The 129235-nt window shown below is 44.1% G+C and overlaps 8 protein-coding genes across 11 annotated transcripts in view; 6 read left to right on the top strand and 2 right to left on the bottom strand.

Annotated features, from left to right (window-relative positions):
- Positions 1 to 7924: 7924 nt before the first annotated feature.
- ETHE1 (ETHE1 persulfide dioxygenase) lies at positions 7925 to 25522 on the bottom strand. Of its 2 annotated transcripts, none has more exons than XM_070949763.1 (7): positions 25481 to 25522; positions 15442 to 15586; positions 14590 to 14738; positions 12382 to 12511; positions 10805 to 10894; positions 10471 to 10587; positions 7925 to 8377 (listed from the first exon to the last, which is right to left on the bottom strand). In XM_070949763.1, the coding sequence occupies exons 2-7, from the start codon at positions 15539 to 15541 to the stop codon at positions 8325 to 8327; spliced, it is 639 nt and encodes a 212-aa protein (XP_070805864.1). In that variant the 5' UTR covers positions 15542 to 15586; positions 25481 to 25522; the 3' UTR covers positions 7925 to 8324. The 2 variants fall into 2 exon arrangements, with proteins under 2 accessions (XP_070805864.1, XP_070805863.1); XM_070949762.1 differs by lacking the exon at positions 25481 to 25522 and adding an exon at positions 18030 to 18230.
- Positions 25523 to 25586: 64 nt separating this feature from the next.
- ZNF575 (zinc finger protein 575) lies at positions 25587 to 35426 on the top strand. The gene is made up of 3 exons (XM_070949764.1): positions 25587 to 25627; positions 30896 to 31009; positions 32735 to 35426. Exons 2-3 carry the CDS (start codon positions 30928 to 30930, stop codon positions 33430 to 33432), a joined length of 780 nt encoding a protein of 259 aa, XP_070805865.1. The 5' UTR covers positions 25587 to 25627; positions 30896 to 30927; the 3' UTR covers positions 33433 to 35426.
- A 1836-nt stretch (positions 35427 to 37262) lies between these two features.
- Positions 37263 to 58359, bottom strand: XRCC1 (X-ray repair cross complementing 1). Of its 3 annotated transcripts, none has more exons than XM_070949783.1 (17): positions 58282 to 58359; positions 54229 to 54321; positions 53178 to 53285; positions 52063 to 52221; positions 50428 to 50508; positions 49639 to 49756; positions 48616 to 48737; positions 47319 to 47442; positions 46367 to 46595; positions 45278 to 45394; positions 45094 to 45193; positions 43870 to 44044; positions 42462 to 42516; positions 42145 to 42290; positions 41464 to 41554; positions 40692 to 40767; positions 37263 to 39347 (listed from the first exon to the last, which is right to left on the bottom strand). In XM_070949783.1, the coding sequence occupies exons 1-17, from the start codon at positions 58330 to 58332 to the stop codon at positions 39234 to 39236; spliced, it is 1959 nt and encodes a 652-aa protein (XP_070805884.1). In that variant the 5' UTR covers positions 58333 to 58359; the 3' UTR covers positions 37263 to 39233. The 3 variants fall into 3 exon arrangements, with proteins under 3 accessions (XP_070805884.1, XP_070805885.1, XP_070805886.1); XM_070949784.1 differs by having other exon boundaries at positions 49639 to 49753; XM_070949785.1 differs by lacking the exon at positions 52063 to 52221.
- Positions 58360 to 61254: 2895 nt separating this feature from the next.
- LOC139321360 (phospholipase A2 inhibitor and Ly6/PLAUR domain-containing protein-like) lies at positions 61255 to 69225 on the top strand. The gene is made up of 5 exons (XM_070950032.1): positions 61255 to 61321; positions 62317 to 62433; positions 63509 to 63661; positions 67227 to 67370; positions 69009 to 69225. The coding sequence occupies exons 1-5, from the start codon at positions 61255 to 61257 to the stop codon at positions 69155 to 69157; spliced, it is 630 nt and encodes a 209-aa protein (XP_070806133.1). The 3' UTR covers positions 69158 to 69225.
- Positions 69226 to 82696: 13471 nt separating this feature from the next.
- LOC139321267 (phospholipase A2 inhibitor and Ly6/PLAUR domain-containing protein-like) lies at positions 82697 to 92011 on the top strand. Its single transcript, XM_070949934.1, has 6 exons — positions 82697 to 82729; positions 86018 to 86123; positions 86783 to 86881; positions 88076 to 88243; positions 89406 to 89549; positions 91512 to 92011. The coding sequence occupies exons 2-6, from the start codon at positions 86084 to 86086 to the stop codon at positions 91727 to 91729; spliced, it is 669 nt and encodes a 222-aa protein (XP_070806035.1). The 5' UTR covers positions 82697 to 82729; positions 86018 to 86083; the 3' UTR covers positions 91730 to 92011.
- An 11846-nt stretch (positions 92012 to 103857) lies between these two features.
- Positions 103858 to 109587, top strand: LOC139321287 (phospholipase A2 inhibitor and Ly6/PLAUR domain-containing protein-like). Its single transcript, XM_070949958.1, has 5 exons — positions 103858 to 103915; positions 106212 to 106337; positions 106881 to 107033; positions 108567 to 108713; positions 109421 to 109587. Exons 1-5 carry the CDS (start codon positions 103858 to 103860, stop codon positions 109585 to 109587), a joined length of 651 nt encoding a protein of 216 aa, XP_070806059.1.
- Positions 109588 to 117475: 7888 nt separating this feature from the next.
- Positions 117476 to 123545, top strand: LOC139321298 (phospholipase A2 inhibitor and Ly6/PLAUR domain-containing protein-like). Its single transcript, XM_070949969.1, has 5 exons — positions 117476 to 117533; positions 119769 to 119894; positions 120438 to 120590; positions 122861 to 123007; positions 123379 to 123545. The coding sequence occupies exons 1-5, from the start codon at positions 117476 to 117478 to the stop codon at positions 123543 to 123545; spliced, it is 651 nt and encodes a 216-aa protein (XP_070806070.1).
- A 4689-nt stretch (positions 123546 to 128234) lies between these two features.
- Positions 128235 to 129235, top strand: part of LOC139321336 (phospholipase A2 inhibitor and Ly6/PLAUR domain-containing protein-like) — a 3759-nt gene continuing 2758 nt past the window's right edge. Inside the window, exons 1-2 of the mRNA XM_070950006.1 lie at positions 128235 to 128268; positions 128622 to 128747. Of these exons, the coding sequence (XP_070806107.1) occupies positions 128235 to 128268; positions 128622 to 128747 (160 nt within the window). The remainder of the gene's footprint in view (positions 128269 to 128621; positions 128748 to 129235) is intronic.

Raw genomic sequence — 129235 nt, 5'->3', positions numbered from 1 at the left:
TCTAAATCTTGGCTATCTATCTATCTATCTATCTATCTATCTATCTATCTATCTATCTATACCTGTATCTGTCGTTTATAATCTATCTATATCTGTCATTTATTATCTATATCATCTATCTATTTATTTATCTATCATCTATCTATCTCTATCTATCTCTATCTCTATCTCTATCTCTATCTATCTATCTATTTATCTATCTATCTATCTATCATTTATCATCTATCTATATCTATCTATCTATCTATCTATCTATCTATCTATCTATCTATCTATCTATCTATAACATCTATACCTGTATCTGTCATTTATAATCTATCTATATCTGTCATTTATTATCTATATCTATCATCTATCTATTTATTTATCTATCATCTATCTATTTCTATCTATCTATCTCTATCTCTATCTATCTATCTATCTATCTATCTCTATCTATCTATCTATCTATCTATCTATCTATCTATCTATCTATCTATCATTTATCATCTATCTATATCTATCATCTATCTATCCTCTATCTATCTAACTTATTTATTTATCAAATTTATTGTCTGCCCATCTTACCACCAGGTAACTCTGGGTGATTAAAAAAGATAAAACTGTATATATAAAAATATAAAAACAAGAAGTGGGATAGCTAAAAGATAGGGCAGGAGGGAGCAGGACGAGTAGTGGGGGGCAGGTGGGATCTGATATTAATCTATCAACTGTCCCCCCCATATGAAACATTTCTTTTGGAGCCCCAAGCTAACTGGTGGAGCCAAGTGCTTTGGCTCTTGTGAAGGGTTGGAGAAGACTTCCAGGGGTATGAATTTCAACTGCCAGAATTTTATCAGTGCCCATGCTGGCAGTGGAATTCTGGGAGTTGAAGTCCTTATACCTAGAAATCGCCAAGGTAAGGAAACACTACACATATTTGAATATTTATGAAGCTCTTGCTAATATGAAACCCCCAAAGAGCTGGAATATGCTATCACCTCACCCTATGAAGTTCATTGAGGGCCAAAGTATCTTCTGCTGCATTCTCCAAGGAGCAGATATTGGCCATGGAGGTTCTCCTGATTATTTTCTCAACTAATGGCCATGGGCATAGAAGGCTAGAGGAGCAGAAGCGGTGCTGAAGGATCAGGCCTGGATGTAGGACAGCATTAACCGACGTTGGCCAATCTAGAAACATTTGATGGGACTTAGATGGGAAATCACCAAGAATCCCAGCAAAAACACCCTATTCTTCCTTATTTCTAGGGAAGCTCCCTAAATAAATATGTAAAGTCCCTAGGAGTTGAACTCAGCTCAAAGGACTTCTCCTTTTACACTTTCCTTCCCCCGTAGTCACTTTCTGAGATGAATCACTTTCAGTTTCATGTCTCTGGAGATTTTCAATCATCCAGGGTCATGGTGGTCCCAAAAGTGCTTTTTTTCAAAAAGCAACTGGACTTTCTTGGGGGTTTTTTTTTGCCCCTTGAAAATATTTTGCTTTGCATCCAAGAAGCTTCTTTAGTTTTGACTGAATGGTAGAGAATAGAACCATGTGCCCTTTCACCAATCCCAAGAAGGTTCCACACCCATTTGCACACCGATTCAGAGGACCATGAAGGTACAGATAAATCCCCAAATGGCCTCAGAGAACTAAGATCAACCTACAGAGTGAGAATAGGGTAGGGTAGAGTAGAGTAGAGTAGAGTAGAGTAGAGTAGAGTAGAGTAGAGTAGAGTAGAGTAGAGTAGAGTAGAGTAGAGCAGAGCAGAGCAGAACAGAACAGAACAGAACAGAACAGAACAGAATAATAGAATAGAATAATAAAATAGAATAATAGAATAGAATAGTAGAATAGTAGAATAATAGAATAATAGAGCAGAACAGAACAGAACAGAATTCTTTACTGGCCAAGTGTGATTGGACACATAAAGAATTTGTCTTCGGTGCATTATTTCTCATTGAACATAAAGCTATAATAACTAGATGACTGCAAAGACTATAAATCTTTCCATTCCCCACACTTCAGTCAGAACTGAAGAAGCTTCTTAGGTGAGAATGAAACATTTTCATTCAACCCTGAGCTGCAAATATTCTCTTCTATTGACATTCCTTCTTGGTCGCAGCTAACGTCCAAGTTTGAAGTTGTTGTGGGCATGTTTATAGCCCATAATTTTTGGATGTCTAACCTGTTTAGAAGGTTGTGAGGATAATAGAGGTAGAAATTAGGAGCGGGGAAAACTATTATTATATAAGCAAAATGATCCAGACAATACACTGTTCACTAAGCACCTATGTATGTAAAATGAAAATGTATAAATACACAGTTTTGTTTTGTTTTTTTAAAAAAAGAAGGTTGTTAGAATCAATCAACTTCAAAGCAAGGATGGAAATAATGCAAGTGGGCTATAATGAAAAGCTTTTCCCCCCATTTCAAATGGGGGGACCTCCATGGATGGCATGGGATCAGCGGTCACCAACTGGTGGTCCGTGGACCACTGATGGTCCGTGAGAAAATTTTGGTGGTCCGCAGAAAAATTATTTGCATTTTTTATATTGCACTAAATCAGGGGTCCTCAAACTACGGCCCCTGGGCCGGATACGTGCAATGAACGCTTGTGTTGCTGCAGAGAGTCTCCCCCTTCGGGGTCTTTTTGTGCGGGTCGGAGGGGGACAGAAATTCCGACTTGGGGTCTGCACAGCCTCCTGGTGCAGGACTTTGAGTGAAGGCTGGAGGGAAGCGCCACTGGTAGCAAAGAGTCGGAGGGCCTTGTTCCAGTGGGACTGCCTCATGGCCTGGAACTGGCTGACCATCTCAACCCGCTGAGCCTCCAGGTGCCGGTACCTAGCCTTGCACTTCCACAGGTCTTCCCTCTACTTGGAAAGCCCATGCTCGTAGTCCTGAGTGAGGTGCTTCTGCTGAGCCTCCTTCTCGGTCAGATCCAATTTGAACTGAGCTGTTTTGCCAACTCTTTCTCATGGTGGCTGCTTAGCTCCAACAACTGCTTCCTGTTGGGACCCTAAGGAGCCCGGGCAGGGAGGCGAGGAGTGGCTGGGAGGGGAGAGGCGAGTAGAGGCCAACAAGGCGCCCCTCGACGTGAGCGACATCGAGTTGGCCACGCCCACCCCACCTAGCCACGTCCACCCAGCCGGTCGTTAGGCAGATCGTATTAGTGGTTCGCAGGATTTAAAATTATGAATTTAGTGGTCCCTGAGGTCCGAAAGGTTGGGGACCCCTGGTGTGGATCACATCTTTTGCCCTCGGCTTAGCTTCTGCAGAACGATCACCTGTGAGACTTGTGATAAAAATAAAGTGGTGGGAAAACATCTTCCCAACTTTGACATGGAGAGACCACCCTTGGCAAATTGCACAAGTTGCACAAACACAGCACAATCTCACTGTCTGCCCTGTGGGAAAAAGCAGCTTCTCACACGTGAGCCTGGCTGGGCTGCCAATCAAAACATGTCTGATCCTGTCTTGATTCCCCTGTGTTTACCTGACTTTTATCACTTTCCTTGGGAAACTTCAGTCTTCACTGGGAAGAAGGGACGGGACAGGCTGGGGTACAGGATGTTTCTCCCCCTTTGACATCTAAAAAAGAGTTTTAAGCACAGGTAGTCCTGGACTTACAACCGTTCGTTTAGTGACAATTTGAAGTTACAACGGCACCGAAAAATGCGACTCATTTTTCACACTTACGACCCTTGCAGCATCCCCATTTTGACGTGATCAAAATTCACCGGCTTGGCAATTGATTTGTATTTATGACGGCTGCAGAGTCCTGGGTTCGTGTGATCTGCTTTTGCGACCTTCTGACGAAACATCACAGAAGGGAACAAGGTGGAAGTTGGAAGCTGAAAGATGACTAATAATGTATAAGCAAATAATATTGTACCATTATCATCATCATCATCATCATCATCATCATCATTATTATTATTATTATTTACTTTATTCCTTAAACATGAAACTCAGTCAACTGAACATTCAAAAATGCATCACAAATACCATGGACTGGTGCTAATGGTTGATACGGGTTGCTGCCAGCGTCCTAGGTATCAACCAAGTACCTTCTTAAGATGTACGATGTTCCAAGTAGCGCAGTTTTTTGCAGTTCCGCTGGTGTTATTGCAGGAAGCTGCAATTTGTTGATGTATCTTATAAAATTCTTGGACATGGTACCAAGTGCCCCGATGACAATGGGTATCACAGTTACAGGTTTCATCCATAGCCGTGTAGTTTCGATGGCCAGGTCGCAATATTTCGTGATTTTTTCCCAGTTCTTTTTCTTCGACTCTGGCATCTCCTGGTACCGCGATGTCAATAAATTGTACATGTCAATAAATTGTACATTTCGGTTTTCGACAACTGTGATATCCAAGTGACGATCAGTCTGTATTCGAAAGTCCCACAAGATCTTCACCTTCTCATTTTCTATAACTTTTTCCACTTTATGTTCCGGTGACTTTCTGGATACAGGAAAGTCATATTTTTTACCTAATGACCAGTGAACTAATTTAGCAAATTAATAATGTATAAACAAATAATATTTTACCATTAGATGATGATGATGATGATGATGATGATGTAAATTGACCCAGATATTACACTGTTTACTAAGCACTAATGTATGCTGTAGAAAAATATATAAATAAAATATATAAATAAAAAGAAAAGGGAACAAGGATGTGTTTCCCATAAACAGGGCCCAGAACAGCTATCACGTCAGGGATACTATCAAGGGACAAAGTGTAAAACTGGTGATAACAGAAACTTTAGTCCCAGCAATGCTCTAAAAAAAATTGGGAGGAAAGTCCAAGCATTTGAGGAAAACAAAGATTATACCTAGTCCAGAGTCAGCACAAGTTTTATAAAGGTTCATGTCATCTATGAAAAATATAGAGCAACCCAGTGCCCTCCAGATATTTGAGACTACATCCCCCATTATTCCCAGCCATCATAGCACTAGCATACGAGCACTCCTCAGACTTACGACCACAATTGAGCCCAAAATTTCCCTTGCTAAGCAAGACAATTGAGTTTTGCCCCATTTTATTACCTTTCTTGCTTTGTTGTTAATTGAATCACTGCAGCTGTTAAGTTAGTAAGAAGGTTGTTAAGTGAATCTGGCTTCCCCATTGACTTTGATTATCAAAAGGTCACAAAAGGGGATCACATGACACGTCATAACTACAGGCCAGTTGCCCAAGTGTCTGAATTTTGATCATGTGATGATGGAGGGGGCGGGGCTACAACAGGCACAAGTTTGAAAAACGGTCCAAAGTCACGTTTGCCAGTGCTCTTGAAACTTCAAATGGTCACTAAACGAACTGTTGTAAGTCGAGGACTATCAGTAAAACTGCTTTTTACAACCTACGGATTGATGCCTGGAAGGAAAACTTTGAATTTGGGAAAAAAAACATTGAAAAAAGTGGACTTTTTTTTCCCCCGTTTTCCACTTTTGGGGGGCAGAGGGAAAGATGGGAGTTATGCAAGATACTTGATTCCAGAGAGATTGTTCTGAAACAGAAAATAATTTTTTTAAAAAAAATTAAAGATGGATTGGGTTGCTTCCAATTCCAGCGAGAATATGTTCTGTTCACTTGCGCAGAATGCATATAGATGTGGCTGAATTAAAACACGAGAAGTTGTTGAGGTTCCTGGAACTTCTTCATATCTGGATCATCTTGGCATTTCTCCTGCAACTTGGAGCTTGGTCTTTTTTCGGCTTTCTTTACTGCTCTCCACTTGATGTTCCATCATCCTCAGCCATCGATGAGAATGAAACTTTTTTGAAATGCACACAACAGCTTTGTTGCCAGTTGACTGTAGTGTGCAAATCCTGCCCTCTGGAGGTTAACGCTTGAAACTGCAGCTCTTCTAGCAGGCACTTACGATGGCCATTCTTAGCGCTTCACACACTTACACTAACAAAGGAAGATATCTTACCCTAGTACAGTGTTTCTCAACCTTGGTAGCTTGAAGATGGGTGGACTTCAACTCCCAGAATCCTCCAGCCAGCAGCGCTGGCTGGGGGATTCTGGGAGTTGAAGTCCACCCATCTTCAAGCTTCCATGGTTGAGAAACACTGCCCTAAAGGACTCATATTGTGTCCACAATTTCCATGAAACAGTAACTGGGTTAGTAAACCCAGCTACAGATAGTCCTCAACTTAACAACTGTTTGCTTAGTGACCCGTTCAGTTATGACAGACATCCCCCGGAACTACTTATGGCCCTGCTTTGAAGTTGAATTGGATGGGAGCGTACATTGCTTAAGTATCTTTGCAATGGAAATAATAAATAAATAAATAAATAAATAAACAAATAAATAAATAAATAAATAAATACATACATACATACATACATACATACATACATACATACATACATACAGGATTGGAAAGTTAAATAAAAAATAGGAAATGTGCCGGTGACCCTTTCCTCTACCTCTGGATTGTGACTTTACTAAAATCATTTAAATCCTGTTCCATTCACTTCCCTCCTTCGCAAACGCTTGATTTGGACTTGACTGCAAGTGCGTGTAGGTGTTGACGCAGGCCTACGTTGCAAAGAGGTTGGTGGATGGGTGAAAAAGTGTAGGTTGCAGGTGGTAGCAGACCTCCCAAATCTCAACTACGCTTTGTGGGGAGATGTGCGACCTGCATGCGGATCGGTTGATTTGACTTCCTGTTGGGAAATTTCTGGTGCTTTGCCTTTTGAGCAGCCCCTAGCCCAGGGGTGGGCTTGAAAAATTTTAGCAAGGGGTTCTCTACCTGGTTGCTGGGTGGGCGTGGCTGTGGTGGGCGTGGCCTAGTTGGCCTCCTGCACCATGGCGGTGGGGACGTTTTTACCCTCCCCTGGCTCTTGAGGCTTTCTTCGAGCCTCCGGGAGGGCGAAAATGGCCTCCCCAGGCTCCGGAGGCCCTCTGGAGGCTGAACTTCTGGTAGGCCCGTTTTTCACCCTCCCCGAGCATCCCCACGTGCCCTACACTTACCTGCATCCAAAACGAGCCGCATGGGGACTCCTGGGAGGGGAGGGGCAGGCGAGGCCAGCCAAGAGTGGGATTTGGGGGTTCTCCGAACTGCACAGAATCTTAGCTAGAGGTTCTCCCGAACCCCTGCGAACCCCCAGAAGCTCATCCATGCATGTCAAACTCAAGGCCCACAGGCCGGATCTATCCTGCGGGGCCGTCCTGGTCTACCCAGTGCAAAGAGGAAAGATCAGGCCAGAGTAGCTTCGGCCTGGCCTACCCAGTGGCAAGAGGAAACATGCCTCTTGCCACTGGGCCTGGTGGCTCAGCAGACTGATAGCATTGTGATTAACACCAGCTGTCTGCAATTACTGTAAGTTCGAATCTCTCCAAGGCTCAAGGTTGACTCAGCCTTCCATCCTTTCTAAGGTAGGTGAAATGAGGACGCAGTTTGTGGGGGCAATAAGCTGACTTTGTATAAATATACAAAGTATGAAAGGCTATTGCTTAACGCATTGTAAGCCGCCCTGAGTCTCCGGAGAAGGGCGGCATATAAATCAAATTTAAAAAAAATGCCAGCAGTTTGGGGAGTGGCGTCAAGTTAGCCACGCCCATGCAGTTGGCCACCCCCCACCCCTCAGGTCAACCACAGACCTGATGCAGCCCTCAATGAAATTGAGTTTGACACCCTTGCCCTAGCCAAAACATTAACATTTGCAGAAGTACCCTCCAGACAAGAGACAACTGCGTATCAATAAAGGAGAATATTTGTAGCTCAAGATTGAAATGAGGAGTCCTTGGTGCTCTCTGAGTTTGGTTGTTTTCTTGCAGATGTTTCATTCCCAAGCTAGGTAACGTCATCCGTGCTAGTGACACATATGTTCCCCGACATGCGTGCTCAAGTCTAACCCAGGCTTAACCATTATGGTCCTTCCTCCCAGCCTCCCTGCCCCGATGTTGAATTCCAGAAGGTTAAGAAACAAAAGTGTTTTATTTTGTTGGACACCGGCGGCCAGCTCTGTTGAATTTCAGTCATTCACGGCCCAAGAACGTCCGTCAGATGTTGGAGGAAAGAGAGCCTCAAGTCTCAAAGCAGAACAGCCTTGAGAGCCACGCACTGCAGATCTGAGGTGAAGGCCAGGAGTGCCAGCCACTCTATTTGCTAATGAAGACATAACTAAATTAAAGCAAGGAAACTGGAGTTATAAGGCGGTTCCATCTTCGTTTTGGAATCAGTTCAAGAACTCGAAGTGATCAGTTGCATTTTTACTGTTATCGGCTTCACTTGTGTCTTGCACAAGAGTGCAGAAGTGACACGGGGGACTTTTTAGTTGCTCTGAATTATTGTTGATCTTGAGAAAAGAGGCATGCCTTAAATAGGTACATCCTGAATTCCGCATTTGAGGTTGGCAGGAACTGCAACGTCTGTGAAAAAAGAAGAGAATGGAAGCATTAGCACGAGCCGTGGTGGCGCAGTGGTTAGAGTGCGGTACTGCAGGCTATTTCTGCTGACTGCCGGCTACCTGAGCAAGCCTAAAATGCCAGAATAACTGACTGGGGAATTCTGGGAGTCGAAGTCCATACAACCTGTCATGTTACAGATTGAGTAACACTAGTATATTGTGTCATCTCTTAGCTAGCAAGCCACAACTGAACTGGCCATGGGTTAAAGCAGGGGACACCTCCAATGAATTAAAAGTAAAGTAAAAAAAGAGCTGCGGTGACGCAGTGGTTAGAGTGCAGTACTGCAGGCTACTTCTGCTGACTGCCTGCAATTTGGCAGTTTGAATCTCACCAGGCTCAAGGTTGACTCAGCCTTCCATCCTTCCGAGGTGGGTCAAATGAGGAGCTGAATTGTTGGGGGAAATAGGCTGACTCTGTAAACCGCTTAGAGAGGGCTGTAAAGTGGTATATAAGTCTAAGTGCTATTGCTATTAGATGGTCACAGAGGTTTGCAAACCAGCAACATCTGGGACGAGACGTTTTTATCCCCCTGGCTATGAGGAAGACCCAGATAATGTGTGTTTATTCTGAAGGAAGCCCCACTGTGTTTTGGGGGTCTGGCAAGCTAGGAGCAACATTTGTGTAAACTCCTCAAGTGGATCAGTTACAAGCAAACAGCTGCATTTGTGTGGTAGGTAAAGTGGGTTAATATTTATCTGAGATGTGGGTACGGAATATACACAAACATATATACTTTGTGCATGTGTATATGCAATGTAGATATACAGTCTGTGTGTGTATACAGTGTATATATATATATATATATATGTGTGTGTGTGTGTGTGTAGGTCTTTGGTTATTCGGGTCTTCTCCCATGTAAAATTGGAAGTGTCTTGGCGACGTTTCGACGAAGTCTCATTTGGCAAATTGCTCCTGGAAGCACGAAGCCGAGAACACCAGCCTGAAGATGACAAATGAGACTTCAGGAGCAAATTGCTCCTGGAAGCACGAAGCCGAGAACACCAGCCTGAAGATGACGAATGAGACTTCATCGAAATGTCGCCAAGACACTTCCAATTTTACGTGGGAGAAGACCCGAATAACCAAAGACCTACATACAAACACCCGCGAAAACCTGATATATATATATATATACATACATACATACATACATACATACATACATACATACATATATATATATTGTGTGTTTAGATAAATGTGAGAGAAAGAAAGAGAGAGAGAGCATACACACACACAATATACATAGACAGTGTGTATGTGTGTCCATCTGTCTAGCCAGACATTTGGTTTATGGTTCAACACACTCAGAAATCAACATAATCAGAAAATGACAAATCAGAAAATAACTTAATTTACTCTCCAGATTCAGCATATTGTACGAACCTTAACCAGATACTATCTCGGTCTGCAGCCTTTAGTAATTTAGAAATCATCTGCAGGAGAGCAATTCCTTTCGTCGCGAAAGATTTCGGTTCTACAATTTCTTCTACAAAGACTTTCGCGACATTTCCACCACTCTTTTTTTTTTTTTTTTTGAACTCTAGTCTAGAGGTGACACGGTGAACTCTAGTCTAAGGGACGCGGTGGCTCAGTGGCTAAGACGCTGAGCTTGTCGATTGGAAAGGTTGGCAGTTCAGCAGTTCGAATCCCCAGTACCGCATAATGGGGCGACCTCCCATTACTTGTCGCAGCTTCTAACAACTAGCAGTTCGAAAGCATGTAAAAAAAAAAATGCAAGCAGAAAAATAGGGACCACCTTTGGTGGAAAGGTAATAGCGTTCCGTGCGCCTTTGGCGTTTAGTCATGCTGGCCCCATGACCATGGAGACGTCTTCGGACAGTGCTCGCTCTTCAGCTTTGAAACGGAGATGAGCACCGCCCCCTAGAGTCGGGAACAACTAGCACATATGTGCAAGGGGAACCTTTACCTTTACCTTTAGTCTAGAGGTTCTTCCAGAAGAGCCATTAACATGGAGCAGATAGTGGTTCAGAAGGGACACCCCCCCCCTTCTGCTCCTTTCTTTCTCTCTGAGAAACAGAAGCCAGTCTCACCAATCTTTTTGGGTTTGGGTAGGTTCAGATTGTTCATAAGTTCAACGAAACCCTCCTTAGACAAGATCAGACGAGGATTCAGAGTTCGTTCTTCCTCCACCGTTGACACCGTCTGGCCTGGAACAGCAGAAGAGAAAAGAGAATGGATGTTATTTCGCATAGAATACGCACTAATTTTACGGTTTTTAGTTCACGAGGCCTCACGCCATAATAAATCTGGTGTATCTGTGTCCAATTCAGAATGTTGATCGTAAAGAGCAAAATCTAATGCAAACTAAACTTACAAGATTAAAAAAAAAAGAATAAAGAGTAAAAAAAGCGCTCACCAACTCACCTGTGTAGTCGTGGGCAGGATAGATCAGGCAGTCACCTGGAAGGGTGAAGATTTTCTTGTGGACGGAGTTGTAAAGGGTTTCCGCAGAACCTGGAGACGAGAATGGAGGCTGTAACCATCAGGCAAGATTCTTTTTTTTCTAACATAGAAGTTGGAACAGGGGGTATATCCCCCAACTCCTATCCTGACAAATATTAGGCTGAAAACCTCTTGTAACCTATGCATAAGTCTCCTTCACGCAATCAGAATCTCTAGACTAGCGGTGTCAAACTCGATTTCACTGAGGGCCGCATCAGGGTTATGTTTGACCTCAGGGAGGGAGGGGTGGCCAGGGGACGTGGCCAGCATGACGTCATTTGTGTTGGGGGGTGCCTGTGGCGGCCCAAGCTCTCTGCCAGCAAAAATGGGCTCCCAAGCTCCTTTTTCAGCTGAGACGGCCTCCTTTACGCGGCTCTCCCGACCTCCGTTATGACTGGCAGAGGCATCGCGGGTTAGTCCTTCGCTATTTCCAGGGCGGCCCCGTGTGCCGGATCTAAACACCCCGCAGGCCGGCTCCGGTTCCCAGGCCTTGAGGTTGACACCCCTGGTCTAGAGCAACTAGAGTTTTGGGTCACCTGGAGGAAATAGGTATCCATAAATCCAGTTTCAAAGGCATAAGATTCCTCTTCAAGTGGAAAACAACTTTTTCTAAAAAAAAAAGATTGGACTTTGCTCATCCTTCGGGAGGCCTACGATGTTTACACGTTGTGCAGAACAAGGAAGTTAAAGTCAAGGGGGCAGAATTCTGAACTCTTCTTAAAAGATTCCGGAAAAGAAAAAAAAATGCTTTGTCCTATTACAGGTAATCCTCAGTTTATGACTGCAGTTGAGCAGGGGTGAAATCCAGCAGGTTCTGACAGGTTCTGGAGAACCGGTAGCAGAAATTTTGACTAGTTTGGAGAACCAGCAAATACCACCTCTGGCTGGCTCCAGAGTGGGGTGGGAATGAAGATTTTGCAATATCCTTCCCTCAGGAGTGGGGAGGGAAAGGGGATTTTGCAGTATCCTTCCCCTGCCACACCCACTAAGCCACACCCACAGAACCGGTAGTAAAAGAATTTGGATTTCACCACTGCAGTTGAGCCCCAAAATTTATGTTGCTAAGGGAGAAATTTGTTTTGCCTCATTTTACGACTTTCCTTGCCACCTTTGTTAAGGGGATCGCCGCAGTTGTTCAATTAGTAACACGGTTGTTGAGTGAAGCTGCTTTCCACGTGGACTTTTGCTCGTCGGGAGATCGCCAAAGGGGATCACACGTGACCCCGGGATGCTGCAAAACCGTGATATCTGCGAGTCGGTTGTCAAGCATCTGAATGTAAATCACTCAAACATAGGGTGGGGGACGCTGCAACGGTCCTGAGTGTGGAAAAATGGTCCTAAATCCGTGGCATTGTAATTTTGTTTTCGTGGTGTTGTAACTTTGAAGGTCACTAAGCGAACTGTTGTAACTCGAGGACTACCTGTATAAAAACCTCCACTCTCTCACGAGCTGCAAAGCTGACATAGGGTTCGTAACCAGACCCCTAAGTTTTCCATACCTTGTTGGAAGTCTGTCCTGCCGCATCCCCTGATCAGCAAAGCATCGCCTGTAAAAGCCATGGTGTTGTCATTCAGCACGTAGGTCAGGCAGCCGTCCGTATGGCCAGGGGTGGCAAGAGCTTGTAATGCCTGAAAACACAATAGAATGTCACTAACATTCTTAGAGCCTGTCTCACGTTTTATATTAGCACTCTGTTCTTGTTCCCTTCCCTAAAGTAGAGGAACTACACTGTTTCCCTGAAAATAAGACCCTAAAAGGGGGTGAAAATTTAGGTGCATCTTATACACCGAATGTAGCCCCGCCCACCCACTGGCCCCCACCCTTTGGCCTCTGCCTCCCAGCAATTCACCTCCTTGCAGCAGGAAGAAACAGCTCCTTTCAGCTTCAGCACAGCCTAATTAGCACAAGTTGATTGGATTGGCCTCCCGACTCTCAGCTGTTTTGCATGGGCCTCTGCTGCTGCTTGCTGCAAGGAGGTAAAATGCTGGGAGCAGATTTTGTTTTTTTTCTTGTGCTAATCAAGTTATGCTGAAAACGAAAATGAAAGTAAAGCAGGCTATTTTTTTTTTTTTTTAATTTGATTTATATGCCGCCCTTCTCCGGAGACTCAGGGCAGCTTACAATGTGCTCAGCAATAGCCTTCATCCTTTTGTATATTTATACAAAGTCAGCTTATTTGCTGTTTGCGGCAACGAGGCAAAATTGCTGGGAGGCAGAGGCAGATTTCTTTTTCTTGTCTTCCTCACCAAAAAAGGTAGGTGCGTCTTATAGTCCGGAGCGTCTTATACGCCGAAAAATACGGCACTTTTTTCATCATAAGTACGTTTTTCGGGGCCCGTCGTAACTTCAGTCACTAAATGACATCATGCAAATCATATTTTAAAAGTCGTTGCCATTTAATTCTCATTAAAGGGAAGGCAAAAGGAGTGGTGCGGTGGCCTAGAAGTGGAGCTCTCGCATCACAATCAGGAGGCTGTGAGTTCGAGCCTAGGTAGAGAATACACACTGAGAATATATCTGCTGAACAAAACTCCGCATTGGCGACAGGAAGGGCATCCGGCTATTAAAACACTCTGCTAGCTCCATTCAGTTGCCCAGACTCCACCCTGCAAGGAATTATGGAGGTCATTAAAAGATGATGATAAAAGGGAAGGCAAAGCTACATTTCCTCTTTTTGCACAGGGGAGGATTTCAGTTTTGCCCAAACTGAGCACATGGTCAAACAAGGGCTCTGAAACTAAACCAACGACTTTGCACTCAAATCTTAAGATCATCCAGCTGTCTAAAATGAATTCGAAAGATAAAACTTCCACAGGACTGGAACCTAAAGGTAGCTCCTAGGAAGTAAATCCATTCAAGGGGAGGTTTGCAGAAGTACGGGAGAATTAAGCAAGCCTGTTGGTGAATTGTTGGAAAATAAACGAGGAGGCAGGGTGGAGTGCAGGAAGTGATAAATGCGTTATTTCTAAATGAGAGGAACTAGCAGCTTCATTCCGTTGTGTGCTGGGCAGGCTCCCTCTCACATATTATGTCTACAATTTATGAAGGACTTAGAAAAACTGAACCAAATTCAGAGAAAGGGAACAAGCATGAAGAAAGAACAGGTCCGCTTAACAATTGTGGCATTCACTTAACCACCACAACAATAAAGGTTGTAAAATCAGGTCGGTCATGTGACCAAACTGTTTTACGATCGTCACAACTTAAGGACAGTGTCAATTCGCAAAGCATCCCTGGCCTACTCTCGGGTTGCCATAGGCCGGGGGGTGGGGTGGGACTGGCGAAACTGCACAGCAGCAAAAAACAGATGCACATTCCACGCTTATCTCCCTCAAGGCTGTATCCCAGGGATACCTGCAGCAGTCGAAGGGGAGTGACCTCTACAACCCGGGAAATTGCTCCGTTGGTGAATGTGATTGATGACAAATCCTGGGGGGAGGGGGGAAACAGGATCATAATTGGAGTGTAAATTACGTAGGGTCAGAGCTGGCTTCACTTGGGAAAGTGCCGACATGAAGCTCCTAATAAATATCTTGATTTCTTTTGAAGCTCAAGACTCATGATTTAATTAGGGTATCCGTTCAGAACCCTGACAGACAGTCCATTACAATCGTAAGTCAAGAGCTACCAGTAGCCAAGGTGAAGGAATCTTAGTCCAGTTCTTGTATATGCTACTTATTCTCCAGGAATCTGTTCACAGACTTACAAAAGCTCCAAATTTGAGGTGATGGCCTTCCTGGATCAGGAGATCAGCAATTGCCCCGCTGTCCTTGGAGATGACACTGCGACAGCCCGGAAGGAGCTGCTTCAGGAGCCCCGTGCCGGAGATATGATCAGCGTGGCAATGGGTGTTGACTAACAACAAGGAGGAGAAATACATGGTTGTTTTCTTAAAAGACACAAGATCAAGGATCTAACCCAGCTTTTTACAATATGGCCACCTTTCAGATGAGTGTATTTCAATACAGGTAGCCCTTAATTTACAACCATTCGTTCACATTACAATGGCACTGGGGAAAACTGATTTTTGGCCAGTACTCTTATACTGTACAGTAGTGGCCAAAATTGTGGAAACCTTTTTTTTTGGGGGGGGGAGTGTATTTTTGAGGTTTGATGGCTAATAACACCACTTTATTTTTTGGAGTTTCAAGATAATCCTATTTCACTGCTGGAATGGCCTGGGAATAGCCCAGACCTTCAACCCGGTGGTGGTTCCTCCCGGTTCAGTCCGGTTCTCCCGAGCCGGTAGCGGTGACGATATGCGTGCCATAGGTTCGCCAGCACGGCCCTAGAATTTATTTTCAGTCTCAAATCTGTTTTCTTAAAAAGGAAAGACATTCCTTTAAAAGGAGCTCAATCTTCCTTCGGCTGATAACATCCAGAGAGGTTGAACACCAGTTCTTAGGTTACCAAGCACTGCTGACACCTCCGTTCAATTATCCATCTCCAATTATATCATGGCTACTTTCTGAAGATCCTGACAGACCATGATTCCTGGTTATGGTTTTCCTTTCCTTTGTTGTTGTTGTTTTTTTTTTCCCAAGAAGAAACAACTCACCTGTATATAGCAAATTAAGTCCAAGTTGCTTCACCAAGGTTGAATCGCGTTTGGCCGTTTCCAAAACGGGGTCTATTAGAACGGCTTCTTTTGTCTTCATATCTGCCAGCAGGTAAGTGTAAGTGTAACTTTCTGACTCAAAGAGCTGGTAGGTGAAGGGGGGAAAAAAACCAACAAGAACTTAGTCCATGGAAGGGCAAGCAAAACAGTCCAACTGTATCCAGCCATGGTGGCTGGGGAATTCTGGGAATCGGAGCCCAAAAGTTGCCAAGTGTGGAGACCCCTGCTCTAGCCCTGGAAACATTTAATTTATTATTATTATTTATTTTATTCATTAAACATGAAACTCAGTCAACTGAACATTCAAAACTGCATCACAAATACCATTGACCGGTGCTAATGGTTGATACGGGTTGCTGTCAGCATCAGCAGCAGCATCATCATCATTATTATTATTATTATTATTATTATTATTATTATTATTATTAGTTGTTGTTGTTTTGTTGTTGGTTATTACTATTATCTATTTTATTCATTAAACTGAACATTTAAAAATTATTATATATATGATTATGATTATGATTATGATTATGATTATTAAATGAAAGCAAACTACTAAATTTCCATTGCATCCAACGCCTTACATGAATTGCTAACCATATTAAATCTGCATCCTGAATTTTAATTAATTATAGTTAGTTGGTTTTTATTGCCTGCATCTCTCAGAGAAGCTGTTACATTAACAGATTAACAGAGTTGGAAGGGACCTTGTAGGTCATCTAGTCCAACCCCCTGCCCAAGCAGGAGACCCTACACAATTTCTGACAAATGGCAGTCCAGTCTCTTCTTGAAAGCTTCCAAGGATGAAGCTCCCACAACTTCTGAAGGTAAGCTATTCCATTGATTGATTGCTCTCACTGTCAGAAAACTTCTCCTTATTTCCAGGTTGAATCTCTCCTTGTTCAGTTTCCATCCATTACTCCTTGTCTGGCCTTCAGGTGCTTTGGAAAACAGTTTGACCCCCTCCTCTCTGTGGCAGCCCCTGAGATAGTGGAAGACTGCTATCATGTCTCCTCTGGTCCTTCTCTTCCCTAGGCTAGCCATGCCCAATTCCTGCAACCGTTCATCGTATGTTTTAGCCTCCAGTCCCCTAATCATCTTAGTTGCTCTTCTCTGCACTTTTTCTAGAGTGTCAACACCTTTTTTATAGTGTGGTGACAAAAACATTGCAAACTCCCCAGTCTGTAAAGAGGTTATTTCAGAGTTTATTCCTCAAGAAAGAACAAATTCATGGATCCTAGATTTAGCATATTGTTGAGGGCAATAGGCTAACTCTCTAAACCGCTTAGTATAAAGCACTGTAAAGCGGTATATAAGTCTAAGTGCTTTTACTATTGCTAACTAATAAGACTTGTAGCACCCCTACTCCATACTGGAAAGAGGAAGCAATTTTAAAAGCCTTCCATAAGAAGCCTCGGCAGGGAAGAAATATTCATTTTAATACTTTGAATACCCATCTTTAAAACAAGAGAACCAGCATGCGAAGCTCCATTTCCCCACATACCTATATATATATATACATATACATATGTAGGATAGGATAGGATAGGATAGGATAGGATAGGATAGGATAGGATAGGATAGAAGTGTGATTTATTTATTTATTATTTATTTATTTATTAGTTTGATTTATATGCCGCCCTTCTCCGGAGACTCAGTGCAGCTTACATTGCTTTTAAGCAATAGCCTTCATACTTTTGTATATACCTGCATAGTAGGGCTTTTTGGGGCCCCTAAGCGGTGTTCTATTTTATACAAAATCAGCTTATTGCCCCCACACACCGGGTCCTCATTGGACATGTATAATATGTATAATAATATACATATTATTATGTATATACTCATACCTGTTTATACTTATATGTTTCTTTCTTTATCTTCTTTATCTTTATAAAGATACCTGTTTATACTTATATGTTTATATGCTATGTTCATACTTATACTTGTTTTCTCACACATGCTTGACAAACTAACTAAATAAAATGAAATAAATAAATAAAATACCCCCCAAAATCCCCAAATCTTTGAATTTCCTGTTATGCCACGGTTAAGAATCCCGGGGGGAACTTTTCAGAAAGGAAACGTTGACCCCCCCCCTACACCCCACCACCTCCAAAACCAGGCAAACATTTCCAATCCTACCTCTTTCCCCACGCCCATGCCTTTCTCCACCTGCCTTGGATTACAATACCCATCCTCCCCTCCCTCCTCCGGCCGGGCGGCCTGGCGGGCAAGATCCAAAGCCCAAAATGAAAGCAAGAGCAGAAGCCTCATCCTCGAAAAGAGTCCCTGAAATCCGCCCAAGGGGCAGCGCCGGGCCCCTTAAGATGCTGCGAAGCACTTGGTGGGTGCCTGGCTAGGTGGCTCAATGGCTAAGACGTTGAGCTTGTCCATCAGAAAGGTCGGCAGTTCGGCGGTTCGAATCCCTATAGTACAGGTCTCCTGCCTGAGTGAGCAGGGGGTTGGGCTAGATGACCTCCAAGGTCCCTTCCAACTCTTGTTACTGTTAAAGACCTGTCGGAGCTCACCTGTCGGAAGAGCAGCCCCCGTCGCTGGGCAGAGCCGGCGCAGTAGCATCGCTGCGGGGGAAGCGGCTGGTTCAGGAGCCGCAGGGCAGCCGCAGGGCACCTCCGGAGCAGCAGCCGCTTCATGGTCGGGTGGTGCCTCTCTTGATGCCGTGCCAGCCTTCGAGGAACCGGAGCGAAGGGCGAAGCGACGCCCTTTAACATTGACTCGGCTGGGCTGGGCTGGGCTGGAGGGGAAGAGACGCGCCTCCTTAAAGGGCCAGCAGCGCCGCAAACCTTCCAGATCGCGACAGGACTACAACTCCCAGCAGCCTCTGCCGGCAAGGGCCATAAAGGAGGAACGCTGGGACTTGTAGGAACGAATTCTTCCAGCGACAGCAATAATCCAGACACAGTTATGAAGTTTCCAAACTTTTAACAGCAACAGAGCTTGGAGGGACCTTGGAGGTCATCTAGTCCAACCCCCTGCTCAGGCGCAACAAAGTGGATTTGCTATGGGTGGAAGGCAGTTGGCTAGGTCAACAGAAAACTTTTGCACATTAACTTTTATTTGTACCCAGCTTTAACCAATAGCACTTTCCAGCTGAAGGAAGAGTGAGATATTGTAGGAAAAAAATGCCTGAGTGTAAACTGGTTCGTCCTGGTAATTTTCACCGCCATGAAGTTGCTTCTTTTTTTTTTAATTTGATTTATATGCCGCCCTTCTCCAAAGACTCAGGGCGGCTTACAATGTGCTCAGCAATAGCCTTCATCCTTTTGTATATTTATACAAAGTCAGCTTATTGCCCCACAAACTGGGTCCTCATTTCACCTACCTTAGAAAGGATGGAAGGCTGAGGCAACCTTGAGCCTTGGCGAGATTCGAACCCTGCAGTAATTGCAGGCAGCTGGTCTTAATAACCAGCTTAATAACAGGGTGCCTTAAACCCCTGTACTACCAAGGCTCTTCGGATGTGCCAACCGAAGGCAAACAAAACAAGGCCCTTTCCTGAAAATCAAGAGCAATTAAGTGGTAATTATTGTCCCATCTTTCCTTAGCAATTGGAAAATCTTTTTTTCCCCCCCATGGTTGTAAGAGCAAGAGTTAACATGTGACTTTCTTAAGGCAGTGATGCCATCATAAATTATTCTGACAGCCTTGATTTAAGCCGACTGCCATAGAACTCTTGCCTAGAGTCACGTAACTGCCTTCTTTGGAATAAAGATATACATTTTCTACTTTTTAAAACTGCCTTCTTTGAATAAACATATCAGTTCACACAGACTCATAAAGTATTGCATAAAGTATTCAGACTTTTTTTTTTCTTTCTCCTTTGAATTCTCCTTAGTCTACTGGTTGACTCATATGACATTCTGAATAAGAAACTAGCCAACTGAATTGAATTGAATTGAGTGGACTGTATGAACCCAAGATAGCATATGTGATAAGAAGGGTTGTTCTGTTTATTTTATTTATTTATTTATTTATTAAATGTTTATACCGCCCCCTCTCCCGAAGGACTCTGGGCGGTGAACAGCCAGAATTAAAAACACACAATACAAATATTAAAATACATTAAAACGAAATTAAATTATCTTTGGCTTCTCCAATTTAAAACCCCTTACCCATAAAATTGCCCAATTAAAATTTTTTTAACCCAGCCCGGCTTGCTGAAATAAAAAAGTCTTCAGGGCCTCGAAGTCACACGAAGCCTGAAAATTCACATTGCTGGAGTAAAACGGTGAATAATAAACATGGGTGTGACTTTTACGAGTTCATGAATTAAATTATTTATTCACCCATACGCTCCATCTCTCTTCAAACTGTTTTATCAATGGTCTTTGCTCCAAAGTATGTTTGAAAAGCAGGGCAAAGCACAAAAAAAAAAAAAAATAGAAATCTACTCTCAGGGCTGGATTTAGATGAAAAGAGGCCCTAGGCTATTCCACTTATGAGGCCCTTTCACCTATAGTGAAAGTGTAATTTTAATTTTGCTAACAATTTGAATGTAGGCCCCTCTTGATCTTGAGGCCCTAGGCTGAAGCCTAATTAGTCTATAGGAAAATCCGGCCCTGTCTACTCTGTATGGTCTAATTTTTTAGCTATACTTCTTCAAGTCATGGGTTATTCTGTAAGACTATGGAATTTTCTGCCCTCTCTAGAGATTTTTGATGACAGGGATCTTTCAGTAAGAAAGATATATAAACTGGTACAAAGAATATGCAGAAGGGAGCATAACTGTCAATCAATCATAGTAGAGCTTGAAGGGACCTTGGAGGTCTTCTAGTCCAATCCCAATATAATTTCAGACAAGTGACTGTCCAGTCTTTTCTTAAAAACTTAAAAACCTTCAGTGATAGGCTTGCCAGGTGTCCACTATTTGAGCGGACAGTCCGCTTTTTTCACATTATGTTCACTATTTTTTTTTCACAAAATAGTGGACATTTTTTTTATTCAAAAGCTTTATGATGAAATGGTACTTAATCTAAAGCTGTACAGTCTAAGAGAATAAGGATAGGAGAATCGGGTTTTGTCTTTTTTTTTTCATAAGTTAGAATGAGACAAAGATCGAATATCCATTGAACTCGAGTCTCCGAAAAAATTTATGATGAGATTAAAATAAAAATACATTATAAAATTATGTACAGTTCACATTTTTAAAATGTATTGTAGCTTGTGTCGACTGACCTAAAATGGCGCCGAGTGATGAGAGTGACAGCGGCGAGATTTCGAATTCTTTAAAACGAAAGAGAGGAGTGTGCAAATACACCAAAGTTTATGTTCATCTGCAGGGCGATTCATCCCTTGATAAGTGGATGTACTTTTTCAAGAAAGAGCCAGCTCCGAGTTTACTGAAACTGTTCCAGTATTGTGCATCAATTCCGGTATCAAATGCAAACATTGAACGAATTTTCAGCGTCATGGGAAATTTGTGGACTGACGAACGTAACCAACTGCTTGTACCATCAGTTCGAAGTGAACTTTGTATATTTTTTAATATTTCTCAACGTTGTACTGAAATTAAAGAATTATTCCTTAAACACAAAGAATTGATCAAAGCTGCGCAGTCAAATAAAAAATACACACGACAGCAAAGTAAAATGTAATTTAATATTTTACATATTATTATAATATATTTGATGTTTTGAATTTTAAGTAAAGTTTTGAAGTGATTATTTTAATACATGTTAAAATGTTTGTAAGAAAATATATAATTTAATTGTAATTTTTTTTTTAAATTTTTTACTACTTAACACCCCCTGCCCCCCCGCTTGTCCGCTATTTTTTGGAAGCAGACCTGGCAACCCTATTCAGTGATGAAGCATCCATAATTTCTGAAGGCAAAGCTGTTCCACTGGTTAATTGTTCATTGTTAGGAAGTTTCTCCTAAATTCCAGGTTGATTAATTTCCATCCATTGCTTCTTCTCCTGCCTTCTTGTGTTTTGGAGAGTAGGTTGACCCCCTCTTCTTGTGACAGCCCCTCAAACACTGGAATACTGCTATCATGTGTCCCCTAGTCCTTCTTTTCTCTAGACTAGCCATACCCAGTTCCTGCAACTGTTCTTCGTATGTTTTAGTCTCCAGGCTTTTAATCTCTTGCATTTCTCTGAATATCAAAACATAGCAGCTACCATTGTGCTTTCCCGCTCATTCCCACTGCTCCCCCACGTTTCAATATCAATGTTAGCTAAGTCAGGATCACCTATAATCATGTCTTGGCATCCGGCCAATGCAACGTCATTGAAAAAGTCAATATGCTAGTTGCAACTGCACAGTTGAAGTCCTCCTTTGTCATGCTGACACATTTATTTATTTCAAGAGTTACAAGGTCATTCAACTCAGGCCGTGTGACTCTGGGGCAGTGGTGAAATGTAAAATTTTTTACTACCGGTTCTGTGGGCATGGCTTGGTGGGGGGGGGGGGTAATGTGATTGGGTGAGCATGGCCAACTTTTTTTTTTTTTTTTACTTTTAAAAGCATTTTTTCTACAACCTGGTAAGAGCCTGGTGGCGCAGCAGACGAATAGCCTGTTATTAACATTCAGCTGCCTGCAATTACTGCAAGTTCGAATCTCTCCAAGGCTCAAGGTTGACTCAGCCTTCCATCCTTTCTAAGGTAGGTAAAATGAGGACCCAGTTTGTGGGGACAATAATATGACTTTGTATAAATATACAAAAGTATGAAGGCTATTGCTTAATGCATTGTAAGCTGCCCTGAGTCTCCGGAGAAGGGTGGCATATAAATCAAATTAAAAAAAAAAACCTCTGGGTCGAAGAGGTTGTTTAAAAAATGCTTTTAAAAGGCTCTGATCATCCCAGCTGAGTTGCCTGATCGTCAGAGGCTTTTGTTTTCTTTTAAAAGCATTTTTTCGGCCTCTGATGGTCGCACAGCTCAGCTGGGCATGGAGGTGGGGGGGCAGGGATTTTTGCTACCGGTTCTTCGAACCACCCGCTGCCATTGCTACCGGATCGGGCGATTCGGTCCGAACCGGGAGCATTTCACCCCTGAACTCAGGCCGTGTGACTCTGGGGACTGTACAACATAAATGCATAACATTAATAAAAAGTGCATAATATTAATAAAAAAAAGTTTTAAAAATTAGCAACTAAAAATACAAAAGCTACAATGTACAATGGCAACAATGCACAGAACAAGACCAAAACCTGCTTAGGGGACTGCCTCACCTGTCCTCTAGTGCTTGGAGGATTAAAAGGGGTTGGGGCAGGAGTGAAATGCTCCCGGTTCGGACGATCTGGTAGCGATTGTGGCAGGTGGTTCGGAGAACTGGTAGCGATGGTGGCACGAGACTCCGCCCACCTCCTGGGTGTTGTTACTTCCTGGTTTTAACCAGGAAGTAAGGTGTTTTTTACCCTCAGATTTGCACAGATTTTGTCTTTGAGTGGGTGAGGACAGTGCTGAAATGGCAGCGATTAGCACTTAATTATGACTAGCCTCCAATAACCTTAAGAACAATTTGATTTGATTTTTATTTCACCTTTATTTCTTTATAAGCAACTCAAGGTAGCAAAGACACACAATACTCCTTCCTCCTCCTGTTTTTCCCAACAACAACCCTGTGAGATGGGCTTGCCTGTGAGTGATTGGCACCTAGGTGATTCTTCAAGCTAAGGTGGGACTAGAACTCACCATCTCCTGGTTTTCTAGCATGGTTCCTTTGCCACTAGACCAAACTGGCTTTTACGAGTTGTTAAGTTACTACATGCAGCTTCTTTGTATAAACCTCATTCTTTTGTAGGACAAAGAGCTGCCAACTTCAATTGTGTGGTATGACAACTTTGTCTTTTTCTCAGAGATGCTTTTGGGAATTCCAGCAAGCAAGCAGCCCATTAAGGTGGGCAGAGTGCTGTAGCAAGTACAACATGCAATTCCTATTTTGCACTGTCATGAGACGGGTGATGTAAGAGTCCCTAATTCCGGCAATTGCACCATTTTAATGTGGGGTCAGCCAAATGTCAAAAAAAAAAAAAATCTAGACTAAATGTTCAGAAAAGCACCGGAGCATAATTTGCATCATTTCTGTGATTCATACTGAGGGAAATTGGGGAAAGATTGTACATGCACCAAGGCAGTACATGATGCAATCCCATAATCAGATTTTGTTGGTTTTGATAATACTGTAAATACAGTTACTTTTTCTTTAAAAAAAAAACCTCTGTTTGTGTAGTTTCGATGGCCAGGTTGCGATATTTCATGATTTTTTCCAGTTCTTTTTCTTCGACTCTGGTGTCTCCTGGTACCCCAATGTCAATAAATTGTATGTTTCGGTTTTCGACAACTGTGATAACTGGCGTATTGTGTTCCAAGTGACGATCAGTCTGTATTCGAAAGTCCCACAAGATCTTCACCTTCTCATTTTCTATAACTTTTTCCACTTTATGTTCTCATGACTTTTTGGATACAGGAAAGTCGTATTTTCTACATAATGACCAGTGGACTAATTTAGTAACTCAGTCGTGTCTAGCTTTGTAATCAGTTTGTGCGATTTTGCTGCATTCGCATATTAAATGTGAAACAGTTTTGACTTTGTTGTTGCAAAGTCGACAGTTTGGATTGTCAGTGGATTTTTGTATCTTTGCGTTCATGGCATTAGTTTGTAGTGCTTGTTCTTGAGCAGCGAGTATTAAACCATCCATTTCTTTCTTGATGGTTCCCATCTTAAACCATGCCCATGTAAAGTTGTCATCACATTTTCCTTCAATGTTTTTCAAGTGCTGTCCATGCAAAGCTTTGATTTCCCATCTATTTAATCTGTCATCCAGCTGTTTTTCCTTATATTCTGCCTTTGTTTCTGTTGTTTTTATAATGTTCTCCGTTTTCACAGCCTGCAGCAATTTTCCGGTACTTTGGTTCATGTAATCATTCAAACTTCGTTTTTCTTCTTCTACCCCCTATTTTTCTTGCCAGGTACATCCTGTCGATGTCACTTCGTGGATGTAAAGCTGGTACATATTCAAAAGTTTGCGTGTTTTCCGGTCAAACTTTTGAATTATTATTCTCTTTTATTCATTGAGGCTGGTTAATAGCTCAGCAGCTCGAGTCCTAACCAAGGACCTAGGAACTGTTAAGGTATCGTTGGAGGATGTAAGCTGTTCCGAGTAAGGTGGTTTTTTGTAGAGTCAAAATATTCAAGTCCGGCAAATTTAGAATTTCTAAATAGTGGGGTAGCCCTTTGGGTATTGCTCCGAGGGCTCCAATTACAATCGGGACAACACACTATTTCTTTTTCCACAGTCGCTCAACTTCAATTTGCAAATCCCGGTACTTTGTGATTTTTTTCTTGCTGCTTATCTTCAATCTGTGCATCACCAGGTATTGCAATGTCAATGAACCATACTTTTTTCTTTTCAACTATTGTTATGTCAGGTGTGTTGTGGACCAAGTGCCTGTCAGTCTGAATCCTAAAGTCCCACAAGATCTTGAGTTTCTCATTCTCTAAAACTTTCTCAACCTGATGTTCCCAGTGGTTTTTGCTGTACTCAAATCCAAACTTCTGGCACAATTTCCAGTGAATGATCTTAGCAAGACGGTCATGGCGTTGTAGGTAGTCAGTTTGTGAAATTTTGCTGCATCCACTGATCAGGTGGTCGACTGTCTCATCTTTCTCATTGCAGAGGCGGCATTTGCTGTTGGTGGTAACATGTTGTTGTTGTTGTTGTTGTTGTTATTACTATTACTATTACTATTACTATTACTATTATGATGTAATCTTATATATGCTTGACAAAATAAATAAATAAAATAAATAAATAAAAATTGCTGAAAGGGTTTTGAGCCAGGTGAAACTTCACTTTTTCCAAATGCCCGATTACAACTAAAACTCAGGGTCTGTGGGAAAAAAAACAACCACCACCCTGCGGTATCGGGACACTCATTTAACTCGCCACGCCAAGTTTCCGAAAAAATTCCGGAGGCGCTTCTTAAAAACAAACGAAATTAAATTTTGTCCCTTACCGGCCGCCGTTCGACGTCGTTCCTTTGCCCTCTTTCCTTGGGTGAAACCATAAAGCCAAGGGACGGAGGGGGGGATCATCCCGGAACGTGGTTGCGTCCAGGCGAACATTTTCTCAACGCGGTTTGGCTCAGTTGATTCCCCTGCAGGTAGAATCGATGCGTTCCTTTCGCTCGCGTGGCTTTTGCGCGGCCGGGGTTGCGTGTTTGCTGAACGTTTCGTTCTGTCCTCGGTTTTTAAAAAGGGGCATGCATATTTTTATTTTAAAAAAAACACATAACTTGAAATGAGTTTTTTTTTCCCCTCCCTTTCTTCCGCTTGCTTGCTTGCTTGCTATCCTGAGTAAAGCTCACGTGGACAAATTGCAGGCGCGTTTGTTAGGATAGGGCGCAAACCCTCCCCTCCCAACCCCGGGAGGGCTGCATTCACACAACCTGGATAAGCAAACCCCGGGGGTTGCATTGGCAACCAGCTGCAAACCTTGGTTAGTTCGAGGGCAGATTTAGCCTGCTGGGTATGCATGCAATCCATCTGTAAATGCAAATTTGGTTAGGTTTTTTTTTTTTATGCTTCTGGATTCTTGCTCAAATCCCCAGAAACAAGGGCGTCTTGTGTGAACTGGGCCCGAGTTGCGGGATCATGATTGCTAAAAGCGGGGATCGGGAGAAGATCCGCAGCTGTGTGATTACAAAGATCAAATTCCAAGAAATCCTCAGGACATTATGCTGCTCTTATTCTGCAACTTAACCCCAGGATCCTATAGTCGCCTCGTTCTGGTTTCCTAGCATGTGGCACTACAACTCCCAGTATTCCCAACCAGCGAGTTGAAAGCCATGACCCCAAAAACATACATGATTGGTAAAAAAAAGTCATGTTTGATTAATTTTGCAAATCATCCAAAGGATTTTGGTTGCATAGAAAATGGAAGAAAACTAGAAATATCCAGCTTTGGCTTTCTTGGAAGAGAAAACTAAAATAGGAATTAAGAGTCATCTGGAGTGGGAACTGGGAAGAGAGGCTGTGATTACAAGCTGTAATGTGGCTTGTTGATCCAGCCACCAGGGTTTGACATGATTTAGGCGATTTAGCTGGCTGTAATTGAACAAACCTAGGTTTAGCAGGATGTATAAGTTTTGACCTGTCTGTCATTGAACAAACCAAGGTTTAGCATAAGTTTTACCTGTCTGTAATTGAACAAACCAAGGTTTAGCAGGATGTGTAAGTTTTGACCTGTCTGTAATTGAACAAACCAAGGTTTAGCAGGATGCGTAAGTTTTACCTGTCTGTAATTGAACAAACTAAGGTTTAGCAGGATGTATAAGCTCTGCCACAGACTGTGCACACAACTGGCGGGGGAGGCCAAGAGGAAGACTTGTTCAGGGATGGGTTACCTTGCTGCCTCTGGCTGCATTCCCACAAGAGCTTCATTTAGTTTCTGGACCAGGCTAAAAACCAAGAAACAATCAGTTTCACCTTAGGCATGAAAACCAGCTGGGGGAACCTTCTTCTTTCTGTGCCCGACCCACCTCACAGGGTTGTTGTAGGGAAAAGAGTAGGAAGGAGCATTAGGTATACAGGTAATCCTCGACGTTTGGCCACAATTGAGCCCAAAATATAAGTTGCTAGGTGAGACATTTGCTAAGTGAATTTTGCCCCATTTTACGACCTTTCTTGCCACAGTTGTTAAGCGAATCACAGAAGTTCTTACGTTAGTCACACGGTCATTAAGTAAATCTGCCTTCCCCCCCCCTTTGACTTTGCTGGTGAGAAGGTCGCAAAAGGGGACCTCGGGACACTGCAACCCGTCATAAGTACGAACTAGTTGTCCAGCATCCAAATATATCCCATGACCACGGGGCTCATGCTGCAACGGTCGTAAGTTTGAAAAAGGGTCACGAGTCGCTTTTTCCAGTGCCGTGGCAACTTCCGACGGTCGGTCCCTAAACAAACTGTTGTAAGTCGAGGACCAGCTGTATTCAATGCCTTTTGAGTTATTTATAATTTTTTTAAAAAAAAAAAGGCAAGAAAGAGGTTAGCCAAAAAAAAAAAAAAAAATCCCAACCAGAAACCAAACCAAAAAAAGCACCTTCCCCCCAACCTCCAGATGCGCAGAAGCGGCTGACCCGGGTTCAGGCAGGTTGTGTGAAGGCAGCCAAGGGAAAGCTGCTTCCGTCACGGCTACCTCATCGCCTGCCTGCCTCTCTCTGCTGAGAGAGAAAATAACGGGAAGGTGCCCATTGGCCGAGCGCGGTGAAGCCTCCCTGTGGCTTGCCGGGCTTTAAGCCTCGCTTTCTCCTGGCTCCGGCTCTGGAAGGGATGCGGTGGGGCGCTGCGCCCGGCTCCCCGCGGGGACAGCATGACCCGGCGCGATCGGCTCATGAAGGGAAGACCCCAGAGGCAGCCTGAAGCCGGCACTGATTCCCGGCCGGGTGAGTGACGGCAGGAAGGATGCTCTGATGGAGGGAAGGATGCAGGGAGGACCATGCCCGTTGCAGGCGATGCTGGGGAGGGAAGGGATGATGGTGGGAAGCTCCCCTCCCTCCCCATCTAGCTGGGCTTCACACGGGGCTCTCGGCTGGCGAAAAACAGAGGAGGAAGAGGAGGAGATCCGTCCCTCTCCCACCCCGCTTGCAAACAAGCAAAGCCGTCTTTTTTTTTTTTTTTAAACTCGGGTGCATTGCAGCAAAATCTGCTTTTGGTTGGGGGGCAAATCTGTGATCGCACCGGCACTCAATTTCAGGCCATATTGATGCGGGGATTGGGTGGGTGGGTTTGGTTTGGGGGTGGGTGAGTGGGTGAGAATAGCGGCCTGTTGGGGGGAAGGGTTAGCCTGACAGATCCAGAGGGGATCTCTCTTCCCTCCCCTCCCCAAGCTTCGTTCATTACAATACACACAACCCTGGGAAGTGAATTCATCTATTTTACTAGGTTCTGGCAAAGGGAGGTTGGAAAGGAAGAGGCAGTCAGCGGCCAAACCCAGGGTTTAAAACTAAACCGCGGCTTCCTCCTCCTTGGTGAATGTCTAGCCGGGTTAGCGGGTTGAGCTGAAGCGTGTCTGTAGGGTCTCCTGCTCGTGCAAGGGAGGTGGACTAGATGACCTCCAAGGTCCCTTCCAACTTCGTTATTCTAGGTTGTGTGAAACCTGGTTGGGGCGGGCATGCATGCTCTTGTTTTATAGGGTTTGGGCTTTGATTTTGTGGGATGGCGGCCTTTCTAGGAGCAAAACGATGCTGGGTTGGAGAACCAGAATTGGGCAGACGATGACATCCCGGTGATGTCATCACACCCAAAAGCACCACTTGCTTTTATTTTATTAGACGTATAGGCCTCTCGTATCCAAAGCCACTTGACAAACAGTAACTTCTATCATTGTATTGGCGCCATCGGGGTTTGCGACAGCCACCGCTGATCAGAATGCACCAGAATTTGAATACAGAACCCTTCTGGGCAGGCTAAAAGGCGGGGGTGGTGGTTAATTCTTGCATGAACTGGGGTGCAGTATCTCTGATCACCCCTATTTACAGACACCCTTTTTCTGAATTCAGCCCCACCAACCTTCAGCATGGTATCCCAATTCCTTGCAGGTTTGCTGAGAAATAAATTCTAATAGTGCACGCTGGGTTCCCACAAACAGCATTTGAAGGGGGTAGACTGACTCCCCAGATGAGAGCCAACAATTCCGATCGCTTCTCATTGGCTATGATGAGCTGCCTTGAGTGTTATATAGCAGGGGTCTCCAACCTTGGCAACTTTAAGCCTGGCGGACTTCAACTCCCAGAATTCTGGGAGTTGAAGTCCGACAGGAGAGCTTTGCTGGCTGGGGAATTCTGGGAGTTGAAGTCCGACAGGAGAGCTTTGCTGGCTGGGGAATTCTGGGAGTTGAAGTCCGACAGGAGAGCTTTGCTGGCTGGGGAATTCTGGGAGTTGAAGTCCGACAGGCTTAAAGTTGCCAAGGTTGGAGACCCCTGTTATACAGGACAGGTGGTCCTCAACTTATGATCACAATTGGGAACAGACTTTCCAGTGCTAAGCAAGGAATTTGTCAATTTCTGTGGAATCGAAGATATGCCATGAACTACTCTCAAATTGATATTTGGCATCTTTAAAAGCCTCCCTCGCAGTTCTAGACAGGTTGCGGCCTAGAATTGCCTAGAAACTGCAATTCTGGTATCTGCAGTTTTCTCCGGACGCCTCAAGCCATATAGTTCCAAGAACGAGCTTCCAGATGTTTTGCGTTTCAGCATCCTCTGGCCTCCACCAGCTTGGCCGCTGGCAAGGCAATTTGGGTGTGTGTGTGTGGGGGGGGTTATAGTCCACATTCCGTGGCTTTCTGTATGTGGATGCCAGGTTAGAAATGCACCCGCATCTCCCACGTTTTGCATTTTCTAATGCACAGTTTTGATTCAGTAAAATGGGGGGGGGGTACCCTCCAGTTCCAGAGAATCCTTCATCTCTGGTTGTTCAAGCCCCCATTTTTCTTGTTGCCCACCCCTCCCTTCCCTCCTCCCCCTTTGCTCAGAGCAGCTGAACTCTGGTAGCACATCTCATTTCTCCCATCAATATACTAGTTTCTCTTCTCCGGCCTGTATTCTGAACATGTTGCCATAGCAACTCCACACTTATGCCAAGTTGAGCAATAGAAGAATCATGCCGTAATTGGATCCCAGGGCCTTGTGAGATACAGGGAGAGCCCCTAAGGCAGTGTTTCTCAACCTTGGAAGCTTGAAGATGGGTGGACTTCAACTCCCAGAATCCCCCAGCCAGAACAGTCATAAAGTGAATAACCACAGGACTACGCCTGATTTTTCAAGCATTTTTTGCAGCGATCATTAAGCAAATCTGGCAGTCATTAAGCGAACCCATTGTTTGGGTTACACATTTTGGCCGGAAATCAGAAGTAAACACCAGTTTCTAACAAAAACTTCGTAAGACCGAGTCACGTGACATGAATGCCACAAACAGCCATAAATGCAGGCCATTTTGCTGTGTGCACAAAATGTGGTCACATGACCTCAGGCGATGAGCGGGCAGATGTCAGATCTTCGGATCCGTGTCACAAATCCCATTTTCAGGCTCCATCGTAATTTTGAATGTTCGCTAAGCAACCCATTATAAGTCGAGGACTACCTTGTACAGACCTGAGTGGGTGGTAAATAGGAAGACTGATCCCAAAGTTACTTTTTCACCCCTGCTGAAACTGTAAACGGACACTAAAAGAGGCAGTTCTAGTAGATTTCTAGTAGTTAGTGAGATAATTTTCAGGCATGCATCGTTTGGTAAAACAAGCCCTGTTTTGTTTAGGGTAGATTTCTTTTCTGAAAGGATGTATAAAGCTTGTTTAAAACTGAACCTGAATTCTCTCCAACTCCCCCTCCCCACTTTATTCTCTACCCACCCCCCAACTCCCATCCCTGCAGGTTATATTCTCACCCGACCAACCCTTGTCCTCATGCTGGAAAGGGGGGAAAAGCCCTGCGTGAGCAATAGCAAGAACGGAGTGGGGAGCAACCCGCTGAGTAGCAGTGTCACAGGTAAGGAAAAGCTTGGCGAGGAATGTGGTTGTTTTACAGTGTTTCCCCGAAAATACGACCTCCGAAACTAAGACCTAGTTTGATATTTTTTTACATGTTCACCCAATATAAATCCTAATTAAGACCCCACCCTCTCCAGGGTGCATGGGTAAAAATTACCATATTTTTCGGAGTATAAGATGCACTGGAGTATAAGATGCACCTTAGTTTTTGGGAGAAAAATAAGAAAAAAACTGATTGGCAGATGGATCGGCCTCCCGGAATACCCCCAATCAACTGTTCCCCAAGTTGAATTTTAGAAACAGGTTGGTTGGTTGTGAGTTCTGTGCCTTGCTTTTTTTTCAGCCTCTGAAACTTCTGAAACTCTGTTTCAGAAAAAACTGCCTCTGAAAGCCTCCGAAACAGAGCTTCAGAAAAAAAGCCTCTGAAGTTTCAGAGGCTTTTTTTCTGAAGCTCTGTTTTGGAGGCTTTTTTTCTGAAGCTTCTTTCAGAGGCTTTTTTCAGCCTCTGAAACTTCCATTTGAGAGGCTGGGCGGGGCTACATTTGAAGAATAAGATTTTCACCCTCTTTTTGGGGGGGAAAAGGTGTGTCTTATACTCCGAAAAGTACAGTAAACTAGGGTGGGGATGCGGGGGTGGAGCTGTCCTACTACTTACCTTCGGACAGTTGCAGCCAGGCCTCGCACACCCCGAAACATGCCTTGCTGGCCCATTTCTTCTGCAGCTGGCAAGGCTTTCCTGAAGGCCTCTGCAGCCAATAACAGAGCTCCGGATCGATCCTTCAGGAAAGCCTTGCCGGCCAAAAAAGTTCCTGAAGGCCTCTGACAGCGAAAAGGATGCCGGTGGTGACACGTGCAAGTGAGGTGAGTCAGTGGATGACATCCCCACCTCCCCCCACCGGAAATAAGATGGTGCCTTTTTTGGTGGCAATATATATATAAGACAGGGTCTTATTTTCGGGGAAACATGGTATTGTTTGCACAAACAATGGAAAAAGTTGTGCTTCTCCAAATTGTGCAAATCCAAAAGATCACGATGCATTCTTTGGATAAAACAGCAAATACTTAAAAAAAAACCCATGATTCCCTCCATTTAACCTTTGCCTAATGTCAAATATAGGTAGTCCTCATTTACTGACTAATTGGGACTGAGAACTCTGTCACTTAGCGACAGTCATAAAGCACAACTTCATATGACTGCCTCAACTTAATGATGGCAGTTCCTGCTGTCCCCCATTGCTGTCGTTAGGCGAATCCTACACAGTTGGAGCATCCTGTGGGCGCAGAATCACCGTCTATGATCTTCTGCCAGCTTCCCTACTGACTTTGCTCGTCGGAGGCTGGCAGCGAAGGTCACAAAGGGCAATCATGGGATGTCACAACAGTTGTAAGCGCTGCCAGTTGTGTAGCATCCAAATTTGGTTGTTGTAACTGCGACATCCCAGCAACCAGAAGTTGCTGGGATGTTTCAATGGCAAGGCGATGGCCTAGCGGCTTACCGAATCGTCATCACCAACAGCCACAATGATGAGAATCCGTCATAAAAACCCTCTCATTCAGGGCCATCATAACTTTGACTAGCTGCTGGACAAGTGGTCGTTAAGCAAGGACTGCCTGTATTCTTCCTGCAGAATAATTGGCAAACAGCACAAATTTGAGGCAGGAAAATGGAGTGTTTGGTAAGGAATCCTATTTAATTTTTTAATTTTTTCTCCCTTCCTTCCAGATTCTCAGGCCTTGAAAGAGAACACCAAATCACCTTCGCCCTCGACTCTGTCTTCCCCACCCGCCACGGAGTCTCCCAAGCCACCCCGTCCCCGCCGGCGGCGGCCTCCCGCTGTCTTGCCTTCCGATCGTCCCTATCAATGCAAAGACTGTGGCAAGCGCTTTGTCTACCGCTCCAAACTGGCCACCCACCAATGGACTCATTGCGCCGAGCGCCCCTATAAATGCCCCGACTGCCCCAAGAGTTTTAGCTATCCATCCAAGTTGGCCGCCCACCGACGTACGCACACTGGGGAGCGCCCCTTCCCCTGCTCTCTGTGCCCCAAGCGCTTCGGACATCGCTCCAAGCTGGCCGCCCACCAGTGGATTCACACGCCGGAGCGCCCGTATAAATGTGCCGATTGCCCCAAGAGCTTCTGCTATCCTTCCAAGCTGGCTGCCCACCGCCGCACGCACACGGGGCAGCGGCCGTACCCCTGCAGCCGCTGCGGGAAGAGTTTTTGCTACCCTTCCAAACTGGCTGCTCATCAACAGATCCACGCGGCCACCGCAGCGGGGCGGCCTTACCCGTGCATGCGCTGCAGCAAGAGCTTCCGGCAGCTGCGCAACCTCACCCTTCACCAACGGGTGCACGAGGATGGAGAAGCAGGCGATGACTTAGCCCAGGACAAAAGCCACAGCAGTGGAGACAGGCCCTAAGTTGCAACCGTTGGGCTCTGCGAGGGTGCAGGGAGAAACTCAGATAATTTGAAAACTTGGTAGCTGTGGGATCGTTGTAAATAATGGAAAGTTATGGTGGAGCTCAGGGTTGCACCGTAACCTCCAGCAACCCATAACTTCTCTGTTCTCGGCTTTGATGGCAAAACTGCCGCAGGACAGGCTCCCCCTCAAGAGGCCAAGTTGTGCGCGCCAGCTGAATGCTGTTCTGGTAACCTTGTTTCTGCAGTGACCGATGGCCTATTCTACCACCTTAAGTTATGCAGACTTCTGCACCTTCGTGATTTGTTTTGCTTCAGTTTTAACCTTCCGGTTCTCACCAGACACAATCCTGGTCCCTCCATTGTCCACGTCAGTTCCGTGCCAACAAAACAAAACACAAAAAAAAAACCCACCGTTGAGATTCCCACACTAATTGCATTTAGAGAATGCCTGCACCAGAGCAGAACCTGTCGTGTGCTTTGCACAAAAGGAGAAACCTCTGTCTGTGGCCGTGTATAGTTTTGTTTTATGCTCAACTGGTGCATGCTTGTGTCGGAATGTGGAACTCAGCATACCTGTCATTCAAGGGTCTATAACTTGTATCTTCACTGTGCATTATACAGGGGGCTACGTTGCAGCTGCCTTGACCAGTCAACCTTTTGGCCGTGGAAATCGGGAGGTTTAATATGCATGAACTGAGCACATCATATTGGACAGGAGTTGTGTCTACTTTAAAGAAGAAATCTCTTGATTTTTTTTTGTTTTACAAAACAAAAGCGGAGTCTGACAACGTGGCAATTGGTGAAATCCACCAGTGGGATCACTTAAGGCACAAATCCCAGGAAAGAGTAGGCAACATTTATGTTTTAAAAGGATTGTAGAAGCAAGAAAAATCGGCAAATTCACGCCACCGTCTAGGTTTGTCGTTTACACGTTGCATCAAAAGATGCCTCAGGCCACTTCAGGATTAGTGTGGGTAGTGTATTAAGGGTGAAGCAAATGCATCGGTAGCACGGATAGAAAGCAGATTTTACACATGAATTTCTCGGGCTAAAAGGGACTGTATAATTTTATTTTCACCATGTACTACACACAATTTTATAGCCTGCTTCCTTGTTAACTCCTATGTGTTTGGTTTACTTGTACCACATGCCTAAAGACACCGAAAGTTTCCATTTTGCCCTCATTATTGAATATTAAGTTCCCTCTCGGATTTTTCTCTCCACCCGTTTCTCTCCCGTGCTCTTCTAGACTCAAGTCTGCTTTTCACTGCTATCCACAATTTATACACACACTTTTTTTCCCCAATAACTGGTAAAACCTAGTATAGGTAGTCCTCGACTTACGAACACAATTGAGCCCAGAGGTTCAGTTGCTAAGCGAGACATTTGTTAAGTGAGTTTTGTTCCATTTTACAACCTTTCTTGCCAATGCTGTTAAGCGAATCACTGCAGTTAAGTTAGTTGACACGGTTATTAAACGAAATCTGGCTTCCCCATTGACTGCTGGTCAGAAGATAATCACATGAGCCCAGGGACTCTACCACTGTCATAAATATGAGTCAGTTGCCCAGCCTTTGAATTCTGATCATGTGACTGGGGGGGGATGCTGCAACGGTCGTTAAGTGGGAAAACGATCCGTGTGTCACTTTTTCCAGTGCTCTTGTAACTTTCAACGGTCAGAAAACAAACTGAAAGTAAGTCGAGGGCTACCTGCAGTACATCTTTCCACTTCCCCACAAACTAGCACACGCCGACTTCCCTATAATTCAGATTTGGGTGAAAGGCAGGTGGAAGTATGTGTGATTGGTTCCTAGTCTGTTTGTAGCCGTAGTACAAAACAAAACAAAAAGGAAAGCTCCATTAGATGCTGGAGTTTTTGTCTTATTTTTCTTGAAATAAAATAAAATATGAAAGCAAAACACCGTTTTGAAGTTAAGGTATGCTTGGTGCGTGTGAGAAAAAGGTTGGGGGTTTTAAGGTAAGTCGGTCATAGTAGGGAAGGTCCAGCATGTGAGCTAGAACAGGGATCTCCAGCCTTGGCAACTTTAAGCCTGGCGGACTTCAACTCCCGGAAATCAGCTTTGCTGGCTGGAGAATTCTGGGAGTTGAAGTCTTAACAGGCTTAAAGTTGCCAAGGTTGGAGATCCCTGAGCTCGAAAGAATCTGTGTACTGGTAGTCCTCAACTTAATAACCAGAAGGGACCCTGCCTATTGTTCATAAATTGTGATGATCATAAAACCAACGTCATCACATAACCAGACCCGTTATTTTTTTTGTAACCGTTGTAAAACGAATCCATTGTTCGCTATGAGCTGTTTTTGACACACACAAAAAAAGGGGAGGGGGAAAGTAAGACATGGTCATGTGATCAAGAGATGCTGCCAATGGTCATAAATGAAGGTCAGTTGTCGAACATCCAACTAGGAGGGCTTGTGACCCTGGGGGGAGGGGAAGGTGGCCATCTGAACTTCAGAACCAGGTCTTAAGTTCCTTTGGGTGGGTATGTCGTAACTGAATGGTCACTAAGCAACCGGTAGTAAATCAAGGACTGCCTGTATTACCAAAAGCCCCATTTCTGCATCTTGGATGGCAAAGACAGGTTAGAATTAGAATAACAGTTGGAAGGGGCCTTGGAGGTCTTCTAGTCCAACCCCCTGCTCAGGCAGGGAACCCTATGCTATTTCACTCAAATGGCTGTCCAATCTCTTCTTAAAAACTTCCAGCGTTGGAGCATTTACAACTTCTGGAGGCAAATTGTTCCACTGATTCATTGTCAGGAATTTTCTCCTTAGTTCTAAGTTGCTTCTCTCCTTGATTAGTTTCCATCTGTTGCTTCTTGTCCTGCCCTCAAGTGCTTTGGAGAATAGCTTGACTCCCTCTTCTTTGTGGCAAGCCCTGAGATATTGGAACACTGCTATCATGTCTCCCCTAGTCCTTCTCTTCACTTATGTTTTAGCCTCCAGTCCCCTAATCATCTTTGTTGCTCTTCTCTGCACTCTTTCTAGAATCTCCACATCTTTTTTACATCGTGGCGACCAAAACTGAATGCCATATTCCAACTGTGGCCTTACCAAGGCATCTAAAAGCTTATCTTCTCACTGAGGGAACAGGAGTCCTACTTGAGCTCACAGAGGAATATTATCTCTCCCTGGCAGTGTTGATAAGTTCTTAAAAGATACCGCTTGGAGACTTGCATCTTGTTTTATTAAAACATAACATGATATAGGAAAAGAGAACAAGAATACACCCCGTGAAGTTTTGTCGCTGGAACCTCGGAACAACTGCTAAACCAAGGTGTAAATTTATAGAAAACAAAGCAAGCCCTTCGGTCTTTGTGAAACATGGACTGTACAATAGTAAAACATTTCAGCTAGTTTAGCTGCCAAGGCTAACTCCTTTTCTCCTTACAGTTTAGCATCCTTAAAAGAGACACATGCAAATTCCTTTTGTGCTCTTTTTAATGTGCTCTGAAAAGCTAATTTCTTGACACAAGCCTCCCTTGCAAATATTCCATCCTCCGAGACCAGGAATATGAGTCTAAAATAACCTTCTCCAATCCTGGCTCCTTCGAGACATGTACATTTTTATTCCCAGAATTCTCTGTTAACTATTAGAATGGTTAAGGAATTCTGGGAACTGAAGTCCATAAACTGCAGTGTCCTTTGTTGGGGGAAGACATCATCTGTTACCAAGGAAAATCCACTCAAGTTGAAAAGAACTGGGCAAATGCCATCCGGAATGGAACATATTTTTAGACGCTCCTTATCTGGTCAAATTCTGAATTGCCACGATAAAGGATGAGAAGGGATGTGAGAGTACAGCCAAAATTATTCTGTGTCTTGATTTTTTATTTTTGAAAAAAAAAAAGAAGTGGTAGGAAGGAGAACTCCCTCAAGTATCTCGCTCCTAATTATATGGTTGAGAGTTCCAGCACATAAAACAAAATTTAGGCCCCAGGGAAAAATCTCTGGTTTCCATCTTGGAATCTTTATACAAAAAGAAAAAATCTGCTTGAGAAGAATGATTAGACTGCAATTGACGGATGTCTCAATGAGAGATGGACCTCCAATTCTGCAGTGCCCATCACAAGTAAAACACTCCCCACAATCGATTTAACATTTTTTTCCCCTGTGAAAGCAAGGAAGTAAGAACGAAGAGTAGAATGGCTGGTTTGATCGCAAACTGGGAAATAAGAAATCAGCTGTAAAAATGAGGTAGATTATTCAAGACCTCCCAGCCCAGTTTATAGCAACTGAAAAGTGGGAAGGAACATGAATTTTGGGGAATGGGATGTCATTCTGAAATCGTCTTAACTTCGAGAGCTTTAAAATGCATGGACTTCAACTCCCAGAGTTCCCCAAACCAGAATTCTGGCTGGGGAATTCTGCTGGCTAAGGTATTCTGGGAGCTGAAGTTCACTCGTTTTAAAGTTGCCAAGGTTAAGAAACGCTACTCTGAAAAGAACACGTAAAAATGGTCCAATATTTTTTGTTCCGAAGAAGCAGGGGGGGGGGGGCAAAACAATTCATAGTGAAACTGACGATGCTCTGCAGAAATGAACAATTCCATTCTGAAATTAACTAAAGCAGTTTCTTATTTTCCTACGGAGGAACCTGGAAAAATTCATTGAAAATGAAGATTTCAGCCACATGAGCCTACCCCAGAAATTGTGATTCGGTTTAAGCAATCAGGGTTTCTTCTAATACTTCCGTTCTCAACTTTGCTACCATCGTATATCTAGGCTGGGGGTCTCCAACCTTGGCAACTTTAAACCTGGCGGACTTCAACTCCCAGAATTCAGCTTTGCTGGCTGAGGAATTCTAGGAGTTGAAGTCCGCCAGGCTTAAAATTCCCAAGGTTGAAGACCCCTGATTTAGGCCAAACACCCTCCTCTTAGAATAATTGGTCAGGAAAAGTGTTCACTTAATTAACGGAGCCCAAACATAAAACTTCTAATCAGTGTTGCAATTGTCAAAACAAGCCAGGATTGGGTGGGGATTATGGGATGCCATTTTTTCCTGGGTGTTTTTTTCTTTCCTTCTGAAAACACGGCATGGAAGGCATGAATGTAATTTGTCGATCGCGGCATTTAAAAACGAGCTCGGCTTTGTCTGCAGATGGGACAACCCACCGAGGTTTACCTACACTAATGATGGCGACGAGCCCCATCACTACTATCGTGAAACTGGAACCACCCTGGGTGAGAAATGGGACAGGTTTTTTTCTTCTGCGAAACCCCCAAACTCCCTGCTAAGAAAATCAAGGTTTGCTGCTGTCGGGGTTCGGTGTACGTAGAAAGATCTTTCCATAGGGAGAGGCAAAAAGATGCTCAGCCAGAACACATCCCCACAATGCCCTGGGAAGACGAAGAAGAGAAAGAGGAGTACCAATATAAGTGGGTTGTGAGAATGGCAAGAAATACCGAGGCGCGCAAAGAGGTCTGTGAATTTGGTTCTGTACATTAACTTTCGCCTTTGTTGAACCCTGGGCTCTTAATTTTAAGGGAGCGCCTTCTCCAACCTGGAAGATGACCCTAGCGCTGTTCCAGAGCAGCCCGCAGCAAGCATTGCTTCCCAAAAGCAGACTGATTTCTGACATGATCTGGTGGAACTGGATGGGGAAAGAAAAAAAAAAAAACGCAACCAAAGACCATCCAAACCACCCCAAGGTTGGAGGGCTTCAGAGGGAGGCAATTTCTCCCAACGGGAGTGTCCTGTTTCAACTAGCCAGCAGGCTAAGGATCTTCCCCCAAAAGAGACGAATATACATTATATACAAACTCCGGCAGGTAAATCCTCCTACACTCGCGGCACCACGACGTACGGCTGGTGGGGAATCAGCTTCTGCCGGTCGTTGCAGTTGTAGATCCAACGGGGACGCACGAAGGAAAGGTTGGGATTGTCATTCAGAGCCTGAAGCCAAAATTAAGGAAAGAGACCATCCAACAGTCTCGGAGCTGCTCATAGTGGCAGAACCTAGCCTATTTGCAGACAGAGACTGTTGAAGCTGGCTAATCATCATCATCATCATCATCTTTTAATGACCCTATAATCCCTTGCGGGGGTGGAGTCTGGGCAACTGAATGGAGCTGAGTGATTACTGGCCGGATGCCTTTCCTGTCACCAATGCGGAGTTATATTCAGCAGATATATTCTCATGTGTCCAGAGAGAGTAATAGCTGCCTCTACCCTAGGATCAAACTCACAGCCTCCTGATTGTGAGACGAGAGCTTCACCTCTAGGCCATCGCATCACGCACCGTTGAAGCTGGCTAATACCGGCATTCAAATTAATATTTTTCTCCTCCTCCTCTTTCTGGGAACTTCATCTGGTGCGTCAACTCAGAGCCAGTACGGCAGTGGTTCTCATCCTTGGGACTTCAACTCCCAGAATTCCCCTGCCGGTGTTGGAAGTCCAACCCATCTTAAAAGTTCCCAAGGTTGAGAAACGCTACAACACCGTGCAATGGCATGACGTTTTATGTCTCCTCCAATTTGTTCAATGAAAGAGAGGAGTCCTCCAAAATTTCCCCTATCACCATCTTTTCTCCTTTCAACAATTTCATTAACCCTTATCTGGTGCCAATTTAGCACTGACTAGGTTCTTGTGTAAAAGCTTCCTAGGGGTTTTACAGATTAACAGAGTTGGAAGGGACCTTGTAACAGTGGTGAAATCCCAATTTTTTTACTACCGGTTCTGTGGGCGTGGTGTGGCTTGGTGGGCGTGGCAGGGGAAGGATACTGCAAAATCCCCATTCCCTCCCCATTCCAGGGGGGAGGATACTGCAAAATCCCCATTCCCTCCCCACTCCAGGGGGAAGGATATTACAAAATCTCCATTCCCACCCCACTCTGGGGCCAGCCAGAGGTGATATTTGCCGGTTCTCCGAACTGCTCAAAATTTCTGCTACCGGTTCTCCAGAACCTGTCAGAACCTGCTGAATTTCACCCCTGCCTTGTAGGTCATCCAGTCCAAGCCCCCCTCCTCCCCCCGCACCCACCCACCCACCCAAGCAGGAGACTGTACACCATTTCTGACAGATTCTGAAATGGAATTTAACATATCGTCTTGATTCTTTGGCTCCTGACGTTAGCGCAGTTCCTAGCCGTCACAAGACTGGGTGTATACCCTGCTCAATGTAAATTTGACCATTCCTCAGAGGTCTTCAGAATTGTAGCACGGGTGGTCCTATCGGTTTTGTGAAATGGTTTAAAGGTCTGGGCTAATTTCCCCGAAGCCCTAAAGATCCCAGCTCACCTCATCAAACGTGTCGTCCCATTCTTGAGCCGTGATCACATAATTTACACGCTCGTTCATGTAGTCCTCCACTTCCCTGCAAGAAGTCAAAATGTGCGGCCTTTAAGAGAGTTTTCTGCTTCTCTAGAGATAAGAAAACATCTAGGAGAAGGGTCCCCAACTCCTGGTCCACGGACTGGTACCAGTCTCTCTCCCTCTCTCTCTCTCTCTCTCTCTCTCTCTCTCTCTCTCTCTCTCTCTCTCTCTCTCTGAAAAACCTCTTTTGTTGCAACAGCTGTGAATTCTGTTCCTTTGCTCCTCCTTTAAGTCTTATGGGAGGGGCCAATCATCTCCAAGCCCTACTCCCAAGTCGTCCCTTTTCTTTTAACTGCTCTTGCCTTCTGGCAGCTCTGTGCATGCGCGCACTGGGAACAGGCTCCCCCTGTTCCTCTGCCTTGCTGAGGTCCGACTCGGGAGGCTCCAGAGACGGCACATACCTCCCAAATGGCCCTTTTTCTGCCTCCGACACAGAGCCCTCATCCGAACCTTCCCCAGACTCCAGGACTGGCCCATGTTCCTCCCCAGCCTCCTCACTGTCCGACTCCGCTGCCAGTTCTGCAGCGCAGGCCGCCGGCAGATCAAAACACTCTCTCTCTCTCCCTCTCTCTCTCTCTCTCTAAATCAACTCTTCACCCAAGCTGTCAAAGCAGATGAAAATATATATATACGGCACCTTCTACGTCATATTTAGGAACTGGGAGAGCCCTACAGTAATATTCTGGTAAAAACTCACCCATTAAAAGCTATGATGTAGCGATTCAAGAGGCGTCGTTCCTGAGAAGGGAATTCACCATAAAGGAAGAAGCATTTGCCCACAAACAGATCTGGAAAGGAAAAGCAAAGATCCTTTAAAAGCAGAATGAAGAACAGGACAACCCAAACATACCCATTCGTTCTCTAATCATTCAGCCAGTTTCATCTAGTGGTTTAAGGCAGCAGGCTAGAGACCAGGAAATGGCGAGTTCTAATCCTGCCTCAAGCATGAAAACCAACCAGCACCTCACTTAAAAACTGCACCCCTTAGCACACACATTGCTAAGGCATCGTTTTGAGGGTAGGAATTGAAACAGCTTATGTCCAGGATGCGAGGAGTCTGTAAATATTTTCGTAGCCCTCTTTTGACTCATGCAGTATACAGGTCCTCAATGGAAGGCAGGTTGGTAGTAATTGTCTTTTTATGTACACAGAGAGCATATGCACCAGACAATTTCCTTGTGTGTCTAATCACACTTGGCCAATAAAGAATTCAATTCAATTCTATGGATCTTACAATTCCAACTATGGTCGTAAGTCGGGGACTGCCTGTATTAGATACTGATTATTTAGCTAAAGAGTAATGGACTAATAATCCCACAGATACTTCGATTAAGAAAAAAGGAAAGAAATACCAAACTTTAGATCGGTTTGGACAAACCTGGAAGTTCTGGGATAGGCTGATCTGGCTCCACCTGTTCCTCAACGTCTGTGTTCTCGTCAGTGGAACCAGCGTAGGGGTCGTTGTCCGGTTCTGGGATGATCCTCCGTCCGCCTTGCTGCTTTTTGCGGTGTTCCTCTTCGACTCTAAGCCAGAGGAGACACGGAATTAGCTTTGGGAAAGGATCCACCACAAACCCCCCCAAAGGCCTCCAGGCTTCAACCCACAGACTCTATTGTGGTAAGCTCTGTTTCAGTTATTAAGTGATGCAGCCCGCACAGGAAGGGTCAACTATGACAGGGATCACTCGGACCAACCTCCTTAACTCGTCATCGGTGTCACCAGACCCTTCGTCTCCGTTGTCTTGAAGACCTAAGGGGCAGCAGAAAAGTCAGAAAGGAAACATCAGCAATCTCTTTTATGTCCCCACTGTCAAAACTGCTGGGTAAACTGTTGTGATCACTGGTGGAGAGGATGGCTGATGAGCTGTCCCAGAGAAGCAAGAATCCTTCATTAACACACTTCATGAAGTGTGGTAAGGCCACACTTAGAATATTGCATTCAGTTTTGGTCGCCATGATGTAAAAAAAAAAGATGTGGAGACTCTAGAAAGAGTACAGAGAAGAGCAACCAAGATGATTAGGGGACTGGAAGCTAAAACATATGAAGAACGGTTGCACGAACTGGGTAGGTCTAGTTTAATGAAAAGAAGGACTAGGGGAGACATGATAGCAGTCTGCCAATATCCCAGGGGCTGCCCCAAAGAAGAGGGAGTCAAGCTATTCTCCAAAGCACCTGAGGGCAGGACAAGAAGCAATGGGTGGAAACTAATCAGGGAGAGAAGCAACTTAGAACTAAGGAGAAATTTCCTGACAGTTAAAACAATTAATCAGTCGAACAACTTGCCTCCAGAAGTTGTGAATGCTCCAAAACTGGAAGTTTTTAAGATGTTGGATAACCATTTGTCTGAAGTGGTGTAGGGTTTCCTGCCTAAGCAGGGGGTTGGACTAGAAGACCTCCAAGGTCCCTTCCAACTCTGTTATTCTATTCTATTCTATTCTATTCTATTCTATTCTATTCTATTCTATTCTATTCTATTCTATTCTATTCTATTCCCTATCCTATCCCATCCTATCCTATCCTATCATCTATTCTTATTCTATTCTATTCTGTTCTGTTCTGTTCTGTTCTGTTCTGTTCTGTTCTGTTCTAACCCCTTCAATAATCTCCACAAGGTTACTCAGTTAAAGCAGAGCTATGAGACTGGAAGGTGGTTAGATGTTAAATAAATTAACCTCAAGGACATATCTGACAGAGTTGGACAAAGGGCAACTGAATATAATTCTAAAAACATTTTTACAAAAGCCTATATATCTGGAAGAGTGCATTCAATGATTTTTTTTGTTTGTTTGTTTTGCATATGCCCTAACATGGAGGAAGAGACACTTGGTATTCAACATAAATTGAAATTGCAGAAGTGGACATTGTTATTATTCTTGTTTTAGTCTTTCTATCTATAATACATTCCTTTACTGATATAAGTAAATATTGGCTATTTTATTTTATTTTGTTTTAAAAAAAAACAATCTCTACAAGATGGATAGAGAGAAACACCTGAATCTTGGTTTCAAACACCCATGCTCCACTCACCACCAGCCCCACTCCTGCCAACGAAGGATTCTGTGGGAGCAATGTTCCTCTGCATCCCCAAATATATGACTCTACCTGCAAATTTCTCATCCCCGCTGGATGCCCTTGAATTGTTGTGGATGTTGCTGTTCTGAGAGGTGGTGGGCTCTTCCTCTTCCTCTCCGGAAGACACTTTCGGTGGCACTGCCTGCAATATTTTGGGGCTGGTGGCAGGCTTAACTTTGTGGTTGGGGCTGGGCACACTGGTTTTCTGGCACAGAAAAGACAGGGTTCAATTGCAGAGGAAGGCAAACTGACCTGCAGCAAGTTTTTGAACATTTCTTGGTCATTAAATTCCGATATTGATTAATTTTTAAAATTGATTTATATTCCGCTTTAATTATTTCTGTAGTTAACTCAAGACAGTGAACGTATCATCCAGCACATCTTCCTCCTCCTATTTTCCCCAGAATAACAACTCTATTGGTCAGTTGGGCTGAGAGGAAGTGACTGGCCCAAAGTTACCCAGCTGGCTTTCATGCCTAAGGCGAGACTAGAACTCACAATCTCCTGGTGACTGGTCCAAAGTCACCCAGCTGTCTTTCATGGCTAAAGCGAGACTAGAACTCACAGTCTCCTGGTAACTGGTCCAAAGTCACCCAGCTGTCTTTCATGGCTAAAGGGAGACTAGAACTCACAGTCTCCTGGTGACTGGTCCAAAGTCACCCAGCTGTCTTTCATGGCTAAAGCAAGACTAGAAACCACAATCTCCTGGTGACTGGTCCAAAGTCACCCAGCTGTCTTTCATGGCTAAAGCGAGACTAGAACTCACAATCTGCTAGTGACTGGCCCAAAGTTACCCAGCTGTCTTTCATGCCTAAGGCGAGACTAGAACTCACAATCTCCTGGTGACTGGTCCAAAGTCACCCAGCTGTCTTTCATGCCTAAGGCGAGACTACAACTCACAATCTCCTGGTGACTGGCCCAAAGTTACCTTTCATGCCTAAGGCGACACTAGAACTCACAATCTCTTGGTGACTGGCCCAAAGTCACCCAGCTGGATAAGGTGGGACTAGAACTCACGGTTCCTTGCTTTCTAGCCTGGTGCCTTAACCACTAGACTAAACTGGCTCTCCTCACAAAGATTCCTGATATATTCCCGACAAAGGCAAAACACTCTTAAAGGATTAGAATCTCATGGCTTACACTAATGTTCACGTTGCAAAATAACAAGTCAAATCAGGTAAGAAAAACCTACAATGAAACTCACTATATACCACAGTAACGGAAACGTCCCCCAAACAAACACATCTAATCTACCTGTTGAGGAGTCAAAGGTCTGCGAGGCGGAGCTGAGGTCTCCTCCTCACTCTCCTCTTCCTGTTCGCTGCTGGATGACTCGGGGCCACCCATCACGTACCTAGGAAAGGGAGCCTGCCAGTTATAGTCTGAAATGAAAATGGAGCAGAAATCCACCTAGCTCCTGTTCCCCTTGGCAACTCACCTTTTGCAGGGTAAGCACCGACGGGTACGGTGGCAGTCCAGGATCCACTCTTTCCGTACAATGGTGCCCCCGAGCCCTTTCACCTGGCTGTATTTGGGGGTGTTGGCAAAGGCACAGCTAGAAGGAGAAACAGAGTCATTCAGCACTGAAGGATCCATTGCAATCTATCAGGCACCAGTATGAAACCTACCAGCTTACTCTAGTGGTAAAGGCACCAAAAAACCAGGAGACCGGGATTTCTAGTCCTACTTTAGGCATGAAAGCACGCTGGGTGACTTTGGGCCAATCCCCAGGTGACTATGAGTTCTAGTCCCACTTTAGGCATGGAAGCACACTGGGTGACTTTGGGCCAATCCCCAGGTGACTATGAATTCTAGTCCCGCTTTAGGCATGAAAGCCAGCTAGGTGACTTTGGACCAATCACCAGGAGACGGTGAGTTCTCTAGCCTTAGACATGAAAGCTGGCTGGGTGACTTTGGGCCAATCCCAATCTCTATTCATTCACATTTCATTTTGACCTTTCTTTGGCATTTTTAAAAAATCCTTTTTAAAACTTATTCTATCCCGCTATTTCCTCGATATTAGTGTAACTTGATATTAGAGTTGGCCGTAGTGAGTTGGCCATGGTGAATTGTCCGAGGCAAGTTATTATAGACCCTCGCAAAATTGGGAGTCTCTTTGAGTTCTTCTTTTACAAAGCTGAGATCTTGGGCTCCCTAAATAGAGCATTTTTTTTTTTAATTTGATTTATATGCCGCCCTTCTCCGGAGACTCAGGGCGGCTTACAATGCGCTAAGCAATAGCCTTCATTCTTTTGTATATTTATACAAAGTCAGTTTATTGCCCCCACAACTGGGTCCTCAATTTACCTCCCTTAGAAAGGATGGAAGGCTGAGTCAACCTTGAGCCTGGCGAGATTCGAACCTGCAGTAATTGCAGGCAGCTGGTCTTAATAACAGGGTGTTTTAGACCACTGTACTATCAAGGCTCTTATTTGAGGTTGCAATGGCTTAACTTTTAGGGAATGGGGAAAAAATGAAAACCACGCATGTTTTAGGAAGGTAGATCCACTGGGTACCAGACACGTACATGAGGTGAGTGCTGTCAGGGGACCAGTCTGGACGGTACTTGGCCCCCATCTCCAAGGCCTTGTCCCTTAATTCAGAGCGAAAGGGGTTCTGGAAGCCGCTCAGCACGAAGACAGTACCCTGTAGGAGTTGCTGGAAAGGCCCGTTTGCTGCCGTCTCCTCTGAAGACTGTGTGGGAAGAGCTTTTTTCAAAGGCAGCGTCTTCTGGGGAGGAGACGTGGAGAGAGAAACTGCAAATCAACAAAGACAAAACGCAAAGGTTAGGTTAAGAGGCAAGTCCGAATCGTTGCTCATTCTTTCATGTAAATTACCCAGCCTACTGTACTAAGCCGGCGCTTAGAAATCCAACTTCAAAAAAGTGATGTGCTCAAAAATATTTACATCAAACGAATTTGCTTGATGTATTTTTGGGTCATTTGTTTTGCTGCTTCCTTTTATGTTAGTTTGCATTTTAATATTTGACTCTGGAACTTAATAAAGATATGATAGTAATAATAGCAATAGCACTCAAGACTTATATACCGCTTCACAGTGCTTTACAGCCCTCTCTAAACAGTTTACAGAGTCAGCCTCTTGCCCCCAACAATCTGGATCCTCATTTTACCCACCTCCGAAGGACGGAAGGCTGAGTCAACCTTGAGCCTGGTGAGATTCAAAAAGCCAAATTGCAGGCAGCCGGCAGTCAGCAGAAGTAGCCTGCAGTACTGCACTCTAACCACTGTGCCACCATGGCTCATAATAATAAAGTAACGTGCTGAAAACATTTGGGTTCAGGGCTATCGCTTGTACAACTGCTTATCATTTTATCTTAATATTGTTTGCCACTCAGGGACACTTGTTGAGATTGTTGGCCACGCAAACGGACTATTGATTAAATAAATAGATGAATTTAAAAAAATGTTCTGTATTGCATGGATTTTTCAACTTGCAAGTTTTCCCCTTTCTTCACACACCTTTGTGTTTTTTGGAAGGTGGGTGTGTAACGCGGGACTTATCAGGGATAGCTTTCTTGGTTGCTGATGAGAGGCCAGCATTTTCTTTGCTGAACTCAAACTTCCTTTTGACTGGGGTGGGTTCCTGCAAAGACAAGAAAACTTAAGACTGCAACTAATCCTAAAATACTTGGGACAGAAGCTTCTCCCAACTTCATTGGATTTACTTCTAAGACAAATATAGGCTTACGGATCCTTTAAGATTGGCTGTAAATAATTCTAGGACCCATGCTGCTGCTCTGGCCCACGAATAAACCATGCTCATGTGCCTAGAGAGGCAACATAGTAAGATTGCGGAATGGAAGTACAAGTAGTCCTTTCTTAACAAAAATAACTGGGAACAGAATTTCGGTCGCTAAGTGACACGGTCATAAAAACACATAATCATAAGACACCATAGCAACTTATGATGGCAGTTCCAGGACTTCTAGTTGCCATGATTAAACAAGTCATACAACATCACATGGGGGCCATTTGCGACCTCCTGCCAGTTCCCTCATGGACTCCACTTGTGAAAAGCCGACGGTGAAGGTTGCAAATAGAGATCACGTGAGCATAGGATGCTGCAAGGACTTGCTTCCTCCAAGACAAGTCGTTGAGTAGTCAGATCACATTCACATGAATGCAGGGGTGGACTGCTGGGGGTTCGCAGGGGTTCAGGAGAACCTCTAGCTAAGATTCTGTGCAGTTTGGAGAACCTCCAAATCCCACTCCTGGCTGGCCCCACCCACCCCACCCTGCCCCTCCCAGGAGTCCCCACCTGGCCTGTTTTGGATGCAGGTAAGTGCAGGGCACACACGAAGGCTCGAGGAGGGTGAAAAAGTCCTACCAGAAGTTCGGGAAGGCCAGAAATGGGCCTGTTTCTGGCCTCCAGACAGCCTCCGGAGCCTGGGGAGGCCATTTTCACCCTCCCGGAGGCTTGACAAAAGCCTCCAGAGCCCGGAGAGAGCAAAACTGCCCACCGCACCGTGGAGCAGGAGGCCGACTAGGCCATGCCCACCATGGCCACACCCACCCAGCAACTGGGCAGAGAACCCCTTGCTAAAATTTTTGAAGCCCACCCCTGCATGAATCTGGCAATGCTGTTAACAGTTGCAGCTAGGAGGACCAGTCATAAGTACCACTCATTCGGTTAAAGAAGGAATTTATTTTTGTTTCTCTGCTTGGACAGCAAATTAGAGACAGGAAAAAGGTTGGAGGTCGACCGCTTCCCACCACCGCCCCCATTCCCCCATGGCTTCTATTTCCTCTTCTTTACCTTGGGTGAGGTTTTGGTGGTGGGCTTGTCCACCACAGATGGTGAAGAGTCAGGAGAAAGAGATTTGTTGGTCTGCAGTGAGGCGGCAGCATAACTGGGTGAAGGCTGGTCATTCTGAGATGCTGCAAGAATAGTAATTATTATCATCATTATGTTTCCAGTCTCGATGTGGATATCTATACATGTAGAAAACACTGCAAATGCTAAAGAGTAGATAAAGCGTTAGAACGGACACTTTCAGCTGGAAAAAAAGTTTCATTTCAAGAATGGCCAAACGAAGAAGGAAACCGATCACACTTTTAGTCTTCTCATCGTTCTCACCACCCATCTCCTCCCACTTCTGACTGCATGACTGTAACTTTGTTGCTGGTATCCTTACGATTTATATTGATATTGTTTCCTAGTATGAGTTGATTGCTTATTTGTACCCAATGACTATCATTAAGTGTTGTACCTTATGATTCTTGACGAATGTATCTTTCCTTTTTATGTACACTGAGAGCGTATGCACCAAAGACAAATTCCTTGTGTGTCCAATTACACTTGGCCAATAAAAGGAGCCTGGTGGCACAGCAGACTAATAGCCTGTTATTAACATTCAGCTGCCTGCAATTACTGCAAGTTCGAATCTCCCCAGGCTCAAGGTTGACTCAGCCTTCCATCCTTTCTAAGGTAGGTAAATTGAGGACCCAGTTTGTGGGGGCAATAAGCTGACTTTGTATAAATATACAAAAAGTATGAAGGCTATTGCTTAACGCATTGTAAGCCGCCCTGAGTCTCCGGAGAAAGGCGGCATATAAATCAAATTAAAAAAAAAAAAGAATTCTAATCTATTCTATTTATCAGATTCTATTAGCAATTAGTGTTATTAATAGAGCCTGCATTGCAAGGGCAAAATCTCACATATTATCAGCTTCTAAGTTACAGCAGAGAAAGGCTACTGCCTCCTATTGGCTGGATGATAAATAAAACTGTGACCTTCTGACGGCTTTTAGGTAGGATAAAAAAACTTGTGAGAATTACCTTTAGGAGGGGAGACCAGGGGTTTACTGGCACGGCTGAAAAAGAGAGCACCAGGTTTCAGAGAGCTGGAGTTGCTGTCATCCTCCTTCACCTTAAACTGCCCCAATTTGGTGACCTTCTGATGCAGGTGGAAGAAAAAGAGAACGAGATACCCAGATTTTAAAGAAAGGTCATAGTGTTGTGGCCCACCAGCGGCCAGTGGAGCTGGCAGCAGATTCGGACAGTGAAGAGGTTGGGGAGGAACATGGGCCAATCCTGGAGTCAGGGGAAGGCTCTGATGAGGGCTCTGCGTCGGAGGCAGAGAGGGGGCCAGGGCCATCCAACAGTTATCAGCTACCTTCGGAGTCGGAGGTAAGTGGGGCAGAAAAACAGCCTGTTCCCAGTGTGCGCATGCACAGAGTTGCCAGACAAAGGGAACAGCTGAAGAACAAGGGTCGACTCAGGAGTAAAGCCACAGGTGGATGATGAATGGCCCCTCCCAGAGGGAATAAAAAAGGAGCAAAACGGGAGGGGAGTTTGCAGGAGACAATTAGTTCGCTTAATTGGTTCGTGACTCTCAGAGACTCCTTGCCAAGTTTTGAAGATATCGGCCTGGCAACTCCCCAAGCCAGATAAGGTCTGTGACTGTAAATTCTCCCTTGAAAGACTTTGTTGGATGTGAATGAGAGGAATTCACAGTAACTTAACAACAAGGGGTTTTTGTCAGGACAAGGACTTCATGCTCTTCGGAAGCCTAGGTCAGAACACATAGATGTTGGAAGGGATCACGTAACTCAAGGTGATGCTCACCGGTGAAGCCGCTTTGGAATGTGTCTCACTGCTGTCTGGAGGAGAATGGAACCTCACGAAGGAAAGGCCATACGCCAGAGACTGAAGAGAGAAGGAAGAGGATTCAGATTTAGGCAAATCAGGCAGCCATAAAGCAATTGTCGTTCTGTGAGCGCAACTGCCTTCTCTAATGACAGACCACATTCCCTCCAGAGGTGGGACACAAACCAGCTTTATAACAGAAGGCAGATAAAATCTATGAGTGACTAAAAAACGTTAGAAACAAGACTAGCATTACTATAGCCTTCTTGGGGGACATACGCACGGATGGAGGATTCAGCTTCCACAAGTCCCAACTCCAAAGAAATCTGAAAACTGAAATCTGGACCGTTCCCTGGGGAGCTTAATAAGTCAACAAGAAAGGTTTGACCCTATTGAGAGCTTGCAAATTTTCTCTTCCTATCATCCCTTAAGGCAGGGGTGTCAAACTTGATCCTCATTGGTGCCATATCAGGATTTTGTTTGCCCCGAGCAGGGGGGGGGGGGGGGGGGCGTGGCCTAGCCATCATGGCTGTGCAGGCATGGCCAGGGTGGCATGGGCTGGTCCCTCGCCATGGCCCCGCGGGATGACTCTGGGTCTATCGCAGGCCAGATCCCGCCTGTGGGCTGCATGTTTGACACGTCTGCCTTAGGGATAATCTTGCTTAATATAAATGGCTAATAAGGTAAAGGTTCCCCTCGCACATATGTGCTATCCGTTCCCGACTCTAGGGGGCGGTGCTCATCTCCGTTTCTAAGCCGAAGAGCCAGCGCTGTCCGAAGACGTCTCTGTGGTCATGTGGCCGGCACGACTAAACGCCAAAGGCGCACGGAACGCTGTTACCTTCTCACCAAAGGTGGTCCCTATTTCTCTACTTGCATTTTTTACCTGCTTTCAAACTGCTAGGTTGGCAGAAGCTGGGACAAGGAATGGGAGCTCACCCTGTTACATGGCACTAGGGATTCAAACTGCTGAACTGCCGACCTTTCGATCCACAAGCTCAGCGTCTTAGCCACTGAGCCACCGCATCCTAAGTAAATGGCTAATAACTGTTACCTTTTTTAATCCTAGAGTTTAAGTGCTCTTTTGAGAGAAGTTACCCCATTAGTAAAATTGCGATTCAATGTTAATGTACTTGGGAATCACTGAAGCCAGCGAGCTTTATTTCTGAGTAAACATTCACAAGATAAGGCTATAAAAAGGGACCGGCTAGATTTTAACTCATTCAGCTATCTGTAGACTTTCATCTAGAAAAGGCATAATTGTGAACTTCTGGAGGTGAGACTTCACCTCACCTCCAGAAAGGTGAATACCCAGAAATTTAGGGTCACATTTAGAAGAAATTAATATTCACAACTTCTTGTTCGCCAGATAATCATCCAAACTGCCTGAGATCGACTTCTTTTCTCATATACAAAATGATGACTCTCTCACCTTTGAAATGCAGTTATGAGGAGGCATGGAACCCATTTTGATAGATACTAAACACAACAATTGCTAAAGCGTATGCTAAAAAAGTATCAGCTCCTTAGCAAGTCTCTGAGGAAGAAATAAATGCAGGAGTCCATGGCAGACTCCGGCCAGCATTCCATATATTTTGTTTCCAAAATATAAACCTTGGTATATGGCTGGGTACAAACAATCTTAACTCGGTCCCACTTCTTCTCAGCAGTCGCCTTCACCAGTTTATCTGGCCCAAACATACGGACTCTGTTCAAGTTGGTGCTACTCTTGCTCTCTGAGGGAGACATGAAGGAGGATGTAACCAACAGCACCTGAGGTGGAATGGAAAGCACTACAGTGGAGATCAAGAGACACAGGTTTTTGGAAAATACATCTCTCACTAAATTCCAGTCTTAATCCAGAAGTAAAGGTAAAGGTTTCCCTCACACATATGTGCTAGTCGTTCCCGACTCTAGGGGGCGGTGCTCATCTCCGTTTCAAAGCCAAAGAGCCAGCGCTGTCCAAAGATGTCTCCGTGGTCACGTGGCCGGCATGACTCAACGCCAAAGGCGCACGGAACGCTGTTCCCTTCCCACCAAAGGTGGTCCCTGTTTTTCTACTTGCATTTTTTACGTGCTTTCGAACTGCTAGGTTGGCAGAAGCTGGGACAAGTAACGGGAGCTCACCCCGTTACGCGGCACTAGGGATTTGAACCGCTGAACTGCCGACTTTTCGATCGACAAGCTCAGCGTCTTAGCCACTGAGCCATCGCGTCCCTTTTAATCCTTATAATCCAGAAGAGTCCTCCCCAAACTGCCTGAGAGCAAAGCTACAGCACACCAAATCAGCATTGGGGCTCTTGAGGGAAAAGTGTCACACACAGGAAAAATCCCAACATGGATAATAAACACAGGGGGAAAGCAGGGTCCCTCTTGTGCCTCTTAATGCAGGGGTGCCAAACTTGTGACATGTTGTCACGTAACGTATCACAATTCCCCCCCCTTTGCTAAAACAGGGGTGGGCGTGGCCAGTGCGTGACCATCTGGCCCGTGGGCCGCAGGTTTGACACCCCTGCTCTAGTGTTTTTGCCTAAACTGCTAAGCAGTCAGCCTGTGTTACACACACACACACCTGTATTCAAATGATGTTTGGTTTACATTGCTGGAATTTGTGACTGTACATATTCAAATGGAACAAAGGAAATAACACCAAACCCCCTTCACTGAAAACAGAAGAAGTACCATTGTTGCTGTGATAGCAACTTTCGGACGACACCAAATTCACTCACCTCATAAGTCTGCTCACTGGAAGAGGCAGAGCTGCCAGCCAGCACTTCCACAAAGGCAGAGCCTTCATTGCCAATATCAATGCTGTGAATCTGCTCCTCTTTTTCAAACTGTGAGGGGAGGAGAGTACCGTAAGAGAATTGTGGAAAATGCAGGAAAGGAATCCCTATAGGCCCAGGTCTTAACAATTAGTTATTGATTTAACCAAATATGCCCCAACCATATATATGAGCCATGCTAAGAGCAAATAAAACTACCCTATACTAAATCACTAAATCACTAAATTTGACTGACAGCGATTATTTAAGACAGAAAAGTTTTCCTTTTCCAGCTGCTGCTTTTTCTAAGATCTTAACAGTAGATAATTTTGAGGAGACTGGTGGACGGCTGAGCATACAGTAACGCACTGCAGAACCATGATTAACTAAATAGGAGAATTATGAAGAAATTCCAAATAGTACCTGAAAAGCATTTATTTCTGTTATATACAGTACATATACATGTATGTATGGGTAAAGGTAAAGGTTCCCCTCGCACGTATGTGCTAGTCATTCCTGATTCTAGGGGGCGGTGCTCATCTCCGTTTCAAAGCCGAAGAGCCAGCGCTGTCCGAAGACGTCTCCGTGGTCATGTGGCCAGCAGGACTAAACGCCAAAGGCGCACAGAGTGCTGTTACCTTTCCACCAAAGGTGGTCCCTATTTATCTACTTGCATTTTTACGTGCTTTCGAACTGCTAGGTTGGCAGAAACTGGGACAAGGAACGGGAGCTCACCCCGTTACGCGGCACTAGGGATTCGAACTGCTGAACTGCCAACCTTTCGATCGACAAGCTCAGCGTTTTAGCCACTGAGCCACCGCGTCCCTACACATGTATGTACACATATACACATACACACACAGAGAGAGAAATTGGGCTTGAAGAACTATAATTTATATGGACACGACTCTAACAGTATAAATATGCTTACAGCAAGTTATCATACTGCAGGTGTTACAAGAAAGTGCAGAAAGTGTTGGGGACTGATCTCACCAAGGGATTAGCGGAAACTCACTTGTAATATGACCGAAACTTGCTTTTCCCCAGCCTGGGCAGCCTTCCACTTGCGATAGGTGTCAGCCTTGAGCAGGTTCTCAGCACAATGCGTCTGGGGACAGGAGAAGACGCTAAATCAATGGCAAGAAAACAATCCTACTATCCATACATTCCTTCCTTTCTCCTCCTTAGCAACTTTTCCTTTCCTCCTCCTCAATGGTCTTAGACTGGGTTTACCCAGCATGCTTCAACTTTAAATCCATCAGAATGCACCATTGCTTTGTTCTGATTTGCCTTTCTCTTTCTTTCCCTCTTTTCTTTTTTTTTTTTTTTTTTTTTAGATAGGTGACATGATTAGAAGCTAGCTAAGAAAGGAAGATAAAGTCGTTTAATAAAGGGTGACATGATTAAAAGCTAGAATAAGTGATAGAAATAAGAGAAAGGGGAACTTTACTGTATATATTTTTATAAGACGAAATGAAAGCAACAAGAGAAAATGTGGAATGATTGAACAATGATAGACTGCAACATAATGTAAATGTGTATTGTCATTAGAAATGCATAAGCTGATAGAATGAAATAATTATGATTAACTTTATTAGTTTTTATTTGCATTAGAATGTATGACACCCCCAGGAGCCACACTGTTCACGCACTGATTTGAGATATTTATTAAAAAAAATAAAAAAATAAAATAAAAAAACGTGTAGAATTTTTTTTTAAAAAAAAGAAGAAAGCACCGTTTACTCTCTTTCTGGCATTTTTCAACCTCAGCAGCATTAAGATGTGTGGATTTCAATTCCCAGAATTCCTTACCTAGCTTCTGAATTGAAACCCACACATCTTAAAAGTTGCTGAGGTTGAGCAACCCAACTGAGCTCTATTCTGGCTTCCAGTAATGCAATGGCCTAACTTCACGAAACAGGCAAAACGGACCATCCCAAACCCAGTTCAGTCAAGTGTGTTATGCTAGCCCAGTATAATTGGGTTCAAGTGTGATCATAAGTCAAGGACTACCTGTACTATGACAGTCCTAAGCCATCTATTCCCCAAGAGTGGCCTGAGTGGCATAGGAGGCTAATGCCTCCTAAGGCAGCATTTAACATCCAGCTGCCTGCAATTACTGCGAGTTCAATTCTCTCCAGGCTCAAGGTCGACTCAGCCTTCCATCCTTTCTAAGGTAGGTAAAATGAGGACCCGGATTGTGGGGGCAATAAGATGACTTTGTATAAATATACAAAAGTATGAAGGCTATTGCTTAGCGCATTGTAAGCCGCCCTGAGTCTCCGGAGAAGGGCGGCATATAAATCAAATTTAAAAAAAAAAAAAAAAAAGAGGCAAGCTGATAAAATTGGTAGACTCGCACACATCCCTTTCTTCCCCCTCTTACGATCCCCCCCTCTTCTTCTTTTTCTCCTCTCTGTCTCTTTGATTAGGTCCACCCAACACACACCAAGCCTTAAAACGAGGGGATCACAATGGTTTGTTCCTATGACATCCTAGATCCATGATGGCGAACTTATGGCACGTGTGCCACAGGTGACACGTGTAGCCATATCAGTGGGCACGCCAGCTCAGCTCTGGCGCACATGTACACGCCGGCCACCTGTTTTTCAGGCCTTTTGGGCCCACCAGAAATAGGGAAACAGGCTGTTTCCTGCCTCAGGAGGGCCTGGAGCGGGTGGGGAAGGCTGCTTTCGCCCTCCCCAGATGCATAGAGAGGATCTGGAGCCAGGTGACAAAGAAAAATGGGCCTATCGGGCCATCCAGGAGCAGGGGGGGGGGAGGGCAGGTTGGATGCACATGCATAGGGTGGGGCACGTAGAATTATGGGTGTGGGCACGCGCGCACGTGTGAACCTCCCCCATGCCCTTCCTGGCACGCGATGGCGAAAAGGTTAGCCATCACTGTCCTAGATGCTCAACCTCTATGGAGATTCTCAGTCTATCCAGGTCACGGTTATTCCCAAAGGTGCTTTTTCAAGAGGCAATTGGACTTCCTTGGTTTTCTTTGAAGACGTTTCGCTTCTCATCCCAAAAGGTGCTTTTTCAAGAGGCAGCTCAACTTGCTTGTTTTTTCTTTTGAAGACGTTTCACTTCTCATCCAAGAAGCTTCTTCAGCTCTGACTGGATGGTGGGGAATGGAAGGATTTATACACCTTGCGGACAGCTGGTCATTTGCATCCTTTTAGCAAGTGGATTTATCTGTGTCATTAGGTTGCAAATGGCCGTGGAACCTTCTTGGAACAGCTGAAAGGACTGTATTGTAGACAGGAGATAGATGATGCCATATCCCACCCCTCTATTGAGAGAGAGTGTTGTTCAAATTTGACATCCATGGCCTCTTTTACGCCTTTCAAACCAGCAATCCTCTCTATCCAAAATGTGGGACCTGCTGCCTTCAAAAGAGCGGTCTGTGTCTTTTTAATTGTAGATGGGACTGCGATATCTTGTCCCGATGGGTTTGTTCTATGTTTGTGCCATGCGCTTATGAAGTGGCTGTTTTGTTTCCCCCATCGCTTCTCATCCAAAAAGCTTCAGAAGTCAAGTCCAGCTGCCTCTCTCTTGAAAAAGCACCTTAGGGATCCCAGATGTTGAAACCCAATCATCCAGGTTAGGGCTTAAGAAGGCAATGGTAGTTTTTTTCCCCATCCATCCTGACGACCATTGCTGGGTTCCCCCGCAACACGTTGGAGCCCAAAGTAGCCATCCTGGCTTTTGTCAGATCTAGGTCCTCCACTCTTCCATTCGCAACAGAATACCTTATGCCACCAGACTTGAAATTTTGGCCTTAGACAACTTAGAACTTCGCCGTCTTCGGTCTGACCTAAGTGTAGTACATAAAATTATCTGCTACAATGTCCTGTCAATGAATACTTCAGCTTCAACCACAATACAGGAGCATACAATAGATACAAACTTAAGGTAAACCGCTCCAAACTCGATTACAGAAAATAGGATTTCAGCAACAGAGTGTTCAACGCCTGGAATGCACTACCTGACTCTGTGGTTTCATCCCCAAACCCCCAAAAATTTTAACCTTAGACCAGGGCGGTCTCCAAACTTGGAATCTTTAAGCCTTGTGGACTACAACTCCCAGAATTCCCCAGCCAGACATGCTGGCTGGGGAATTCTGGGAGTTGAAATCCACAAGGCTTAATAAGTTTTCAAGTTTGGAGATCTCTGCCTTCAAACTGTCTACTGTTGAGCTCACTTTATTCCTTATAGGTCCATAAGGGGCGTGCATAAGCGCACCAGCGTGCCTACCGTCCCTGTCCTAAGGTTCCCCTTTTATCCATAACCCTCCCATGTATTCATAATCATGTTTATTATACATTTCATGGTTTCAACAATCATGTTTATACTTTTATAGGTAATCTTATGTGCTTGGCAAAATAAATAAAATAAAAAATAAATAAAAGATATCGTGTCATGGCCTTGTCCAGTGGAGGGCTGCATTGCCTGCACCAGGGGCCTCCAACCTTGGCCCCTTTAAGCCTGGAGGACTTCAACTCCCAGAATTCCCCAGCCAGCAAAGGGGTCTCCAACCTTGGCCCCGTTAAGCCTGGAGGACTTCAACTCCCAGAATGCCCCAGCCAGCAAAGGGGCCTCCAACTTTGGCCCCTTTAAGCCTGGAGGACTTCAACTCCCAGAATTCCCCAGCCAGCAAAGGGGTCTCCAACCTTGGCCCCTTTAAGCCTGGAGGACTTCAACTCCCAGAATTCTCCAGCCAGCAAAGGGGCCTCCAACCTTGGCCCCTTTAAGCCTGGAGGACTTCAACTCCCAGAATTCCCCAGCCAGACATGCTGGCTGGGGAATTCTGGGAGTTGAAGTCCTCCAGGCTTAAAGGGGCCAAGGTTGGAGACCCCTGGTCTGTACGGTTTCTATCCACCCCCGAATCCACCTGGATGCTCTTCCAGCGCCCACCGCCCCCATATCTGACTCCCCCCCGCTTTCCACGCCGCCTCACAATGGCCGCCTCCACCCCCACAACTTAACAGGCCCATCTCTCCGCTGCCTTGCTTGCTCCCGGAGCGGAAGCCGCCGCCAATCCCCCTTGGAAGCCGCGCTACCGTGTCGGAGCTGCTCGCGGAGACCACATGTCGGATCTCGATCTCCGGCATGGCCCGCCACTTTCTGTCACCCGCCGCCGTCACCCGGTAGCAAAACTCCGCCAAGCGCCGGAAACGGGGCGCTCTATACCCTTCCTCCCCCGACGCTCATCTCTATGATTCCCTTCCCACTTGTGTGCCCCGGGCGTCTCTCGGCGCGCAAACTCAAATCGACGTCTTTCCTAGAGCGAGCGGAGGGACTTGGGGGAGGGGGAGGGAAATGAAACTCGTGGCGCATGCTCAGATTCGCGCCTTTCGATCGTGACGCTAGAGCGCCGAAGCGCGGTCTTTCGCTTCTGCGCATGCGTTATTCCCCCCCCTCCCCGCCTTTCTGCGCGGGTTAGATTTTTCAAAATTTGGACGTTTTTGAGACGCGCGGAACTTCAGTTCCCAGAATTCCTCAGCCAGCATAGTCTTTTTGAGGAATTCTGGGAATTTGAAGGCCACACAAAGTGACCAAGTTTGATGAAATCTCTAGTGTGCAGGAAGTAAAATACCTTAACCTTATCTCTGAAAAGGCAAATTATAAAATTATAAAAAATGAATGAGCATGTCCCTTTTTATTTGTATCCATTTCATGTATTCATAATCATGGTTATATTTTTATTTGTAATCTTATATATGCTTGAACAAAAATAAATAAATAAATAAAAATAAAGCATCAACAAAAGTAGCAATGCATTATTTTTCCTCTGGAAAAAAATAATAATAGAGCAATGCTTCCCAACCTTGGCAACTTTTAAGATGGATGGACATCAACTCCCAGAATTGACCAGCCAGCAGCAAAGATGGAGAGAATCTGCCACGGGGACAGAAAATTGATTTATTATAATATGCTTCACCATCCTGATCCTGGCAATGTTGGATTTAAAAAGTGGTATTGGTTGCTTCGGAAGTTGGACTCTAACATATCTGAAGGTTGCCTGATTTGGAAAAGGATGATGGACACCATAGTTTTACATCAGCTGGTGTCAGTGTTTTAAAACCTGACTCTTCCTTCCCATTCCAAGTATCCAGACTAGATAGATTTAGCCAGAGTTGTGGGGCAGTACCCCCTAGAACAGTGTTTCTCAACCTTGGTAGCTTGAAGATAGGTGGACTGGCTGGGGGATTCTGGGAGTTGAAGACCACCCATCTTCAAGCTTTCAAGGTTGAGAAACACTGCCCTAGAAGAATCCAGGTCATAGCTTGGAAGTTCTAAATTTTTACATTCTTGATGTACCCAAAACTGCCTTTAAAATGGTTACAGCATAACAATCCATAACGTGGTTTGTTTTATTTGGGTTTAATATATTGGGTGAACCAGTTCACCCAATATATCATAATTTATAACTTAAAACTATCTACGGGACCGCCTTCTGCCACCAATTGCCTCCCACCGGCCAGTTCGCTCCCACAGAGAGGGCCTCCTCAGGGTGCCGTCGGCCAGGCAATGTCGGCTGGCGACCCCCAGGGGGAGAGCCTTCTCTGTGGTAGCACCCACCCTCTGGAACAATTTACCCCCAGAGATATGAGTGATCCCAGACCTCCAGACTTTTCGTCGGGCTCTCAAAACCTATTTTTTTCAGTTAGCCGGGCTGTCCTGATTTTATGATTGGTTTTAATAATTTTGATATGGCTTTTAATTGGAATGTTTTAAATTAATGGGCCAAATTTATTTAATTATTTTAAATTTATTTTAACTTTTGTATACAAAATGTTTTATTTTTTGGCTGTTCACCGCCCTGAGTCCGAAAGGAGAAGGGCGGTATAGAAATTTGAATAAAGATAAAGATAAAGATAAAACGGATGCTGTGATCTCAAAATGTCCTAATATAGGGTTCATAATGTTTCTGAATTTTAGTTAATGCTGAGACCTTTGGGGCTTCGCAATCTTTCATTAGTGCTCAAATCTGAGAGGAGCATCCTATTTAATTGCCTGGTGTGGCTACAGGTAGTAATATTATTTCCTCTCCAAAACTGGTCCAGAAACACACATCTTTTTTCAGAAGTCAGTGTTACTTCTCTTCGGATTCACATACTCTTGGAATTTCTTTAGCTACCATTTCTCTCTAAGGAGAACTGAGTTTGTTCGAATCGCTATGTTAGCTGTTGAGCCATTTCAGGCTTGATTAACAGCACAGTAAAGTTTTATATACCCAGAAGTCCTTTGTAGACTGCAACTCTACACCCGGTGCAAAAAGTGACGATCATACTGCGGTTATTCTGGCCATTTCCAACTGGGAATAACCATAGCCATAACCCTAGAATTATCCAGTCATCAGGATGCAAAAGAGTGGCCAAAATCTTGAAAACTAAACCCTTCAAGGAAGGTTCTCAGCACCTGGAACTGCTGCTAAGAAGCCTGTTTGCCCCCAGATTCTCAATGAACCTCCACCCCCTTATACATATACACAAACACACATTTTGTTACTCTTGGAAATAAAGGCAATCTGAAGAGGTTGTTCTGTATGATTGCAATCTTGGCATCCAGGTGGCTGTCCCCCCCTCCTTCCCACTGCCAAGCTACAGTGAAAATTTATATGACCGGGACTTGGTCCCAATGCAAATGGGGTCATTTGTTCTGGACAAAATGTGAAGTGGCTTTTAGATTTTAGATAAGGAAGCATTCCTCCTTGCTCTGGCTTTCTTTTTATATTCCATGAATTGAAACACAACACCTTAGCTCCCTCCCTTGCCAAGCACAAGAGACATTTTAGAAAATGAAGTTGGTTGTGCTCCTTTTGGCAAAGACACCTGGCACACAAAGGGGCCTCTTGAGGCCATCAGCAGACAAGGAAATCAGCTGTGAAGAGAACCAAGTGGGGCTGCGCAGGTTTTAAGTGCCTCTCAAGCCAATCGTGTTTACTCACTCCCTCACCCTTATGTAACTGGTCCGATATATATTCCCCCGCTCAGGATGCTTCCACCTCAGAATCTACGGATCTGCAGATTATGGGATTCACCAACATGGCATCTTTGTCCAGCCTCAGCTTCCTTCTGGCCACACTCATAACTCAAGGTAAGTTTGCTTTGAGCTAGTTATGGACACTGCAGTCTTACAGCTAGAGTTAAAGGCAAGGTGGATGCATCCATTCTCGGAGATGTGCTTGTATCCTTGAACATTTTTACCTTGCTCTAGAGGCCATGGGTTAGAAGAGGGGGTCAACCTATTTTCCAAAGCACCAGAAGGCAAGACAAGAAACAATGGATGGAAACTAATCAAGGAGAGGTGCAACCTAGAACTGAGGAGAAATTTCCTGACAGTAAGAACAATTAACTCATGGAATGGCTTGCCTTCAGAAGTGGGTGCTCCATCACTGGAGGCTTTTAAAAGGAGACTGGACACTTGTCTAGAGTGGTATAGAGTCTCCTGCTTGAGCAGGGGTTGGACTAGAAGATCTCCAAGGTCCCTTCCAACTCTGTTATTCTGAGTGTGGACTCAAGAGGGTCTACCAAAGACAGACAACCTCATTTGATGAAGGCCAGGAACTCTAGTTGGATTTCCTACATCTTCTCATTCTGATGAAATTCTGACCTACGGTTTCTCCACACTGGTGTTTCTTAAAGTGTGGTCCGATGAACCCTGAGGGCCCCTCAAACTCATCTCGGGGGTCTCCAAAATCAAACTTAAATAGGGAAGATATTGACAAAAGTTTAAAACAATGTCACTCTTTTCTTCTCTCTCTCTCTCTCTCTTTTGTTTAAAAATATTGGTTTTTTTTTCATGAAAAAATATTATTTATTTAAAATCTCATGGGTTTAAATATTGCTGCTTTTATATGCTTCAATAAATATTCTGAAAATGCATCAATTTTCATATGGTAAATATCAATAAAGGCAACCCATGCAAAACAAAAGCTCCTTGGGGGGGGGTGTCTTCATAATTTTTAAAACTGGGAAGAACACGAAGTTTAAGAAATGCTACTCTGCACCATGAGATGTATTCAGTGAAGCCTAGTTTCTCCATCGTAGCTTATCGAATAAGCCACATCTCATCTGTGTTGTTTTCTCCAGGTTCCTGCTTGATCTGTGAGACCTGTCAAGATCCAGGCAAAGACTGCACTGGCTTGAGCCGCACCTGTGGAGAGACTGAAGATACCTGCCTTACCTTTGTAGGAATAAATTCCTTGTGTGAGTAATAGATAGACTTGCTTTGAACCAGCAGAGGGAGTTAAGAGATCTAAGTTCCCAGAAGAGCACGTAGAACAAACTATGGTTACTAAACTACTTTCAACTGGGCAACCTTATCACTAAAATGTTGGAGGTCTTCCCAATATGTTGATTTATTGATACATGTCTACTTACTGGTATAGTATGGACATTAGAGAAAATAATAAACTGTTTAACCATTATAAAACATGCCGCCCACCCTTTGGACCCTATGATACCCTTTGAAGATCCAGTTGGCCCCATTGAAGGGGTTGTTTGGCCTTCCATAAAGTCTTTGATACCTGGTTCTATCATCAAACTTTGCAGGGGGGGGGGGGTCAGGAGATTATATATTATCAATATATAATATTGTTAGCCACTCAGAGCAATTAACTTGAGATGGGCAGATCTGCTGGTCTAATGACCAAATAAAAATCAACCGATTGATTGACTGACTGAGATGGGAAGTTATTTCAGTCAAATATGTAAATATTTCCCAAAATAGAATTTTTTAAAAAAGGATGGAATAAATAAATTAACAATAGGTATGCTATTATTTTCTTCCCGTACCCTAACGGATAGTCTTGCACTCGGCTGAAGAGGTTGTAAAAAAAAAATGCTTTTAAAAGCCTCTGACGATCCCAGCTGAGCCGCACGATCATCAGAGGCTTTTTTTTAACTTTTAAAAGCATTTTTTTCGACCGAAGAGGTTGTAGAAAAAAATGCTTTTAAAAGTGAAAAAAAACCGCCTCTGATGATCACGCGGCTCAGCTGGGCATGGGAGGGGCACAGTGGGTTTTGCTACCGGTTCTCCGAATCACCCGCTGCCATCACTAACGGATTGGGTAATCCAGTCCGAACTGAGATCATTTCATCCCTGGCCTGGAAGCTTTATTTTTGCAGGTAGTGCATTCTGGAGCTCAGCTCTGCAGGGAATCAAAAGCATGCTGTACATGCTCCGATCCTTTCAGTACTTTCATTTATTTAACCAAACAAATTTTCAGCAAGGTGTTACCAAATTTAACCAAACCTCTCTTATCTACTTCTTCTTCACCAGGGTCTGAGAAAATCACCGAGACTGTCAAAGTCTGCTCTGCTCGCAGCAACTGCCAGCCTGGACCGATCAGTGTCACCATCAACTCTGAGATCCATTTCCGGAGCACCTCCAGCTGTTGCCAAGGAGACCTGTGCAACAAAAAAAAGTTAGATAGTAAGGAACCGTTTGTCTTCTCCCCGACCAAAGTTCCTGAAGTTACTCAGGAACTTTGGAGGAGTTCCTTACTCCTCCAAATTTTCACTGGGGTTGCTTGTTTCCATGTATTCTTTTTTTCTACCTAATTCGGCATATCCAGTTGGAGCAGTCAGCAGGCCCAACTCTGCTCAAAATTTAAGCCTTTTAAAAAATTAATTTTACATGGTTTATAAATCTTTCCAGTCAAAGCTGGCTCGTAGTGGCACACCAGCCCTGTCTCTGTAAACATCAGATTAAAACCAGGGGTGGGCTTCAAAAATTTTAGCAAGGGGTTCTCTGACTGGTTGCTGGGTGGGCGTGGCCATGGTGGTTATGGCCTAGTTGGCCTCCTGTACCACGGTAGTGGGGGGGGGCTTTTTTGCCCTCTCTGGGCTCCGGAGGCTATCCTTAAGCTTCTGGGAGGATGAAAACAGCCTCCCCAGGCTCCAGAGGCCCTCTGGAGGCCAGAAATTGGCCTGTTTCCAGCCTTTCCGAACTTCCAGTAGATCCATTTTTTGCCCTCCCCAAGCCTCTGCATGCGCCCTGCACTTACTTGTGTAAGGTCCGGCTGTACGCTTAAGCCCTCAGTGAACCAAAAAGAAAGACTTAAACGGAGGCTTGAATAAGAATCAACATTTAACCTTTGATCAAAGACAAAAGGCTGGGTAAAACCATTCCAAACACATACAAAGAGATATGTATATGGGAGGGCTCACACCTTCAGAGAAGATGTAACCTCTTTTTATACCTTTAAAACACCAGTTAAATCCCCAACTCTGGCCCTCTAATTTATGTTTGTGTATTCTTTGTTGCCCTGCGAAGGAATCTAAACTTCCAATTAGTCTTATCTTAAGCATTTCTTTGTTTACTTAATTGGCCATTTAGCCCCTGGCTCTTGAAGACAGGATCTTATCCAGATCAAACATAAATTAGGGCTGAGGTGTAAATTATCCCTTTGTTGATGGCTGTATGTACCATGTTTTTAGATGGCACAGAAAGAGATTGATATGAGTTCAGGTCAAATGGCAGGGACATACGTTTGACAAATACCAGATACATTTCAGAGGCCTAATAACAATATGTTTGTAACAGGAGATACAAATAGAAAGGAATAAAATATGTGATACAAATACAAAAGCACAATATATATGTTACAGGAACCTAATGATTACAGAATAACAAGCTTAGTAAAAGTATATCAGTATCTTATATTCTATCTTTATTATTGTTTCCCTACTTTTGCATCCAAAATGGGCCGTTTGGGGACTCCTGGGAGGGGCGGGGTGGGCGGGGTGGGGCAAGGCCAGCCAGGAGTGGGATTTGAGGGTTCTCCGAACTGCACAGAATCTTAGCTAGAGGTTCTCCCGAACCCCTGCGAACTCCCAGCAGCCCACCTCTGATTAAAACAAGCCATGGACATAAAAAAATAAAACCATTTCATGCTACAATTCATAGGAAAGAGTATGAAGGAAACCAGGAACTCCACAGGACAAAATTCAAACTTCCTTCCTCAAATTTCCTAACCTGCCAGCCATAGTTTTCTTAAAATGAAGAGGGAAGATCCAAGATTTAGATTCCCTCTCCAAGGGAATGTCCCCTTTTCAAACTGAACATCAGTTTTGCTGATGAACAGCAAGAAACACATGGAGAAGCATTTTTTTTTTATGCATTTCAAAGGACCTCCCTCTTGATGAATTCACTATAAAGGAAGCTGAGAAATTCCACTTGCAATTTCCAAGATTCTGTATTTTCTCTAGAATAACAATCAGGATATTTAGTGGAAAATGTCTGGGAGAACTTCTGCATTTTTAACAAAAGATATGAGTTCTTTTGCTGCCCTAGATTAATTCGGCTCTCCTCCAACACTGCCTACTGAAACCTGTATTGTTCATATTTCCTTGATCTTACCTAACTGAGTGGCTCATCTCAGTGTTTCTCCACCTTGACAACTTGAAGAACTGTGGACTTCAACTCCCAGAATTCATAGGCATGCTGGCCGGGAAATTTATTTTATTTATTTTTTATTTATTTATTTGTCAAGCATGTATTAGATATAAGAATAAACATGATTATGAATACATGAAATGGATACGAATAAAAGGGGACATTAGGACAGGGACGGTAGGCATGTTGGTGAGCTTATGCACGCCCCTTACAGACCTCTTAGGAATGGGGTGAGGTCAACAGTAGACAGTCTAAGGTTAAAGTTTTGGGGGTTTGGGGAAGAAACCACAGAGTCAGGTAGAGCATTCCAGGTACTGACCACTCTGTTGCTGAAGTCGTATTTTCTGCAATCGAGTTTGGAGCGGTTTACCTTAAGTTTGTATCTGTTGTGTGCTCATGTATTATTGCAGTTGAAGCTGAAGTAGTCATTGACAGGTAGGACATTGTAGCAGATAATTTTATGTACTACGCTTAAATCAGACCGAAGGCGATATAGTTCTAAGTTATCTAAGCCCAAAATGTCAAGTCTGGTGGCATAAGGTATTTTATTGCGGGTAGAGGAATGGAGGACTCTTCTTATGAAATATCTCTGGACTCTTTCAATTGTATTAATGTCCGATATGCAGTGCAGGTTCCAGACAGATGAGCTGTATTTGAGAATTGGGCTAGCAAATGCTTTTGTATGCTCTAGTTAGCAGTACAATAGTACCAGAGAAGTAGCTACGCAAGATTAGGTTAACAACTCTTAATGCCTTTTTGGCAATGTTATTACAGTGGGCTCTGTCACTTAGATCATTAGAGATGAGTACTCCAAGGTCCTTGATAGAGTGAGGGTCATTTACAAAGTCGCGTCCATCCAGCTTGTATTTTATGTTCTGATTTTTTTTGCCAATGTGTGAAAAATTCTAGGAGTTGAAGTCCATACATGCTAGCCAGGGGTGGGTTCTACTTACCTTTACTACTGGTTCGCAACGGGATCGTGTGAGCTCGCTCACTCGCTTCGCTCGCGCATGCACTTTGCTTCTGCGCATGCACAGATCGCTTCTGATGACATCAGGGTCAGTGGGCGGAGCCTCCCACCAGTTTTACTATCGGTTCTATAGAACCGGTTCAAACTGGGGGCAACCCACCACTGATGCTAGCTGGGGAATTCTGGGAATTGAAATCCACACATCTTTAAGCTGCCGAGGTTGAGAAACACTGTCTGTTATCACCTCTTTCTGGTGTTCCTTCTCCTACTTCTCTCTGCACCATCGTCCTCCAGAGAGCCTTTCTATGACCTCTTTGGGGGATTTTCAGTAAATTCTTCTTATGCGAAAAGCAAACAAGGAGAAATACCTTTTCTTATCTACTTCCCAGGGTCCGTTAGGTTCCTGGCAACTTCCTAGATAGTTATGTTAAGGCTTCTTTGTTAGGTTTTCTCCTGCCTCTTCTCATTTTTTCAAATCAAGGGTTGTTGGAACACCTGGCCTCGGTCAGGTCAGCTTCAGGGTTGACATCCAGCGCAATAAATCCATGCCTGCGAATGCTTTATTTATATATAGTGGTATATCATTAAGGGCTGCTGAACTAAGGCTTCAATATGGCATAATCTTTGTAGTGCCCCCTGAGAATACCACCCTCAATGGACTGACCTGCCCAGCTTGCTTTGACCTTGGCTCGGATCAGTGTGAAGAAATTGAGTCTCTGAACTGCGTAGGAGAAGACAATCATTGTATAACCTCATCTGGAACCTTGATTGCTGGTAAGTTTTATTTGCATTTGCATTCTCATGTTGTGGGGTCAACACTGTCAGGATTCTGATGGATGCCCTAATTAAATCATGATTCTCAAGCCAAGCTTCAAAATAAACCCAGTTATTTATTAGGAGCTTCATGTCAGCACGTTCCCAAGTGAAGCCAGCTCTGACTCTATATAATTTACGCTCCAATTATGACCCTGTTTCCCCCCCCTCCCCCAGGGTGTGTCATTAAACACATTCGCCAATGGAGCAATTTTGCGGGTTGTAGAGGTCACTCCCCTCGGCTGCTGTAGGTAACCCTGGGATACAGCCTTGAGAGAGATAAGCGTGGAATGTGCATCTGCCTTTGACTGCTATGCCATTTTGATGGTTTCCCTTCCCCACTGGCCTAGGGCAACTCGAGAGTAGGCCAGGGATGCTTTGCAAATTGACAAAGAGCAGGTCACACATGTAAAAGTCAAAAAGTGTCTTGTGTGAACCCAGTCAAAAGGCAGATTTATGGCCAGTATGTAAGATACTATCCCTGTAGGTTCCACAAAACAGCTGAGAGACTGTTCTTCAGAACATGAATAACAGAGTTGGAAGAGACCTTCAGTCCAACCCCCTGCTCAAGCAGCAAAACCCTATACCAGTGATGGCTAACCTTTTTGCCATCGCGTGCCAAAAGTGGGGGGAATGCGGGGGGATTGCGCGCGCGCCCATACCCATAATTCAGTGCCCCCCCACACACACACCATGCATGTGCACATGACCCCCCCCACACTCCCCCCAGCTTTTGGCACGTGACGGCAAAAAGGTTACCGGTGGGCCTGGTAGGCCCATTTTTCACTCTCCCCAGGCTCCAGAGGCTTTCCTGGAGCCTGGGGAGGGTGAAAACAGCCCCCACTCTCCCGGAGGCCCTCCAGAAGCTGGAAACGGCTCGTTTCCCAACTTCCAGTGGGCCCGGAAGGCCCGAAAATCAGCTGGCCGGCACGCACCTGTGCGTTGGAGCTGAGCTAGGGCAATGCTTGCATGCCCACAGATATGGTTCCGCGTGCCACCTGTGGCACACGTGCCATTAGGTTCGTCATCATGGCCCTATACCATTTCAGACAAGTGCCTGTCCAGTGTCTTCTTAAAAACCTCCAGTGTTGGAGCATCTACAACTTCTGGAGGCAAATCATCCCACGGATTGTTTTCACTGTCAACAAATTCCTCTTTAGTTCTAGATTGATTCTCTCCTTGATTAGTTTCCATCCGTTGCTTCTTGTCCTGTCTTCAGGTGCTTCGGAGAATAGGTTGACTCTCTCTTCTTTGTGGCAGCCCCTTAGATCAGGGGTCTCTCCAACCTTGGCAACTGTACGACGTGTGGACTTCAACTCCCAGAATTCCTCAGCCAGCGCATGCTGGCTGAGGAATTCTGGGAGTTGAAGTCCACACGTCGTACACTTGCCAAGGTTGGAGACCCCTGCCTTAGATATTGGAAGACTGCTATCATGTCACCCCCCTAGTCCTTCTTTTCATCAAACTAGACCTACCTAATTCCTGCAACCAAACCATTTGGAGTGGATAGCAGAGGTAGGATACGAACAGGCAACCTGGCAGCTTTCTCCTTTCGGATGTCACAAGGAGACCTTAACCGACTGAATTTTTGGCCCCCAGGAGGTGTTCCTATGAAGTTTGCTTCCAGAGGCTGCAGCTCTGCCTCAGCATGTGCCCTGCCCTTGGATACCGACATTTACACTGCAGGACTCACTTTTCATCTCAAGAAAATTGGGTGCAGCCCAGCCGTGAAAGCCAACAGCACCTAGGGAGGCCCTGGTGATAAAGGCCTCTGAAGAATCCCCTCAGAAGATTTTCCCCCCTCACCGTCTTGCAACTTGGGAATGTGGTCCTGATAATTATCTCCTTTTACTGAATGTAATGAATAAACAGCATGAAAAAACAGCACAAATGTGTATTGATTTTTTAAAAAAAATCTCACTTTTTAAATTTTTCTAAAAAAAAAAACTTTCAAAGCATGCTTAATACTCCTTTCTCTTCTTAAAAATAGGATTCTCGTTTCCCTGATTATAAAAGGGAAGAGATTGGGGGATTGTATTCATATATTTATTTGCCTTTATTTATAGAACAAAACAGAACCACGGAAAAACTAATAGAAAAAAATTAAAAAAGGAGCAAAACTACCAAAAAAATTACACAAATACATCACACACAGTATATAATTATTGTTCTTTTCCTCCCTTTTATGTAAATGTGTACATATAGGAGAAGCCTAGATACTGTATATGGCTTATCATAACTTATAATATCTATATAACGTTTTGTGTAACAATTTCATAGAGTCGGTAGTTGAGAGGGACCTCGGAGTTCTTCGTTCAATCCCCTGCCCAGAGCAGGACTCCTCATATAGGTTATCCTCATTTAGTGACTGCCTCATTTAGCAACTGTTCAGAGTTACGACAGTAATAAAAAAAAAGTAACTTTATGACTGGACCTCACATCTTCATAGGTTTATAAAGCAAAGGAAAGCTGAAATACAATCCTAAACACAGTTGTGTTTTCATTTAGCACCTGTTTTACTTAAGATTGAGTTGCCGGTCCATTTGTGGTCATTAAATGAGGACTACCTATATCATTCTGGACAAATGACTATTTCTGAACATTTCTTGAAAGCCTTCAATTATTTCAAATGAAGAAAAGCACTTTCTTCATTTCACTGAGGCCATGCTTAATCAACAAGCAACTGTTTCAAAAGCCCTAATAATATTATTATCTTTCATCCTGAAGGGGACATAAATATATCTTTCCAATGTTTAATTAGTCTCTTAGCAATAAGAACAGTACAATCTGTTGTGCAAGCATCAGTTTCCATGTATTGGTTATGAAGCTGAAGAAAATACAGGTGTACAAAAGTATTAAGCCAGGGTTATCCAATTTTAACACCTGTGGACTTCCACTCCCAAAATTCCCCAGCCATGTCCATAAGTCTTAAAGTTGGACATTTCTGTATTAAACCTTGTCTCAAAGTCAAATTAATTAATATATGCAATTGCTTCTTCTCAGAACCTCAGGATCTGGAAAGGCATACATTTTAATGAAGTATTATTCTCATTTATCTAATACAATGTTTCCCAAACTTGGCAAATTTAAGACTCCTGGACTTCAGCTCCCAAAACTCCTCAGCTAGCATGCTTGTTAGCTAATCTATGGTATAATATACCAGTGTTTCTCAACCTTAGCAACTCTTAAGGTGTGATGCTGGCTGGGGAATTCTGGAAGTTGAAGATTACAATGTCTTAAAAAGTTGCCAAATGTTAAACACTGGTCAAAAATTAAGAGCCGTTCAACGAATGACCCAGATCAGTGGTGAAATCTAAAATTTGTTACTACCGGTTCTGTGGGCGTGGCTTGGTGGGTTGGGATGTGACTGGGTGGCCGTGGCCATTTTTTTTTTAACTTTTAAAACCATTTTTTCTACAACCTCTTTGGCGAAGAGGTTGTAAAAAAATACTTTCAAAAGGCTCTGACGATCCCAGCTGAGTCGCCTGATCGTCAGAGGCTTTTTTTCTTTTAAATGCCTCTGCCCATCAGGCAACTCAGCTTGGATTGTCAGCCATCGTCTTGGATCGTCAGCTTGGATGTCAGCTTGGATCGTTAAACTCAGCTTGATGATCAGGCAACTCAGCTTGGATCGTCAGAGGCATAAATGCCTCTGACGATTAAAAGCTGAGTTGCCTGATCATCAGAGGCTTTTTTTCTTTTAAATGCCTCTGACGATCCAACCTGAGTTGCCTGATTGGCAGAGGCTTTTTAAAAAAGCCTCTGTCAATCAGGCAACTCAACTTGGATCGTAGAGGCATTTAAAAGAAAAAAAGCCTCTGATGATCGCGGGGCTCAGCTGGGCATGGGGGGGGGCAGGGATTTTTGCTACCGGTTCTCCAAACCACCCACCTCCATCACTACTGGATCAGGTGATCCGGTCTGAACCAGGAGCATTTCACCCCAGATACACAAAGATGTCACAGCAGAATTTAGCTTCCTGCTCAACTACGTTGCTTTAGAAAAGCCACAAAATTCTTTTTCATAACCACAAAGCTGGCACCTTTGCATGACCCTCATTGTCCTGTACAATAAACAGGCGTATTCCTTGCCAAAAGGCAGGAGGTACATTGTTTGTAGGTACACATTTAATTCTTTCTCTTCCTTGAAAAAGGAAGAAGGAATTTCCTATACCCAATGGAGCTTCATTGAGAATGCATGAGGATTGGGCCTCAGGCTGGATGGGGCGGATGGACAATCCAACAGGTCGAAAGATGAACTAAAAAATTTCATTTTGTTCGGGGAAAAAAGTGGACGGTCCAGATGGATATGTCCTATCTCCATTTGTACCCTTAATATCTTTTACCCATAGCCCAAAAATTCATGGAGAAAAATTTACCCAAGCATTTTCACCCAATATAAACTCAAGACAGGCTCACCCACGGCCCAGGGATGTGAGGCATAGCAAGAGACATCAAAGGCAAGAAGGTAGCTCCAGTGGCATGATCAGAGTCCCACTTTTTATACAGTATATGTCATGGGTTTGCACCCTCCAAGAAGGGCAGATGGAATGCCGGTGGCAGCAAGCCGTCCATTCTGCACCCCTATCCTAGCAGCCCCATTTATGTTTCTTGTTAACATTCATTTTAGGCTTTCTCACAAGAATGTTAGGGGAACTAATTCCTGACTCAATGTATTGTGTGAATCCATATATGGGTAACCAGTGAAGTGTGTTGGGCAGACACCGTCCATAGCAAATCTTTTCAGAGGGAGTGAGGGAAGGAGAGTGGTGGGTGGGTGTTGTGACCCAGGCCCACATAGTTAGTATTAAATACAAAACAGTTCCAAAAAAACAAACAGAATTTATTAAAACAGCTGAGAATTAACTCATTCTCAGCGTATTCCAAATTAAATAAAAGCAAAGTTCTCAAAACGCCATTCTTCAGTTTATCTCTGACCTTGGGATAATTAGGCAAATTGCCAAAGGCTTTTCTTGGCAACAGTTCAGGAACAGAAGACGCTGACAAGAAAGAAATACATCCAAACACAAAGCAAATCTCTCAACGGTTGTTTTCCGGCAAAGACGCTAAGAGCCGTTGCTGGTCTTTTAAGCCTACCATAAGCTTTCCAATCATCTCTTGGCCCTACTCCCGAGTCATCCTCTCTGCTTTAGCTGCTCCTGCCTTCTGGCAGCTCTTCTCATACGTGCACTAGGAACAGGCTCCTCCTGTTCCTCTGCCTCTCTATTGTCAGCCTCTGGAGGCTCTGAAGTCCATGCATCACGCCCCGATGGCCCTGGCCCCATCTCTGCCTCTAATGCAGAACCCTCATCCGGGCCTTCCCCAGCCTCCAGGACTGGCCCATGTTCTTCCTCAGTCTCATTGCTGTCCGACTCCTCTGCCAGCTCCGCAGGCAGCTGGCAGACCACAACAGTGGGTAAGAAGGAAGGAAGGAAGGAAGGAAGGAAGGAAGGAAGGAAGGAAGGAAGGAAGGAAGGAAGGAAGGAAGGAAGGAAGGAAGGAAGGAAGGAAGGGTTACAAATTACCCAATCAAGGTTAATCACATCATGCCAAATGCTTTTAGGAAAAAGTCAACCGCCATAATCCTAACCTCTTTTTCACAACTCTTGTAACACAGTAATCTAATACATGTTGGTCAGCTGAGCGCATGGTAGAGACCAGTGTTTCCAGTTACACACCCCTGCATCATTGTGTGTCTTTGCTTCGGTTAACAATTGCGGGCGAACAAAATAAAAACATGGATTTTAGAGATAACAAATTACGAAATTGAATTAACACCTGAAGTCTTTTTACTCGGCATGATCAATAAGAATATTAGAAAGGACATAAAATACCTAATACTCCATATTATAACAGCGGCAAGATTAGCGTTGGCACAACTCTGGAAAATAGTCCGTTTGCCAACTGATCAGGAAGTAATACAGAAAATCTATGTATGCGCAGAGATGGATAAATTAACCCTAAAATTACAGGATAAGGAAGATTCAAAATACTTTAAAATATGGAATAGCTGGTACCAGTGGATAAGTCAGAAAGAGGGAATGCTTAAAGATGAAAGTTAGGAGAAATCAATGTAAATAAACAACTGCACTGTCAGAGAGATATAGAAGGAAATAAGTCACTGTGCGTATGTATATATGTATATATAACATTAGAAAGTAGTTAATAGATGAAGTTGAGCATTATATATGTATCGTATATGTATATGTAATGTGTGTGTTTGATTAAGAGAAACTTGTTCAGTTTTTCTTATAATTGTTTTAAATGTCTTTTTTAAATACGAATAAAGTTTGTTATTAAAAAAAAAAAAAACAATTGCGGGCGAGGGAAATTATTTTGACCAGCAAGTGGGTAAACACCTTGTGTTTGATTTCCACAAAATCTGGCCAAGTCTAAAGTCCAATTTAAAAAAAAGAATTATAGGGGCAAATATTTACATATTCTGTATGTCCAAGGAAACACAGATTTGATTTCCTTCATGCAACGAGCAGGATATTACTGTCCCAAGAAATCCCCTGTTGCACTGTTTCTCAACTTTGGCTGCTTTAAGACGCATGGAAGTCCACACCTCTTAAAGTGGCTAAGATTGAGAAACATTGCTCTATTGTATGCCTCTTGGGAAAAAAATATAAATGGGAGGCCTTGGATTTGCAAGATGGAAACAGAAGCAGAAGCTGGGACAAGTAACGGGAGCTCACCCTGTTATGCAGCACTAGGGATTCAAACCCCTGAACTGCCGACCTTTCGATCGACAAGCTCAGTGTCTTAGCCACTGAGCCACCGTGTCATATATACATATGCATATTTAGGGATATATCCACAATTACACGGGAAGAAACCCGAAATATTAACTACACACACACACACACACATATATATGTCTTTGGTTATTTGGGTCTTCTCCCACGTAAAATTGGAAGTGTCTTGGCGATGTTTCGACGAAGTCTCATTCGTCATCTTCAGGCTGGTGTTCTCGGCTTCGTGCTTCCAGGAGCAAAGCACGAAGCCGAGAACACCAGCCTGAAGATGACGAATGAGATTTCGTCGAAACGTCGCCAAGACACTTCCAATTTTACGTGGGAGAAGACCCAAATAACCAAAAACCTACATACAAACACCCGCAAAAACCTGAGAAAATATATACATATACATATACATATACATATACATATACATATACATATACATATACATATACATACATACATACATACATACATACATACATATATATATATATATATATATATATATATATATATATACATACATACATACATACATACATACATACATACATACATACATACATATAGTCCTTTTGGAGTGGGGTGGAGATTTTACAAAGCCGCATTCACATTTGATGCTTTTTCCATCCGGTTTTGGCAGCCCAATCTGGAGTTGCGGGCAGGATTTTAAAAAAAGCGAGTGAATGCCTCTTTGAGAGTGGCTTATCCCAGCCTGTGAAATGGGGCCAAAGTTCCTTCTTATCTCTTCCTTCCCTGGAGAAACGGCTGCAGAAGCTTTCCCATGGTTGCCTCCAGCATTATTCACCTACATTTTGCTTAATGCAAGAGACCCCGCCACTGTGGGAGATAAAACAAGAGCTCCACCTATGTCATTTGAGAAGTGGTTGGCCCTCGCCTTCTTTCTAAGGGCTGAGAGAAAGTGACTGGCTCAAATAAACCCCAGCTGGCTTCATGCCTGGCTTCATGCCAGAACTCATTTTCAGGACTTGTGCCTTACACACCGCACCAAACCGGATCTGTGGTTTCTCTCTGCCAGATGCATAAAAACCAAAGTTTATGCTTTAAAATAGCAGTCCCCAACATTTCAGCTTTACGGACCAGCAGTGTGGGGGGGTGTTGAGACAAGATGGCTCCACATGAGTGACGCGTCAGTGGTTGCACAGTGCAGGCAGGGGGTGTGGCCTAGTCAGCTTCCTGCACCACGGCGGGGGAGGGGGTTCACCCTCCCCAGGCTCTGGAGGCTTTCCTCGAGGGCGAAAAAGGGCTCCCCCGGGCTCCGCAGGCCCTCCGGAGGCCAGAAACAGGCACATTTCTGGACTTCTGGTACTTCCGGTAGGCCCATTTTTCACCCTCCCAGAGCCTCCACGCAGGCCCTGCACTTACCTTGCATCCAAAACGGGCTGTGTGGAGACTCCTGGGAGGGGCGGGGTGGGGAGGACGGGATCACCAGTCCTTGCAACTACCTGTCCGGCGAACCAGATTAAAATTAACATCCAATTCGCCCAAACTGGTCCGAACCGGCTGAATCCCACCTCTGCTGCCCACAGAAATGGAGCTTAGCGCGCGCATATGTTTTCCCGCCGCTCGCACAAGTGGAGCTGTGTGTCAGGGTTCCAAGTAACAAACCCAAAACAATCAAAACTCTGAGGCCTAAAGTTTCCTCAAAGTATAAATTTATTAGGAATGTCATATTGGCACAGCTGGTGAAAACCCGACTCTGAAGGACGAGGAGTTTTCCCCACCCAAATCAAAACCCCAAGTTTCTATCTCTATCTCCCCGCCCTCACGTTCCCACAGCTCCGACTGGCCTCGCTGTGGCAGCCCTGAGGATGGTCCCAAAGCGGCTTCAGGGCTGACAGTGTGTACATGTGTGCATGTACGGCAAGAGGTGGGCGGTTCTGAATGGGCCACGGCCCGGGAGTTGGGGGGGGGACCCCTGCTTTAAAACATCATGATTGTTTTAAAACACACACCGTCCGAATCACAGGCAACAATTTCTAAAGGATGGAATGGATCATTTTCAAAGCCGCTAGCAATTAATCCCAAAAGGAAATTATATGAAAGTACGCTCAAGTAACACATCTGTTTTGTGAAGGCAAAGCCGCCTGCACCGGTTGATTGCTACAGAAAGGATTGTTAGACTTTTTAAATCTAGAGAGAACCAGCCTATATAGGTTTAATTTGTCATGAAAATTACCGGGAGAGGTTTAGTTTACCCAGATTTCAAAAGAACAATTATGCGCATAGTTATGAAACTTCTTAATCACTGAGACTATGACCAATGCTTCAAGCTGTAATGTACGTACTTCATCGTTCTAAAGCCATTGTTCGGGAATAAAAGATATTGGGTGTATCCCAACTATCAGACACTGGATGGCTAAAGACAACACAGACACCAAAGAATGAGGACTCACAAGGGGTAACTACCTTTATCATAATGGACAAGGAGAAAAGTTATTTGGGTGTTTTTACAGTTCCTCGTAGCCCCTTTGCCAGTGATGGGATCAAAGGTGGGTTTCAGCAGGTTCTGACCAGTTCTGGAGAACGGGTAGCGGAAATTTTGAATAGTTCAGAGAACCGGTAGTAAAAATTCTGACTGGCCCCACCCCCATCTATTCCCTGCCTCCCAAGTCCCAGCTGATCGGGAGGAAATGGGGATTTTGCAGTATCCTTCCCCTGGAGTGGGGAGGGAATGGAGATTTTATAGTATCCTTCCCCTGCCATGCCCACCAAGCCACACCCACCAAGCCATGTCAAATTTTGAGTAGTTCAGAGAACCGGTAGCAAGTAGTTCGGAGAACCAGCAAATACCACCTCTGACTGGCCCCACCCCCATCTATGCTCTGCCTCCCGAGTCCCAGCTGATCAGGAGGAAATGGGGATTTTGCAGTAACCTTCCCCTGGAGTGGGGAGGGAATGGAGATTTTACAGTATCCTTCCCCTGCCATGCCCACCAAGCCACACCCACCAAGCCATGTCATGCCCACCAAGCCACGCCCACAAACCAGTAGTAAAAAAAATTTGAAACCCACCACTGGGTGAAATTCAACCGGTTCTGTCCGGTTCGGGCTAACCGGTAGCGCCGACTGTATTAGGCCCCGCCCACCCACCTGAATGTAATGATGTCCTATTTAGCCACGTTCTGGAGGATGTGCGCATGCGCAGAAGGCGTGCATGTGCGCAAAGAGCATGCACAGGAGGCCGAGCATGTGTGGAAGGTGGCGTGCGCACTCACATTTGCAAACCGGTTGGGAAGGTAAGTGAATCCCACTTCTGCCCTTTGCCCAGCAGGCAAGCCAAGCTTTCTGCTGAAGCAGCCTTGTTTTTCAAAAGATAAAGTAAACCTCGAGGAGTTTGATGAAAACCTGATTTGTAGACCACCATGGAGCCCAGAATTTCCATTGTTAAGAGAGAAATTTGTTCGGTGAATTCTGCCCCATTTTACGACCTTTCTCGTCACATGTGTGAAGTGAATGGCTGCAGTTCTTAAATTAGTAACACGGCGCTGAAGTGAATCTGGCTTTCCCCATTGATTTTGCTTGTCAGAAGGTTGCAAAAGGGGACCACACGACCAGGGGTGAAATGTAAAATTTGTTACCACCGGTTCTGTGGACGTGGCTTGGGGGGCGGGGGGGGCTAATGTGACTGGGTGGGCGTGGCCAACTTTCTTTTTTTTTTAACTTTTCAAAGCATTTTTTCTAATGCTTTGAAAAGCCTCTCTGCCGATCAGGCAACTCAGCTGGGATCGTCAGAGACTTTTCAAAGCATTTTTTAACCACCTCTTCAGCCAAGAGGTTGCAGAAAAAAATGCTTTGAAAAACCTCTGATGATCTCCCAGTTTCCAGCATGTGCATGTGCACCAGCCAGATGGTCTTCAGGCACGCATGCACACCAGAAACCGGAAGACCAGGTGGCCAGTGCGTATGCGTGCGCAGGAAACCAGAAGATGATCTTCCCAGCACGCACATGCGGACCATGTAGCTGCTCTTCCGGTTTCCAGCAAACACACATGCACACAGTCACTCCCATTTCAGCACTCGGTGCCGAAAAGGTTCGCCAACACTGGGGTAGACTAACAACAACTGACTATCCTTCTGCTGCATTCTCTAAACCAGGGATTCCCTGCCTTAGAAACTTTAAGAGGTATGAATTCCAGAATTCCTCAGTCAGCACGTTTACTGAAGGATTTTGTGAGTTTTGAGTGTGACACTTCATTTCTATTTTCTTCCATGGGTGGGGTAGTTAATCATCTGGGGGAAAAAGTATGAGACAATAGAGAGCAAAACGATTTTTACTTGCTTATGCCTGAGGGCGTAACAAAAGGAGTCCTAACTACTTCTAGATAATGCAAGTAGGAAATAATTAGCATGCTTTGGAGGAGGAGAAGTAAAGGAAGATGTCAATTTCTCTCCGCCATGTCCTCTTTCGGTCTGGTGGTGCATTTTACCCCCAAATTCATGGCATGTATGTGTCTAAGGGAGTTTACCGTTAGGGGTCTCCTGCAATACATGCAGAGGTTAAAAAAAAATTATCTTCAGGGCATTTGTCACAAGATGGGGGATCTGGCCAAAGCTTGCCTCCAGCCTTCCCTTTCCTGGAAAGCCAGCATGACGCCCAAATGGCCAATGAATTGGCTACTGGCTACTGACAACCTGATCAGAATAACAGAAGAGATGGAAGGGACTTGGGAGGTCTTCTAATCCAACCCCCTGCTCAAGTAGGAAACCCTGTAACATTTCTGACAAATGGCTGTCCAATTTTTTCTTAAAAACTTCCAGTGTTGGAGCATTCACAACTTCTGGGGACAAACCATTCCGCTGATTATTTATTTATATATTTATTTTGTCGCATTTCTATGCCGCCCAACTGCCAAGGGACTCTGGGCGGCTTACAACAGAGAATAAAACAATGCAACAATATCCTATACAAAAGTTAAAAGAAGACATTAAAACGTTAAAACATTAAAACACATACACTCCAATTTGTGGCCGGGTCTCACAAGATCACTATAACGAGATCAACGGCCCCAGGCCTGTTGGAAGAGCCAGGTCTTCACCGCTTTCCGGAAGGCCAATAGGGTGGAGGCGGTCCGGACTTCAGGAGGTAACTGGTTCCAGAGATCTGGGGCAGCTACAGAGAAGGCCCTTCCCCCCCCCCCGCGTGCCCGCCAGCTGACATTGTTTAGCTGATGGGACCCGGAGGAGACCGACTCTGTGGGATCTTACCAGTCGCTGGGAGCTATGTGGTAGAAGGCGGTCTCGAAGATAGCCTGGTCCTGAGCCATGTAGGGCTTTAAAGGTAATAACCAACACCTTGAATTGCACCCGGAGACCGATAGGGAGCCAGTGCGGCTCACAGAGAATTGGTGTAATGTGGGGGTATCTAGGTGCACCCACTATAACTCGTGTGGCTGCATTCTGGACCACCTGTAGTCTCCGAACACTTTTCAAGGGTAGCCCCATGTAGAGCATGTTGTAATAGTCCAACCATGAGGTGACAAGGGCATGAGTGACTGTGAGGGGAGCCTCCTGATCCAAGTAGGGTCGCAATTGGTGCACCAGACTGTGCAAAGGTCCCCCTAGCTACAGCTGTCAGATGTTGTTCCAATCTCAGCTGTGAGTCTAGAAGGACACCCAAATTGTGAGCCCGTTCTGAGGGGGGCACTTTCTCTCCCCCCAGAACCAAGGATGGACAATCGACATAGTCTTTAGGGGCCAATACCCAGAGCCATTCGGTCTTGTCTGAGTTAAGTCTGAGCCTGTTGACTCCCATCCAGATCCTCACAGCCTCCAGGCACCGGCACATCACATCTACTGCCTCACTGAACTGACGATTAATTGTTCCATCTATCAGGAAGTTTCTCCTTAGTTTTACGTTGCTTCTCTCCTTGATTAGTTTCCATCCATTGCTTCTTCTCCAGCGTTCAGGTGCTCTGGAGAATAGCTTGACTCCCTCTTCTTTGTGGCAGCCCCTCAGATATTGGAACGCTGCTATCATGTCACCCCGTAGTCCTTCTTTTCATTAGACTAGACATACCCAATTCCTGCCACCGTTCTTCATACTTTTTTTTAATTTATAATTTTATTATAACATATATATGACATTCACATAACATACAACATATACATATCTCTTTTAAACATTGTTTCTTCGTGGTCTTCTTTCTATTATTTTATCTTTCCTCCCCTATGTCTTCATTTCTTTTTTTCTTTTTCCCATTGTCCTTTCCCCCCCCTTTGATTACAATATGTTTTTTAGCTTTAATAAGCTTAACTTTATACATTTCTCTACAATTATTATACACATATTTTAATTATATCTTTAATATTATACATTTCTATATTCTTGTTATATAAAAATTTACTGTTTGTTTTTGTCCGTTTCTATACATTTTTATTCCGCTCCATACATTTGTTATGTATATATTTTATACTAATTTTTTCCCCTGATAGTTATTATTCTTTATTTCTCACCTTAAGCCATTTATACCATTTATTCCATATTCTATAATAATCTGTCTCTTCTTTTTCTTAAATTTCTTTTGTTAATTTATCCATCTCAGCACATTCTATAATCTTATTTATCAATCATTCTTCATATGTTTTAATCTTCAGTCTCCAGGTGAAAAAGTATCTTCAGGGTATTTGTCACAAGATGAGGAACCGGGCCAAAACTTACCTCCACCCATTCGCTTTCCTGGAAAGCCAGCAGTCTATCAATGCAGCTGATGAATTGGCTACTGACAGCCTGATCCGTTTACCTCATAAGATGTCTAACTGCCTTACCCAATCTGGGTGTCTTTGGAATGTGTGGTCCAACATCCATAATTTCCCAGCAAGTAAGGCCATCTTCCGGGAGTTGGAACCTATTTCTGTGTATAAGAGCCTTGATCTTAACTTGGCCTCAAACAAGGCATCTTTGCTCAAGCAGGATCTGATATGTTTATATCTATTTATTTGATTCCTATCCTGCCTTTCGATCAGCTCAAGGAGCATCTTCAGAGGTGATATTCAGCCGGTTCAGACCGGTTTGCCCGAACCGGTAGCGGAAATTGCTGGTGCCTGCCCACCACCCACCTGCCCTGGCTCTATGTCGTCCTATTGAGGCACATTTTTGAGGCCGGGCGCATGCACAGAAGGCACGCACGTGAGCAAAGCACATGCACAAAAGGCCGGGTGCATGTGCGGAAGGCAGGCATACACTCAAACCAGTAGCACCATAATGTGGAACCCACCGCTGGGCATCTTCCTATTTTCCCCCACAATAACCCTGTATGAGGTAGGCAGAAGAACTTGCTGTATCTCTTCTGAATTTTCTTCTGGTCCTGCACAAACAGAAGCTTCAAGACTAAGGAGAGATGGCCACATGCTAGCCAGGGAATTCTGGGAGTTGACGTCCACACATTTTTTAAAAGATGCTAAGGTTAAGAAACACTGGTCTGGGATAAGCTGAGGTTTCCTGCTCTAGGCAGGGGTTTGGCCTTTGATTCCATTCTTTTCATTATTAGAACACAAAAAATTCCATACTTTTGCAATGGCAGGAGGATGGATAGATAGATAGATAGATAGATAGATAGATAGATAGATAGATAGATAGATAGATAGATAGATAGATAGATAGATAGAAAGGTAGGTAGGTAGGTAGGTAGATAGATAGATAGATAGATAGATAGATAGATAGATAGATAGATAGATAGATAGATAGATAGATAGAGAGAATTCTTTATTGGCAAGTGTGATTGGACATACAAGGAATTTGTCTTTGGTGCATAGGCTCTCAGTGTACATAAAAAGAAAAGATACATTCATCAAGAATCATAATGTACAACACTTAATGATAGTCATAGGGTACAAATAAGCAATCAAATCATACTAGGAAACAATCAATATAAATCGTAAGAATACAAGCAACAAGTTACAGTCATACAGTCCAGGGGTATTTAGTCCAGTCCACTATTTACCTTTACTACTGGTTTGCAGCGGGGCCACACGCGTGCTCTTCTGCGCATGCGCAGAAGCATTTTGATGATGTCGGGGTCAGTGGGCGGAGCCTCCCACTGGTTTTACTACCGGTTCTATAGAACCGGTGCGAACTGAGGACAACCCACCACTGATACAGTCGCAAGTGGGAGGAGATGGGTGATAGGAACGATGACAAGATTAATAGTAATAGTAATGCAGTCTTAGTGAATAGTTTGACAGTGTTGAGGAAATTATTTGTTTAGCAGAGCGATGGCGTTTGGGAAAAACGTTCTTGTGTCTAGTTGTTCTAGTAAACCAGAGAGTACTGCCGATCAATACTTAGAAACCTAGTGCGTTTACCAATGCCTGTGCCTTTCGCCGTCTTCTATAGCTGCCTTTTAAGAAGTACATCTCCCAGACCAGCACGCTAACCAGAAGTACACCTCAACATGAATCATTCGTTTGCCCCACTATGTTACCTTGTTTATTTTAATCTCATATCCGCTCCGCCCATCCAAATATAAAGAGGCACCAGAACGACTGTGCCCTTGTTTTGCCTATAAGCATCGTACCACAAAAGTTATCAACGAGCCAGAGAGAAAATCAAACAGGTAAGAGAGGAATTTATATATTCACAGTGTTCAGTCTTTTCAATTTGCGCCTGGGATTGCTCAAGTGGAGCTATGCTTATGAAGGAAACTGATTTGATTCGGCTCTTCTCTGTTGTGTAGACGAAGTTTGGTGATTTTCTTGGGAGGGGAGAGAAATACCATTTGTGGGGGGTTTTTTTGCTACCTTGGCCTGAGTATTCCTGGCTCTTGGAATCACTATGGATGAGGCCAGGAAATAGGAAAAGTTTAGGTAACCCAATAATGCCCTGGTAGTGACCGATGGGAATTTTGAAGTCCTAGATATCTTAGAGAGCTTCATTTTCTTCCATCATTCCTCATGGACTTCTTTGAGGAAGGATTGCAAAAGTTGTGGATTCACTCAAGGTGCCAAGTTTTACTTCAACCCCGCAGTGAAATAAGTTTTAAGCATTTGCAGATTTACTTACTCCTTTGTGTATTTATTTCGTTTCTTGTGCCACATCTCACCAGCTTTCTCCATCTTGTGAGATTTCTACATTTTGGGGAAGGAGGCAACTGGGACATTACATGAAGTGATATAATACTGGATCTGGCTCAATTCATACATTTGCAGCTGTTGCTTTCATATTTTTCTCTAATTTGCATAGAGAAAAAAGGTACACCTGCCTAGGGAACAAAGAAACATCTCTCATCTTCTCAAAGACATCCCTTTTTTTTCAACCTGTAGGCATAGCTACTACCTTAGCGCTCATTCTAATTGCTTCCTGCTGGATATGATCTATTGTTTTACATTTGCATGTTGTGGACCTTTAAAGCACAGTGTGTTTGTTCTAGTTGAAGATATCTTGAAACAAGATATAGTCACTCCATCAGCTGCTGTTTTATGTTAAAAAAAAAACAGCACTGGGACTGATATCTCCCACCTCCTTATTTGTGCAAAATAGTCCAGACTTTAAAGAGAAGAATTAAAACTAAACACCGACACCATTTGAATAATTCATAATGGCACCAAAATGGCTTTTTATAGCAAAATGCAAGATTGTTATCTCTACCTCCATTCTAGACTGGAATTAAAGGAAGGTGCCAGAAGGTTTTTTTAAAACAAACAAACCCTGCTTTGCCCCTTGTTAGAGGTGTTTAAAAATGTGTTTGAAAATATTAAAAGCAAGGTATTAAAAATGGCAGCACTAATAGGAAAAAAAATATTGATAAATGGCAGTTATATAGTGAAGTGGGTAGGCGGATTAAAAAAAAAAACACCCTTCTAGATACATTCTGATGACTCAAAGAAAGCTAACCAACAAAAAAGATTATACAATACTACCATGTTTCCCCAAAAATAAAACCTATCCTGAAAATAAGCCCTAGGTTGATTTTTACATATGCACCCAATATAAGCCCTACCCCCTAAATAAGCCCCGCCCACTCCATTGCACCTGGTTACATAGGGTGGGGCAAGGCGCACAGGTAAAAATCAAGCTAGGGTTGATGGGGATGGGGGAGGAGCTGCTTACCTTCAGACAGTTGCAGCCAGGCCTTGCACACCAAGACACATGCCTTGCCCACTTCTTCTGCAGCCGCTTGCTGCTGCTTGCGCGCATCACTTCCGACCTCCGTTTTGCCATCAGAGGTGCCATCAGAGCTCGTTTCTCAGCTGCAGAGGCCTTTCCTGAAGGCCCCTGATGGTGATACAGAGGCTGAGGCACCGTGCACGAGCAGCAGCAAGCAGTAACAGAAGTGGGCCAGCAGCTGCCACATGGGCTCCTGCTGGGCAGGACAGTCGATGCCACCACCGTGAGGTGAGACAGTAGAAGACATTCCCCAAAAATAAGACCTAATGCCTCTTTTGGAGGGGGGGGGAAAGACCGGGTCTTATTTGCAGGGAAACACGAGTACTGATGGGATTATAAAATTAATTGAGTCTTCATAAAATACAGCAGTCTTTCAATTCTTGAAGGACTGCCACACAGGGAAGAGGGTGTAGGGTTTTTTTTTCCTCCCTAGCACTCAAGAATCCGACAAGAAGTCACAAAAAATTGAAGCTATATATATAGAGAGAGATTCAAACTTGGTAAGGTGGCATCTCCTGATCATAGCCATTATGAAGCAATTGGAGAACCAACCTCCTGGAGTTGTGGTGGCTTCATCATTGGGAGTTTTGAAGCAAAGTTTGGATAGCTAATGCTTTGAAATTGTGCTTCTCAACCTTGGCAACTTTAAGATGTGTGGACTTCAACTCCCAGAATTCCCCAGGCAGCCTTGCTTCTCAGCAATTTTAAGAAGTGTGGACTTCACCTCACAGAATTCTGCAGTCAGCGAAGGGATTCTCTCAGGAGTGAAATCCAGCAGGTTCTGACAGGTTCTGGAGAATTGGTAGCGGAAATTTTGAGTAGTTCAGAGAACCTGTAGTGGAAATTTTGAGTAGTTTGGAGAACCGACAAATACCACTTCTGGCTGGCCCCAGAGTTGGGTGGAAATGGAGATTTTGCAATATCCTTCCCCCAGGAGTGGGGAGGGAATGGAGATTTTGCAGTATCCTTCCCCTGGAGTGGGGTGGGAATGGAGATTTTGCAATATCCTTTCCCTGCCATGCCCACCAAGCCACACCCACAGAACCGGCAGTAAAAAAATTTGGATTTCACCACTGGATTCTCTGTAGGTTTGAAATTCAATTTTTGTCAACAGCCTCATAATTCTCCAACTCTTGCCTAGTTTCTCTGCCAAGGCATCAATCCCAGATACAACCAACCTGGCTTCCTGAAGCAAGTTCCAGGATTCCCCCTTTCCAATCAGGTCTACAAATCGGGAGTTTCTTGGTGGTCTGCCATTCGTGTAGCCACCAATTCTGACCCTCTTCCCTTTTCAGAAATCAGCCAGGGTCAGCCAGGACAAGCATATATATTTAATTTCATTTACATTTGTACAGTATTTGTATTAAAATTCAGCCGCATTTAGTTTTCCCTATGGCCCTCAGCCAAAACTAAAGTGCCCGATGACAGACAGAAATTGTCATTTACGGTGCGGAAGACTAGGCTGTGAAGAATTGGGAAATGTCTAAGCCATCATGAATAGAAGGTAGTTTCTATTTCCTCCACTGTAATTTTACACCTTTGAAGCAATGTTTCTCCCAAATATACTCATTATTTTTCCAGTCAGAGAATTTTAGAAATCGTATCCAGAAAAAAAAAAAAAAACGCTATCCAACTCACGATTCACCAGTTTCACGAGCTGGCCTCCAAGTTTCCATTTGTTCATTTGCCATATTAATTCTCTCTTGCTCTTTCTTCCTAACAAATGTCTAACCTGAAGAAATTCGTTGTCGGAACAGTTATCTCTGTGCAAGCCAAAAAAATTCTCCATTCCCAGAAAAAAAAAATGAAGTATCTTCTTCTTTTCACTGCTTTGATCGCTACAGGTAAGTCCAGTAAATATTTGGATCATAGCCTTTGGGCTGGGTGGGCGGAAGGCAAAGTGTGATGAAATTGTAATCCGCTGTAATTTGGAGATTATTGATTGATTAACATTAAAAATATGTTGGGATCCTTGGTGTTCTCTGAGCTTGCTGGCTTTCTTACAGATGTTTCATTACCCTGATAAAGTGCCTGATGGTGTTACCTATCTGGGTAATGAGCGACCAGTGTATTGGCCATAGCAGTAGCACTTAGACTTATATACCGCTTCACAGTGCTTTATAGCCCTCTCTAAGCGGTTTAGAGAGTCAGCCTATTTCCCCCAACAATCTGGGTCCTCATTTTACCGACCTCGGAAGGATGGAAGGCTGAGTCAACCTTGAGCCTGGTGAGATCTGAACTGCCAAATTGCAGGCAGTTGGCAGTCAGCAGAAGTAGCCTGCAGTACCGCACTCTAACCACTGTGCCACCGCAGCTCATTGACACATAAATGATGCATAAACCATGATTAGGACAAGTTTTTACAGGGTCAGAGAGGATGCACTGGTCACCATTCCTTGGAAAAAAGAATTAGTTCTGAAAGCATAAATAAATAAATCATTATGTATTTCAATTCAAAATTATTGCTATTTTATTCTTCTTTTTTTTTCCCCACCCAAAACAGCAAATGCCCTTAACTGCCAATGTTCTACATGTGGTGCCCAAAAAACTTGTAAAGTCGAAACGGGGCAATGTTATTCAATCGAGAGGGAAATCGCTACCGGTAAATGCTGACACTTCCTATTTGCTTTTCTGAATAACTACTTCTAGGAACTTTCTCAATTGAAAGAGAGGGAAGGAGGGAGGGAAAGAGGAAGAAAGGAGAGGAGAGAAAGAGAAGAAGGAAAAGAGAGGGAGGGGAGAGGAAAGAAAGAAAGAAAGAAAGAAAGAAAGAAAGAAAGAAAGAAAGAAAGAAAGAAAGAAAGAAAGAAAGAAAGAAAGAAAGAAAAAAGAAAGAAAGAAAGAAAGAAAGGTGGGAAGCAGAAGAGAAAGGAAGAGAGGATGAGAAGAGGAGAATTTTCCAGCGTCCACAATTGTCTGGCATTTGCCCAATCTCCTGGAAAAGTCTCATTTTGGATGGTGTTTAAGCATCATGGCCAGAAAAATGTGGCTGAAAATGTCCTTGAGCTTACCTTTCCATAATGTCAGGAGATTGTGAAAATTTATACCACGTTTAATTGTTGGGAAACTCATCCTGGTCTCTGTAGACCTAAAAGGTGAATGCCCCAGCTCAGCTCCACCGTGCATACGTGTGTGCCTCCAGCTGATTTTCGGGTCTCTGCTACGCATGCGTGGGGGCAGGGCACATGCGGGAGATGTGCATGCATGTGGGGAGGCAGGGGTGAGCATGGAGGGGTGTCACATGTGCATTGCATTATGGGTTATAAGTGCAGGGAGGCCTACTAGGCCCAAAACGGGGCACGGGGGGAATGTGGCAGTGGTGGGTTGCCCCCGGCTCGGACCGGTTCACAAGAACCGGTAGTAAAACCGGCGGGAGGCCCCGCCCACTGCCCCAGATGTCGTCATCGGCAATCTGCGCATGTGCAGAAGCAAGGCTCATGTGCAGGGGGCGGGGGTGCATGGGGGGTGTGCACATTGCATTATGGGTGTGGGCACTTTCAACGCACGACAGCAAAAAGGTTAGCCATCACTGCTATAGAGCTTCTCAATCATCTCTAGGTCAAGGTGTTTTTCAAAAGACAATTGGATTTTCTTGGCTTTTCTCCCTGAAAACGTTTCTCTTCTCATCCCAGAAGCTTTTTTGAGAAACGTTTTCAAGGTGGGGGGGGGAAACCCAAGGAAGTCCAGTTGCCATTTGTAAAGCACCCTTGGGACTACCGAGCAGTGCTTTCAACAAACGCTAACAGTTGCCTTTTCAGCTCCTTCGTAACACAGTTTTCCTCCCCTTTCTCCACAGGGAAGGACAAGCCAGTTAAAGTAACAATTAAAGGCTGCCAGGACAACAAAGTGGATCCAGATATCTGCAAACAGGGATTTATCCTCATGTCCTCTGAGAAGGATTTTTATCTGATGAGCAATATTACATGCTGTGATAAAGATTTGTGCAATAAAGATCTCAATGCAAGTAGGTGGCATTTGTTTGTTTTTTTAAATCGGCTTTTATTTGCATTCCCCCCCCCTCCGATTCCCATTTCATACAGCCCCCATTTTAATAGCAATCTCTCTGGATGGAATTCTTACTGCATAGTTAGGTGACTGTCTTTATAATGCACCAGGTAAACTCCCAAGGGACATCAGGCTTAAATGTCTAAATTGTCCATTAAAATGTCTGAATGCAAGGGCTATCAACAGATTCGAACTCAATGTAATTCGCTCTAATCTTGATTGTAGGAAACATTTATTAGTTCGTTTTATATGCCGCCCTTTTCCGGAGACTCAGGGCGGCTTACAACGCGTTAAGCAATAGCCTTCATATTTTTGTATATACCTGCTTAGTAGGGCTTTCGGCCCACCCCGAACGGTGTTCTATTTTATACAAAGTCAGCTTATTGCCCCCACAAACCGGGTCCTCATTTTACCTACCTTCGAAAGGATGGAAGGCTGAGTCAACCTTGAGCCTGGTGAGATTTGAACTTGCAGTAATTGCAGGCAGCTGGTGTTACTTAACAGTGCTTTAGTCTGCTGCGCCACCAAGACTTCTGCAATAGAGTAGTAAATGTCTGGAACACTCTACCTGATCCTGTGGTTAGTCTCGCTATTCTCCATATCTTTTACCTTAAACTGTCTACCGTGGACCTTTCATGTTTCTTGAGAGGTCCCTAAGCATAAGCGCACCAGCGTGCCTTCTGACCCTATCCTACTTTTCCCATTTATATGTACACATTTTATGTGTTTATGGCTATGTTTTGCTTATTTATTTCCTTTTATTTGTGCCAATTTTTTTTCATGTGTCCATGTCTATGTCTATACTGTTACTTGTTTCCTTGTACTTGTTGACAAATAAATAAATAAATAAATAATAATAATAACCACCTCAGGAAATTAGACCTAAATATCCATTCCATCTAAACCAGAGATCACACCTCCAGCTGGTGATTCAGAACAGGCCCCGTTCCATTGTGCAGAGAATAAATATCTGTCCTTCTACAAATTTTGGGGAGTGGTATCCCCAAAAACGGAACTGGATAAGATTTCCCCTCCCAAATACCCCTGGGATAATTTTGCTCGTGGAAGTAGCGCAGAAGGTTCAGCTCCGTGCTAACTCATTGATATCTTAATTCTTGCAGCACTTGACAGGATTCTTCCCAAGAGTAATCTGGTTTGCCCATCATGCTTTGCTCGCGATAAGAATTTATGCGATGGCAAATCAATGAACTGCAACGATCTCCAGAAGAAATGCTTCAACATCAGCGGGACAGTCAACAAAAACGGTAAATCAGAAACATCCCATAGATTCATTACATTTTAATCCAGACTCTCGTCCCAAAAGCTGTACCCGCTTCTAACAGACTCGACTAAACTACAGTTGCGAGTAGAATTTCTATTGCTAAGCAAGCCGGTCATTAAATGAGGCGTGCCTGATTTTTGCCACAGTTGTTCAGGGATTTCACTGCAGTTGTTAAGTAAATCAAATGGTCATTAAGAGAAGCTGGCTTCCCCCTTTGACTTGGCTTGTCGGACACCTGGTGGGAAGGTCGCAAGTAGCGCTCACATGACCACATGACACTGCAACTCTCCTAAATATATGCCCGTTTCTAAGCACCCAAATCAATTGAACAAGAAGAAGCTGTGACAGGAGTCACTTTTTTTCAGTGCCGCTGTAACTTTGAACAGTCTCTAAGTGAATGGTTGTAAGTTGAGAACTACCTGTAGGAGAAGGAGAAACGATCCTTTAGTCTAAGTCAGGGGTATCAAACTAGATTTCTTCGAGGGCTGGATGTTCTGCCCCAGCTACAGACCCCAAAGAACGCAGCACACACAAAATCTGTACAAACCTTAGTTTTACTAAATTAAATCAGTTTTTTTTCCAAACAAAAGCTGTTAATTAACTTTCTTAACAGCCTGCAAGAATCCAAAGAATACGCGCATTTCTCGGGTGGAGATAGTATCCTATTAATTTTTGGAGGCCCTGCAGGGCTAAATAAAATAAAATAATAAAAAAAAAGAATCCAAAGAATAAATAATCGTAATCTTACTATGGTTGGCAGAAAGCCCAGAAGCAATTTGCAGAAAATTAAGATCAAGGCACGAAGGAGAGTGAACGAAGTTGTTCCCTGCAAATTGCTTCAGTCGGCATTCCTCCTTAAATAGGCTAAGGGAGTGGCCAATTAGCCCCAAGCCTTACTCTCAAGGAGACCTCCTCCTGAGGAGCCCCTCCTGCCTTTTGGCAGCTCTGTGTGCCCGTGCATCAAGAAGAGGCTCCTCCTCTTCTTCCTCTTCACTTAAGGGAACTTCTGGAGGTTCTGAAGGCCCTGGCTGAATCCCCGCCTCTGGCACCACATCTTCCCCAGCCTCCTCATTGTCTGACTCGAGTGCCAACTGCACAGGCTGCTGGCACAGCATCATACCAGCCTCCTCGCTGTCCGAATCAGCCACCAGCCACACAGGCTGCGTACGGGCCACAACACTGGATCAGCAATGTAGATCTCCGCGAGCTGGTGCAGGGTGGGGGGGAGGGCGGGGAGCAGGGGGAAAAATGGGACGGATGCCTCCTGTAGCAACCTGCTGGCCAAAATGGGGCATGGGTGGGCCACACGCAGCCCCCTGCGCCCCGTTTTTGCAGCAAAACCTGGATGGCCTCCTGCAGCACTTTGCTGGCCTCACGGGCCACGTGGAGGGTCTCACAGGGCCTCCATGTGGCCCATGCTGGCTGGGGAATTCTGGGAGTTGAAGTCCACAAGTCTTAAAGTGGCCAAAGTTGGAGACCCCTGGTTTACAGAGCCAGCATATTGCCTCTAATAATCTGGGTCTTTTATTTTACCAACCATGGAAGGATGGAAGGCTGAGTCAACTTTGAGCCGGTGAGAATCGAACTGCCGGCAGTCGGCAGAATTAGCCTGCAATACTGCTTTCTAATCACTGCGCCATCACTGCTCAGATAAAATGTGCCGACATCCCATTGGTTTTACTATCAATTCATTGATTTAGATATGTGTCAAATCAAACAAGTCAGGATCTGAGGAACTTCCGGCTAATAATAATAATAATAATAATAATAATAATAATAATAATAATAATAATAATAATAATAAAAGCACATTCACTCATCTCTAGTGAAAATTGCAGGGGATTTGGTGCACAGTTGAGCCAAATTCAACATCGCTCCTGGGGAGAAAAACATGCTAATTCTAGTCCTGTCCTCCCCCCCCCCCCCTCATCCTTTGGTTTCACAGGTTCTACTGTAGTTCAAGATTTCAATGCCAGGGGATGCGCTGTTGAAAACACCATCTTCAAAAACGGTGTCGTCCTATCCTCTGAAGACGCAACGTATGAACTTGAAAACGTCCAACTTTGGGAAGCCAAAAGTGAAAGTCAGATTTCCAGTTGCCTATCTTTTGCTATCTTTCTGCCCAGTGTCGTTTGGTTCCTACTGGACATCTCCCTATATTAATCCCCGACCTGCCAGTGTCCTCTCTACTCAAATAGGGAAAATCTCCCATGGAATTCTACCAAAGAAGGCATAAATCCGAGAATAATAATAATTGTTTTGGCTGAAGTTTTGGCTTCAGCAATTGCTGGTGCCCATGTGTCTCTCAATTGCTGGTTTGAGTCTCTTTCTCTGCGTCTCTGTCTCTCTCTCTCTTTTCTCTTTGTTCAGTCAAAAGGGATTTTAATTTATTTAATTAATGCATATCTTAAATAAGAATAGAAATGAATATTGGTGTTAAGGATGTCACGCAAGTAAAGGCATCCCAATGATATAGATACTGTTTCGTTTAATGAGCTTTTTACATAGTTGTTTGAAAAGGCTTGGTTAAGATTGGAGTAGATTAATTGGTTTAAATAATTAAGCTTCCAACGATTGAGGTAAGGCTGCAATCATCATACTGAAGAACAAAAATATATATTGAAGTGTGTTTTTTTTTTCTGATGATGTATGATTCCCATCTAAGGGGCACTCTTGTGTGCATGTGTGACAGTGTAATGGAATGCCTCTTGTAAGACAATGCCTGCCATCTTTCATTGTTTCTTCCATTTAAAAAAAAATCAACTCAAAATAAATGTGTCTGGCAATTATTATTTTTTTCCAAAAACAAATTAGCAAACTGTGTTCAGAAGTAAATATTGCTAAATCAATGGGATCTATTTTCATATAAATGGGTATATGATGCAGACAAGAATGAAGCATAGGGCTGGAAGCAGGGATGAAATCCAGCAGATTCTGACAGGTTCTGGAGAACTGGTAGTGGAAATATTGAGTAGTTCAGCGAACCGGCAAATACCACCTCTGGCTGGTCCCAGAGTGGGGTGGGAATGGAGATTTTGCAGTATCCTTCCCCTGGAATGGGGTGGGAATGGAGATTTTGCAGCATGCTTCCCCTGGAGTGGGGTGGAAATGGAGATTTTGCAGTATCCTTCCCCTGCCCACCCACCAAGCCACGCATACCATGCCACACCATGCCCACCAAGCCACGCACACAGAACTGGTAGTAAAAAAATTTGAATTTCACCACTGTCTGGAAGGGAATTTGGAGGGCTTCTGGTCTAACCCCCTGGCCAAGGCAGGAGTCTTTATTCCATCCCTGACGAATAGATAGCCTTTCTTGAAAACCATCAGCGATTATGATCCCACGACCCTGGAAGGCAAGTTGTTTCATTGACTAATTGTTCTCACTCTCAGGAAGTTTCTCCTTACTTTTAGGTTGGTTCTTTCCTTGATTAGTTTCGACCCATTGCTCCTTGTCTTGCCCTCAGTGAATCAATTGCAGGTTATCCATTATTTCCTTCTGTACCTTGGTCATGTTTTGCTTACAGAAAACTCAAGTTTTACTGATAGCTTCTAAGCAGTGGTGGGATTCAAATAATTTAACAACCGATTCTCTGTCCTAATGACCGGCTGGGTGGGCATGTCCATGGTGGCATCACTCGGCCTCCCTGCAGCCTCCTGGGAGCAAAAACAGGCCACAGAGGGGCAGCACCATACCCCCCCCCATGCCCCATTTTGGGCATAGTTGGTCTCCCTGCACTTACTTACCTGGGAGCTAAAACGGGGCGTGTGGGGACTTCTGGAAGGGATGGGGAGGGGAGGGGCCAGCCAGCAATTTAACAACCGGTTCGGCCGAAGTAGTGCGAACCGGTTGAATCCCACCACTGCTTCTAAGGGCCTGGACGACACTAGATCAAGATAAAACTTAAGCCTTCCAACGAGTGGGTTTTAGGGTTGGACCTGGAACAGATCAAGTTTTCTCTTGATTATTTTTTCTTCTTCTTTGTATTTGCATCCTCTCTCTTAAGATTGTGGTCGATTCCTATTGACTAGGAATACCGGCCTATGATAGATAGTCAACTCTTCCAATATGAAAAGAGGATACCAAAAAAAAAACAAAACCCCACAACACCCTGACCTCTGGTTAATGGGTGGAACCAGAAACCGCTAACCAGAATCTACCAGATGTAGTTAATTATTGCGACGGCTAAGGTTAAATAAATTACATTCTGTCTCAGTGAGCTGAGAACTAGGCTGACATTCTGAGTTGCAATATTTTGGTTTTGTATGTGTGGTAAACACAGCCATTGAAATGACATCAACAACCCACACCACTTGTGAGCGAGGTTGGGCCCAACAATGCATTAGCAGTCCTTCAGAGAACTCTTACTTGACATCTGGCCATCTAGGAGGAGAATCTGTCGCATCGTATTTCGTTTGATCCATGCATGATTAGAAAAGTAAACCGACAAAGGTAGACAGTACTTGTTTTGCCTGTGACTTCAGGATTGCTCAATGTGAGAAGAGCACTACAAGTAGTCCTTATTGTCTATGGAGATTCTCAGTCATCCAGGTTATCTCAAAGGTGCTTTGGGATGGAAGGATGGAATGAATGAATGAATGAATGAATGAAATGAAGGATGGAGGATGGAAGGATGGAGGATGAAATCCTTGCATCCTCCACCACTCAGTCAGAACTGAAGAAGCTTCATGGATGAAAAGCAAAACATCTGCAAGGAAAAAATAAGGAAGTACAATCGCCTTTTGAAAAAGCATCTTTGGGACAAGGACAAGGAGCCTGGATAGCTCAACAGACAGAGCTCTGTAATTTAAGACCAGCTGTCTGCAATTAAAGTAAGATCGAATCCCGCCAGGCTCAAGGTTGACTCAGCCTTCCATCCTTTCTAAGGTAGGTAAATTGAGGACCCAGTTTGTGGGGGCAATAAGCTGACTTTGTATAAATATACAAAAAGTATGAAGGCTATTTCTTAGCGCACTGTAAGCCGCCCTGAGTCTCCGGAGAAGGGCGGCATATAAATCAAATTTTTTAAAAAAAGTAGTTTACACATGGCAATTCTAGCAGTCCTATTAAGTGAGGACCAAGCAGATTGCTAAGGGAGGACCTCACGTGACTGCAGCTTGCGACTTCCTGACAGATTCTCCATTAACTTTGTGGCTCACTCTCACATCATAAACATGAGGTGATTATGGGTGCCAAGTGGCCGGATCACAATCATCTTGACAAAAAAATAATGGGTCTTAATGCCCAACCATCTGGAAAACATCACATGGCGAGGCTAAACTAACAAGGTTATTTTCATTAGAAAGGACAGCTGAGTGACGCAATCAACAAACACACGGCGGTACATCACAGCTGCTGGCAACCCTTTGATACCTCAGCCCATTTCATTGTCAATCATGAATAGTTTATACATTTACAAAACAGCAAAGGGGTTTTATATATATAACTACACAATTCAGAGGACAAAATTTAAGAGACACCGTATTTTTTGGACTATAAGACACACCGGAGTATAAGACACCTACCTTTTTGGGAGATGAAAACAAGAAAAAAATATCTGCCTTTGCCCATTCGCCACCACCCATTCGCTGCGGCCCATTTGTTGCAGCTTGTTCGCTGAGGCCATGGTCCGTTCAGCGCGGCCCATTCGACACGGCATGTTCACCGCCGTCTGTTCGCTGCCACCGTTCAGTGTGGCCCATTCACCGCTGCCGATCCCCGCTGCCTGGAAACAGCCAAAAATGCAACATGTGGAGGCTAGAAATGCGATGTGCGGAGGCCGAAAACAGCCGAAGGGTGGGGGCTGGTGGGTGGGCGGGGCTTCGTCAACATTTGGTGTATAAGACGCACCGCAATTTTCACCCACTTTTAGGGGGAGAAAAAGTGCGTCTTATAGTAAAAGTACAGTAACTTTTACAACACATATACCTTTCAAGGTCAAACTCATCTTTATTACTGCCTAAGCCCAACCACATTAACTCGTACAAACAAAACTTACCATTAATTAATGCCATCCTATTCAACAAATATTAACATGCAGTAAACAATATTACAAATTACGTCATTAAATTTTGCCATCCTAACCCACTCATTCTTATCTAACAAAACTCCCTCCCGATAGATAGATAAATAGATAGATAGATAGATAGATAGATAGATAGATAGATAGATAGATAGATAGATAGATAGATAGATAGATATTCAGAGAGAGAGATAGAGATAGAGATAGAGATAGAGATAGAGATAGAGATAGAGATAGAGATAGAGATAGAGATAGAGATAGAGATAGAGATAGAGATAGAGATAGAGATAGAGATAGAGATAAAACAGGTCTGATTGGCCTAAAGCTCATTTTTAAAAAAGTGGAAACAGCAACAACAATAAAAAAGTCTTCAAATTGAATAAACCAACTCTGACAAAAACGAGAGACCAAGATAAGAAGGATTTGCTTCTCAGTGGCTTAGTGGGTAGGAGAGATCAGGCCATCTACTTTCAGAAATTACTGTAAATTTTGTCTTGATTGTAGTCTTTTTGCAAGCACACGAAGTTATATGAGAATTTAATTGCAGCCCAGTTTCATGGTGGCAGCTTTTAGCGAGTGCAATAAGCTAATCATGTTTGCTGGCATCATTTTTTCTTCAATGTTGGGGAACGGCTCCCTCCCAACCCATTCACATGTTGCCAGAAGTAACGATGCACATGTGTACACCAACACCCAGACACGTGATCTCAAAAAGCTAACAAACCACACCGGATAACCCCTGGAGCCAGAAACCCCTGGAGATAACCTCAACTGGAAAGTACTTCTTGGTAAAAAAGATTCTGTCAAAGATACATCAACGTATCCGCGGAGTCACTAAGAATTGAAGAGACTTTAATTTTTCTCTCTCTCCCTATTAGCTCTTCATTGGGAATCATCGTATTTTTTTATTATTTTTGCTATTATTGACTTTGTTCATCATTCAAAGCAGCATGAACTAAAGACTCCACCTTCAAGTCAAATTTGCACACCTGGGTGTTATGTTTATTGTTCCATCCATTCGAAACAGGACTTTCAACTAAACCAGCTTTTGTATTGTTGCGACATAATGGAGATTTTGTAGACTGGCCCATCCATCCCGGATGTTTTTAATCTTTCATTTCTGTTCACTTCTACTCTCAGGCTTTAGGTACAACCGCCAGGAGTTAAAATGGACTGGGGCCCCCTCCCCTATAAACTAGAGATGGCAATCTGCAGGTTTGGGGGGAGGTGAAAATACATTTTCTGGGTAAGAAAAATATAAGGGAGTGATCAGTGGTGAAATCTGAACCGGTTTACTACCAGTTCGTTGGCTGTGCATGCGCAGTGCGCACCACGCACCAAATGCGAGGTGTCCATGCGCAGTGCACACCAAAAGGAGACATGCGGTAAATAGAACAGTGCACGAAGGGGGGGGTGTGATTAGCTGTGGCGCGCAATCTTTTTTTTTTTCTTTTAAAAGCATTGCTTTTAAAAGTTTTTTAAAAAGTCTCTGATGATCCGCGTGGCTCAGCTGGGATCTTCAGAGCCTTTTAAAAGCATTTTTTTTTTTACAACCTCTTCTACCCAAGAGGTTGTAGAAAAAATGCTTTTAGAAGTTTTTTTTTTAAAAGCCTCTGATGATCTAGCAACTCAGCTGACCTTGTTTAATGTCAGGATGGCCTCCTTTCATTATCCAAGAAAGAAAAACCCCGACTCCATTTTCATAGAGAAAGGTAACTTTTACTGGATAAGAACTGAATGCAGTCAAAGAAAAGTAAGGTCTGAAGCAAAGGCGCAAAAATCACATATAGAAAGCATCCCCCGCAACTGTCCAGCGTAAATCATCCAATCCAAAAGTTCTCCAGGGGTCAGGTGGGAGCAAATGTCTGGCAGTATCATCCTCTTGCTATGCCACGACCGGTGACCTTGAGACGTTATCAGCTTCAAAGAAAAACGCTGCAGCAAAGATTCACTTTTGTTTTCCTCCAGCTCGCTTCCCCCTCCCAAGAATCTGAAGAGCTCCCCCCTCCCCCTGTGTCATGGCAGCCAAGCAAGTAAGCAATGAAAGAGCAGAAGCTGACACCTGGGATCGTCAGAGGCTCTTTTTTTACCTTTTAAAAGCATTTTTTAAACAACCTCTTCACTGAAGAGGTTGTAGAAAAAAATGCTTTGAAAAGGCTCCGACGATCCCAGCTGAGTGAATGAATAGCACGTTTGTGCGAGGGGAACCTTTAGCTTTTTAAGATAGTGTAATTGGCTAAATGTCACCCCATAATTGGCTTCGCACAAGATCGGTAAACAAGTACAGGTAATCCTCGACTTACAACAGTTCATTTAATGACTGTTTGAAGTTACGACGACACTGAAAACAAGGGCCTTCTGACAGTTTTTCCACACTCACAACGTTTGTAGCATCCCTCCACTCACGTGATCAAAATTCAGATGCTTGGCCACTGGTTCATATTTATGACGGTTGCAGTGTCACATGGTCCTGTTGGAAGGAATGCCCATCTGGGTTCAGCTCCAAGTGGGGAAAAAGACACTGGAAACATGAGTCTGCTTGGAAAGATGGTTTAATGGAAGACAGGATCACATGGTTTGAGTTCCTGAACAGAAAAGGGGCGAGATAGAGCAAGTCCCTGGGTTTTTATGCTCTCCCTGGCTTTGAACTTCCTGGGGCCCTGAAAGAGTATCCTGATTGGTTGTCAGACTCCCAGGGGGTGGGGGTCTTAGCTAGCCTTGCTGGCTGATGTAATCTTCCCAGGTGCCATGTGGTGAGTTTCTGTGCCAGATGCGTCCCATTGTGTTAGTTTCTTTTGCTATTGTGTTGCAGATGGGTCCTATTGTCAAAGTTTGAATTTCTGCCTCTGGCCCATGAACAAAGGTGGGGGGGACAGGAAGGTGGGAGTTGCTTGGTCTTTAAAACATGTTTCTCCATTTCTCAACCAGGGAAACATAATATTCTGCCTTTTTAATATTTCCTAAAATATTTCATTCTTCTAGGAAAGGGGTGGGTGCTAACTTCCTACAGTCCCCTTTTGCGACCTTCCGACAAGCAAAGTCAAACGGGAAGCCAGGTTCACTTAACAACCGTGTTACTTAACTGAACAATGGCAGGGTTTCCCTTAATCACCTTGTTATGAAGTGGGGTTGAGGGGTACCCCGGACCGTGAACCAGCTCATGAGTAAACACACTGGGACTGAAATAATTCTGACAGAGGCGTCTTGTGTAAAAATATAATTTACTTTAAAACATTTAAAAAGCACTATGTCTTTAAGAAAGCACATTAAAACAAAGTCTTATCTGGGTATGTGAAGCAAGGCTATCTCCCTAGATCCCTCTCCACAATACCGAAACAGTTCACAAGAGAATAAAGCTAGCATGAAGGTAAGCAGCTTCGGCGTCGATACATCATCAAGGCAATCAAAATGGGGGCAGCGCAAACATCACAGCTAAAAGTCACCTGAAGTAAAAACAGTTCAAACAGCAAACATTGCTTGAAGCTTGTGGGAGGAAAAAGGTCCAGCAACAGCAGTCCCGATGATAGCTTGCGTGCTACAAAACAGCAAAAGGCAAGCATCCGTGGGAGTTTCTCTGCAACGGCGTCTGGAGTCCTTATCTGCATTCTTCTCCCATCTGCGGCGTTGCACTAAGCTTCTTGCAGGAGCTGTGCATTTAGGCCTAAACCAGGAGTCTAGGCCCAAGTAGCAAGCGAAAAAGTCCTTGCTTATATGGGGAGTTAACCTGCAATTAACTAGGGCGGGGAAGGCTTGCAGGTAATTGCCAACAGGAGATGGCTTGATTGAAACCATACTGTTTGTGAGTAGGCAGGTAGCCACAGCAATCCTGGAAACACTCGTGACACACCTTGTCAAGAAAGGTCGTAAAATGGTTCAAAACTTAACAAATGTCTCACTTAACAACCGAAATTTTGGGCTCCAGCGTGATCGTAAATTGAAGACTACCTGTAATCCCATTTTCTTTGTGTGCTGAATAATGCTCAGTTCATTTATCACAATAAGAAAAAAATAACCCCTAAAGTCAACAGTAGCTCTGGTCACATTTGTCATGTTATGCAAATACAGCTTCTAATTTTGGAAACACACCTGAGTTCTATTGTTGAGTTGAGTTTTCTTGATTTGTTTCAAATCAAATGAATCATCATTACAGAGCTAGAAAACCAACATCAGGGCGTGGATACAGTCATTAAAAAGAAGTATAAAAAGTTATATTAAGTGGAAAGCGATAATGAACTATAGATGGTATCAGAAATATGCAGCAGAAAAGATGTGTAAGAGGCATAGAAGATATAAATACATAAATAGTGGGAACAAAAAAAAGGAGGGGTAGAAATGCAGAGGAGAAAAAAAATGGTATGTGAAAGGTGAAGTATGTACCGTATTTTTCGGATTATAAGACACACAGGAGTATAAGATGCACCTTAGTTTTTGGGGAGGAGAATAGGAAAAGAAATCTGTCTACCAGGTATTCATCTGGCTAGCGTCCTTAGTCTGGTCAGCTTCAGCACATTAATTGGCTGGTTTTGAGTGCCCTCGCGCTCACTACGCACCTGATTGGGGATAAAAAACAGCTTCTAAAGCACAGCTGATCGTCGGCTAGAGAAGCAATGAGAAAAGCAGGCGAAGCACGGAAGATCACTTCACTTGCTAGCGCCTCATTAGGGCTGAAAAAAAAGCTTCACAGCTGAGAATCGGAGGGAGCAGGCAAAGCACGGAAGATCGCTAGCGCCTCATTAGGGCTGAAAAAAAGCTTCAAAAAAGCTACATTCAGAGTATAAGACGCACCCAAATTTTTTTAATACAAGTAGTCCTCGGCTTATGACCACAATTGGGCCCAAAATTTCTGTGGCTAAACAAAACCTTTGTTAAGTAAGTAACAAGTCATTTACTTGTAATTCGGCTGTCATTTAGAATATGGAGGAGCAGACCTGAGGGGATCGAAATGCTGTGTTTTGGGCTACTAGCTAAGGGGAACATGATTTTTCTCTAAACATGCCAGTTTCACTAAATCATAGTGAAAATAAATTGTTGTGGCGAAAGTATTTGTGTCTGGGTATTTTTCTATGGGGGTGTTTGAATGGACATGAGAAGATAGCTTTGATCACCTGGTCATTCCCTCCTCTGGTGTCATCCATTTTTGACTCAATACAGCTATACTCTTAGCCATTTTTCTTTTGGAATACGTCTAATGCTAGAATAGAATAGAATAACGTAGTTCAAAGGGACCTTAGAGGTAGTGGTGGGATTCAAATCTCATCAGCTCCCTGCCCCCTGGCATGGGCATGAGGTCAGGTATTTATATGTGACAGTCACATCTGTCTCCCCAAAGGTAATGGGTCTAAGAAGATATCTAGGAGTTCTTCATAAATGTTGGGAAAAGCTTCTATGTCTAATGCCATGGGAGTTTGGATTAGGTATGCCGGATGCCAAGAAGTATGGCGAATCTATGGCTAGTATGGCTAGGGTATGGCTAGTCTAGAGAAAAGAAGGACTAAGGGTGACATGATAGCAGTATTTCAATATTTGGGGGCTGCCAGAAAGAACAAGGGGTCAACTTATTTTCCAGAGTACCTGAAGGCAGGACAAGAAACAATGGGTGGAAATCAATCAAGGAGAGAAGCAACCTGGAATTAAGGAGAAACTTCCTGACACTGAGGACAATGAACCAATGGAACAACCTCCAAGATCCCTTCCAGGTGCAGTGGTGTTACCTGGCCCATTCTTGGGCTACCAAGAACTGCCTGCATCAATGCTCTCTGCACTATCTGTGTGCTAATGCAAATATTGGGTTTTTTTCTCCCTAGGGATTCAGGACCAAGTAAGGAGAGTGACAACAATAAGGAGGGCTCTTTGTATATTGCTAGGCATGAGAAGACATGTCCATACAAGCCCAAGGCAGGGACGAGATAACAAGATCCAAGTAAGTCTGACTCTTTACTTATTTACACCTAATTGACAGAATCTTACCAAACTAAAGTTGTAAATTTCTTACCTACATCTTAACAGATTCTAGGGTGTGACTACCATGAACCTCCTCCTCATCCAGCTTGGGATTGCATGGTTTCTTAAACTGGACTTCTTTGTGGGAAAACTTTGTGTTGCCAAAAGCCTCTCCCACTGCTCCTACAGGTGCACACTCCATCACCTTTTTGTGTAGTGTTTGTTAAGATGTCTTCTTGTAATTTGTATGGGAAAGGGAGATTGGTTGAAGAGATTCTACAAGGAATTGGTCAGATAAGACACAGCATAGTCTGCAAATAGATAGTGGACGAGACAAGAAAGTCAGAGGAGACAATCCCAAGCAGTGGTGGGATTCAAATAATTTAACAACCGGTTCTCTGCCCTAATGATTTCTTCCAACAACCAGTTCACCAAACTGCTCAAAAAGTTAACAACCGGTTCCCCCGAAGTGGTGCAAACTGGCTGAATCCCACCACTGATCTCAAGTCTCTTGGGGTATAAAAAGGATGGGAAGAATTGTATTTTCAGACCTGCCAGATTCTGGTAATATAGCTTTACCAGAGGTGGGTTTCAGCAAATTCTGACCAGTTCTGGGGAACCGGTAGCAGAAATTTTGAGTAGTTCAGAGAACCGGTAGCAAGTAGTTCGGAGAACCAGCAAATACCACCTCTGACTGGCCCCACCCCCATCTATGCTCTGCCTCCCGAGTCCCAGCTGATCAGGAGGAAATGGGGATTTTGCAGTATCCTTCCCCTGGAGTGGGGAGGGAATGGGGATTTTGCAGTATCCTTCCCCTGGAGTTGGGAGGGAATGGAGATTTTGCAGTATCCTTCCCCTGGAGTGGGGAGGGAATGGAGATTTTATAGTATCCTTCCCCTGCCACGCCCACCAAGCTACACCTACAGAACCGGTAGTAAAAAAATTTGAAACTCACCACTGAGCTTTACAATAAGGTAGAATTAGTTCTACTAATTGTGTTCCTATCTGATCTACCAAGAAAGCCTGACACAATTTCCTCCAAATCATTCACAATTCAGAAGTCTTGTTTCCTCCCATATCTGCTAATTTGCCACATGAGTGCCGGTCTTTGCACATTCAGTCTTCATCTACTTGTTGTTGTTGTTGTTATTGTTGTTGTTCAGTCACTAAGTCGTGTCTGACTCTTCATGACCCCATGGAGCACAGCCACGCCAGGCCTGCCCATCCTCCACAGTCTCCAAGAGTCTGCCCAAACTCATTCTCACTACATTGATAACAATATCTAACCGTCTCATCCTCTGCTACCTCCTTCTTTTGCCTTCAGTCTTTCCCAACATCAGGGTCTTTTCTAATGTGTCCTCTCTTCTCATTTGGTGGCTTCAGCTTCAGCTTCAGTATCTGTCCTTCCAAGGATAGGGTTGATTTCCTTTAGGAATACATCTATTACTGACTCACACAAATCCTCATTAAACCATTGCAAAAACACCATGCAAATTTAATCTCCATCCCTGATAAAGTCCAACATCCCACAGCAACCTCCTTCTTTCTCTTCCAATAAAAGGAGCTGTGTTGGCCAAGCCCTCCATTGAATAGTCGAGTAGTGGTTGTGGTACTTTGCTGTTTCTCAATGAATAAAAACAAAATGGTATCCTTCATCATCACCACTGACCCATGTTAGACATTTTGGCTCATACTGTAGCAAGCTTCCTCTTGCTCTCTTTTCCGAAATATAAAAATAAAAATAAAAGAGAAGGCAGATATTTCCTCTTCAGTCCAGTGGTGAAAAATCCAAATTTCTTTACTACTGGCTTGGTGGGTGCGATGTGGCTTGGTGGGCATGGCAGGGGAAGGATACTACAAAATCTCAATTCCCACCTCAGTCTGGGACCAGCCAGAGGTGGTATTTGCCAATTCTCCGAACTACTCAAAATTTCCGCTACCAGTTCTCCGAACTGTTCAAATTTTCTGCATCTGGTTCGTCAGAACCTGTCAGAATCTGCTGGATTTCACCCCTCCTTCAATCCCCTACTTATGATTGGAATCAATTCTTGCTTAACTTAAAGAACCCACTGAGTTACTGCATGATCCCAACAAACCTCAATCAACTTGTTTGTTCTCCATTGACGTTGCCACTTTCGCCATTTCACTGTGCAAGTTCTTATTACTCTACTTTGTGTGGGATTTGGTGATCACTCATGTCTTCCATTCCACCCACTGGAGGGAATTGCTCCAAAACATCCTACAGCGGAGCCACGCTCCAATAACTATAAAATTCAGTGCATTCACTTGTTGGCTTCAGGACAACACTGGAGTCACTCTTCAGATACCATGGCTGCTGCTCTTGTTGTCTTCTTCTGCTTCATCTCCTCGGTATTATTGACAGGTGGTGAGTATTGCTATTCAACATTGAGATTCTAGAGAGTTGGTAAAGGGAGGTTTCTTACATGGATAAAGACACATGGATAGACAGACATCTTCATCTCTCTGTGTCAACTCACCAAGCATTCCTGACCTGCTTTCGAGTTGCCATAGGCAGGGGGATAGGGAATCGAGCCTCGCAACTACAGCGAGGAACAAAGCACATTCCAGCCAGCAAATATCAAGGCCATCTCCATGGAGACCCACAGTGGCCGGAGGGAGGGACTTCTACAATCCACAAAATTGCTTTGTTGGGGAATATGACAGATGACACACCTTGGGGGGGGAGAGGAAAACAGGGTCAGAGCTAAGGCACGAATTAAGTGAGGTCAGAGTTGGCTTCACTTGGTCCGCGCTGACATGACGCTTCTAATAAATAATTGGATTTCTTTTGAAGCTTGGCTTGAGGCTCATGATTTAATTAGGGCATCGGTCAGAACCCTAACACTCTGCTTGTTTTAGCTTTTTAAAAGCAGACTCTCAATAAATGAACGAGGAGGTAAATCAGCAACCAGATAGTTGCAGGATGGGCAGGAGGCTAAGAGTTGGTCTTTGGAGTCAGTCTTCATTCCTGTTGCCAGCAGTAAGAGGTCAGCTGTTTTCTTGGCCATATTTTGGACATTCAGTACCTTCTTATTGCCATATCTTCTCCTTATGCAAAGGAGTGACTGGTTCAAAGTCCCCAAGCTGACATTTGTGTCTAAAGCAAAACTAAAATGCACAGTTTCCCAGCTGTTCTAAGTCCTCCCAAGATCACGAAGCAGACTCCTCGTCCCGATAAAACCTCTTTTATTTCGGTTAAAGGGAAATTCCTCTCCAGCAAAGCCCCGGCAAACAGTCTTTCATGAGATTTCACAACTACAGACCTTTATCAGGCTTGGAGAGTTGCCAGGCCGATATCTTCCAAACTCTATGCTGTAGCAAGCAGTTATTTGGCAAGAAATCAGGACAGACCTTCACCCTAATGATTTGAACTAACTGTCTCCTGCAAATTCCCCTCCCCTTCGCTCCTCTTTAGTCCCTATGGGAGGGGCCATTCAACATCCACCTGTGCCTTTACTCCCGAGTCGGCCCTTGTTCCTTAGCTGTTCCCTTCTCCTGGCAGCTCTGCGCATGCGCACATCGGGAACAGGCACCAGCTCTTCTTCTGCCCCACTGATATCCAAATCCGAAGGCAGCTGACAATTCTCAGACGGCCCTGGCCCCGTCTCTGCCTCTGATGCAGAGCATTCATCAGAGCCTTCCGCAGACCCCAGGACTGGCTCATGTTCCTCCCCAACCTCCTCACTGTCTGAGTCTGCCACCCGCTCTGCTGGCCACCGGCGGGACACAACACCAGCTCCTAATTCAATGTTTTCAACCAAAACACTAAATTGAATGTCATAGATTATAAACCTACCTAACCCTTCCTCATAGTCTCAGGATACTCTGTATTGGTTCTTAATATGCTGGCACCCATTCAGCGTGTTTAGAAGGCTGATCTCAATCAATAATAAAAAGAAGGGTTTGGGAGAGAATCTCATCTGAAGAACTGAATGAAAGATCATGTTTCCTATTTAAAAGCTGAGCTAATTTCTGATATCCTTATTTTTCAATCTCTAACCTTCTAAGATTCAAACGTTTGGTAGAAATGTTTTAGGAGACACACCTAGAAAAAAATGTTATGAACAGAACAGAACAGAACAGAATTCTTTATTGGCCAAGTATGATTGGAACACAAGAAATTTGTCTTTGGTGCATAAGCTCTCAGTGTACATAAAAGAAAAGATACGTTCATCAAGAATCATAAGGTACAACACTTAATGATAGTCATAGGGTACAAATAAGCAATCACGAAACAGTATTAATATAAATTGTAACGATACAAGCTACAAATTTACAGTCATACAGTCATTAGTGGAAGGAGATGGGTAGTGGGAACGATGAGAAGATTAATAATAGTGCAGACTTAGTGAATAGTTTGATAGTGTTGAGGGAATTATTTGTTTAGCAGAGTGATGGTGTTCGGGAAAAAACTGTTCTTGTGTCTACCGTGTTTCCTGAAAATAAAACCCTGTCTTATATTTTTTTTTTGAACCCTGAAATAAGCACTTAGTGTTATTGCCATGCACTCAAAAACCCAATTGGGCTTATTATCAGTGGATTTCTTATTTTGGGGAAAACAGGGTAGTTAATTTGGAAGTCTAAAAAGGGGTTTTAAATAACTGTTGCATAACTTGGTTGGCTCACTACATGTATAACCATTTTGCTTCTCTCCTCTGCAGTCACATCTCTAAAATGCCAGACCTGTTTGGCCACTGGAGGAGAATGTAGAAACGAGGACATGGCATTGACGGAGTGTGAACCAGACCAAACACATTGCCTTTCCTTGACTTTCTTTATTTCTCTGAGTGAGTGAAATGTCTTTTCAGTTTAGCTGACAAGTCCATATTACCATCACTCAGTATCTCAAGCATCAAAGAATAGATCAGTTTCCTTGAAGGTGGATTTCACCATTGACTTCAACGTATTCTGCCAATTTCAGTGGGATATATTTACTAGAAATGTTCTGTTGGCAAAAAAATATTGTTTTCTGTTGCTCTATAGTACATGGAAAACACAGGGAGAAAAGTGGTAAGAGAACGAAAGGGATGCAATGTTCATTTAATTGTGCAGAATAGTTTCTAGAAGTTCACCTGTCAAAATTAACTCTTCCTCCTTCCCTGAAATAAATGGAGGAAACCATCTCCAATGGGGTAATTTTGTGCCTTGAAATGCCTGCTTCTGTGCTCTTTCTCCTATTAAGGAAAACCATATCATCTTCTCGACCAGTCAACATCTATTAATACAAGGGATCTCGAATAAAATATTTAATCGAGCACGGTGCTTTTTAAACATTGCCTTTATTTTGTTTTGTTTTTTCTAAATCCCAGCATTTCCTTTCTGTTTCACAGCCACTCCTTCACTCAGATACACGGCTAAGTCTTGTGCAAGGGCTGAGGAATGTATTGATGGCTTTTACAGTATCACCTCCGCACAGGGAAAATATTCTCAGTCGAACACTTTCTGTTGCCAGTCAGACGGTTGCAATACCCTGCCTCTTCTGTGTAAGTAACTCAACTCAATGTTTCTTTGCATAGCCTTAAATTTGGCAGTACTGTGGACAGGGAGTGAGAAAGCCAGGGGAGCAAATTTGACCCAGTTTAAGGAGAAAGCAAGGAGATGCTCAGTGGCTCAGTGGTTAAGAAGCTGAGCTTGTTGATCGAAAGTTTGGCAGTTCAGCGGTTCAAATCCCTAGTGCTGCGTAACGCGGTGAGCTCCCATGACTTGTCCCAGCTTCTGCCAACCTAGCAGTTTGAAAGCACATTAAAAAAAAATGCAAGTAGAAAAATAGGGACCATCTTTGGTGGGAAGGGAACAGTGCTCTGTGCGCCTTTGGTGTTTAGCCATGCCAGCCACATGACCACGGAGACGTCTTTGGACAGCGCTGGCTCTTCGGCTTTCAAACAGAGATGAGCACCGCCCCCTAGAGTCAGGAACGACTAGCCCAGATGTGCGAGGGGAATCTTTACCTTTACCTTTTAAGGAGAAAGCAACAGCACCAACATACATGCCTCCAAAGAGATGTAAAGTTTCAATGGAGCAGCAAGCTTCAGGGGGTGAGAGGGTGAGGAATAACAGAATAAGAGAGTTGGGAGGGACCTTGGAGGTCTTCTAGTCCAACCCCCTGCTCAAGCAGGAAACTCAATACCCGTGATGGCGAACCTATGGCACGCGTGCCACAGGTGGCAAGCATAGCCATATCAGTGGACATGCAGCTCAGCTCTGGCACGCATACGTGCGCCACCCAGCTGATTTTTGGGCCTTCAGGGCCCACCAGAAGTAAGGAAACACACTGTTTCCTGCCTCCGGAAGACCTGGGGGGGTGCGGAAGACCCGTTTTTCTTTCTCACCTGGCTCCAGATCCTCTCTATGCATCTGGGGAGGGCGAAAACAGCCTTCCCCACTCCTTCAGAGGCCTTCCGGAAGCCTGAAAAAGCCCATTTCCCAACTTCCTGTGGGACAGGAAGTGACTTTTTTGCTGTTCCCCAGCCTCCAGAGACTCCTAGTGAGGCCCTGGAGGCTGGGAACAGTAGCGGGGGGGGAGGGGGGTTGCAGGGCTGGGCACATAGAATTATGAGTATGGGCATGCGTTTTTACTGGTTTGCCCCGGTTTGGGTGAACTGTGCAGAAGCATCATGCGTGCGTGTGAGCACACACACACCCACAACCGGTAGTGACGATTTTTGAAACCCACCCCTGGCTTCAATTACTGAAGTTGCCAATCAGAGCTAGGATTGTCCGAAGGGGAAGTGAGCCCTACAGACTATTCTCTCAAAAGGGCTCATAAGGGGTCAAGAGGAGGGGGGGGAAAATCTATTCTGAAGGGGAGCTTCAGAACATGCGTCAGGGTGGATTTGTGATGGAGAAGATGGAATGAAGTGTCATCTTCATTCCTGGTCCAGCTCTACCTTCAGACTCTTGGATTACAAATCCTGTCCTGGCTGGGAATCCTGGAAGCCAGAATGCAAAAGGACTTGGGATTTAATATGGGACGGTGGCCATGAAAAAGTTTGCTAACCTTGGGTTGATTCCTACAGTGCCATTCCGTGATGAACTCAAACCCAATGGATTGGTATGTTTTGGATCATACACAAGACACAGAGATTCCCACCAGCCAACTCAGCCAATCCTCTGCCTTGGCCAAGAGACGCGTTGTGTCAACATAAATTTTACCTTGAATACATGTGAGTGCAATCTTTTTGTTTTGTTTTTTTCCCCCTAAATCAGAGAAATGATAGAAAGAGAAGAAGAAAATCCAGGTAACCAAAAATAAATAATTAAAACCCGAAAAGTTTTTTTTTTAATTTGATTTATATGCCATCCTTCTCCGGAGACTCAGGGCGGCTTACAATGCGTTAAGCAATAGCCTTCATACTTTTGTATATTTATACAAAGTCAGCTTTTGCCCCCACAAACTGGGTCCTCATTTTACCTACCTTAGAAAGGATGGAAGGCTGAGTCAACCTTGAGCCTGGTGAGATTTGAACTTGCAGTAATTGCAGGTAGCTGATGTTAATAACAGTACTTTTAGTCTGCTGAGCTAAAGTTGGGGGAGGAGATTAAAAATTTGGGAGAGGGAGAGGCAGACTGACTGCAGGATGGCTCAAAAACAAGGAAAGAGCATCCATTGCCGAGCTGCTGAAGTTAAAGATCTAATTACAGTGATGGGAATCAAAGAATTTAACACCCAGTTCTCTGCCCTAATGACTGGGTGGGTGGGTGTGGCCATGGTAGGCATGGCCAGGGGGTGTGACAGGCAGCATGTACAAAGGATTTTCCCAAAGAGTGGCTACGCTCAGGAGTTTGTCAAGAGGAAAACTATCTTTGTTTTCTAATATCCTCGCAATAATGTCTCAAGAGATTCTTATTCTTCCTTTTTTTTCCTCCACAGTTGGAGCTATCCAAGAGGAGGGTTGGTTCCAAGGATGCGCAACCCCAAATGTATGTACCTATCCTGACGGAGAGGTGCGAAAGGCCAATGGCCTTGTAGTATTCAGCAACACGAAGGAGTGTAACACTGTGCCATTATCACTTGACAACAGTTTTCTTTCCATGTAGTCAGATTATAGCCTTCTTCCTTTGTCTTTCAGGATGTATAAAAGTGAGAAGGAGGTTGGAGCTTCGGTAGTAAGAGTAACAGAGGTTTGGGGTTAAGCATTCTTGAGAGCTTGGTAGTAATTTAAAATATGGAGGAGCAGTCCTGAGAGGGTTGAAATGCTGTGTTTGGGGCTCCTAGCAGCTGAGGGGAAGGTGGTTTTTCTCTAAACATTCCATTTTCACTAAATCATAATGACAATAAATTGTGGTGTTGAAAGCATTTGTGTCTGTGTATTTTCTTAAGGAGTGTTTGGACACCCGGGAGAAGATAGCTTTGATAAAGTGGTCATTCCCTCCTCTATGTCACCCATTCTTGATTCGGTTCAGATTAACAGATTAACAGAGTTGGAAGGGACCTTATAGGTCAGTGATGGCTAACTTTTTTGCCATCATGTGCCAAAAATGGGGGGAGCACGGGGGGGGTCACGCACGTGTGTGCCCACACCCATAATTCTATCCACCCCACAAAATGGAGGAAGCAGGGGGGATCGTGCATGTGCGTGCTCACACCCATAATTCTATACGCACGGACCCCCCCGTATCCCCCCCGTTTTCAGCACTCGATGGCACAGTGGGCCTGGTAGGCCTGTTTTTTTGCCCTCCCCAGGCTCCAGAGACTTTCTAGGAGCCTGGGGAGGGTGAAGACGACCTTCCCAACCCCCCACCCCACAGAGGCTCTCCGGAGGTCAGAAATGGCCCGTTTGCCAACTTCCGGTGGGCCCAGAAGACCTGAAAATCAGATGGCCAGTGCATGGCTCCACCTCCCATCTGTGGCACGCGTGCCATAGGTTCGCCATCATGGTTATAGGTCATCTAGTCCAACCCCCCACTCAAGCAGAAGACCCTACACCATTTCTGACAAATGGCAGTCCAATCTTTTCTTGAAAGCCTCAAGTGATGAGGCTCCCATAACTTCCAAAGGCAACTTCTGTTCCACTGGTTGATTGTTCTCACTGTCAGAACATTCCTCCTTATTTCTAGGTTGAATCTCTCCTTGGTCAGTTTCCATCCATTATTCCTTGACTGGCCTTCAGGTGCTTTGGAAAATAGCTTGACCCCCTCCTCTCTGTGGCAGCTATGCCCTTAGCCACTTTTCTTTTGGGATACTTCCTAGCGTTCTCTCTTGTCACATTGTAAGAGAGCTGTAATGTAGTAAGTGGGAGAGGGATCTTAGTGTCCTAGTGGGACGACCACTTAAATATGAGCCAGCAGAGTGCTGCAGCTGCCAAAAAAAGCCAATGCAGTCCAAGGCTGCAATAACAGAGGGATAGAATCAAGATCACATGAAGTGGGAGGACTGCTTTATAATGCCTTGTTAAGATCACACATAGAATAGTCAGTGCATCCAGTTTCGGTTGCTGCAATAGAAAAAAGACACCGAGACTCTAGAAAGAGTGCAGAGAAGAGCAACAAAGACGATTAGGGGACTAGAGGCTAAAACATATTGTTGCAAGAATTGGGTATGTCTAATCTAGTGAAAAGAAAGATGAAGGGGAGACATGAGAGCAGTGTTCCAATATCTCAGGGGCTGCCACAAAGAAGAGGGAGTCAAGCTCTTCTCCAAAGCACCTGAGGGCAGGACAAGAAGCACTGGAAACTAATCAAGGAGAGAAGCAACCTAGAACTCAGGAGAAACTTCCCGATAGTGAGAACAATTAATCTTTGGTATGACCTGCCTCCAAAAGTTATGGGTGATCCAACACTAGAGGTTTCTAAGAAGAAATTGGACAGTTGTTTGGAACGGTATAAGGTTGGACTAGAAGACATCCAATAACCCTTCCAACTCTGTTACTCTGTTATTCTGAGTTTAGGAAGATATCTGGGAGCACATCATAAATGTTGGGCAGGTTTCTGAGTCTAGTGGCCTGCAAGTTCCGGTCGAGTATCCCAGATGTCATGGAGTTGCATCCTTCTTGGCATTTCTTCTTTCAGCACCATCTAGGTTTCCCTCCATGGGCCTTTTTCTAGTTGGGAATTCTCTAAAACAGCAACATGAGTCTACATTTCTATGATCTGTTCTGTTTAATTATCAAACCCATGAATCATAACTTTAGTTTTTCTGTGCTTACTGAAAAAACAGATATTTAAGCAATTATAATATATGAATATAGATATAGACATTGATATTGTCTTTCCCCTGATGAAAGAAGACAATTTGGCCTTTTCAGCAAGTTCCATCATCTTCAGCAACCGTTCCTCCATTGTAGGCAGTGATGAATCCTTCCATATTTGTGCATACAATAATCTTCCCTGCAGTTCAAAATACTAAAAATATTCAAAATATTCAAAAACAAAGCTCCACGGCCAGGGCTGGATTTTCCTATAGGCTAACTCGGCTTCAGCCTAGGGCCTCAAGATCAAGAGGGGCCTCAAGATCAAGAGGGGCCTACATTCAAATTGTTAGCAAAATTAAAATTACACTTTCACTATAGGTGAAAGGGCCTCATAAGTGGAATAGCCTAGGGCCTCTTTTCATCTAAATCCGGCCCTGTCCATGGCTTCAGCAATTGCTGGTGCCCATGTGTCTCTCAATTGCAGGTTTGAGTCTCTTTGTCTGTGTCTCTGTCTCTCTCTCTTTTCTCTTTGTTCAGTCAAAAGGAATTTTAATTTATCTAATTAATGCATATCTTAAATAAGAATAGAAATGAATATTGGTGTTAAGGATATCACGCAAGTAAAGGCATCCCAATGATATAGATACTGTTTCGTTTAATGAGTTTTTTACATAGTGGTTTGAAAAGGCTTGGTTAACATTGGAATAGATTAATTGGTTTAAATAATTAAGCTTCCAACGATTGAGTTAAGGCTGCAATCATCATACTGAAGAACAAAAATATATGTTCACCGCCGTCTGTTTGTTGCCACCGTTCGGTGTGGCCCATTCGCCGCCGCCGATCCCCGCTGCCTGGAAACAGCCAAAAATGCAACATGTGGAGGCTAGAAATGCGATGTGCGGAGGCCGAAAACAGCCGAAGGGTGGGGGCTGGTGGGTGGGCGGGGCTTCGTCAACATTTGGTGTATAAGACGCACCACAATTTTCACCCACTTTTAGGGGAAGAAAAAGTGCGTCTTATAGTAAAAGTACAGTAACTTTTACAACACATATCCCTTTCAAGGTCAAACTCATCTTTATTACTGCCTAAGCCCAACCACATTAACTCCTACAAACAAAAATTACCATTAATTAATGACGTCCTATTCAACAAATATTAACATGCAGTAAACAATATTACAAATTAGGTCATTAAATTTTGCTATCCTAACCCACTCATTCTTATCTAACAAAACTCCCTCCCTCCCTCCCTCCCTATAGATAGATAGATAGATAGATAGATAGATAGATAGATAGATAGATAGATAGATATTCAGAAAGATAGAGATAGAGATAGAGATAGAGATAGAGATAGAGATAGAGATAGAGATAGAGATAGAGATAGAGATAGAGATAGAGATAGAGATAGAGATAGAGATAGAGATAGAGAGATAGAGAGATAGAGAGAGTGTTGTGGCCCGTCAGGGGCCTGTGCAGCTGGTAGCTGATTCCGACAGCGAGGAGGCTGGTGTGGTGCTGCGCCAGCAGCCTGTGCACTGGCACTCGAGTCAGACAGTGAGGAGGCTGGAGAAGATGTGGTGCCAGAAGCGGGGATTTAGCGAGGGCCTTCAGAACCTCCAGAAGCTGCCATAAGTGAAGAGGAAGAAGAGGAGGAGCCTCTTCTTGATGCACGGGCGCACAGAGCTGCCAAAAGGCAGGAGTGGCTCCTCAGGAGGAGGTCTCCTCGAGAGTAAGGTTTGGGGCTAATTGGCCACTCCCTTAACCTATTTAAGGAAGGACGACAACTGAGGCAATTTGCAGGGAACAACTTTGTTCACTCTCCTTCGCGTCCTGATCTTAGTTCTCTCATCAGGTTCCTGCAAATTGCTTCTGGGCTTTCTGCCAATCATAGTAAGATTACGATTATTTATTCTTTGGATTCTTGTAGGCTGTTAAGAAAGTTAATTAACAGCCTTTGTTTGAAAAAGACTGATTTAATTTAGTAAACTAAGATTTGTACAGATTTTGTGTGTGCTGCGTTCTTTGGGGTCCATAGCTGGGGCAGAACAGAGATGGAGATGGAGATGGAGATGGAGATGGAGATGGAGATGGAGATGGAGATGGAGATGGAGATGGAGATGGAGATGGAGATGGAGATGGAGATAAAACAGGTCTGATTGGCCTAAAGCTCATTTTTAAAAAAGTGGAAACAGCAACAACAATAAAAAAGTCTTCAATTTGAATAAACCAACTCTGACAAAAACGAGAGACCAAGATAAGAAGGATTTGCTTCTCAGTGGCTTAGTGGGTAGGAGAGATCAGGCAAACTAACCAGAGATTAGTTTCCATCCATTGCTTCTTGTCCTGCCTTCAGTTGCTTTGGAGAATAGCTTGACTCCCTCTTCTTTATGGCAGTCTCCTGCCATTCTTTCTGGTCATATTACAAGAGAGTTGTAATGTAGTAACTGTGAGAGGGATCTTAGTGTCCTAGTGGACAATCACTTAAATATGAGCCAGCAGTGTGTTGCAGCTGCCAAAAACTTTTCTTTTGGAATACCTCCTACCTACCATTCTCTTTTGCCACTGTTAAAAAGTGTTCAAGGATCAAGCCCAATAACTCCATCACACGAGTATTCATTTAGCTAAAGGTCTTTATTCATAACATGTCTCCTCCTTACAGATGTTGGACTGGAACTGGCTCTGGACCGCATGGCTGGACCTTAAGTACCTGTGAGGCGGAGCTAAGGTAAGGAGGGATCAATGGGTAAGGGTGGACCCTGGGAGTTAATCTCATCAGCTCCCTGCCCCCTGGCATGGGCATGAGGTCAGGTATTTATATGTGACCGTCACATCTTTCTCCCCAAAGGTAATGGGTCTAAGAAGATATCTAGGAGTTCTTCATAAATGTTGGGAAGAGCTTCTATGTCTAATGCCATGGGAGTTTGGATTAGGCATGCCGGATGCCAAGAAGTATGGCGAATCTATGGCTAGTATGGCTAGGCTATGGCTAGTCTAGAGAAAAGAAGGACTAAGTGTGACACGATAGCAGTATTTCAATATTTGGGGGCTGCCAGAAAGAACAAGGGGTCAACTTATTTTCCAGAGTACCTGAAGGCAGGACAAGAAACAATGGGTGGAAATCAATCAAGGAGAGAAGCAACCTGGAATTAAGGAGAAACTTCCTGACACTGAGGACAATGAACCAATGGGACAACCTCCAAGATCCCTTCCAGGTGCAGTGGTGTTACCTGGCCCATTCTTGGGCTACCAAGAACTGCCTGCATCAATGCTCTCTGCGCTATCTGTGTGCTAATGCGAATATTGGGTTTTTTTCTCCCTAGGGATTCATGACCAACTAAGGAGAGTGACAACTATAAGGAGGGTTCTTTGTATATTGCTAGGCATGAGAAGACATGTCCATACAAGCCCAAGGCAGGGACGAGATAACAAGACCCAAGCAAGTCTGACTCTTTACTTATTTACACCTAATTGACAGAATCTTACCAAACTAAAGTTGTAAATTTCTTACCTACATCTTAACAGATTCTAGGGTGTGACTACCATAAACCTCCTCCTCATCCAGCTTGGGATTGCATGGTCTCTTAAACTGGACTTCTTTGTGGGAAAACTTTGTGTTGCCAAAAGCCTCTCCCACTGCTCCTACAGGTGCACACTCCATCACCTTTTTGTGTAGTGTTTGTTAAAATGTCTTCTTGTAATTTGTATGGGAAAGGGAGACTGGTTGAAGAGATTCTACAAGGGATTGGTCAGATAAGACACAGCATAGTCTGCAAATAGATAGTGGACGAGACAAGAAAGTCAGAGGAGACAATCCCAAGCAGTGGTGGGATTCAAATAATTTAACAACCGGTTCTCTGCCCTAATGATTTCTTCCAACAACCAGTTCACCAAACTGCTCAAAAAGTTAACAACCGGTTCCCCCGAAGTGGTGCAAACTGGCTGAATCCCACCACTGATCTCAAGTCTCTTGGGGTATAAAAAGGATGGGAAGAATTGTATTTTCAGACCTGCCAGATTCTGGTAATATAGCTTTACCAGAGGTGGGTTTCAGCAAATTCTGACCAGTTCTGGGGAACCGGTAGCAGAAATTTTGAGTAGTTCAGAGAACCGGTAGCAAGTAGTTCGGAGAACCAGCAAATACCACCTCTGACTGGCCCCACCCCCATCTATGCTCTGCCTCCCGAGTCCCAGCTGATCAGGAGGAAATGGGGATTTTGCAGTATCCTTCCCCTGGAGTGGGGAGGGAATGGGGATTTTGCAGTATCCTTCCCCTGGAGTTGGGAGGGAATGGAGATTTTGCAGTATCCTTCCCCTGGAGTGGGGAGGGAATGGAGATTTTATAGTATCCTTCCCCTGCCACGCCCACCAAGCCATGCCACACCCACCAAGCCACACCTACAGAACCGGTAGTAAAAAAATTTGAAACCCACCACTGAGCTTTACAATAAGGTAGAATTAGTTCTACTAATTGTGATCTACCAAGAAAGCCTGACACAATTTCCTCCAAATCATTCACAATTCAGAAGTCTTGTTTCCTCCCATATCTGCTAATTTGCCACATGAGTGCCGGTCTTTGCACATTCAGTCTTCATCTACTTGTTGTTGTTGTTGTTGTTATTGTTGTTGTTCAGTCACTAAGTCGTGTCTGACTCTTCATGACCCCATGGAGCACAGCCACGCCAGGCCTGCCCATCCTCCACAGTCTCCAAGAGTCTGCCCAAACTCATTCTCACTACATTGATAACAATATCTAACCATCTCATCCTCTGCCACCTCCTTCTTTTGACTTCAGTCTTTCCCAACATCAGGGTCTTTTCTAATGTGTCCTCTCTTCTCATTTGGTGGCTTCAGCTTCAGCTTCAGTATCTGTCCTTCCAAGGATAGGGTTGATTTCCTTTAGGAATACATCTATTACTGACCCACACAAATCCTCATTAAACCATTGCAAAAACACCATGCAAATTTAATCTCCATCCCTGATAAAGTCCAACATCCCACAGTAACCTCCTTCTTTCTCTTCCAATAAAAGGAGCTGTGTTGGCCAAGCCCTCCATTGAATAGTCGAGTAGTGGTTGTGGTACTTTGCTGTTTCTCAATGAATAAAAACAAAATGGTATCCTTCATCATCACCACTGACCCATGTTAGACATTTTGGCTCATACTGTAGCAAGCTTCCTCTTGCTCTCTTTTCCGAAATATAAAAATAAAAATAAAAGAGAAGGCAGATATTTCCTCTTCAGTCCAGTGGTGAAAAATCCAAATTTCTTTACTACTGGCTTGGTGGGTGCGATGTGGCTTGGTGGGCACGGCAGGGGAAGGATACTGCAAAATCTCCATTTCCACCTCAGTCTGGGACCAGCCAGAGGTGGTATTTGCCAATTCTCCGAACTACTCAAAATTTCCGCTACCAGTTCTCCGAACTGTTCAAATTTTCTGCATCTGGTTCGTCAGAACCTGTCAGAACCTGCTGGATTTCACCCTTCCTTCAATCCCCTACTTATGATTGGAATCAATTCTTGCTTAACTTAAAGAACCCACCGAGTTACTGCATGATCCCAACAAACCTCAATCAACTTGTTTGTTCTCCATTGACGTTGCCGCTTTCGCCATTTCACTGTGCAAGTTCTTATTACTCTACTTTGTGTGGGATTTGGTGATCACTCATGTCTTCCATTCCACCCACTGGAGGGAATTGTTCCAAAACATCCTACAGGGGAGCCACGCTCCAATAACTATAAAATTCAGTGCATTCACTTGTTGGCTTCAGGACAACACTGGAGTCACTCTTCAGATACCATGGCTGCTGCTCTTGTTGTCTTCTTCTGCCTCATCTCCTCGGTCTTATTGACAGGTGGTGAGTATTGCTATTCAACATTGAGATTCTAGAGAGTTGATAAAGGGAGGTTTCTTACATGGATAAAGACACATGGATAGACAGACATCTTCATCTCTCTGTGTCAACTCGCCAAGCATTCCTGACCTGCTTTCGAGTTGCCATAGGCAGGGGGATAGGGAATCGAGCCTCGCAGCTACAGCGAGGAACAAAGCACATTCCAGCCAGCAAATGTCAAGGCCATCTCCATGGAGACCCACAGTGGCCGGAGGGAGGGACTTCTACAACCCACAAAATTGTTTTGTTGGGGAATATGACAGATGACACACCTTGGGGGGAGGGGAAAACAGGGTCAGAGCTAAGGTACGATTTAAGTGAGGTCAGAGTTGGCTTCACTTGGTCGGCGCTGACATGACGCTCCTAATAAATAACTGGATTTCTTTTGAAGCTTGGCTTGAGGCTCATGATTTAATTAGGGCATCGGTCAGAACCCTAACACTCTGCTTGTTTTAGCTTTTTAAAAGCAGACTCTCAATAAATGAACGAGGAGGTAAATCAGCAACCAGATAGTTGCGGGATGGGCAGGAGGCTAAGAGTTGGTCTTTGGAGTCAGTCTTCATTCCTGGTGCCAGCAGTAAGAGGTCAGCTGTTTTCTTGGCCATATTTTGGACATTCCGTACCTTCTTATTGCCATATCTTCTCCTTACACTAAGGAGTGACTGGTTCAAAGTCCCCAAGCTGACATTTGTGTCTAAAGCAAAACTAAAACGCACAGTTTCCCAGCTGTTCTGAGTCCTCCCAAGATCACGAAGCAGACTCCTCGTCCCGATAAAACCTCTTTTATTTCGGTTAAAGGGAAATTCCTCTCCAGCAAAGCCCCGGCAAACAGTCTTTCATGAGATTTCACAACTACAGACCTTTATCAGGCTTGGAGAGTTGCCAGGCCGATATCTTCCAAACTCTATGCTGTAGCAAGCAGTTATTTGGCAAGAAATCAGGATCAGACCTTCACCCTAATGATTTGAACTAACTGTCTCCTGCAAATTCCCCTCCCCTTCGCTCCTCTTTAGTCCCTATGGGAGGGGCCATTCAACATCCACCTGTGCCTTTACTCCCGAGTCGGCCCTTGTTCCTTAGCTGTTCCCTTCTCCTGGCAGCTCTGCGCATGCCCACATCGGGAACAGGCACCAGCTCTTCTTCTGCCCCACTGATATCCAAATCCGAAGGCAGCTGACAATTCTCAGACGGCCCTGGCCCCGTCTCTGCCTCTGATGCAGAGCATTCATTAGAGCCTTCCGCAGACCCCAGGACTGGCTCATGTTCCTCCCCAACCTCCTCACTGTCTGAGTCTGCCACCCGCTCTGCTGGCCGCCGGCAGGACACAACACCAGCTCCTAATTCAATGTTTTCAACCAAAACACTAAATTGAATGTCATAGATTATAAACCTACCTAACCCTTCCTCATAGTCTCAGGATACTCTGTATTGGTTCTTAATATGCTGGCACCCATTCAGCGTGTTTAGAAGGCCGATCTCAATCAATAATAAAAAGAAGGGTTTGGGAGAGAATCTCATCTGAAGAACTGAATGAAAGATCATCTTTCCTATTTAAAAGCTGAGCTAATTTCTGATACACTTATTTTTCAATCTCTAACCTTCTAAGATTCAAACGTTTGGTAGAAATGGCTTAGGAGACACACCTAGAAAAAAATGTTTTGAACAGAACAGAACAGAATTCTTTATTGGCCAAGTGTGATTGGAACACAAGAAATTTATCTTTGGTGCATAAGCTCTCAGGGTACATAAAAGAAAAGATACGTTCATCAAGAATCATAAAGTACAACACTTAATGATAGTCATAGGGTACAAATAAGCAATCAGGAAACAATACTAATATAAATTGTAATGATACAAGCTACAAATTTACAGTCATACAGTCATTAGTGGAAGGAGATGGGTGGTGGGAACGATGAGAAGATTAATATTAGTACAGACTTAGTGAATAGTTTGACAGTGTTGTGGGAATTATTTGTTTAGCAGAGTGATGGTGTTCGGGGAAAAAACTGTTCTTGTGTCTACCGTGTTTCCTGAAACGGAATATATATATATATATATTGAACCCTGAAATAAGCACTTAGTCTTATTGCCAGAAAACAGGGTAGTTAATTTGGAAGTCTAAAAGGGGGTTTTAAATAACTGTTGCATAACTTGGTTGGCTCACTACATGTATAACCATTTTGCTTCTCTCCTCTGCAGTCACATCTCTAAAATGCCATACCTGTTTGGCCACTGGAGGAGAATGTAGAAATGAGGACATGGCATTGACGGAGTGTGAACCAGACCAAACAAATTGCCTTTCCTTGACTTTCTTTATTTCTATGAGTGAGTGAAATGTCTTTTCAGTTTAGCTGACAAGTCCATATTACCATCACTCAGTATCTCAAGCATCAAGGAATAGATCAGTTTCCTTGAAGGTGGATTTCACCATTGACTTCAACGTATTCTGCCAATTTCAGTGGGTTATATTTACTAGAAATGTTCTGTTGGCAAAAAATATTGTTTTCTGTTGCTCTATCGTACATGGAAAACACAGGGAGAAAAGTGGTAAGAGAACGAAAGGGATGCAGTGTTCATTTAACTGTGCAGAATAGTTTCTAGAAGTTCACCTGTCAAAATTAACTCTTCCTCCTTCCCTGAAATAAATGGAGGAAACCATCTCCAATGGGGTAATTTTGTGCCTTGAAATGCCTGCTTCTGTGCTCTTTCTCCTATTAAGGAAAACCATATCATCTTCTCGACCAGTCAACATCTATTAATACAAGGGATCTCGAATAAAATATTTAATCGAGCATGGTGCTTTTTAAACATTGCCTTTATTTTCTTTTTTTTTCTTCTAAATCCCAGCATTTCCTCTCTGTTTCACAGCCACTCCTTCACTCAGATACACGGCTAAGTCTTGTGCAAGGGCTGAGGAATGTACTGATGGCCTTTACAGTATCACCTCCGCACAGGGAAAATATGCTCAAGTAAACTTTTTCTGTTGCCAGTCAGACGGTTGCAATACCCTGCCTCTTCTGTGTAAGTAACTCAACTCAATGTTTCTTTGCATAGCCTTAAATTTGGCAGTACTGTGGGCAGGGAGTGAGAAAGCCGGGGGAGCAAATTTGACCCAGTTTAAGGAGAAAGCAAGGAGATGCGGTGGCTCAATGGCTAAGACGCTGAGCTTGTTGATCGAAAGGTTGGCAGTTCAGCGGTTCAAATCCCTAGTGCTGCGTAACGCGGTGAGCTCCCATGACTTGTCCCAGCTTCTGCCAACCTAGCAGTTTGAAAGCACATTAAAAAAAAATGCAAGTAGAAAAATAGGGACCATCTTTGGTGGGAAGGGAACAGTGCTCCATGCGCCTTTGGTGTTTAGCCATGCTGGCCACATGACCACGGAGACGTCTTTGGACAGCGCTGGATCTTCGGCTTTCAAACGGAGATGAGCACCGCCCCCTAGAGTCAGGAACGACTAGCACATATGTGCGAGGGGAACCTTTACCTTTTAAGGAGAAAGCAACAGCACCAACATACATGCCTCCAAAGAGATGTAAAGTTTCAATGGAGCAGCAAGCTTCAGGGGGTGAGAGGGTGAGGAATAACGGAATAACAGAGTTGGAAGGGACCTTGGAGGTCTTCTAGTCCAACCCCCTGCTCAAGCAGGAAACTCTATACCCGTGATGGCGAACCTATGGTACGCGTGCCACAGGTGGCAAGCCTAGCCATATCAGTGGACATGCAACTCAGCTCTGGCACACATACGTGCGCCGCCCAGCTGATTTTTGGGCCTTCAGGGCCCACCAGAAGTAAGGAAACACGCTGTTTCCTGCCTCCGGAAGACTTGGGGGGGTGGAAGGCCCGTTTTTCTTTCTCACCTGGCCCCAGATCCTCTCTATGCATCTGGGGAGGACAAAAACAGCCTTCCCCACTCCTTCAGAGGCCTTCCCGAGTCCTGAAACGGCCCATTTCCCAACTCCCTGTGGGACAGGAAGTGACTTTTTTGCTGTTCCCCAGCCTCCAGAGACTCCTAGTGAGGCCCTGGAGGCTGGGAACAGTAGCGGGGGGGAGGGGGTTGCACGCGTATGCGCAGGGCTGGGCACTTGGAATTATGGGTATGGGCATGCGTACGTGAACCTGCCCCGCCACCCTCCTGGCACACAATGGCAAAAAAGTTAGCCATCACTGCCCTATACCATTTCAGACAAATGGTTATCCAATCTCTTCTTTAAAAATGATGACTTAATAAAAGTTCACTAGTTGAGTGAGCCATTGGTGGGTCAACCACAGGTAGTCCTCAATTAACGGCCACAATTGAACCCCAAATTTACATTGCTAAGTGAGAAATTTGTTACATGATCTTTGCCCCATTTTACGACTTATGTTACCACATTTGCTAAGTGAATCACAGCAGTTGTTGAATTAGTAACACGGCTGTTAAGTGAATCTGGCCTTCCCCATTGACTTTGCTTGTCAAAAGGTCGCAAAAGGGGACCACACGACCCCAGGACACAACAACTGTTATAAATGTGAGTCAGTTGCCAAGCATCCGAATGAAAATCATGCGACCATGAGGATGCCGCCGTGGTCATAAGGGGTGAAAAATGGTCATAAGTCACTTTTTTCAGGGCCGTTATAATTTCGAACGGTCACTAAATGAACTGTGGTAAGTTGAGGACTACCTGTATAAGATAAAAAAGCAGCTATGTGTCAGTGGAGAACATGGCAGTCAAGCAACCCAAGTTGAAATGGCTGCCTAGAGTTGCAGTCAACCATTGGAGGAGAAAGAAGAGCTTCAAACAGTGGTGAGTTGTTACTGGTTCCCCCCAGTTTGGGGGGAACTGTTAGCAGCCACGGCGGGAGACTACGCCCACCCACCCAGATGCTTCTACACATGTGCAGAAGCATCATGCGTGCGTGTGAGCGCACGTGCACCCACAACCGGTAGCAACGATTTTTGAAACCCACCCCTGGCTTCAATTACTGAAGTTGCCAATCAGAGCTAGGATTGTCCTAAGGGGAAGTGAGCCCTACAGACTATTCTCTCAAAAGGGCTCATAAGGGGTCAAGAGGAGGGGGGGAAAACATCTATTCTGAAGGGGAGCTTCAGAACATGCGTCAGGGTGGATTTGTGATGGAGAAGATGGAATGAGGTGCCATCCTCATTCCTGGTCCAGCTCTACCTTCAGACTCTTGGATTACAAATCCTGTCCTGGCTGGGAATCCTGGAAGCCAGAATGCAAAAGGACTTGGGATTTAATATGGGACGGTGGCCATGAAAAAGTTTGCTAACCTTGGGTTGATTCCTACAGTGCCATTCCGTGATGAACTCAAACCCAATGGATTGGTATGTTCTGGATCGTACACAAGACACAGAGATTCCCACCAGCCAACTCAGCCAATCCTCTGCCTTGGCCAAGAGACGCGTTGTCTCAACATGAATTTGACCATGAATACATGTGAGTGCAATCTTTTTGTTTTGATTTTTTTCCCCTAAATCAGAGAAACAATAGAAAGAGAAGAAGAAAATCCAGGTAACAAAAAATAAATAATTAAAATCCGAAACTTCTAAACGTCTAATTACAGTGATGGGAATCAAAGAATTTAACACCCAGTTCTCTGCCCTAATGACCGGCTGGGTGGGCGTGGCCATGGTGGGCGTGGCCATGGTGGGCGTGGCCAGGGGGTATGACAGGCAGCATGTACAAAGGATTTTCCCAAAGAGTGGCTACGCTCAGGAGTTTGTCAAGAGGAAAACTATCTTTGTTTTCTAATATCCTCACAATAACGTCTCAAGAGATTCTTATTCTTCCTTTTTTTTCCTCCACAGTTGGAGCTATCAAAGAGGAGGGTTGGTTCCAAGGATGCGCAACCCCAAACGCATGTACCTATCCTGAAGGAGAGATGCGAATGGCTAATGGCCTTGTAGTAGTCAGCACCAGGAAGGAGTGTAACACTGTGCCATTATCACTTGACAACAGTTTTCTTTCCATGTAGTCAGATTATAGCCTTCTTCCTTTGTCTTTCAGGATGTATAAAAGTGAGAAGGAGGTTGGAGCTTCGGTAGTAAGAGTAACAGAGGTTTGGGGTTAAGCGTTCTTGAGAGCTTGGTAGTAATTTAAAATATGGAGGAGCAGTCCTGAGAGGGTTGAAATGCTGTGTTTGGGGCTCCTAGCAGCTGAGGGGAAGGTGGTTTTTCTCTAAACATTCCATTTTCACTAAATCATAATGACAATAAATTGTGGTGTTGAAAGCATTTGTGTCTGTGTATTTTCTTAAGGAGTGTTTGGACACCCGGGAGAAGATAGCTTTGATAAAGTGGTCATTCCCTCCTCTATGTCACCCATTCTTGACTCGGTTCAGATTAACAGATTAACCGAGTTGGAAGGGACCTTATAGGTCAATGATGGCTAACTTTTTTGCCATCACGTGCCAAAAATAAGGGGAGCACGGGGGGGTCATGCATGTGCGTGCCCACACCCATAATTCTATACACACGGACCCCCCCTGGACCTCCCCCCCCCCGTGCTTTTGGCACTCAATGGCACAGTGGGCCTGGTAGGCCTATTTTTTTGCCCTCCCCAGGCTCCAGAGACTTTCTAGGACCCTGGGGAGGGTGAAAACTCCTTATTTCTACGTTGAATCTCTCCTTGGTCAGTTTCCATCCATTATTCCTTGACTGGCCTTCAGGTGCTTTGGAAAATAGCTTGACCCCCTCCTCTCTGTGGCAGCTATGCCCTTAGCCACTTTTCTTTTGGGATACTTCCCAAAATGGCCCGTTTGCCAACTTCCGGTGGGCCCAGAAGACCTGAAAATCAGATGGCCAGTGCATGGCTCCGCCTCCCATCTGTGGCACGCGTGCCATAGGTTCGCCATCATGGTTATATGTCATCTAGTCCAACCCCCCACTCAAGCAGAAGACCCTACACCATTTCTGACAAATGGCAGTCCAATCTTTTCTTGAAAGCCTCAAGTGATGAGGCTCCCACAACTTCCAAAGGCAACTTCTGTTCCACTGGTTGATTGTTCTCACTGTCAGAAAGTTCCTCCTCATTTCTAGGTTGAATCTCTCCTTAGTCAGTTTCCATCCATTATTCCTTGACTGGCCTTCAGGTGCTTTGGAAAATAGCTTGACCCCCTCCTCTCTGTGGCAGCTATGCCCTTAGCCACTTTTCTTTTGGGATACTTCCTAGCGTTCTCTCTTGTCACATTGTAAGAGAGCTGTAATGTAGTAAGTGGGAGAGGGATCTTAGTGTCCTAGTGGGACGACCACTTAAATATGAGCCAGCAGAGTGCTGCAGCTGCCAAAAAAAGCCAATGCAGTCCAAGGCTGCAATAACAGAGGGATAGAATCAAGATCACATGAAGTGGGAGGACTGCTTTATAATGCCTTGTTAAGATCACACATAGAATAGTCAGTGCATCCAGTTTCGGTTGCTGCGATAGAAAAACGAGACTCTAGAAAGAGTGCAGAGAAGAGCAACAAAGACGATTAGGGGACTAGAGGCTAAAACATATTGTTGCAAGAATTGGGTATGTCTAATCTAGTGAAAAGAAAGACGAAGGGGATACATGAGAGCAGTGTTCCAATATCTCAGGGGCTGCCACAAAGAAGAGGGAGTCAAGCTCTTCTCCAAAGCACCTGAGGGCAGGACAAGAAGCAACAGGAAACTAATCAAGGAGAGAAGCAACCTAGAACTAAGGAGAAACTTCCCGATAGTGGGAACAATTAATCTGTGGTATGACCTGCCTCCAAAAGTTATGGGTGATCCAACACTAGAGGTTTTTAAGAAGAAATTGGATAGTTGTTTGGAACGGTAGAAGATTGGACTAGAAGACATCCAATAACCCGTCCAACTCTGTTATTCTGTTATTCTGAGTTTAGGAAGATATCTGGGAGCACATCATAAATGTTGGGCAGGTTTCTGAGTCTAGTGGCCTGCAAGTTCAGGTCGAGTATCCCAGATGTCATGGAGTTGCATCCTTCTTGGCATTTCTTCTTTCAGCACCATCTAGGTTTCCCTCCATGGGCCTTTTTCTAGTTGGGAATTCTCTAAAACAGCAACATGAGTCTACATTTCTATGATGTGTTCTGTTTAATTATCAAACCCATGAATCATAACTTTAGTTTTTCTGCTTAATGAAAAAACAGATATTTAAGCAATTATAATATATGAATATAGATATAGACATTGATATAGTCTTTCCTCTGATGAAAGAAGACAATTTGGCCTTTTCAGCAAATTCCATCAGCTTCAGCAACCGTTCCTCCATTGTAGGCAGTGATGAATCCTTCCATATTTGTGCATACAATAATCTTCCCTGCAGTTCAAAATACTAAAAATATTCAAAATATTCAAAAACAAAACTCCATGACTTTTTAATGATTGTTTGACCATCAATCCCAACAGAAAATCCTCTGGTCTCAGTTGTGTATTAATCTTTAAAATCCTGTGAATCAGCATATTTGAACTTAATAGTTTCAAGCTTTTTTCCATGTCCACCAAGCATTAAATACTTTGTTTTCCACGTAAGGAATGCCAGTATTTTTTTTTTCTACTCATGACCCATAGTAGAAAGACTTGTCTGAACGATCCAGATGTGTGGTCTCTTTCCTTCTCTACTTTTGTTGGCCAAAGAGATGCTGGGGGGAGACGTGTTTTGAGGATTGTAAGGAAAGGCCATTGCTAAAGGGGAGGGTCTCACCAGAGACTATGCATCAAAGTATCTCTGGGATCAAAGAAGAATATGTTTCTTCCCTGAATCAAGAAAAAGACAAAAATAGGAAAGCATGACAACGCCTCAGTGATGAGACTGGCAGTGATATGACCAGAGGCAGGGATTTGGTGAGCTCCTTTTGGTTGCTTAAGAGTTTTTGGTGACATTTTCTCTCAACTGGACACTGCTCACTATGTCCATTTTGATTTGGGTATAAGAGAGTCTAGACACTTGCGAGAAAATCCTTCCTTCCTCCCTCCCTCCCTCCCTCCCTCCCTCCCTCCCTTTCTTCCATCCATGCATCCCTCCCTCCATCCCTCCATCCTTCCATCCTTCCATCCCTCCATCTTCCAGATATTATAGTTCTATAGTAGAATGACATAGCTCTCTCTCTCTCTTTCTTTCTTTCTCTCTCTCTCTCTCTCTCTCTCTTTCTCTCTCAATCTCTCTCATTCATTCTCTCTCACTCTCCTGTAATCTTTAACTGAGTGAAGCAATATATCATAAGGCAAAATCTTTTCAACCAAGATACCTCAAATGGGCTAACTTACAGAATGTTGGGGGCCATGACCCCCCCACAGGAATTTATTTTGGGAAAATTTGAATAGTTGTGGCTGCTTAAGCACTGCCAGGCTGCTTCTGCGACACTACTACTGCTGCTGATTCAGTGTGGCTGCCACATTGATGTGGTGACATGATCACCATTTTCAATGTTCTTCAAACCTTCTGGCCATTTGCACAATTTTTCACTACCTCACTCATCCAGCAGCACCCACTGCTGGATGAGTGAGGTAGGAAAGGAAAGGAGGAAACAAAACAAAAGGAAAAGAAAGGAGGAAACTATCTGTAATCATTTGGTTAATTACATTGCATACAAAGAGACAAAAGGTTTAATTCAATTATACTGCTTTTCTTCCTCTGGAATATTTTGAACTGAGAACATACTGTACCAACCTCCTGGCTATAATTTCACACTTGTAATATCCTTCCTGCTATAAGCCTCAATGTTTACATTGCAATCTCTTTTTACATGGATGGAATCTCTTCCATTCCTCCTCCCTAGAAAGACAATGCTTGTGTCAGACCTGCCCTATTCAGGTCCCTTAGAAAGAAAGACCCTCGACTCCATTTGGTTGAAGTACGCTGTTTCCCCCAAAATAAGACATCCCTTGATAATAAGCCCAATTGGGCTTTTGAGTGTATGCACTAAAATAAGCCTCCCCCCCCCCGAAAATAAGCCCTCCCCGAAAATATTTAAACGCAGAGCTGGAAATCAGGTAAGACGGCAAGAGGAGCCCCATCTTGCTCCACGCACCCCAAAATAATAAGACCTCCGCGAAAAAAAGGCCAAGCGCTTATTTTGGGGTTCAAAAAAATATAAGACAGGGTCTTATTTTTGGGGAAACATGGTAATAGGTTCTTTTACTAAAGGCTGCTGGCTGCAGTAAAGTCAGGCAAGTACTAAATTTCCCATGTGGAAAGGTTATAGATTGTTCCCCTCATCCCAGCCCTCTCCCCCCATGACCAGTTCATCTTCAGTCAATGAAGAGGCCTTTAGGTGTTTTGAGAATGCTGAGATGTTTGAAGTAGTCAGCATTCCAATCTTCCAGGGCGCATGGCCTTGAGAGCTGGCACAAACTGGTTTCATGCCCTTCTGGTCTTCGCCAAACTGTCAATCCCCTTTCCAAATTCCCATCACAACCCCACACATGCTTATTGCCCATTTGTCCTCCCTCCCCTCTAGCCTTTGGGGTGCCAAGCTGAAGATGGTAGTCCTGACAGATTGGGTTTATGTTAACTGTCCTTGGTCCAGGGTCACAACATGAATAGAACTTTACTAGAACATTATACAAGTCTTTTGCTGCTTTTAATGTGTCTAAATATTTATGCCTCTCAATAGATACATATTCTTGAACATGGTTTCATATGTGACAGACATCCAATTATGCCACCAAAGATGGAGGGAGGATGTGGGGGTACAGAAATGTGGAGGTGACTGCTGGTGACTGCTGTTTTGTGACCAGAGTCAGAGAGAGTCTTCCAAAACATATTTACCTTTAAATTAGACTTTCCCAGCCCAAGCCATTCCACTGGGGAGAATTTCAAGGGCCATAATTCTCAAGAAATACACCCTCAAAGTTGGGAAAAACCCTAGGAGGTTCTCTTGATAATGTCTGACAATTTCTAACACATTATTCCCTTGTTAAATTTAAATGAGGTTAACCAAATGGAACGAGGTTACAGAAAAAATATGATATTAATCTTGAACATCAATAAAGGAGGGTTTAATTAATGAGTACATAATTTGGTTGGCTCTCTGTAGATCTGTAATCCTTTTACTTCTGTCCTCTGCAGTAACATCTCTAAAATGCTATACCTGTTTTATCACCCATGGACAATGTAGAAATGAAGACATGACATTGGTGGAGTGCGAAGCAGATGAAACATATTGCATTTCCTTGACTCTCCGTACCACTTTCAGTGAGTGAAGCATCTTTTCAATTTAGGTGTCAGAGAACATTATCATCTCAAGGGATAATTCGATTTTCTTGAAGGTGGATGATATACCATTGGCTGTAACTAATCTCAATGTATTCTGGCATTTTCAGTGGAGTGTGTTTATTAGGAATATTATGTAGAGAAATGTTCTTTTCTCTTGCACTGTCATGTACATGGAAAATACTGAGGGGAGAGAAGAAAGGGACCAAATGTTCCTTCTAACTGTAGAGAAGAGTTTTCCAGAAGTTCACCAATCAAAGTAAATTGTTTCTTCATATCTGTGATAAATGGAGGAAATCAAGTTGAAGCCTCTCATTTTTGGCTTCCTGAAACCCCGCCCCACATGTCCCATTTTCGCCAAAAACAGGGCCTGCAGAGTGCTCCTGGGGGCTGGGGAGGGCAAAAAAGCAACATGTGGGGGGTTTGGGAGGCCAAAAACGGGACGCGCAGGGGGCTTGGGAGGCCTGCAG

The sequence above is a fragment of the Pituophis catenifer genome, unplaced genomic scaffold, assembly GCF_029215685.1.
Source record: "Pituophis catenifer annectens isolate HBS135680 unplaced genomic scaffold, rPitCat1.0.hap2 SCAF_9, whole genome shotgun sequence".
In the NCBI taxonomy this organism is placed as follows: domain Eukaryota; kingdom Metazoa; phylum Chordata; class Lepidosauria; order Squamata; family Colubridae; genus Pituophis; species Pituophis catenifer.
The sequence above is the reverse complement of the archived record's forward strand: the minus strand, read 5'-3'. Positions and strand labels throughout refer to the sequence as shown.

Coding starts and splice junctions, on each gene's coding strand:
- LOC139321360 (XM_070950032.1), top strand. CDS start 61,255: ATGGGATTCACCAACATGGCATCTTTGTCCAGCCTCAGCTTCCTTCTG. Junction 61,322..62,316: donor GGCCACACTCATAACTCAAG/GTAAGTTTGCTT, acceptor TGTTTTCTCCAG/GTTCCTGCTTGATCTGTGAG. Junction 67,371..69,008: donor ATCTGGAACCTTGATTGCTG/GTAAGTTTTATT, acceptor TTTGGCCCCCAG/GAGGTGTTCCTATGAAGTTT.
- XRCC1 (XM_070949783.1), bottom strand. CDS start 58,332: ATGCCGGAGATCGAGATCCGACATGTGGTCTCCGCGAGCAGCTCCGAC. Junction 45,395..46,366: donor CCTGACAGCACTCACCTCAT/GTACGTGTCTGG, acceptor TTCTCCTTCTAG/CTGTGCCTTTGCCAACACCC. Junction 45,194..45,277: donor CGGTGCTTACCCTGCAAAAG/GTGAGTTGCCAA, acceptor TCCCTTTCCTAG/GTACGTGATGGGTGGCCCCG.
- LOC139321267 (XM_070949934.1), top strand. CDS start 86,084: ATGAAGTATCTTCTTCTTTTCACTGCTTTGATCGCTACAG. Junction 88,244..89,405: donor CAATAAAGATCTCAATGCAA/GTAGGTGGCATT, acceptor TAATTCTTGCAG/CACTTGACAGGATTCTTCCC. Junction 89,550..91,511: donor CGGGACAGTCAACAAAAACG/GTAAATCAGAAA, acceptor TTGGTTTCACAG/GTTCTACTGTAGTTCAAGAT.
- LOC139321298 (XM_070949969.1), top strand. CDS start 117,476: ATGGCTGCTGCTCTTGTTGTCTTCTTCTGCCTCATCTCCTCGGTCTTA. Junction 119,895..120,437: donor GACTTTCTTTATTTCTATGA/GTGAGTGAAATG, acceptor TCTGTTTCACAG/CCACTCCTTCACTCAGATAC. Junction 123,008..123,378: donor GAATTTGACCATGAATACAT/GTGAGTGCAATC, acceptor TTTCCTCCACAG/TTGGAGCTATCAAAGAGGAG.
- ETHE1 (XM_070949762.1), bottom strand. CDS start 18,230: ATGTTAAAGGGCGTCGCTTCGCCCTTCGCTCCGGTTCCTCGAAGGCTG. Junction 12,512..14,589: donor ACCTCAAATTTGGAGCTTTT/GTAAGTCTGTGA, acceptor TTGTGTTTTCAG/GCATTACAAGCTCTTGCCAC. Junction 8,378..10,470: donor ACCCAAACCCAAAAAGATTG/GTGAGACTGGCT, acceptor CTTTTTTCACAG/ACGTTGCAGTTCCTGCCAAC.
- ZNF575 (XM_070949764.1), top strand. CDS start 30,928: ATGCTGGAAAGGGGGGAAAAGCCCTGCGTGAGCAATAGCAAGAACGGA. Junction 31,010..32,734: donor GCTGAGTAGCAGTGTCACAG/GTAAGGAAAAGC, acceptor CCTTCCTTCCAG/ATTCTCAGGCCTTGAAAGAG.
- LOC139321287 (XM_070949958.1), top strand. CDS start 103,858: ATGGCTGCTGCTCTTGTTGTCTTCTTCTGCTTCATCTCCTCGGTATTA. Junction 106,338..106,880: donor GACTTTCTTTATTTCTCTGA/GTGAGTGAAATG, acceptor TCTGTTTCACAG/CCACTCCTTCACTCAGATAC. Junction 108,714..109,420: donor AAATTTTACCTTGAATACAT/GTGAGTGCAATC, acceptor TTTCCTCCACAG/TTGGAGCTATCCAAGAGGAG.